Source organism: Xyrauchen texanus, chromosome 8, assembly GCF_025860055.1.
Source record: "Xyrauchen texanus isolate HMW12.3.18 chromosome 8, RBS_HiC_50CHRs, whole genome shotgun sequence".
Taxonomy (NCBI): domain Eukaryota; kingdom Metazoa; phylum Chordata; class Actinopteri; order Cypriniformes; family Catostomidae; genus Xyrauchen; species Xyrauchen texanus.
Window position 1 is genome coordinate 17,422,345 of NC_068283.1, and position 121,896 is coordinate 17,544,240.

At 38.3% G+C, this 121,896-nt stretch overlaps 3 protein-coding genes and 1 pseudogene across 4 annotated transcripts; 2 read left to right on the forward strand and 2 right to left on the reverse strand.

Annotated features, from left to right (window-relative positions):
* Nucleotides 1-9,393: 9,393 nt before the first annotated feature.
* Nucleotides 9,394-11,395, reverse strand: LOC127648405 (rRNA methyltransferase 2, mitochondrial-like; annotated as a pseudogene).
* A 224-nt stretch (nt 11,396-11,619) lies between these two features.
* Nucleotides 11,620-14,457, forward strand: LOC127648381 (oxidized purine nucleoside triphosphate hydrolase). The gene is made up of 4 exons (XM_052133040.1): nt 11,620-11,784; nt 12,962-13,117; nt 13,536-13,681; nt 13,780-14,457. The coding sequence occupies exons 2-4, from the start codon at nt 12,966-12,968 to the stop codon at nt 13,950-13,952; spliced, it is 471 nt and encodes a 156-aa protein (XP_051989000.1). The 5' UTR covers nt 11,620-11,784; nt 12,962-12,965; the 3' UTR covers nt 13,953-14,457.
* A 305-nt stretch (nt 14,458-14,762) lies between these two features.
* On the reverse strand, nt 14,763-35,636 carry LOC127647919 (sorting nexin-8-like). Its single transcript, XM_052132445.1, has 13 exons — nt 35,499-35,636; nt 32,268-32,395; nt 31,936-32,065; nt 30,142-30,332; nt 27,863-27,983; nt 27,415-27,551; nt 23,422-23,502; nt 23,036-23,196; nt 22,258-22,387; nt 22,111-22,179; nt 20,474-20,623; nt 17,212-17,361; nt 14,763-17,075 (listed from the first exon to the last, which is right to left on the reverse strand). Exons 1-13 carry the CDS (start codon nt 35,518-35,520, stop codon nt 16,983-16,985), a joined length of 1,563 nt encoding a protein of 520 aa, XP_051988405.1. The 5' UTR covers nt 35,521-35,636; the 3' UTR covers nt 14,763-16,982.
* A 3,099-nt stretch (nt 35,637-38,735) lies between these two features.
* Nucleotides 38,736-120,778, forward strand: LOC127647818 (protein tweety homolog 3-like). Of its 2 annotated transcripts, none has more exons than XM_052132295.1 (14): nt 38,736-39,645; nt 68,585-68,754; nt 84,577-84,688; nt 85,439-85,659; nt 87,475-87,570; nt 90,605-90,677; nt 91,814-91,889; nt 97,599-97,654; nt 101,020-101,112; nt 101,690-101,782; nt 104,698-104,834; nt 110,045-110,218; nt 112,662-112,737; nt 116,915-120,778. In XM_052132295.1, the coding sequence occupies exons 1-14, from the start codon at nt 39,520-39,522 to the stop codon at nt 116,987-116,989; spliced, it is 1,578 nt and encodes a 525-aa protein (XP_051988255.1). In that variant the 5' UTR covers nt 38,736-39,519; the 3' UTR covers nt 116,990-120,778. The 2 variants fall into 2 exon arrangements, with proteins under 2 accessions (XP_051988255.1, XP_051988254.1); XM_052132294.1 differs by lacking the exon at nt 116,915-120,778 and adding an exon at nt 113,751-113,838.
* The last annotated feature ends 1,118 nt before the right edge of the window (nt 120,779-121,896 follow it).

Consider the following 121,896-nt stretch of genomic DNA (forward strand, 5'->3'; position numbering starts at 1 on the left):
GCTTAATAAGTATTTGTGTGTGTTGTGTAAGTTACGCTCAGCGCAGCTTCTAGGTCTTCAATGTCAATTTTTTTGAAATATGTGAAATGTTTGTCGATGTTATTGGAGTTGTCATAAACAATAGAGCAATAACTTGTAGTAATGCAGTGCTTTACCAATATGTTTATGCGTTGGGCTAACGCAAACAATAACTGATTGGGTGTTTACCACCGAACTTTGGGCTATGATCGCTAACATAAATCAACTCAAATTCCTTCTCTAATTTGGATTTTTTTACTACAAAGCGGTGATGGGCGTTCAATTTCCGACAATCTCTGCACAGAGTATACCAATCACAACTGACTGGGTCATCTGACCAATCACCGCAGATTAGCGTCACGCAAAGGAGGGGTTTGGAAAAATGAGTCGTTGAACGAATCATTTGGGAGTCGGTGAGCAAATCAGGTAAACATAAATGCATATTATATGACAACAAAAGTGTTTTTTGTCATTGCATGCATGTAAAACTGTTGTTGGGGACTCCCAAAACAATATTAGGAACATTTTAAATGCCATAATAGGTGCCCTTTAAGTTTTCACTCTTTTGCTGAATTTAAATATGTACCAAATGTGTAGCTATAGTGTTTTCACTTAATTTTTTTATCATGTTTTTTAATAAGAGTGTATTGAAAATTGCTGTTTGAGCATCCCGACCACCCCGGCACAGCAACATTGGCCCTACCAATGGCATGAGTTTGGGGCAGGACTGTCTGTTTGTCAACCAATGGTAGATGGGGAGTGTTCAGAAACCTGTTTGAAAACACTCATTTTTGCAACTCTGTTGCTATTGCTGCAAATATGAAATATTTTACTATCAAAAACAATCTTTTTGTTTTTCAAAAACAACAGAAACTTCAATATAAGCACTTCTCATGTCATGTAATATTTGCTGCATTTTGCTATCTACAGTAAATTATGTACTCTTTGACTGTTTGGAAAGACAAATTTCACTGCCACCTTTACCTGGAGTCTTGGTTATTTCTTCCTGCTTGGCAGGTTATAAATTAAATAAAGGTAGCCCAGAATTAGCTTTTATACCAGCTGTCTGTCTCCTGCCATTCTGGCCTCTTTTCTAACTTCCCATTTATCTGTTGCCCGCCTAGAGGCTCTGACTGCTGATCCCATTCACCCACCCACACCTGTCCCTGCACAGGTTAATTAAAGGATCAGAGTAATTGGTTCACTGTGAAGGATCCTAATTTTTGAAGTGTCAAACACCTTAAAAGAGAACAATTTCTGAACTTTGCTAAGGAATTAGGAATATGGGTGATTTTTTTTTTTCACCCACAATTTCAAAGAGCAGATCTATCAGCCTGTTGAAATTATAACATGAGTTATAATTATAATTATGACAACAATGATGTATTGATACATGATGAAATGGGAAACGATTATTATGTTGATCCACAATCAACAACTGAAAATATGAGTTTCACATGAGCTCAGATAAAAAAAATTTTTTAATGTTGGCTTAACAAGGGACATGATCCTGCAGTTTAACATTTAGAAGATATAACAAGACAGTGTGAAGATTCAACGAAATTGTATAATATTAATTCCCATTCCTTATGTTTTGTTATTACTGCCCTGTTGTCTGAAATGTGAAATGATCTAATCATTTAACAAAACAAGTTGCTGAGGTTAGTGAGTAGAAACTGTTTTACATTCATTGTCCGATGGCATAGTTCCTCTAACATGTCGTGCCTGGCTAAGCCAGGCCATAGATCAACATCTTTGTCGGTAATCAGAAAACATTCCTATCAACCAATACGTTTTGAGGTATAGGGGCAGGGTTAAGGGCTTGAACAATGGGATAGGGTTAAGATAATGTCTGTTTGACTGAAATGTTGTTCAAAGACCAGCACAAGATGTTAATCGGGACAGACTGAACTTGGCAGTGGGAAATCGGCAAGAGGGGGTCGGATTTTTGGCTAAAATTGTTCTCTGCTTTCCAAATTTCAAGTACAGCTGCACGTATGCACACTTTTGCACAATGCACAGCACAAATGCAATATGTTTAGTCTAAGTCTAAAGTATGTAAGGCATCGTAAGGCACAGTAGGGCCGATTTTCAGAGCATGGTGGAGTTTGCCAGTAATTCTGCACCTCATCGATGAATCTTGAGTGCGATACCTGTGCCTTGTCCTACCAGCGTCGCAACACTGCATGATGCTTCTCCTCTGGTTTGTGACAGATGGTTTTCCTCAGTCTCCATTGAAATTGTGTAGCTTTGTCTCATGTGGAAGAGGTCAGATGTATTGTTGTTACACATGACATTAATTCAAGGTGCCCACGTTCATATGCATGGAGTTGTGATAGAGGTCACAGAGTGCATGTTATTGCATATGTTTTCACATTCTGAAAGAGATTATATCTGGACACACACTTGATTATATTCGACCTGTGCAGTTGCAGGGATAATCGTTAATGCCGACAGCACATTTGCAATCTTGGGGAAGCCAGGAGCTTCAGCAGAAAACCTCTTTGCAATTTCGAGGCTCCTCACGGGCAGAGACCTACATAGCAGCCTAGCAACCAAATGTCTGTGAAGGAATGAATATTCAAGTTCATGCTTCATTTGTCATTCTTTCTAGCAGGAGAAGGCCTTGTAGCTGTGAGTTTGCTAATTCAGTCATTACTGACTGTTCATTGGCCTTATAATGAGGCAAAGATCAGCTAAAACACCTGATGATCAAAGAGTGCAAGTCTTTATTTGCATAGAAAAGGCAAGTCCTTCATTTATGTTCACCCAAAACATCAGTTTAAACATGAAAACTCATCTACAGAGAGAGAGTTAGAGAGGTGTCTCAAAGCAATTAGTGAGGCTGACTGTGGCATATCTTAACAGAAGTGTGTAAAGAAGCATGGTCTTGGCCTGCATGCCACTATCTTTGAAGATCAAACCAAAATTGTTGTGCGTAGTGGCCACCTCATTAAATCAGACTCAGTACATTTGAAAGTGGAAGTCTGATAAACTTATGTGGTTCTATACATGGATGCCTGTTGGGATATTATCTATAGGGAACAAGATAAACAAGAGTTTATTTTTGTCTGTATTATCTGGTGAGTGCTATCCATTAGCATTGCAATTTATCTCAAAAGATATATTCTGCCATCTTTGCTCATGGTCACTAAGTTAAAGAGACAATGTTTTTTGAGTTGTGCATTTTATTAAATGCTCCATTATCAATACTCAAGTGTTTGGTTGTTAGGTGGATTCCTCTGATTTAATATCAAAAATATCCAAAAAAAATCTGTAAAGAACCTTTTAATAACATTTACAGAAAGAATTACCAATTATGTGTCCTAATGCTACCTCAGCCAGCTGAAATGTCATCCAAATCCTGTCAAAATAAGCTTGATTTGTTCCCTTTCCCATTCAAAAAGCCTGTATGAAGGACCCATGAGAGGAAAACATTCTAATCTCTTTCCTCCAGGCCCCCCGGAACAAGCATTGAGTTCATTCAGCAATGGCAGGTACAAGTATCTGTTAATATCTAAGAGTTTTATTGTCAGTCTCTGCAGCTTTATACTCCATAACATTTCTAATCCTGTGCTCCATCAACTGATTTTAAGCATATCTTTGTGTATCAGAGAACATATGAAGTTTTGAACAAGTAAACTTAATTTCCCCTGGGCTTGCTTGCATTCTTCGCCAGAAGCCATAAGATTAAAAAGTTGATTTAATTTTTCTCGTAATTGCATTTTAGGAAGTATACATGAACTTTGCATATAATTTCTTTCACTTAATTGACTCATATTTACATACAAGCCACCAGCTGTCCTAACAAAAATAAATTAACCTGACAGCGAACCATCCCACTGGAATACTCTTGGAACAGATTCATTTAATTTCGAAAAGTGTAATTCTCACCTGTACAAAACAGCAAGACATCTGCAAGGTAATTGCTTGATTAAATACAAATATTTATTAGCGTTCATTGTCGTGGGAGAAGTATCAAATGCGATTCAAACATCAAAGAAGGGAATTAGAGGGAGAAAAGTATTTAACTCAAGTAATTATGCTTGCAGTCATTACAATCATCCCAAAATGAAAGACTGCTGTATCTTCAGCTGACCTTTCTTTGGGTCACTATAGAGCAATTATCCAATGGTAAGACAACTGCCTCTTTCTCTAAATTAATAAATGCATGCAAATTCGTACATAAATAGGTTTACAAATTACATTTCATGGCCTAATCAGACTTCCCAAACCTTATTTTTTAGTTTTTAATCAGATTGCAACCAGGATATTAACGGTGTTAATTCGAATGGCATTTATTCACGCAAAACATATTTAGGGTTACCCGGGGCAGTGTGTTAATTGAATATAATTAGACGCATGAGGAATTGTGCTCAGAAGTACCATTAAGGACCAACTACACATTAGGGTGAAGAAATTGCTTTGTTCCTCTGATTGTACAGGCTATAGAGCAGGTTACAGTCCTGAAACCCATTAGACAGTTAGCCTTTTCGAGCCATGGGCTCCCACTGGAATTTCCTATGGGTTTTTATAATTGCAGTTTAGGATTTAGGAGTAAAATAAGGTTTTTGGTTGGAAAAATATCAGCCAAACCACCTGTTGTTCAAAGAGTGAAAATCTTTGTCTTTTCCAAGGAGGTCAACCTGGAGAAAGGAAGGAAAATTCACATTTGAAATTTCTCATAAATCTAAAATGGCCATTATAAAAACCCATAAGAAAGAGAGAGTGAATTAGCCTTCTAGGTTGCCCTATAAATTAACATCAGTTTCATAATTGTGTTAAATGAAAAAATATATATTAAATCACTGCACACTTAGCAAAGGCTGTTATATGAGAAACATTTATTTGCTGCAAGACAACAGATTATGACAAACTGATTTTCTTATGATAAGTTTGTCATCTAGTGACATTATTGATTAGTGACACAAAGCGATTAAAGGGCACCTATTATGGCATTTAAAATGTTCCTAATATTGTTTTGGGAGTCCCCAACAGCAGTTTTACATGCATGCAATGACAAAAAACACTTTTGTTGTCTTATAATATGCATTTATGTTTACCTGATTTGCTCACCGACTCCCAAATGATTCGTTCAACGACTCATTTTTCCAAACCCCTCCTTTGCGTGACGCTAATCTGCGGTGATTGGTCAGATGACCCAGTCAGTTGTGATTGGTATACTCTGTGCAGAGATTGTCGGAAATGGAACGCCCATCACCGCTTTGTAGTAAAAAAATCTAAATCAGAGAAGGAATTTGAGTTGATTTATGTTAGCGATCATAGCCCAAAGTTTGGTGGTAAACACCCAATCAGTTATTGTTTGCGTTAGCCCAACGCATAAACATATTGGTAAAGCACTGCATTACTACAAGTTATTGCTCTATTGTTTATGACAACTCCAATAACATCGACAAACATTTCACATATTTCAAACAAATTGACATTGGAGACCTAGAAGCTGCGCTGAGCGTAACTTACACAACACACACAAATACTTATTAAGCATGCTAAAAAACACATAAAAGCAACAATTATTAATAATACTTACAGGTTGTGATTCGGAGGAGGAAGCTGATCCAAATAAACTTGGTACTGAACCTTCCTTCAGTATCAACCGGCTCGCGAATCCACACTTGAAAGCATTCATGTTCGTAAAGCAATCATCATTAAAATGACGCGAACACAGCACAAGGTTCGGGCTATACTTGTGTGGTATAGTTGTAAATATAAACTCTAGCCACTGATTCTTCACATGCTCGTCCCTGGGCAGTGAAAAAAAGGTCGCTTTTGATATGCACTTCAGAACACAGCGTCTTGTTGTCGACAGTCGGCATGATATTTTCAAGTTTTCCCTGGTGTCTGCGCGCGCCATGAGTGGGCGTGGACAATTTGATAATTTTTCGTCTTGACGTCACAACGAAAAGGAAAATGACTCGTTGGAAAAACGATTCATTACAATGACTCAGAGTCGACTCCTGCTTTTGAGAGACAATAACTTTTTTTACGGTGAACTTTCATATATAAAACTTTGCAGGATGTTTTTGTTCACTTAAATCTATGTTGCACACTACATGAAAGGTAATTTGCAAAATTCCATAATAGGTGCCCTTTAATGTATTTTAGACTGCTTGTTGTAGTTTATTTAACATATATGTTATATAGCTGCATAACAATGTGCAGGGTTGGGAGAAACTCAGTATTATAGCCAACATACTGTTATTCTTTAAAGTTGGTTTAGGGCTTTTTTTATTATTACTCCTGAACCAAAACCAACATTGTAAACACTAACACCTCCTAGAGCTTTCAAGCTATATCAAAGACAGTTTAGCAGAGACAAATCATTGGTATTTCCCATAATGGATTGTAGATTTCTGTGTTTCCCCATTCAAGTAGATTGGAGCTGTACTTTTATGCTGCTTGTTAACATTGAAACAGCCTAGTCTGCCCAAGGGCATACCAAAGATGGCCATCAAGTGAACTGACTGAAAGTTAGCATCGTAGCCATATATTGTGACATCGTATACGATGGTCAGATGAGATCTGATTCTCAACATCTGTCATTTTCTGTATTTGTGATCAGGCTGTCTTATTATAGGCATATTTGACAAAATCAATCTTCTTGTAAATGTTAGATTATGCTCGTGTTGGAGTGGTATTGGAGCAGCGGAAATGCTGATGTCCTGACTTTCAGAGAGAGAAAAAAATTGCCCCTCGCAATTTTCGCCGATTCGCTTCTATTCCACAACACTCCCGTGAGTCACGTTCACTGATTGGGACGATTGGGACCACATTCGGCTACAATGTACATATATCGTGCAGTCTGACAGAACGTCGCACAGTGTGCCATGACGATATCAATGCGTTCATATCGTACGGGCTGACAAGCAACAATTGTAAAGGACTATTATAAATTAAAAATCATAAAGTGTGCATCAAACCCACAAAGGCCTTTAATCTGCTAGAAGTTGCTTTCTCTCTTTCCCTCTATCTATCTGTATGTCTGTTAATCTAGCTAGCTGGCGGTTTGTCTCACTGTAAAACGTCAAGTTAAATGTCACCATTTATTCAACCATAATTTTGACAAACTTTCCATATCTAGTTCATGAGTTGGAATTTATTAAATGGAAGTTGAATTTGAATGACAGCAAGAGGAACTTAATGAATTGCAGTCTCTTTGTAGTCACACAGAGGAATTTCATTAGTCTAACACAGGTGTTGCAACAAATCACAAATAATTGCATTATTCATTTTGCCTAATTATCCTTGTTCTGGCAGACCATTTTAAATCCAGTGATAGGTGGATTCTAAAGTGTGTATAATGTATGTATATAATGTATACATATTACCCTCTTCATTACAGACTTCATGTTTTCAATAGTGTTCAAATACTGAGGTTGGGACAAAATATATATATATATATATATATATATATATATATATATATATATATATATATATATATATATATTATAATTTTGTTTTATTTTTAATTTTTTCCTGCCATGGTCCATAAAAGGAAAGTAATTGATTAAATACAATAATGACATACAAATCACTGTATGTGGCATTTCAAACATTGATTATCAATATCACCTAATGTTTCATGGGAAATATTATGTGTATGAAGTTTATGGGTAATTCATACTGAAAAATTAAACATACTAGATATAAATAGAATTATATTTAAAACACATATTATTTTCTTCCAATTGCTTTTGTAAGAATTTGTTATTACAAGGAGGAACCCAAAGTACACTAAATATAAAATAATTCGCTAAAAAGCAATGTAGATGCACATTAACCACCTTTTATAAATCATATTTGGATAAAATGACAAAGTGAGAATATCCAGCATATGCATTTCTGACTAAATGCAAATTTGAGTTTTATCTTTGGGTCATGCTAAAACCTTGAATCTGCTTATTCTGCTATTGTATTTATAACCAAGATTTAAAAGCATTCCAGTTTCTAATGCAGTGAATCTGGTTACAGACAGGTTTTTTTTTTTTCAATTAAGTATTGGAAACACACATTTTAATCATTTATTTTATTATATAATGTCATTAAAATTAAACGTATTATTCAAAACTATACTTAAAACACATTCATTTCTTTCAGTATCATTTAACTCGACTTCCTTAAATGCTAATATGAATTTCATTTCTACATCCTGTTTGTCATCTCAAAGAAAGTAAAGGCATTCTTTATTCACTTCTGAATGCCACAAATCTAAAAAGTTTAAAAAGAAGTTCCAGTTGATATCATGAATCAACTATAAACTGAACTCGGTCACAATTTTAGACAGCACATTATTGTAGTGAACTCAAGGGCTTGAACTTGAGCTTGGAGAAGATTTGGCTAGTTCTGTTTCAGGAGGCCCTTTACTTTTAACTTGTGTTAAAAGCCATGAACCTTAAAGTAAGAGCAATTGAAGTAAAAAACATAAGAGTTAACTTTGGGGCCCAAAAAGGTATTATAAATGTAACATGATCACTCACATTTCCAAATCATTCAATGCTGGTGAAGTCACTAGATTCTACTATCACAGCTGTTAGCAAGCATATCGAACCCTTCTCGCAAATCAATTCCTTAATATGCTGTAATGAATTCTCAAGATTACCCCAGACATCAGAGTAGTGATCAAAAACCTGAACATTTAAGACTGACTGAAGTTAGCACAAATTTAACATTGCAGACACACTAGTCACTCAGATTAAAGAGTGAGGTTGCAAGAATTTCCATATTGTATGGTAACATGATGTAGCTCAGTCGAATATGAAAGCACCAGCGCTACTGGTAGAATTAATATAGGTGTGTTTGAGTCTTGGTTGAAGATTCCCTGAGCTCGAGATTAGAGCAATCCACAGTTAAAGCTGACATTCTTTTTGTAGTGCTTTCCAACTAAGCCTCCAACATATGGTTTGAGCTGCTTCAAAATGTTTATAGAAAGAAAGAAAAGCATGGCGCTACCAACGGCAAGGTCACAACTCACGAGTTTGATTCGCAGAGGACTCACAAGTTTATCAAATAAACCTCGAATGCACTGGAAATATAAAAGTGTCTGTCAAGTGCATGAATTAATGTCTTTATTGATAAAACTCATGAGGCAATTTTATCAATATTAAAATAGTCTGATCTAAACTTGAATCATTAACAAGCTTTTTATTAATACATGATCTCTAATCTCAAAGAAACCTTTATATTCCACATAAGCTTATTAGGTTTATACAAAATGAAATTTCTTCAAGTCACACAAGCTGGTTGTCATTGACTGTTGAAACAAAATGTCTGAGATAATTATAATGTGTCTGTCTAATATATGTGAGACTGCACTGCTTTAGGGATAAAGGATTCTTATGAGTCATACTATCTATAAGACACTTATCTGTCCTCTCTGCCTGCTCCTCTGCTTATAATGAGAGAATGATTGCATCTTTCTACATGACTGGAAAAACTGATTTTCAGTATTGCATCACACAAACAATTTAGCTTTCCGGTTAGGGAAACACAAAATTAATGTGTTGTCAAATAAGCAACACTTCAAGAGTTTGCTAAAATGCAAATGACAATACAGGATTTTTAACTCTTAAGCACCCAGCTCTAAATAGTTGTGGAGGGGTAGGAGTGTCCAAAATAGGCCCGCACCGTCTACTAAGACAGTTGTGGTATGTTCACATGATGTGCTGGGATTTATCTATTCTAATTCCTTCCTATTCTGTTTTCAAACAGACAACTCAAGAGCTCCACCCTCTGGCAAGCTGAATTTCTTTTAACACTCTGAGTTCACAAGGCAGCAGCACTGAAGATTTTTGTTAAAATTAAACTAAACCATCAAATAAATGTGTAAATAGTTCCCTGTTCCCCCCGTGCTTTTGGAAGACATATAACTAGGAGGAACCCAAAGCAAAAGCACACTATAAATATAGAATCACTTGACAAAAAAGCTATTTGGATGCACATTAACCATCTTTTTAAATAATATTTGGATAAAATGATAAAGTGAGAATATCCATCATATGCATTTCTGATTTCAGAGCCTCTAAACATAAGTTTGAGTCTGAGAGAATGAAACTTATCTTTGGGTCATGCTCAAAACCTGATTCTACTTATTCTGCTATTGCATTTATCTCAAAGATATAAAAGCATTGCATTTTCTAATGCAGTGAATCTGGTTAAAGACAGGGGTTTGTTTGTTTTTTCAACTGTGTATAGGAAACAAAACCATTTTAATAATGTATTGTTTTATATCTATTTGTTTCCAATTGCATGGATAAGACTTTATCTCATTTTGAACATCCTCATCAGGAAAAACATCTCAGCAGACTCCGTCCTACTTGCTTTTGGTTTTACAGTGCTTACATCTTGAAACAAAGAAGAAAGTTTCTGGTGGAGCTTATGTGCCAAAGCTCCATCCCATAATTTACAAACCAGATTGCCTCCAGGGCACAAAACTTCCTCAGCTAAGTCCAGCACTGAAAGACACATGGTTACCAGCTTTTCATGATCCAGTTCTCTGAGCCTGCTGGCATTGGGGTCCATGTCACTGAGGATGACATCTTCTTGGGATTCAGGTGAGTTGAAAGATCAGTGATGTCATGACTGGACATTAAGTGGGCTCCATCCAAATGGGCTAGGCCTAATAGGTCTACCCATATTACACTGTCTTCAGGAAGATCCACACCTGAAATAAATGATATGATGTTAAATTATTGCTTTAATGACAATAAAACATGGCACACACAGGAGGTTGCAATAGTTATTAAAGAATATTTTTCATTATATGAGGCTAATAATTAATGAGTAGGTGTGTACAAACCTTTGACTGATAATTTGCATTATAAGATTAGATATTATAGACCTATTATTATGTCATCTTTAGGTAAAATTAATATGTTATTAGATTCATAATTCAGAAACCTAATTACTTTCTCCAGTTGAATTGACTCTCCATGCACCAGGAGCAGCACCACAATCTATAACCCTGAAGCCAGGCTTGAGGATTCTGTGTTTATCATCTATCTCGATCAGTTTAAACGCATTTCTACAGCGGCAATTCTGCACATGAGCAGCTTTCACGAAAGGGTCATTGAGGTATTAGCCAGCGTTGATCTGCAGGACTTTTCCCTTCAATTCAGATGCGTCTTTTTTAGTGTGACTGCTGAGACGTGAACATACGACTTTGGTATACATTTCCGCATAATTTTCAACGAATAACCTTAAGTGGGAGATCAAACGTGGAACGTAATCATGCAAGTGCAGGACAGCAAGAAAACTCATGAACTAACTCCTTATGGCAAAGTTGCACGTATTTTGCGCAGTCCTTAGGAAAGCAAATTATTGTTGCAAATTATTTTATTATGAATTATTTATGAATAATTTCGTTTATTTACGGTCATTTTATTATTAAGGGTTGTGTACGTCCTTTCGATTTTAGAACGTTTACTGTTGCGCACGCGCTGTCAGAAGTCAAGTGGGCGGGGTTTATTTATTTTTGCAGATCTGTAAGTCATCTGTTGACAGTAGTTTGTAATGATTTGCATGTTTATGTCAATCACTATGATGAGTAACTTCGCTGTTGTCATGGGGAAACCTTCACGTGATCGTGTGACTGCGAGCAACACGCGGGAACAAAACTGTCTGATTCATTGCACTATAAATTATTGTCAAATATAAATCAGCGGGGTATTTTATTGATATTTATACGTGCAAATAATTCGATTAGGTCTGTTTACATTTTTGTCTGTACCAGTTCCTTTAAACAAAGTAAGTACATCATTTGAATACCAGTGTGTTCATATTATATATTAGCCTGAGGTTAAGTGCCGTTTTAAGAAACGTAACCGTTTTTAGTTTTGGGGTAAAGATAACAATACATAAATCTTACATATGATCCTACATCCATATTAAGTTTAAATGTAAGGCTTGTTGTAAAATTTAACAAAAAAAAGTGACTGGAATTTAGAGTTTAATGGGATAGCTCACCCAAAAATGAAAATTCTCTCATCTTTTACTTACCCTCATGCCATCCCAGATGTGTATGATACTGTCTTTCTTCTGCAGAAGATTTTTAGAAGAATATTTTAGCTCTGTAGGTTCATACAATACAAGTGAATGGTGACCAGATAATTGAATCTCCAAATATCACATACAAACCGCATAAAAGTAATCCATATGACTCCAGTGGTTAAATCAATATCTTCATAAGTGATATGATAGATGTGGGTGAGAAACAGATCAAAATGTAAGTGCATTTTTTATATAAATCTTCACTTCCACTTTTGTTTTTTAGCAGTTTGCATTATTTTACCATCTTCTATTCGGGGCTGTTTAAAGGTGGATATTTATAGTAAAAAAAGGAGTAAAATATGTATATGATTCACACCTATGCCCATCATATTGCTTCTGAAGGCATGTATTTAACCAATTGAGTTGTCTGTATTACTTTTATGCTGCATTTATATGATTTCTAGAGATTCAAAGGTCTGATCACCATTCACCTACAGAGCTGAAATATTAGTTTAAAAATCTTTGTTTTCTGCAGACAGAAAGTGGAATGGCATGAGGGTGAGTACATTTTTAGAGAATTTACAGTTTTTGGGTGAACTATTCCTTTAAGGGAACATTGAGAGAACCATTATGCACAACCTAACAAAAAAAAAAACTCTTGGCTAATCCCCCAAAAAAACACTATTCTGGGAACCAAAACTAACATTCCTATAATGTTTTGTGAAAAACTTTTATTTTGGTGTGCACTTAGAAAGCCACATTCTACTGTTTGAATTTATTATTAAACATCATATTTGTGACCATACATTTTTTTGAAGACAATAAAGAAACCGTAAATGTACACCGTTATGCAGGAATGCTTCGAGCTCAGGTTAGGCTTGATTCTTTCAACTGTATTTCAAAAGATTGTATTACTCCATCATGTACTGTATAGGAGGATGTTTACATCTAAGCTGCTGACCCTGGTGCTCGTAGTGCAGCCTGGACGGGTGTTACTTGGCATGAAGAAAAGAGGGTTTGGAGCTGGTAAATGGAATGGTTTTGGAGGTAAAGTCCAGACAGGAGAGACCATAGAGCAAGCTGCGAGACGGTTAGTTTTATCAAAAATGTTATCACAAATGTGTTATTTTGCAAGAATCCCAAAAATGAGAAAGAAAAACACTGTTAAAAACATCTGCTTTAGATCAATTGCTTGCAGTTGTAAAAGCTTGAAGATAAGCGTTCTTTGTCCCGTCAACAGCAGAGATGAATGGATACAGTTTTAGAATTTTTAATGGCTGTATCATATTGTTCTTTGTATATTGTTGTTCCCCAGTATTTATTTGCACCAATGAAACTACATGTCATCCAGAAGATCAAGTTTAAACAATTTAAACCTGTAATGCTGGGAAAGTTTTATGTTATTTACCTGTCTATTGAACTTCTTGATGGTGTCAGCATTGGCCATGTTCAATCTTTCCTGCTTTTATTGGTTTCCATCTGAAACAAAATTCAATTTTATTTGTCAGGGAACTTTTGGAGGAAAGTGGCCTCACCGTTGACACCCTCTACAAGATTGGAAATATCAAATTTGAGTTTATTGGGGAAACAGAGCTGCTGGATGTTCACATTTTCAGAGCTGACACATATAAAGGAGAACCAACAGAATCAGATGGTAAGGTTGCTTCGCTTTACTTTATGATCCAGTTTGTGAGATGCATACCATAACAAAAGGTCTACTAATGTGCCACTGAATCTATTTTTCTCTTTCAGAGATGAGACCACAGTGGTTTGACACAGATAAAATACCTTTCAGCCAGATGTGGGCAGATGATGTTCTGTGGTTCCCCCTGATTCTTCAGAAAAAGAAATTCTTAGGATATTTTAAATTCCAGGGTCATGATGTGATAGTGGAGCATAAATTGGAGGAGATGGAGGACCTATGATCGGATTTTCAAAATAAGTGGTATACATCACCACTGTTTCAGTGGAAATGATTTGACATGGGCTGGTTGTCACACTGCATGGGATATGAGCTGCATGAATATGCCATGGTATGTGAGATACTGTGAGATATCCACTGCTTTACCTTACAGGCACAAGTTTGTATTTTTTGCGTAAATCGCTATTTTATGAGAATAATGTTCCTTTACATGTTCTCCATTGTTTGGATGTGCCATTCATAATTTTGTTAAAATAATGGTGAAATCCTACTGATCACACATGATATAATCTCTTTGTTTGAGGGAATTATGTCTACATATTTGCATATATTGTCATATGTGATCAACAATATAAATACAATGTAGTGCACAAAATATGTATGTTGTTATTGGATTTTAGTTGCCTGCTTCATTTTTCATTCCTCATTCCTACAACAGTTTTAGCAACAGTATTGCACACTAAGAATATACCTTTTTAAAACAGTTTCCAACTTAAAAGTTTTTTAAATAAAACTAGATATGTAAAATTTGCAAAGACAAACTTTAATGATGCCTTGACATAGTCTGAAAGGTTTTAAGTTTAAACTAGTTTTAAAAGTTTCATGGTTATTTAGATATTAAAAAACGAGAGAGAGTGCAACTTAAAGGAGATTAAAGTCCTAGTGTGGGTTTGTTTACATTTGAATTTTTGACTGTTGGAGTTTCAATTCACGAACATTCCAATTGTCCATTTAAACATTCCATCAAGGAGTTTGTGTTAGAACTTTTGGTCTCGGGTTAAGAGATTTTGAATAATAAATTAAAAAAAAACTAAACAAATATGCTCTGAAGTTCTTCAAAAAAATAAATGAAAGTGCTCTTGAATGAGGAAATAATTATCCAAAAAGGAAAAACAAGGCACACTTCCAGATCAAAAATATAGTAAAAGCCTTTATTGTCAATGGCTATAACAATAGTTAAAAAAAACTTCCTTATTGCTAAATTGGACACACCTGCTCAGAAAAATCACTAACACACATCATTTAGTGTCAGAAATCTAATAGGTGGAGTATAATATATATAGGTACTTCTAGCACAGAGAGAGAAAACGCAGACACACACATATATGTATGTGTGTATGCATGCACATATACACAATACAAATTATATCCACAATTGGAAAAATACGTCAGCTGTTTAAAGGACTGAAGTCAATTTCTTAATTTAAACCTGGACAATCCATTGCCTTCATCTGATAAATTTAAAATGTTTCTCTTTGTAATAATATTTTGAAATGATCTCCACCTCTTGTTTTTTTTTCAACTGTTTCTGAAGCTTCCACTATAAAACTAAAAGTTTGTAGAATATCGACATCATTTTGGAAAATGAACATCAAAATACAATAGTTTCATTAAATAGACTTTGTATTTATACTTTTCAAATTACGCGATTAACAAATATATTTTGTGCATCCGTATATTCATAACGGGAAAAAACTGAATCTATAATATTAATAAAAAGTATTGTACAAATATAAATGACAATAAATACAACTGCTAGTACACAGGCAACCAAAAATTATGGAAATCTAAAATCCAACAAACTTGCATTAGCATGAATTACCAGCAGGTGGCAGATTTGAACCTGAATGTTGTAATGAATGATGTAATGGCAAGTAATCAAACATTACCACCATTCCAGTCATATTCCATCATGGGAATAGTAAAGTATCTTAACTGCTTTGATTAGAGTGAACATAAAATCATAGACAAATAAATCAGCCCTGCTATTATGTTTAATTCAAAGTTACCCGTTAGCAATAACACTTTTCATATTTTACAGAACTGTTAGAAATCTAGTTTGAAAGTGTTTTCACTGTAGTACTGTATATATTACTTAAAAATTGTGATACAATAAAATGTGTAAAAAAAAATAATTATGTTTTCTGCATGCACATTTTACATGATTAAAAAGAAGAAAAAATTACAAAAGATCATTTTAAACTGGCATAAATGGAATCTTATCTCTGCATATTTCATATTTATATCTTCTGAGCACAGGTAATATTTCATGTGTTATGGTGTCAATTCCTTCTCTTTCAGATTAGTTTGCATTTAAAAAAAGCAGCTTCAGATTTGCATACAGTACATAAACATATACAGTAAAACATTGTCAAAAAACACAGTGTTTGTCCATAATGCTTACATGTGGGGGTAACAATGGAACACTGATGGAATCAGATGGTAAATCAAAGACATATTGATATACATAATCAGCCACAACATTAAAATCACCTGCCTAATATTGTAAAGGTCCACCTTGTGCCAACCTGCATCTCAGATTAGCTTTCTGAGATGAATTTCTTCTCTCCACAATTGTACAGAGCAGTTATCTGAGTTACCGAAGACTTTGTCAGTTAGAACCAGTCCGGCCATTCTCTCAAGGCATTTCTGTCCACAGAACAGCTGCTCACTGGATGTTTTTTGTTTTTGGCACCTTTCAGAGTAAATTCTATAGAAATTCTGTGCGAAAATCCCAGGAGATCAGCAGTTACAGAAATACTCAAACCAGCCCATCTGGCACCAACAATCATCAAAATTTTATCTCAGTGATTTGGGCCATGGCGTGATTGTTGGTGCCAGACGGGCTGGTTTGATTATTTCTGTAACTGCTGAACCCCTGCAGATTTCACACACAACAGTCTCTAGAATTTACTCTGAATGGTGCTAAAAACAAAAGTGAGCGGCAGTTCTGTGGACAAAAATGGCTTGTTGATGTGAAAGGTCAACAGAGAATAGCCAGACTGGTTTGAATGACAAAGTCTACAGCCATGGTATTTCCAGGCTACTCCAAGGTACATGCTAATAATACATCTGTCAGTTTGCTTCAAATGATCTTCATATCTGCCACATAAATATTCAGCGAGAAGTAGTTTTCTCATACTTCATAAATGTAGTGCTTTAAAGATTTGTCTGTAGTTCCTTAAGAGGTCCTGCTATTCAAAGCAGGCTAGAGTTCATCTTCATTTAATTCTGCAGGCACTGAAGGGTTGGGCTATTTTGGGCTTAGAGGAGGAGACTGAAGTCCGTTACTATCCCTAAAAATAATTTTAAGCTTGGAATGAAGATCTTGCCACACCTCACCCATCTAGAGAAAAGTGACATCAACAAAGGTTAGGAGGTTTGTTTACGATCACAGAAAAATGGTTTTGTCACACTTAAAAGGATCTAACACCTAAACGCCACCTCAGTATTAACAGAAACTAGATACAAAATAAGCTTACTTCTTTATGTCCCTGCACTTGGGAGTCAACAAATACCCCCAGGATGTGAGAGGTGATGGGCAGGTATGTGAAGATTAACTGGCTCTCCTGGTGAAGGCAGAACAGGGAAAAGTAGTTGCGCAGCTCCATAGCTTGAATGGCATTCTCTTGCTGCGGTGAGACAAAGATCAGAATGTGGTTACAGTGTAGTCAAATTATTCCTCCCTGTTCTCTATCATCATCTTTGTAGTGAGCAACGACTGCTGCGTGTAGAGAGAGAGCTTGTAAAACTATGCTCTTGCTCACAATGAGCCACCCAGCAGTTAGTACCTCAGAGTGGATCATGGCACGCTTATTATGAAGGTCAAACGTTAATGTGTATTTACTGTTTTGGCAATGCTTCAAGATTTCAATCAAGAGTAGTTATTTTCCCCTCATTTATTCCAGCTGGCCACCTTTTACCATAAAGAAACTAGCAGCTGGTTTTGTCGATGTTTGGCCTTTAAAACAATTTCTCACTTTGTCAATTAACACATTTTTTTTTCTATAGTTGGGGTGAATAAAATGAAAAAGGGTGGCTAGGAATAAATAATGGCTTATCCAATATTCTCAGCCATGGTGTTGTAATTACATTATTGTCCATTAGAACAGGTGACTAAATATAGCATCTAAGTGCATTGTTTATACAACTTAGTCATTACAGACTGACACCATATCCTAATGCAGTATGAAGCATCACAATCAAAGCCACACTTATTTGCCACTCATTAATTTTCACATGCAAATGAGCTTTGTGGTAAACTCTTCATAGTTGCCAAAGGTTTGCTGCAGGTTCTCCACTATATACAGTAGTCCGGTGAAGAGCAGCGAACATCTGGCAAACATTTGTGGTGGATGACAAACTCATTTGAATGTGAAAATTATGAGTGGCACATTTGTGGCAAGTTTGTGGCAACTCTCGATTTTTTGTATTCAGAATATATCGAATGTTTAATATACTGTGGACCCAAAAAGTATTTGGACACTTAAGCCAAAAAGAAGTTTGTTGGGTTAACAATGAAATGTACTATTCAAATTTAAGAAGGTATTTGGTCACTTTCTGAAACATTAAATATTGGGAGCTCAATCATCTCCCTAGCTCAATATGTCGTGAATATGAACACAAATTTGGGCACTGGCAAAGGTGTTGATCCACTGAGCATTGGGGACACTTATGACTCAGTTACCTGCAACTTAAATAAAAGGTTGCACTTTTAAACACAGCTGGCATTAATCAGAAATGTTGCTGTATTAATGAAACTATTGTGCATTTTTATTGTAACGTACAGTGTTATTATTAAAGATAATTGGTTTAAATAAAGTAAAATTACAGAGTGTATTATTTATATTTTTCTAACAATGCTAATATTTAAAAGATTGATACCCTTTCATGAACATAAAAAACTCCTTATGAGATCAAGTGCAGGTTACCACTTTTAACAGTATGTTTTAAGTGTCCAAATACTTTTGGGGCCACTGTGCTGTTATGTGGAGCAGGATTTAGGACCAGAGGCGGCGGCAGCCGATTTTGCCAGGGCTTCAGCCCCGAATGTTTTGAGTGTAGCCCCGAATGTATTTTGAAAAGTTATTGCCTTATTTCATTGTGCTTTGGCTTTGCACATACTGCATACAGCCTGTAAAAATAGACATAGGCATAATCTAGCCTATAGAATAAGTTCCTTTGCTGTCGGTAGCCTATGGGCGACTCCGTTTCTTCCTCTCTGTTGAATATGCAGCAGGTAGGGGAGGAGCTGACATCAACTTACTTTACTTAGTGGCGAGTTAACAGCAGTTAGCAGGAAAGACAGCAAACATGAAGCAAATGAGGCTTCTAAAATTTCCGAAAGAAGTCAGTGGGTAAGAATTTGCATTTGTTTTTGTCCTTAAAGTCTAAAGATCATCATCTGGCTGGCTTTCACCCACAGTAGGCTAAACCTCAAGACGTCTGCTACTGACTGATATTACATGTTGTAACCTCTAGCCTCGTGGTTAGCGCATCTGCCTCTCACGCTGGAGACCGCGGTTCGAGTCCAGTTTTGGAGCATAATTTTCTTGTTTATCAGGTGTTATTTTCTCTAAGGATAACCAATAAGCATTAGCATGAAATGTATGTGTGACTTGTTTTGTGATATTAGTTTGTAGTAAATATACACTTTGAGGGTAGCAAAGATGTGCCAGAATCAGGCATGGAAACTGGTAACAATTAATCAGTCACATTACTTTAGAGAAAGTTAAAAGTGAAACATTTCTTATCCCAATGATCCTAATGAAAGGATTTTGACAGATGAACATGGAGAATTATATACAGTTCGATGCCATGGTGTGTCAATGAACTTAGACTTAAGTCATTCATGTATTGCTTTAATTTAGGATCTTATACATCATTTTGACTATTTATGTAAAAAAAAAAAAATTATTTATATAAAAAAATGTTTTGACTTCACTTTACTCACTATAATATAACTCTTTTGTGATGACTTTATTGTAATGTACATGAAAATTCAAGAATCATGATAGATCTTAGGGCAATCCCACTGATCTGCTCTTCCCAATACATTTTCTTCAATGGTATTGGTCTACACTTTGAAATATGTAGCACTTGATGAATTAGTTGTTTGAAGCTGATTTGCAATAAGTTATGTGCTGTATCTGTTCATCACAGATGATTCAGGGAGGAGAGAGGATGTTGAGGATAGAACTAGAGTGGAAGATTTAGGAACTGTAGAAACAGGCCCAGCAAGAGCAGAACTCAAAGAATACCCTCTCACCAGCTTTGGACTACAGAGAAGTGGTTGCTAGTGTGAAAATAAAATTGTCTGTGCTAAGCCCCGGATGTCCTTCAATGCTGGAAACGCCTCTGTTTAGGACCAATGAGATTTCACTGTAGACGGGGCAAAAAAAATTTTCATGCTGACGCTGGTTATGATGAATAATCCTAGCCAGCACATAGAAAATGTAGCTTTTATAACTTGTTGCTTTATTGCAGCATGCCTGGTGCTAGGACAGGACAGAAAGGAAACCGGCTACCTTTCCAATCCCTTATGCAGGTAGAAACTTTAGATCAGATAGCAATTCCACAGGGATGTTGAGGGTATCTTGCTCAAGGGCTTAGGTTTCAAGCCCTTATGCTCAATTTCTCCCACTAAATGAGTGGGATGAATCAAACCCCCTCAAGCGACAGGTTTCCACATTTCCCATTTGGTAATGCTACCTCAAAGACTTTTTGTAGTGTGTGGGGGCTGACCTGCACAATGCGGGACTCCAGATGTTCGACAGAAATCTGTTCTTTAGACTGGGCTGTGGCACTCATCATCTGTCTCTTCATCACGCTGTACTTCTGTAACGCACGCTGGTGCTCGTGCAAGACCCCCTTCTCATGTCGCTCACACAAGTCCTGTATGACACCACAAACAATCTTGTAAAACAAAAACTTGCAGTTTCAGAGCTATTGCTTAGTGGTTAGAGATTATGCACACTGAGATGAAGTGCTCATGCAGGGGATCCAAGATTGGATCTGGCTCGCAACATCAGAGACGAACCACTCTATTAATATTAATGGGACAAACTGGAATGCCAAACGTATGTAGAAAAGGAAGCCCTTTCTTCAGGTAAAAGAGCTAATTGTCTTTTAGATACAGACATCGCTTTTCAATCAACTTGAGAATGTGTATGTGCATTAGCTAGACAAGCCTTAATCTGAGGTAAAGTAGCAGAATTTATGATACCTGTGTTGTCAATCTCGACAAACCATTTTGGAGATTTCGGTCTTTCCCCATTCAATTTGACGAAAGCTGTACTTGCGTGCCACTTGTTTACATAGAAAATAGCTGCGCATCCTGCTCAAGAGCATTCCAAAGATTTACACTGAAAGGGACTTTGACAACATTTCCCAATCCTGTTTCTATTACATCCAATTTAAAGGAATAATTGACAGAAAATTACACAACACTACTTGCAAAAAGTAACATTAAAGTGATTCAAACTCTTTGTGTGCAATTAAGGTCATCATTTGCTGATTTGATGAAAATATTCTCCTCCAAATGTCAAATTCTTGTTTGCAGTATCATGACAAGTCATTACAACAGTACGAGATGGCAAAATCATAAGAAATCGTAGAAGTTGGCTTATACAATAGAGAAAATTAAAAGATCTAATGAACAGTTTAACCCTTAAACCAAACATAACCCCAACCACAAAGTGTAACCCCAAACCCTAAACCGTACCATGATTTTAATATGAAAAGACAAGTGAAGCGTATTACAACATTTGTTATTTGTATTGCTTAAGTTAATATGGAATGAGTAACCAAATTTGTTCACAGAGCTTTCCTATCTTAAAATAAAGTGTTGGATATCAATTTGAAATTCTGTTTGTAGACTGGGAATAAAAGTCGAATTCCTTTCTTATGCTCCAAGTCAGATGATATCATAAGATTTTGCAATCTCGTACAAATTATTACAAGTAGTAATAGTAATAATGTACAAAAAAGTCTATGTTGTACATTCTATCATGGCACACCAGGTTTGACATCAAACATCGAAGATTCTTGCATCTCATTACCAATTACAATGTGCCATTTTTAATGTGCGAAAGCACAAATTAAATTTGAGAGCAGTGACAGAAGGGAAAATAAAATCAGCAAATACAATCTTACATTTTGAGCTCAACACACAAAGCTATTTTATGGCTTCAGAAGACTTTTGCACCACTTTAAAGCTACTTTCACTTTCAATAGCCCAATTTTAATTTTTGGGTGAACTGTTCCTTGTAACTATTGTTGTATGCGTTTTGCCCATTTTCGGTTTTATTTCTTCTTCAAATGGACACTAAGGTAAAGAAAAAACCTTTCACAACTGTGGCTAAATTTCACAGTATACGCACCCGGTAAGACTGCAGGAAGTCCAAGAACAGGTTCAGTTTTTCCACCACATCATCTTCCTCTCTTCTGCCCTGTGTTAAATTAACAATTAAAATATCTCCGTAGCAGCACACAAGCAGTTCACGTGGTATGTGTGGATACCACAATACCTGTTGTGCAGCTTTTTCAGACAGAAGTGAGAACTCGACAGAGAGGCCTTTGACAGACTGTTTGAGAGCACTCCAGGGACTTTTGCAGGAGGTCAGGACAGGTACAGGTGACTCATCTGAACCCAAAGAACTGGAATGGGGAGAGACTGAGGTTGAAATATATGGCTGATCATAAACATCTGACAATCAATCCACTGCAATAGAAAAACTGTAATACTTTACAATAAGGTTCCGTTTGTTAACATTAGTTAACATGAACTAACAATGAACAATAATTTTAAAGCATTTATTAATCTTGGTTGTTGTTCATTTCGACATATATTGATACATTTATAAAATCAAAGGTTGTATTAGTTAACATGAGTTAAACGCTATGAATTAACAATGAACAATTGTATTTTTACTAACTAATGTTAACAAAGATTAATAGATGATGTAAAAAATATATTGTTCATTGTTTATGATACTTAATGCATTAACTAATGTTAACAAATGGAACCTTTTTTTTTAAATGTTATCAGATTTCCTCACAGAATTGATGTTACATGTATGACCTTTTTATTTCTAAGGGATAGTATACAGTCAGTCAATCACCATCATAACAAACAGTGAACTTTAGACTTCACAGTCACAATAGAAATTACCCTGAAGAGGATATTCTATGATGACTGTCATAAATGTGAAGGGATATGGATTTTCAATGGATGATCCTTAAATAATTACATTCACCAAGCAGTAATGAATGATTTTAGACACAGCACTCAGTATGGGCTAGTACCTGAGCTCCTTCCCAAACATCTGCAGATCTGTGCCGTTCTCCTTCAAGCGCTCTGCCATTCTCTCAGCTCTGTCCCGTAACTTCTGAAAACTGCTATGGATATTTCTGATCAGCTCCCTGCTGGAGGAAAATTGAACCTGGATATCAGCAGGGAGGTAATCCTGGGGAAATCACAACAAAAACAAGCAACCACAGTATTACATTACTACAGTACAGTGAAATATAGAATTTAAAAAACTAGGGGAAACTATGAGTGAACAAATCCAGTAATATACAATAAAACATTTCATAATGTGACATTATACAGTATGTGACATTATAACATACTGTATGATGATGGACATAAAACTTCCATGACATAAAAGAAATACAGATTTGATTCAAACCTTGGCCTGTGTTGCATATTTGCAAGTCATAAACTCATCACCCATTTTTTTGCAAGCATCTCGAATCTTAGTTTGGACATCCTGTGGAACATAAAAATGGAAACCATACAGCAGAGAATAAAGTAATAAAATCTTCTCAAGCAGCAAATGACATTTGTAATGAACTGTTTAATGCATTATTTCTTGCAGTATAACAAATTACATATGATCTCAAAAACATTTAAAGAGTAGTTCACCCAAAAATATTTACGCTGTATAATATAATGAGAATTTACTCTCCCTCAAGCCATCCCAGATGTGTATGACTTCCTTTCTTCTGCAGAACACATATTAAGATCTTTAGAAGAATACCTCTGCTCCGTAGGTCCAACAACACAAGTGAAGTGACCAAACCTTTGAAGCTCCAAAAAGCACATACTAAAGGCAGCATAAATGTCATGCATACGACTCTTAATCCAAGTGTCTGTTCCAAAACCTAGTGAGCTGCCTTGCTGTCTCCTGCCTACATAGGCAGCTGTCTTCTGTGGAAGCACCCTAACAGAAATGGAGCCTCATAAATGAGCGATTTGGAACGCTCTACATAGACGGCAGCTCCATGCATCTTTCAAATAGTGCTCCTCAAATGCAACACACGAAACACTTGACTCCCAACTGATTTCAATACAGGTGACGCGAGAGGAACGACAAAACTCTAATGAGCATAAATACACATAGCACACGTGTTTTGGGTAAATTAGACAGTTTTCTATGATATTAAACTATTTTGTAAGATATTTTTCAGCATTGAATTTATTACAAGTATAATTACATTGAAAATGTATCTCACTTCGTCCACCATCTTTGATTTATTTTTCCAATGAGCTCATCAAGGTGCATTCTGGGAATGCCTATCCGGGGAAGGATACATATGATGATACCTTAGAAGTTGGGCAAAATTAGCTATATTAAAAGGCAGCATAATTAAGATACCGACCTTTTGGAGCAATCTTTGCATTGAGAACATGCCTAAAATGCCTGAAAGGTGCCATTTTTTACTACTAAAAAAATGAATTGAAATTCTGAAACATATGTATTTAATCATGACCACTCACATGAGATGAAGACTCATGTAACCTTATAAAAGCTGTTTTATTCTACATGGGGCAGGGGTGCCTTCATAGTGGCTGCCATTTTAGAATCACATGACCAGCTGAATATTACTTGCTTAATCTCAGTAACCATCTTGTAATTGGACTTGTAATTAACTTTCACTCCTGGATTAAATTAATCACGATTGACTGTGAATAGTGAATTTCTACAGTGGCATATGTAATATTGATGGGTCGCATATCAGAAGAGCCAAATCTATTTATAAAAATATTTAAAAAATTAAGATATGACTAATCAAAAGATTTAAATGAATAGAATTAACTAATACAAAGAATGAAAAAAGAAATAATAATATGGGCCTAAATGCTCAAGCGCACTGCTCAAACTAACAGCCTCACCTGTTGTTCCTATCAATCAGAAACGCGGTGTCAACTAGGGATGTCAATGATTAACAGTTAATCGGTTAATTGCCGTTAATCATTTAACCGATTAAAATGTATTAACCGACAATGTGTGTTATATGTACCATTTCTCCGGAGCACACATAGCCTACGTTAACTTTTATACCACACAAGGGCATACTTCACATTTGCAGTTGAGAAAAACTACTGCCGCGCAATAAAGAAGCGGTCAGTAAATGATGAGGCAAGATGAAGAGGGCAAAACGTAGTCCAGCGTGGGAGCATTACACTGTAAAAGAGGACAATGCTCAATGTAAATATTGCAACATCATCTTAAAATACAGCTCCAGCACAAAGTCATTGTTGTACCTCATGAAAAGTCAGCACCCGACAGTTGCAGTGGAAGTCAAAAGTGTAAAACTGTCCTCCTAACAAACTATCACGTCGATGTTAGCTAGAAGAGGCTGTAGTGATGTGCATGCAGAGGCAATAACTCAGAGGCTATGCTTTATGGTGGAAAAGGACATGATGACTATAAGCATGGTGGACGGTGAGGGATTTGAACTACATGGAACCAGGCTATCACATTCTCCGAGGCTGGCCAAGTTGGCCAGGCAATATTTGTGCATCCCAGGGACATCGGTGCCATCAGAGAGGGTGTTTTCTGCAGCTGGACTCACCCCTGAACACGTAGATAAGCACATTTTTCTAAATTTCTAATAACAGTAGGCCTTGGTCTTAAATATGTTGTGTTGAGTTTAAGAGTATTTTACCGTGCTCACAACTCACTCCTGCCCGTGTAGATATGTTCATTTTCTTAAGTACAAACCAGCAGGATTTCAGTTTATTGTGGAGAGGTCTTTTTTATTTTCATTTTATACAGCACTTTATGTTTATTTAAAAAATGGGTTTGGTTTGGTCTGCCTTTGCTAGTCTAGAAATGGCAGAAGTTGTGCCCCATTTGACATAGTTTTTTTGGCGGAGCCATTTGTTCAATTAGGACTGGCATAAATAAGCAGCGTTTCGAGCGAGAGCCTTACTGTTTTATACTTTTTTTGTTTAAATAGTTTGTGCTTCGTATTGTTTCACATAACTAATGTGTTACTATTGTTGTTTAAATAAATAATTAGAAAGGATGTGAGTTTTGTATCTTATTAATTATTAATGATTAACTGATTCTTGACTGTTAACATGTTCAACTATCAGTTAAGGAAAATGCACAAAATCTGCAACCCTAGTGTCAACCAATGAACCAAAGATGCGTGAAGGAGGGTGGAGCCAACTCACTCACAGGCACATGGCTGTGTTTCGTTTGGAAGGATGCGTCCCCTGGAGGTCGCATTTGTCGGCCGCATAAGTCATCGAAGCTGTCTCGTTTAATTTTTTTTATTTATTTTATATTGGTAATCCAAAAAAGGTAAAAAAAAAAAAAAAGTATGTATGTAAGTACACACACATAAAATGCATTGACAATAGATAAAGAAAATAATGAAATGAGATGACATATGCATCCTTCCAAACAAGACACAGCCACACACTTAGCAGCCGAGGAGAGAGAGGAAGGATAACTGTGAAAACAACAGCTGGAAAGTGGAAAATTAGTCAGAGCATTTGGATGCATTTTAATAATGTAGATAATGTTGGAGCACAGTGTAGAATTTGCTGAAAACAAAATCTCATATGAAGCCAGTTCTACACAACCTCCAACTGCGAACTGTGCACCCTAATAATTTAATTACAATTGTTTTGACACCAATAATAGTCAAACTATCGCAAACTGTTTGACTTGAAAAAATACAAAACATATATTCTATATATTCATATATCATATAGATCTAACCAGTTTTGGGTGAGAACAGACCAAAATGTTACTCCTTTTTCCACAGTAAATCTTGAAATCAGCCTTCACCAATGTAATCATGATTTTAAGCTTGATTACACTTCTTAGAGCCATCTAGCCTCTGTGCATGCATCAAGCACTAGGAAGAGTAATCAAGCTTGAAATTATGATTGTGCCCAGAGACTGCAATGGTAAGATATACGGTGAAAAAGGAGTTATATTTTGGGAAGAAGGAAGGCTGGAAGGGCAACACCTCCCCTCCAGGAAGGGAGGGGAGTACATCAAGCCAGAGGTTCCCCGGCCTGAATCGGGTGGTGGAGGAGTGTGACAAGGAGGAGGGCGTGGCCGGGCCATGAGGACACACGCCCGGCGATAAATCATCCTAATCAGCTGGGAGGGGGATAAGGATGAGCCGGAGACGCCAGAAAGAGATAGAGATCGACAAAGTTGTGTGTGTGCATCTTTGTTTGATTTGCATTTTATGTTATGTTTGAGTTCAGATTGTTATAAAATATTTACATTGACTGTTCAGCTGTTTCCCGCCTCCTTGCCCATCTTAAGAACCTCAGTACAATGGGATATCAAGAGGGTGAGTAAATGATGAGATATTATTTATATAAATTAAAATGGTGTTGAGAAGGTAGTAGAATTGAAGATCTATACCGAGCCGTTGAAAGTGAGGAATGTCTTCACCATCTCATCCTCGGAAAAGAAAGGGTGTCTTGCCACAAGATTCAGGAACCTGCCCAGAGCACGTCGCCGCCCTTCAATGAACTCTCGTTCTGACATGGAAGTCAGGACTGCAGCAGAAAAGATTAATCTTCTCACAAAAGAACATAATATACTCCTTCCATTAATAAAACACGGCAGGAACATTTTGGTACTCAGTTACTAGGGAAGTGCAACTTGCTGAGATCAGCGAAAAACAATTTGTTTGTTTTTTTTCTTTTTAACCTTGGCCGCACTGCAATTGTTTGTCTGGTCCGTTTCCAGAAAACATTGAATGTTGCACCACGGTCTATGTGGAACTAACACTATAATCTAAAGGTTTGATTACAAGCCTTTAATTCAAAGCCAGAGAGATTTTACGGTGTATAAAACAATGTCCTACCTCCTTTCAGCACTCTTTTGGGAGGCAGAGCAGGCACAACTCTGTAAGCGTATCTCTGGAGTAGGAGCTCATGGAAGACGTCAAAATCACTGTATCGTCGATAGACTGATACTTTAAAACGCTGGAAAAAGTAACATAGCACATGAACAATTAGTCATGCATTTGAATCTATCAATGGTAACTGTTTTAATGAGACAGCATGCTGAAAGATGACTTTGTTGTTTTATGGAACATGTTTAAGATTATGCTATATGCACGCTGAATGCCTTTTTGATACTGTTTACACCTGGTCATTTTCTTCATCTCAAAAACATCTCCAAGCCACTTGTGTTTGAGGAGAAAATCTAACTAGAAAGCATTACTAGTGGTTGTCTATTTTGTATTTTTCTAATTCAATAACATTTTTCCCCCAAAAATATATTATCAACCTATAGCAATTTGAATAAAAGCATTTGTTCCATTATTGCTTTAATGACAGCATGCACTTTAGCTGGCATGAATTCCACAAGTTTGTACAAAATCTGCAACATGAAATTCCTTTTTTTTTTTTTTTTACAAAGGGGTTAAAGGGATAGTTCACCCAAAAATAACGATCTCTCATCATTTACTCACCCTCCTGGCATCCCAGATGTGTATAGCGTTCTTTCTTTTGCAGAACACAAATTAAGATTTTTAGAAGAATATTTCAGCTCTGTAGGTCCATACAATGCAAGTGAATGGGTGCCACATTTTGAAACTCCAAAATCCACATATAGGGAGCATAAATGTAATCAATATGACTCCAGTGTTTAAATGATTGTCTTCAGAAGTGATATGACAGGTGTGGATGAGAAACAGTTCAATGTCATTTTTTTTTATCAAAGATTCTCCTCCCTGCCCAGTAGAGGGCGATATGCACGAAGAATGTGAATCACCATAAACACAAGAAGAATGAGAAAGTAAAAGTAAAGTGGAGATTGACTGAGCAGGGAGGAGAATTTATAGTAAAAAGAAGACTCGTCTGGAGTACTTTTAATTTGCTCTTATGTGGATTTCAGAGCTTCGTAATTTTGGCACCCATTCACTTGTATAGACCTACAGAACTGAGAAATCCTTCTAAAAATCTTTGTTTGTGAGCAAACAAAGAAAGTCAAACACATCTGGGGTAGCATGAGGGTGAGTAGATGGCATGAGGGTGAGTAAATGATGAGGGAATTTTCATTTTTGGGTGAACTAACCCTTTCACATGGTCACATGGTCAACATAAATTAGCAAATTTGATTAACAGTATTGGGTGTAATCTGATTACGAAGTAATGTGTTACTGTGCTGTAATTACTTTAAGTAAAAGTAGTGTGACACCTAACATTTTCAATTCTTGTAATCAGATTACAATTACTGACTTTCAATTAAGGGCATTACTTGGGTTACACTTAATGTATTTCTTAAATAATATTGTTTATGTATAATACACTTAAAATATGAATTCAAATGTTTGTGTTTCTCTAACAGCTGAAGGGTGTGCAACAACGGACAAGGAGGAAATATACTGTAGACATTATTTTGAATTTGCTGAGCAGGAAAAAAAACATTAACATAAACATTAAAGTAAAGAAATTCAAAAGTGATTACATTTACTTTTTATATTTACATAACAAATTGTAATATGATTACAATTAACGTAATCGCAATTTAACAAATCCCAATATTGATGGGCTTTTCCAATTTTTTCAATCAAATGGCTGTTTTCTTTTAAAGCTATACCTAGCTGAGAGTTTAAAATGCTTGTTTTTCCACAATGATCACATGTTGAATGGCTGAATAAATGTTGCATTTATATACTGTAGTGCTTTTCTGACACTACACTCAAAGCACTTTACACATATTACAGGGGACTCTCCGCAACCATCACCAGTCTGCAGCATCCACATGGATGATGCGACGGCAGCCATAGTGTGCCAGTACGAGAGTGGACTGATACTGCCAATTTATTGATGATGATTATAATTAGGCCATGATGGATAAGGGCCAATGGGGGAAATTTGGCCAGGACACCGAGTTAACACTCCTGGGATTTTTAATGGCCTCTGAGACTCAGGACCTCGGTTTAACATGTAATCTGAATGACAGTGCCTTTTTACAGTATAGATTCTACGTCATTATACTGGGGCATTAGGACCCAGACAGACTGCAGTGTGAGCACCTCCTGCTGGCCTCACTAGACCATAGTACACAGTAACATGAGCACAGAGTCATTCAATATTTTCTGAGATGCATATGGATATTCTGTATGTCTCTCACCTCACTGGTGACTTGATATTCCACATGTTTGAGAAACAAACCCTTTTTCTCAGGGATGAGTTCAACCTTGATAGTGTCCTTACTCAACAGCTCTGCCAGAGTCAAAGACAACATTAGAGGATTCTCTTGAACCAACTGCAACTTCAGACTCTGCAGCTCCTTCGGATCTCCCAGCTGAGGCTTCGGGAGCTCTTTAAAAATGAGAAACACAACAGCGAATGTATTAAGAGAGGTGTAACAGCAAGTTGTGTAACTAACTAAATTTAGCACATTACACGTCACAGATCAGTGCTTAATTACATTAAAGAAAAATGACAATAATTTTTTCCTGGCTCTGTTGCTTGACAGTCTTGTGACAGCACATACTGTAAATAACAACTGTTAACAGCACAATGGAAAGGTCATCAACTGATGTGATGAGGAATGAGTGAAGAACAATGTAATGCTATGTTGAGCACACAATGTTTATCAGGCTGGTCAAGATTTCTGTGGTTTGTGTGAAATGAAAATCTCGAAAGCGGCAAAAAAAATAACATGACTCTGCAAAACATTTTTAAAAGCGGTCTCAGCAGAGTCAAACCAGGGTCTGTCCTTTTGTTTGGTGGAATGCAAAGAAATGTTTCTTGCCAATTCCACAGAGAGATATGCAGTTGCCGTTGCAAATGGCATGTGATGGATGGGAAACTTGTTCATATTTGGAGGAGAAATCAGAAAACATCAATAAAAGTGCACATTTAACTGTCATTCTGGTAACACCTGAATCAACACAAGAGGCCTAGAATAATTAGCACTGAATAAAATCGTTAACCCTTTGTTGGTCTAAAATGAGCCATATGTTATAAAGAAACACTAAAATAACCACATTTCAAAATAAAGGAACAGTTCACCCAAAATTTAAAATTCTGTCATAATTTACTGCAAACCTGTTGTTCCAAACCTGTATGACTTACTTTCTTCAGAGGAACACAAAAGATGTTAGCAGAATGTTAAGGACAGACAACCACAGTCACCCCTTCACTTTCATTACATAGAAAAATAAACCTTTACAAAAACATTCTTCAAAATGTATCCTATTGAGTACCGCAGAAGAACGAAAGAAACTCATAAAGTTTGGAACCAAATGAAGATAAGTAATTGTGAACTAAGCCTTTAACTACACTCAGTATTTTTACTCATTAAAAACATTTTGAAACATATGCATAAAATCATGACCACTCACATGAAATTAAGACTAAAGTTATATCAGTAACCTTATTAAAGCTTTTTAAATGTAAATAGAGAGGGTTCCCCTAATGTGGGCTGCCATGTAAGGATCACATGACCAGCTGAATATACTACTCGCTTATATTCTGTAACTACCCTGTTATTGGAGACTGTCACTCGTGGATTAGATCATAGCTTACTGTGAATAATGCATTTCTACAATGTTATCTGTATCTGAAAACTTTTTTTTTTTAAGTTGTAAACTTTCTGAATATAAATTCAGGTTCCGTCAGAGATGATTGTTGTTAATCATACAGGCAGGCACAGTAAGAACATGTTCAAAGGAGTGTTAAAACTCCCATAATGCATATTAAGCTTTGTTCTAGTACACATCCCTCAAACAAATGGTGCCGCTGAATTGCGCCCTGCATGCAAATCAGTTTGGGACTTCATGTAAGAGGCAATATAGTACCACATGACACAATATACAGAGGACAATTTTTACGGAGAGTAACTGGGTTACTGACTTTAAGATGACATCTCATTAGGCTACACATTTACTGAAGTCAGCTGAGGAATAAATCCACTTACCTTGAATTAAATTCTCCAACAGTTTGGGACTTGGCGGCTTTCCTTGCTGGGCAAGGGCAATGAGAGCCAAGCCTTTATACAGTGATACTTTGCTTAGGAACCCATCACCACTTTTTACATGTTCAGTTACCTAGAATAAGAATGAGATCTATGCCATTCTGTGCAGCAAAAGTCATGGTTGCACAAGAGAAACCAACAAAAATTTAAAAGATTTAATTGATCCTGGAGCTTTATATGAGTTGAGTCACTAAATAGAGCATGTAGTATATACTTTAACTGCAATGTCAGCTGTAATCTTCCAAACCACACAAATATCAGGTTCAGAAGCCCACCTGGTTCTGAACTGTGACGGAGAGAGCAGTTCTGCTGAGAAGTCTCTGGAATACATTGATATGCACTCGTTCATCATTTCTGCTGCAGATGGCTTGATGTACTTCTCTGTAGTACGATGGGACTGATCCTAAAGTTGAAAGACCATCAGAGCTTGAGTTGTCTGTGTTGCTCAAACACACAGATTGACATGACTGATAAGGATTTTGACTGGTACTACCATAACCAGAGCAAATGTAATTAAAGGATTTGCCAAGTAATGTCATTATGAAAGCAATTTTCTGTCAGAAGTCTTTTATTTTAACTTGAAAGATTTTCAGTTTCAATTAGCAGGACTAGACTTCCTTATGACTTGTTTTCAAAGACAAATTGACAGTGTCTAAGAGGCGGTTCACAACGAATGTGTTTTTGTGTCCATCTGTGCTGTTCTTCAATTGTAAACCACTGCATAGCATCTTGCTGTCTTTCAGAGTCTCACACTATAGCGTCACATTTTTTAGACGCAGTGCAAGGTTCTATGTTCTTGACACTGTGCCTAACATTTTTTAACGCAATGATGGGAACATTGGGACAGTATGAATAATGCTAATAAAAACAAAAAGTAGTGATTTGCAAGTTATATTCACCCTTTGCTAAATTGAAAACATTACAACTACACATCATATGATGTTTTACCTTGTGAATTAAATCGTTTTTTATGTACAGTCATTTAAATACAGATGATTGCAACACGCTCCAAAAAGTTGAAACAGGGGCAATGTAAGACTAATAACAATTTGACGATTTAAAATAACAAGGGAATGTGAAACAGGAGATGGCAATCGTGTCGTCAGTATATAAGGAGCCTCCAAAAACAGCCTAGTCCTTCAAGAGCAATGATCATTCGAGACTTGCCAATTTGCCAACAGATGCTTCAGCAATAATCAAGCACTTTGAGAACAATGTTCCCCAAAGACTAATTAGAGGGATTTTATGCATTTCATCCTCTACATTGCACAATATAAGATTCAAGGAATCTAGTCAAATCTCGGTGCGTAAAGGTCCACATGAAAACTACTTCTGAATGCGCGTGATCTCTGATCCCTCAGACTTCATTGTCTTAAAAAAACATCTTTCATCTGTAATGGATATCATGAACAAGGGCTTGGGATTACTTTAGTAAACCATTGGTAGTCAACACCACTCGTCGCTGCATCCACAGATGCAAGTTAAGACTTTAACAGGCAAAGCAGAAGCCATACATCAACACTGTCCAGAAGCGCTGCCGACTTCTCTGGACTCTGTCTCATCTTAGATGGAAAGTAGAACTGTGTCCACATTTCAAATTGTTTTTGAAAAACACAGCCATTGTGTTCTCTGGGCCATTGAGGAAAAGGACCATCAAAACTGTTATCAGCGTTAGGTCCAAAATCCAGTGTCTGTATGGGCCAGAAGTGTGTCAGTGCCCATGGCATGGGTAACTCGTATATCTGTGAGGGCATCATTAATGCAGACAGATATGTACAAATGGCAGCAAATACTGCCATCCAGCACTGTCTTTTCCAGGGACGTCCTGGCATTTTCAGCAGGACAACTTCAAACCATATACTGGCTGAATAAGCAGAGAGTGCGGGTGCTAGACTGGCCTTCCTGCAGTCCTGACCTGTCTCCAATTGAGGATGTGTGGCGCATTATGAAGCACACAATCCGGCAACGAAGACCCCGTACAACTGTGCAGCTGAAGAACCTGCATAATTGATAATTGGGGGAAAATACCACCTTTTAAACTTAAACTTCTCTCTTCTAAGTGTTATTAGAAGAAATTATGTTTCACAGTGGTAAACACTCGACTGTCACAACTTTTTGGAGTGTGTTGCAATCATCTGTCTTGAAATTACTGTACATAAAAAAAAAACTAAAAAACAATGAAATTCACAAGGTAAAACATCATATAATGTGTAGTTGTAGTGCTTTCAATATTGGAAAGGGTGAATATAACTTGCAAATCACTCCTTTTTGTTTTCATTAGCATTTTTCATTCGGTCCCAACTTTTTGGGGAATTGGGATTGTAGTATTATCATAGTAGGCTTCATTGCGGCAAATTTGTCTCGCAAAACACTAAACAGCAACAAAAGCTACCACTGCACTTTCCTTAACATCTGTTTGTCACCATGCATGGCAAAATATTCCTGATGCATTAGATCATTGCATGCTATGTCTAAAGTTTGATTTTGAGGTAATTTTATGTAACATTTAATATTTAAAATGCAGCAAATTTATGCGTAGCTAAAGAGAATCCAAGAAACGATCACATTTATTTTGAGACAAAATATTTATTTGCCATTTTCAGATATGTTCAAGGTGATTAAATAATAATAATAATAATAACAATAATAAACTTTTCAATAAATAAAAATAATACATATATATATATATATATATATATATATATATATATATATATATATATATATAAAAATGTTTAATCTTGATACACTTTGTGACCAGAAAACACACACACACCCACACATTCTCCTTATGGTGTTTCTTGATCCGCGTTGTACCCTACATGTCCAAAAAATTCGTAATACCAAGATATTTTTTGTAAGTCAAACCCTGAACAACATTGTGAGATGGACATGGATATGGTTACGCAATGTATTTCGTGGCATTCCAATTCGTAAGAATCGCATATGGACAAAATGTAACTTTTCTTCAAGCAAAAAGATTTAATTGGTTTAAAGCAGATCCTCTTCGGCAGTCTCTACTGAAACAGTGGCAATAATAGTCAGGGATGTATATCAATGCTTGTATAATCAGTGGGACTAAAAAACAATTCTGCTGTGCCAGCGCAATTCTTGTACAAAAATACAAAGTTAATTTGTAAATAATTAAACTCCATCTAACGTTTCCCATTTCCTTGAGTCGTTAATCGTGACAAATGAAATTGTCCTGCAATGCCTCTCAGCAGGTGAAACCAGTGAAACAACAAATAAAAAGGACAAAGTAAATAAAACGGAACAAGCAAATATATTTGCATAACTCATGCGCGTTTTCATTTTAAAGAGACGAAAGTCGCTTACCCTAATCAAAGACGCGTCATTTCTAAAAAAGTGTCCGCGAAATGTAATCAATCCTAAAAATAATAATAATCGCAGACCACTGCTAGTGCAAAAACAACAACAACAAAACACGTACACCAAAAGCGCATCAAAAACGCCAATAATTAGCTGAAGTAACTTCTTTTGCTTACCTTCATTGATGTCCCCTTCCATAGCTCAGACTGTCATGTGAGTGCGATGGCACCTCCATGTGACTTCCTACAGAAGAAGAAGAAGAAGAAGAAAAAAAAGGAATTTCCTTTTTCAAGTTGTAGTGATGTGGAAACACATGGTACACTATGTGACAGAGAGTGTGGGTGGAGTTTCAGGTTTAACATGCCCCCACACAAACAGTGTTGCGTTTAAATGATCAATTATTATTTTTATTTTATTTTTGTATTTTTTTCTCATAGGAAAATAGTGATTAATGACATTCTACTATGTTGGATTTTTTAAAAAATAAGTTATGTCTATTTGTTAATGGGGGATCTGTGGACACAGTAAAGTATACTATGTTGGATTTTTTTAAAAAATAAGTTATGTCTATTTGTTAATGGGGGATCTGTGGACACAGTAAAGTAGGCTATTTAGATGTTTGGAGTAAAATATATTGTTTTTATTTGGAAGTGACAAGGTAAATTTAGACCCTTGGGGTAAGATGCCCCAGTAGTGGGGAATGATGGACCCTTTTCATAATTTTAATTTTTTGCTATGACAGCAAAATTAGCAAATGTTTCTATTTATTCCCCTTGATAATATGTAGGATTATGAATCATCATCAAATGCATACTAAAATGTTATCTATATATGCTTCAATTTCTCAGTAAATTTTAAGGGGGCATTTTACCCACTCTTACCCTACATCTTTATATGACATTACAGACTGTCTTAGTATGGTGGGAGTGTCTTCCCTCTTTCATAAAACAACATTCAAATGTTCAATATTTTTTTAGGATAGAATTATTAACTGTTTCTACACTTAACTAAACTAATCGAGATCAAAGATAATACTGTGGTTTACTTGTTTCCCCAAAGGTAAAGGAAATTGGTCTGCTTCTATGTTAAGATAATTTTATCTCTGTAATCTCTCAGGATAATTTAAGTGAGTAATTATTCTATTGCCAAGGGTTTTAGCCTGCTTATCTCTGTTCTCTTTCCCATGTCTCAGTTCTTCTTTTAATCGAAATACACTGCTCTTATGAGGACAAAACAACCCATCCTGGACTAAATCCAAAGTTATTTTAGAGAACTGAGAGTAATAGTAATAAAGCTTTAATTTGTGAGTTGTATGAAGTTTTTTATTTATTTATTTATATTCATATTATTTTTTTTATATTATTTACAACCTGTATGAGTGAATACAAGAGAGCAGTTTTTGGCAAATTTGGGGTAAGATCAAAAGGAGAGATTTAGTTCAAAGTGTAATGTTATGACTGGGTTAATTTTTGGGTTGTATGAAAATCTTCCCCATCTAAATAAATAAATACAATTAATAAGAAAATTACATTTGTTCCATTTAAATGTTATTGATCAAATGGACAACACATGTCTCAGTTTTAACATATGGTAAATTACACAAATTATTTTGAAAGGGGAAAATGACTCATTAAATCACAAGTACATTTTTTGTGTAGACAAAAAGACAAATAATGCAAACATGCCATGTGTAATTTAAATTGATGGCCATCATTCATGGGAAGGTGAACACAGCAAAAGCTTGTAAATTAAGTCATGGGGAGGCCCAATCCATAACTCACATAGGAATAAACACACAATGGAGAAAAATGAACGAATTACACATCTGAATGTCTCCCCCAGCTGAGCCTGGATTCTCCCAAGATACCACCCCCCCCCCCACATTAACTAACATCTTTTGGAGTTTTGTGTTCCTTGCCAGAGTTGCCTTTGGCTTGCTCACTGGTGGCCAAAAAGACATGATTTTCACTCGCTTTGTTCATTTAAAACACACAATGAGGACTTTAAGGTTTTATACACATTACAGCATAATTTTCTTTCAAAGCATAACTTTCTGTAAAGCTGCTTTCAAATGATATGTGTTGTGAAAAAGGGCTATAAAAATTACTTGATTTGTTACTTAAAATCTAGCCAGTAACTGTGGTATTTGGTTGTGTTAAATAACAAAGCCCATCTCGAAATAATGACCGTGCATTGCAACTGTGAAGTGGTCAGGGTCGTTTCCAAGTGGTATAAGCGTCTGCTTAGGGCCCCGTGCCACCAGGGGGCCCCATAAAGCAAGGTTGTTTTATTTTATTGTTATTAAAGTCCAGTAAGGCAGCTGCTATGGCTTACTTATACTGTTTTAGGGAGCCCCCTTGTGGCCCGAGAGGGAAGGGAGAGTTGTAGCTAGATATGACTGGCACCTGCATGTGTAAAGTGTTTCTCTGGGTGCTTCTCATTTCTGAAATTGTGCATACTCATTTCCTTTCCTTTCCTTGTTTTCTTGCTCCACGCTCTTAGGAAAAGAGGAAAGGATGGAAGGAAAGGAAACAAGGACAAAGGAAAGTAACAAAACAGATTTGTAAATTGAAATGTCTTGCTCACTCAAGTGTGACGTCAGAGCATGTTTTTGCTCGGCTGCAATTCATCGGCGTGCTTGCCATTATGCGATAGAAACTTAATTTATTAATATATTCATAATAAATCCAAATTATTCAAGATGCAATGTTGAAGTATGTGACAATTATGGCTTACTTAAAATGCAAAGTTGAAACTTGAATTAAAACTATCCAAGTAGGATTTTGCTTAGGGGCCCCATATGCTCAGAAACGACCCTGAAACTAAGTGATTTACAAAGCTGACTCTTTCAGACAGTCCACAGCACTTAATAACATAAAAAATATATATATATATATATCTTGCGTCAACTACATTTGTCAGATCTAAAATCTCAAAATAGAAGAAACTGAAAACTGCCTTATATAGAGATTGTATAGATTATTTTTCATCTAAAACCACTTTGAGATTTAAACAGCAGTTATTTCTTCTTTTTCACTCAATATTAGCCTAGTAAAAGAGTCCTTAACACAGTTTAAATTAATATTACAAAGACTGCTAGTCAATAGTTACCTCGATGATGCTAATCATTAATTCAGTAAACACACCCCAGTGGTAAACAGCATTCAGTTTCTGAAGCCTTTAAATCAGACATACATCGTAATACTATAGCCTATTTGGATTTTATATTATTGTGTGAATTTTATTTTCCATTCAGTCTAATCAGTGGAAACCATCGAACTTCAATGTTATCTGATTTGTTGAGTATTCTGTGTGTAGTATTAGGTTTAACCACTAGAGGTCAGCATTCTCAACAGTTGGCTGATGTCATGATAAGCTTCCAATATCTTAACGTGAGTTTGTTGCGGTGGGCATCGGTCTCGTTGCTCGGTTATTTTTCTCTCACACTGGATTACAGCTCATCTCATCGAGTTTGTCTGCAGGGAGGTGTGGCGTCCACTAACCTAAGCACGGACGTTTCGAATTCATAAATCCCTTCCCCGATCATTTAGGACTAATAAGAACAAAGGAACGGAGGATTTCCACCGTGGGAATGACGGAACCGCAGAGCCAAAGATTGGCAGCAATCTCGGTCAGTGACTGACATCAAACATAGGAAATACATTTGAAAACGGACTGGCATTGAGAGCCGCCTGGACACTGTCTCTCTTATCTCTGAAGGATTCTCAGGATTGTGGCGTCCATTCACGTAGTTTTGATGTATCCAAACAATAGGCAGTTTGGAGAGGAGGGGAAGTAGGGGCTATCTGGTCTGAAATTCACTCTTCTCTTGTGTTTACCAGCCACCCAACAGTGCATAGGAAAGCTAAAGTCCTGTGTTATACTACTAGATATGAGAGCTGTGCAATTCTAATGGCGCAGGCTCCAAACAATTAGATCTTTTTTGACCCATTTTGATTAAAGCCGGCTTTTCTCTAGGGACTACAGTCACTTTAAACACCAACACGTCGCTTTTAAACGGGTCCATGTATATCACGATGGACGAAGAACGCTAAATATTTTTTTATTTACGAATGCAGGGAAAAGCATCGTGTCCGTTTGTAATCCTAATGACACTGTTAAAATCCGGACGCAAGGATTGAACTTCCTGATTTGGTTCCTCTCGGCTGTTCTGGTGTGGTACTATCATAATTGATTATGGCTGCCGTTGTGAACTACTCTCCACCGTGGTGGGTTAACCTGCTGCATAGACTGCCTCATTTTAATCTGCAATTTGAACAAACCAGTAGTGATTTTCGCCCTGAGGACTCCTCATATCAGCAGGTATGTTTCTGCATTACAGTTACACACCTATGGCTGGATACAGCCACACATTTTGATAACGCTGTTCCGTCATATGCATGGTGTGTTACGTTTTGCATATTGAAAATGAAACCTACGTTTAGGACACTTGCGTTTTTTTTTTTTTATTATAATTTTTTTTATTTTTTTATTAATATTGTTAGACTTTTGCCATTATATCAGGACATTTAAGCCAACTTTACTAACCCGATCTCATTACCGTATCGCGTCTTGACGTTATATTTTTTACTATTCCCATTGTTTTTAATGATGTTTCTCATTATCGCAGCACAGTTTTGTAAGCTATTACACTAAAAAGATACCGGTGTACAATAAATTGTTAAATTAAATTCAGAAAAAAGGAAAGGTAGTACCAAGGATTAGGTTACTTTTTACTTAATAGTTTTACATTTACTACAGTTTCTCATTTTGCAACACATTTTACTGTATTACAGTAAAAAAAAACATATGTTGTACAAAAATTGTTCAATTAAAATCAGGAAAAATGAAAGGCAGTGCCAAGGGATAACTTTTTAGTTTTACTTTTACTATTCCCATTGTGTTTAACGAAGTTTCTCATTAACGTAACAGTTGTTTTTACTGTATTACAGTAGTACAGAACATATTCTACATGTAAAATATAGTCATTTCTATGTATTTACTTTGATTTTCGAGTAAAACAAAGACCAGGACATTTTTTGTATTTATTTTTTACAGGTTTTGTGAAAATCACCTGTTCTAATTATCAATGTGGTACATTTTTGGTATAAAGCCTATTTCTATGCATATTCAATTATTTGTAAACCCAAGGATTGGTACTATATGCTACCTTAAATACAGGACCGTTAAATACAATACATTGTTGCATGGTTGTTGTATTGCATTTCAGAACTGTCCTGCACTCAGGGTAGGTAGTTTATCTTTTAAAGACATTACAGACATCTTTTTCTCTTACACAGAAATGGGCATAGAAATGTATCATAACAATGGTCTAATCATTTCATGGGACAATAAAAGAGCTATCAATGTTTAGGATTGTTTCATAATTGCTTTTGCTGAACCTCGCATCTCCTCAGTTTTGAACACGCCCAGACGTGCCTGGTGAAGGTAGGTTTCTGAGCAACCTTTGAACTACTAGACAAGCCAGGAGTGCCATAAGCCTGGTGACAATTCATCTGATTGATTCTCCTTAAATCATATTTAGCCTTCATTGGAGGCCTTACATGTCACTGAATTAATGCAGTGTTGGGTTAAACTAGTAGATAACTTTGCATAGAGTGCTCATGCAATGAGAATTCATCATACCTTTCCATCTACTTCAACCCAAGCAAATGCAACCTGAAAGTTTTGAATGACATTATGTCATCAGAATGAAACTTAAAAAGTCAGATGGTACAATACAGAATGAGGCACATACTAATCATGTTATGTTTAACGCATTAAGGGGATAGTTCAAGGTGTTTTCTCTGTGGTTTACAGTTACAGTAGTGAATAGATTTTCTGTAAATGATTGGTTTCATATGAGGTGTTTTTGTGACATTTCTTGATTAAAGAAGGAGGTGATAAATTATTTCCTTTCGCCTTAAGCATTCAAACAAGTGACAGTACGTTTGGTTGAGAATCACTTCCCATTTCAATTTGAAGTGTAGTGGAGATAGAACAAGGCAAGAATTAGTGCATTCTTTTCTCTGCAGTAGCTGTCAGTTGATTACCAACTTAACGCATAAAGAATCATATTAATTACTTCTTGCATAGCCCTCATTATGATTACCACCTGGAATAGAGGACATTTATACAGTGTTTACTTGGGTGGTATTGCTAGTTTAAATAAAAACTCAGCCAAAGAGATGTTAAAAGCTGCTCAGGAATGCGGCTGAGACTGTTAGCCGAGGTGAATCTTAAGAATTCAGTTATTCTTGCTCTTAAAACTTAAGAAATATGTCTGTATGAAAAATGTTTCACTACAGACCAGCACCTGAATGTCTTAAACCCAGCATGGTAGGACTAGACTAAATTACATGAGACATGTATAAAAAAAATATGTTTTGTTTTTACTGTTATGCTGAGGGGTCTGTCCTCCCTGTCAAATGCCACTAACATCAGTTGTCTAGACATTGAATTTGGCTAACACATTGTCAGATAGATAGCCTATCTGTAGATTTTACTTTATAATTAATTCATGAACATTGCCCTTTGTAGCTCAGAGTTGTCATACATTCTTCACTTTTTCCCATTAAATTATTTAGTTAATATAGAGAAAAATCATTATAATTATGCTTTCAATATTTCAGCCATAAACTGGATTAGCCTCAGCTTGATTTTGTGTATTTATTAATCACTAAATGCATAAGTAATTTGAAAAAAATAAATATATTTTAGAGCTGGAGTAAGTAATTTCTGTGTCACTGCCAGCACAAACACTATTACAAAAACAATGCTTCCAAATATAAATTTTCTCAAACATTCCACATGTCTTCCATTGTTTGAGCAAAACAGATCCAAAACCGTCCATGCCATCTCATGCCATTAGTTGAGGGAGAAGTTGGCCTTTTCCAAAAAAATGGAGCAATTTTGAAAGCACAATAGAGCCAAAGTATTGATTGGATTTCAGGGAAATAAACATATGTCGCTTATAGTTGTTAACACATTAAGCTGGAATAGAAGTATTTTAACATTGGAAAAATTACACACATCAGCTTTAAGCCTCCATTACAGATTGTCAATATGGTATCAAACACTTATGAACTTTCTAGCAACCGGATCAACCATTAACAACATTGACTGACCATTCATACGCCTTTGAAAACGGCAATGAAAGCAAGGACCAAGATGCACAAGAAGCTGTCTGTTCTGGGTAGCATTTGTCTTGCAGGCAGTCCGCACAAAGTGCATGATAACAGACAGCACAACTGAGGATGGGGTAGAGAGAACACCTGCTCTCCATTGAATGGCATCTGTTCACAGGATTGGAATCAACGAGATATCATCTCGTTTGGCCACTAGTTAGGGGTTAAGATCACTCCTGATGTCCCATTTAGGGGTGATTTGCTTGATGCGCTTTTCTGTGAACTTTGTCCTACTTTTAATTTTAGCAAAAATTATTACTTTTAAATGGTTTATTTCCATCCAAAAGAACAAAAGCAGCCTTTTCGTTGTTGTTGTTGTTTTTTTTACATAGTAACATTATTTATTGATACCACTGCCTAAATATTCAGTTGTTGATGACTTCTAGGCTTGTAGTGAGGTCTGAGATGATGGGTTATTAATGTTGCTCAGTAGAGTGTTTCGAGGAAAGGAATGTGAAGCTGCAAAAGCTAATGCATGTGCTTTAGTGACTTTGGGGAAATAAGTTCAAGACACCTTTTACACAAGAGTTTTCTGACACTGTTGGTGTTACAATAATGCATGTTGTGACTTTTCCAAAAAAAAATGATGGCAAGATAATTTTACATATCCATGTTTGTTTTGGTATTATTTTGGTAATGTCTCAATCCGTAACATTAAATGCAAAGTGTAATGTCTGCGGCATTAGCGACACCAAACGAATTTGCAATTTCTTTGTTTCAGCGACCTGACTATGCACAACTTATAGGTTGATCCAAGATAGCGGCGCGGTAGCACGCAGCGGCCACTCCGGATCCAAAATGGTGCTATTTTTGTCACTTAGCCTGACTTTTACGGCACATGGACATCGGAGCAACCGGTGTTCGTGTCTACCATCGCCAGACACTGTTAAAATATAAGATTCATGCAGCAACCAAGCTGCATGATGATCTGCAGGAGTTGCTACGCGAACTCTACCCGGGGGAGGGGACATCGTAAACGGTGTGCGAGGAAGCTAAAGCGTGGCAAGATGGCGGGGGTCCATGCTAGGCTAATAACAAACCCTAGCCGGCCGGCTATCCCGTCTATCCTGCTCTCAAATGTTTGCTCCCTGGACAATAAACTGGACTACATCCGACTCCAGCAGACTACGCCGCGTGAGCTTAGAGACTGCTGCGTCTTTGTTTTCACTGAGACGTGGCTCAGCGACAGAGTTCTGGACGCCGCCATTCAGCTAGACGGGCTCGCCTCGTTTCGTGCCGACAGAAATGCAGCTCTGTGCGGGAAGACTCGCGGTGGTGTGTTTACATCAACACGGAGTGGTACAATAACTCTATGCTAGTCTCTAGTTACAGCTCATCGCTGGTGGAGCTTGTGACTGTTAGATGCAGACCTTTTTAATTACCATGGGAATTCACGGAAGTTTACATTCCCCCCAGCGCTAATGCTAAGGAAGCACTCTGTGAACTGTATGGGGCTATGAGCGAACTGCAGAACACCCTGACGGACTGTTTATTGTCGCCGGAGATTTCAACCATGCGAATCTCAAGACAGTGCTCCCTAAATTCCATCAGTATGTGGACTTTGCAACGAGAGGGGCGAACAGGCTTGATCTTGTTTACACAAACATCCCAGGTGTGTACTGGGCAGAGCCCCGCCCCCACCTAGGCTACTCAGACAACATCTCTGTTATTCTAATTCCAGCATACAGACCGCTTGTCAGATGCACAAAACCGCTCCAGAAGCAGGTGAAAACCTGGCCAGCAGGAGCCATCTCTGCTCTTTAGGACTGTTTTGAGTGTACTGACTGGCACATGTTCAGGGAGGCTGCAACATATGGCGACTCTACCAACTTGGAGGAATACATAGCATCAGTGACCAGCTACATCAGCATGTGCATTGATGGTGGAGGTGCGTGCGCTGCTGAGGACCCAAGACTCCGCCTTCAGAGCAGGCGACAAGGCTGCCCTTAGAACAGCGAGGGCCAAACTGTCCCAGGTGCTCTGTCTTACCACGGCTGATGTGAGGAAAACTCTACGTAGAGTCAACCCACGGAAGGCTGCTGGACCAGACAACATTCCTGGCAGAGTGCTCCGAGGATGTGCAGACCAGCTGGCATATGTTCTTACCGACATCTTCAACCTCTCTCTGAGCAGCGCCGTCGTTCCAACGTGCTTCAAGGCCACCACCATCATCCCCATGCTAAAGAAGTCTTCAGTGTCCTGCCTCAACGACTACCGCTCCGTCACACTCACACCCATCATCATGAAGTGCTTCGAGAGGCTCGTCATGAGGCATATTAAGACCCAGCTGCCCCCCTCACTAGACCCACTGCAGTTTGCGTATCGTCCAAACCGTTCAACATCGCCACCACTCTCCATCTGGCCCTCACCCACCTAGATAAAAAGGACTTCAGCTGAGCATTCAACACAATAATTCCTCAGCACCTGATTGGAAAGCAGAACCTGCTGGGCCTGGACACCTCCCTCTGCAACTGGATCCTGGGCTTCCTGACTGGGTGACCTCAGTCAGTCCGGATTGGGAACAGCATCTCCACCACCACCACCACACTGAGCACTGGGGCCCCCCAGGGATGTGTGCTCATGCCACTACTGTTCACTCTGCTGACTCACGACTGCAGCAATGCACAGCTCACATCATTAAGTTAGCCGATGACACGACCGTGGTGGGTCTCATCAGCAAGAATGACGAGTCAGCATACAGCTAGGAAGTGCAGCGGCTAACGGACTGGTGTAGCGCCAACAACCTGTCTCTGAATGTGGACAAAACAAAAGAGATGGTTGTTGACTTTAGGAGAGCACAGAGTGACCGCTCTCCACTGAACATCGACGGCTCCTCTGTGGAGATCGTCAAGAGCACCAAATTCCTTTGTATTCACCTGGCGGAGAACCTCACCTGGTCCCTCAACACCAACTCTATTACCAAGAAAGCCCAGCAGCGTCTATACTTTCTTTAAAGGCTGAAGAAAGCACATCTCCAACCCCCCATCCTCACTACATTCTATAGAGGGACTATTGAGAGCATCCTGCCTGGTTTGGGACTTGCACCGTTTCGCCCTACAGAGGATAGTGAGGAAAGCTGAGAAGATCATTGGGGTCTCTCTTCCCTCCATCAAAGACATTTACAAAAAACACTGCATCCGCAAAGCAACCAGCATTGTGGATGAACCCTCACACAAACTCTTCACCCTCCTGTCGTCTGGCAAGAGGTACCGAAGCATTTGGGCCCTCACGGCCAGACTGTGTAACAGCTTCTTCCCCAAGCCATCATACTCCTCAATACTCAGAGACTGGACTGACACACACACACACACGTGTCCTGAGTTGCACTTTAATTATTGTCACTTTATATCTGGCTAATACCTCAATAAATGCTATGTGCATAGAACACGCATCTCATAGTATGTTATGTTTACATTTGGCATTTTTAGAAACTGTCATCTTTTTGCACTACTGTGTACTGGTTGGCGCTGTACTGTCCCGTACTTTTTGCACACGTTTGCACGCGCACTTTATATAGGTATGTTATTTAGTCTGTGTAGTCTCATGTGGTTCTGTATTTGTCCTATGTTGTTTTATGTAGCACCATGGTCATTGAGGAACGTTGTCTCGTTTCACTGTGTACTGTACTAACTGTATATGGTTGAACGACAATAAAAACCACTTGACTTGACTTAACAACATTAGCACAATCAATGGCTTGAGTTTGACAAGTTTGTCCAAAAAAATGTTTTCAAAGATATTTAACAATTCTATGAAAACAGTCATTACAACCCTCTACAGTCATGTTGGAGAAATAATCTGCATTGACTAGTCAATTTTTGTTTGTACTCAACAGTCTTTTGACAACATGTAAGCATAATGCAACTGAAAACTGAGAAGGGGGCATTTTCACACATATATCTTCATATTTAACTTTTGAACATTTGAATCACATTTTAGCTTGTGTACGTATGTACAAATTTCACATTCTATCAATTTGTATGATGTCATGAAATTGCATTTTTATAATGATACAAGCTGTTGTCACTGTTTGAAATTTCATACTAGTTTTTTAACAAAATATTCACAATTTAAAAAGTAGAATTACACACTTTTTTTTTTATTCTATTTTAAAATGATAATTTAAGTGCCAAACTACTATGCAAAAAAAAAAAGAAAACTTTTGCCAAACCCTTGCATAGACGCAGCATGGGCCTATTTGTTAAATTATTTAATATTTACTGAAGTTAAAATATTTTACAATGTATGATTGTGCCTTTTTTTAATATTTATGTATTTAAACATTTATTGAACTTACTATATTTTGTAACATGCTTATTTATATGCTCTTGTGTGATTTACATTGAGTTTACATTATGCATAACAAGCAATAAATTGGTACTGTCTCTTTAAGAGAACCGGTAGCTCCGTGAGCAAATGATTATGGTTGAATGAGTGCATGGCACACATTAACGAGAGAGAAGATGCATGGTTGTTTTTCCCTCACCTGTGCTATGTATGATTAGAATTAACGTTTTGTTTTAACTTTTTGATCACCAACTGACTGTAAATATCTGAAAGGATTTTAAAGGTTCTCGTCTGGATCTCGTCTTGGGACACACAATACATGGAACGAAGCATTACATATGCAAATATTTATTGTACAAGTTCTCAAAATCAAATCTATAAGCTCTTGAGTTGTACAACACTTTTACCTTCTTACAGACATCCAACAGACTCTTTACAGGTTTGTAGGCATTCTTTAAAATGGAGAATGTTGTGAAAACAGTCTGTGTAAAAGTTTAACTATAGTCAGTTGATGTTGTTAAATGTAATGTCAGTGTCATTTCATGACTCCACTAAAGTAATGGTGACAGCAAGATCATGACAGATCCGGTCCCATTACAGCAAAATAAGGTCAATTTCCTTAAATGGCAAATAACAGACATGTTTTGCATAGTGCAAAATTTGGTCGCATATGCGAGCGATTTACTTGTAATGTAGAGAGCTGCATCATCTTTGGAATACTTTTTGGTGCTGCCATTGGCTGAAAGCCATCTGCCAGTTTTCAGATTGGTTAGCATAACATAACAGACAGCTCATTAATATTTGGGGCCACCATCAAGTCTGTGAACTCTGTGCAAGTGCACAACATATTCTAGTTTAACCTCACCTTTTCCCATCCCAAACCCTTGTCTTAGACTATTAATGGGTATTGTATTCAGAAAAGCATGTCTCTCATGTTTAACTAAGGTCAGGGCTGTGGGAGTTTGAGCAGTGCTTCTCACAAAGATGTTGCGGATGAAAGCCAAGTGTTGAAAGGAGGTTCAGTCAACAGGATGATGGATGAGACTGGAATTCCGGGTTTGTTTGGGTGAGGACAGCCATGCCAGTGAACAAGGAGGGCAAACAAGGCCAATTTGGGCATTGCTGTTGGGTAAACTGCCAAAAGCTGATTAGCCTATGTAGGTTTGGGAAAATATCTACTCAAGTTATTGGGACAGTAAGGCAAAATATTATTTCCTGAGTTGAGAATAGATTAACCATAAGCAAACATGTTAATCCAGAACAGACATGGTGTTTACTGTAATTGATAATGACTTGAAACACGTTGTGGCATTCTCGTATTCAGTCAAAATAAAAAAGGAAAAGCTGCTTTATCAAATCATGCCAAGTCATGAGTTTATTCTATGGTTGCAATGGCCAAAGTTCCATCTAAGCAGGTTTTGCTGGAGTCTTGAATTAAATTGAAACGAACAGCACCAACATAGGAACATTTGTAAGAGTAATTATCTAGATCTGTAAATAAGGCCTAATTTTGCTTAATGATTTTTCAGTAACTCTATTTGAAGGATGGAATATTACAAAGTAGTTCATCGTTCATCAAATGTTTTGCAGAAATCAGCATCAACCACCCAAATTCCACTCAAAGCCTGCAAGAGTTTGAGTCTGTATTGGATGAACCCAGACCCCAATGAGAATGTCATGACAGCTGGCTCTGACAATCATTCTAATTTACATCCAACCATATTAATTCTAAATGAATTAATTAATTTCTTACTTCATTCATGGTCTTTAAGACCCCATGACATGGTTTGACAAGCATGGTTTTCTAGTTTCCAATATCCTTTTGCTTGCGTCACAGAACGGCAAAATCACACTTGACATTCTATAGATGAAAGAATTGAAGGCACTATATAAATGTACAAGTTCAAGCCACTTCCTTTGCAACCAATTGATGTTTGGAAAATTTTCTTTTGAGCTTTAGGGCTGCTGAAGACTATTTTGCTGTTACCATTTTGAGGCATATTGTACTGATAGTTTAGGGCATGAGGATGTTCTCATTCTAGAGTGCATTTAAATGGACAGAATTATGCATACTCGCTTGCATCAAAGTCATCAATATTTTTGGTCAGTAAGAGATTCCTTTTTTTAATACTAAATGTTAGTTTTGTCAACTTTTGAATCCGCATATGGTTTCAGTGAACATACATCGACTTAAATCTCAAAACTCCAGGTTTGATGTTTTGGTGTCAACACTCTCTTATTAAAAAACAAAATCACTGCAATATTCTCATGCCTCACTGGTTAAAGTTCCTTTCTGCTAGTGGTGGGAATGTGGGGTTGAGCTCTGCGTGAAGTGAAAATTTATAAAACAAAAACCCTACATGCTTTCCCACTCCAGAGTCTGACTATGGGGGAGGTTGGAGAAATTCGTGACTGGCCTCTTCATGTCGGTGGGGGAGTGCTGGAAACATTTCAAATTTTTGTTAATTCTATCCCTGGTGTTTGAATTATTTTAGTCATTCCTGAGCGTCATTCACAGGGACGTCGTTTGGAACACAGGAAGCGAGAGCAAGTAATGCTGCTAATCTGTTTTGTCAATGTGTTTGCATGGTGTGATACAGACTGACGAGGCTTTCCTGTCATCAAGCCAGGCAGGAAACACAAGCTGCCTCTCACTGTGTCACACTGCCAATAAATTCATCATGTGATAGTCTGGTTATGAAGGATTTGTGATGTAGTCATTTGTGTAATGCTGTAAATGCAACCCTTTTATGAAATGTCTCTGTTTTTTATTACACTAATAGCAAATCCTATTTGATCTGCTGATCTATTACTTGTATAGTTTACATTTACTGTTAGGTGTTAATAACTTCCTGTTGGGGGTGGGGTATCAGGGTAAAATGCTTATAACGTCCTCTGTAAAAGTGTTGGGGGGGGCTCCTCAGATTGCTCCTGGTTTCCCAAAAATCTTTGACCTAGATTTAGCCCCAATTGCTGCTGTAACTGCATATGAAAATAACCGTATATTTTCTATGACAATGTGGAATATATGGCTCCCAGAGGAAATTTTAATTAATGGAAAGTGATGCACTGGGAGAAAGGATCGACCTGTATATTTTGGGCTTTGAGAATAACAAATGTTTTTTTTTTGTTTTTTTTTGGAAGTTTAAAGATTAGCTTGAAAATGGAATAACCTGGTTAGCTGTTTCAGGGATCAATTTGAACCTATTTATCAGCCCAATTGTATTATTAACACTGTAATTTATTGAACCAAAGCAACCAGAAATCATTCAATTTGTAATAACAGTTGGTGAATTGAGTGGACAAGAGCAACCGAGGCAAATGCAAATATGCAGAGATCTGAGGCTTCGACTGACAATTGGAGTGCAGACAGTGAAGCTCTAAAGAATAGCTGTAAATGTGATTGCCCTTAACGGTCACTTGTAAACAATGAAAGTTACAAAGAATATCTGAAATCAACAAAATCATCCCAAACCTTTAGCCTGACCTCCTGTTTGATTTGCAATGGGACAGTTTTATATTCTAAAAACTTGACATTTTTTGTCATTGTCATTTCTAATGTAATTTCCTAATTCAAATGACATTCATTCAAAAACGTCTGGGTGCTGACTGCTATTGTATGTTATATAGGAGTTTACTGAGAGTTCTCTTGTGCTGTAGTCCTTTCCAGACTGAATGAAACGGTCTTTCTGTTTGACTGCTGTGACACTGTACTTGAAAGAACCACAGACAGAATCCCACAGGAGAATCAAGCCCTTTCACAGACAGCTCTGGAATGAAGCTTGATCTGACAAATGATTCAGAGCCACTTAACTAAGCCGGATTCTCTTTTACTGATTTTATAAATTGCATCTCAAGTGATGATTGTGTTATAGTGTTTCCTCTCCACAGCCAGAGGAAGTTTGTGGGATACCAAAACATTTAAAATGTACCCTATCACTGGTATAACTTGACACATTCCAATCTCTACATACTCTGAAATTTTACATCAACTGTTTGAAGAGAAATTGCTAAGTAAGTTAAAGTCAATGGGCACCTCGGGTTTGCTCGAGCCCTCCATTATGGACAGCAAGCCCACTATTTTTACCTTATCTTCCATTCAAAGATTACATGAACATGCAAACTCGTGAATTTTATATTGTTTTCCAGCTGAAGTGCTTTGCAATGGGTGAAAACGAAAAGTGCAGTTTGTGTATGATTTTCTCTACAAAATGAATGTCCTCTAATGTGATTTGATATGAGCTCTGTAATTTAGGTTTCATAATTCAGCATAGTTTTCGATAAATCATGTTCAGTTATTAACACATGGTATTTGTTAATGCTGTTAAACCTATAAAAAGCATTGCGGGTAGGTATGTACACAATTTGGCAGAAAAAATTATTCCCTGCACACTGTCGTTGTGGCTTGCAAATCTTTATAAGCTTACAGCATTTCAGTCAAATACCTTCTTCGGGCATTCTTATTGTTTATTTCTCTGAAGATACTTGCAGTTTATATGAAAGGATATCACTGTTACAATAATTTACATCACAATTTTCACCAATGATGCTGGTGATGTGCCTGACTGAACCAGAAGGTTACATCCTCCTGCTGGTGTGAACTGAACATTTTTCTACACTAAAGCTTCATTCTGTTCGAAACGTCAGACTATTCGGTTCACAAAAGAACTTCAGATGGCAGCCAAAAAAAATCTTTCATTACTGTTCCACATATCCCTATTCAGATGTACTAGTAAGTCTGGTGCCATCCTTTTATAGGGCGTTTTCATGGGTGTGGATCACACATTTAACTAACATACACACATTTAACTAACACATCTGGTGGGTATGAAGCGTTACTGAATCTATCTGGAGGAAAGTACATTTTCACGCAAATGACTCTGAATTTACTCATGTTAATGAAAGTTTCATGAATGAGGCCCAATTAATCTGGATTATTCTAAATAAAGGAGCATGTGCATGTAGTACTGTGAGTAATTAACACAGACAAACCATCTACATATTATGGCTTTCAGCACCACCGCACCTGTAGAGTTTTAAATGTGTAGACAAATGTCGCAGAAAACCATCACACAGTAAGTCGGAGCAATACAGCAAAACAATAAAAATTATGTTTTAATATGTACCACTGTAGATGTTGGATGTACTGAAGGCATTCTTGAAGTGCTGCTTGTGCAGGAGCATTTGGTGCCTCATCTCCCACAGATTCAGGCTGTGCTTGTGGTCTATAAGGCTTGTTGTTGATACTTTATTGATCCTTTGCAGGAAATTATATTGTCACGGCAGCTTTAACACTCAATAACAATACATAATACATAACAATAATACCTATATCGAATAATCAGTAACAGATGCATATTCAAAACAGGATATTCAATAGCAGAATTAATAACAGTATATTCAGTAACAGGTGAATATTCATAAATCATTAAACATTCTGATGGCCGCTGGTACAAAGGACTTCCTGGTACGTTCAGACTTGCACTTTGGTGCGATCAATCTATGGCTAAATGTGCTCTTGTTGATCACCCCAAGAGCATGGATTGGATGTAAGGGATTGTCCATGATTGATTTTAGTTTAGAGAGTATTCTTTTCTCAACCACATACTGGATCATATCAAATTCAGTCCCCACAACCGATCCTGCTTTCTTTATCAATTTGTTGACTCGATTTAGATCTCCCATGCGAGCACCCTCTCCCCAGCACACCACAGCAAAGAACAGAGCACTTGCCACCACTGTCTGATAGACGTTACACAGTAAAGGACGGCAGATGTTAAATGACCTAAGCCTTCTTAGAAAATAAAGTCGGCTTTGACCCTTCTTATACACTGTCTCCATGTGGCTCTTCCAGTCCAGCTTATCATCAAGGTAAACACCGAGATATCTGTGGCTGGAGACCATCTCCACTTCACTGCCCTGGATGGCGATTGGGGTTAACGGTGTCTTCTTCCTCCTCCTAAAATCCACAACCATCTCCTTTGTTTTTAAGATGTTAAGTTGGAGATGGTTGTGGTCGCTCCAACCCACAAACTCCTTAATAGTTCTCCTGTACTCCTCCTCCTCACCTCCTTTAATTAGGCCAACCACGACCGTATCTGAAAATTTCTGGAGGAAGCAACTGCCACTATTGTACTGGAAGTCTGCTGTATAGATAGTAAACAGTAACGGGGCCAGCACGGTTCCTTGCGGCACCCCCGTATTACTCAGAATAGTATTAGAAACACTATTCTGCAGACGCACGTACTGTGGTCTACTGGATAAATAGTTCATACACCACTGGACCAATGTTGAATCCAGCTGCATCCTCCTCATCTTCTCACACAACAGTCGGGGCTGGATCGTATTGAAGGCGCTTGAGAAGTCGAAAAAGGTGAATCTCACAGATGCATCAGAGGTGTCCAGATGTGCATGAGTTCTTTGTAGCATGTAAATAAGGGCATCATCCACACCCATGTTGGTCTGGTATGCAAACTGCAACGGATCCACGTAGTTTGACATACAGTCCTTGATGTAAGAAAAGACCTGTCTCTCGAACGTCTTCATGATATGTGAGGTGAGTGCTACAGGTCTGTAATCGTTATGGTTAGATGGATATCTCTTCTTTGGAATTGGAATCAAACAGGATGTTTTCCACAGTTTCGGGACCTTTTGTAGGTGCAGACTTAGATTAAACAGGTATGTAAAAATACCACTCAACTGGGTAGAACATGTCCTCAACAGTCTGGGCCCAATATCATCAGGCCCCACTGCTTTTCCCAGCTTCAGACGGTCCAGTTCACCCTTAACCTGAGATTGATTTAACACCGTTGGTACAGTTAGAGAAAAGTTGGAGTCAAGAGAGGTCTTTTGGGAGATTATGATGTCACTGATGGAAGAAAGGGGAGAGAGGGGAGACGATATCATAGATGGGATGATTGAGGGACGGGAAACAACACCAGGCAGCGGCAGACCAGGTGTGGCGGTCTGATGTGGCATCGGGTTATCAAATCTATTAAAGAATCTGTTCAGATTGTCAGCCAGGTCCTGGTCACCATCAAGTAGCGAACCCCCCTTCTGCTCCATACCTGTGATCTTCCTCATGCCAGCCCAGACCTGCTTCACTCCATCCTGCTGCAATTGTTGTTCTAATTTGCACCTGTATGCTTCTTTCCCCTCCTTAATCTTCACCCTCAGTACTTTTTGGATTTCTTTGACCTTATCCCTATCACCCTCTCTGAAAGCCTTTTTTTTTTCATTTAACAGTACCTTCAAACTGCTGGTTACCCATGGTTTGTTATTTGGGAAACAGCAAATTTCTCTGGAGGGCATGATGTCATCATTACAGAATTTAATATAATGGGTGATGCAATCTGTTAATCCATCAATGTCATCCCCATAGTCCTCACAGAAAACATCCCAGCATGTTGCTTCAAAACAGCACATTAAGGCTTCTTCTCTCTCAGGAGACCAGTATTTTAGTGTTCTGTTAATGACAGGCTGCCTCTTAACAAGTGGCGTGTAGGAGGGAGAAAGATGTACCATATCATGGTCTGATCGGCCAAGAGGTGGCAGTGCAACACATTTGTATGCGTTTTCACGTTAGCATACAAGAGATCCAGGATCTTATCTCCCCGTGTTGTACAATCAACAAACTGCTTAAATGTTGGCAGGGTCTTAGAAAGGGATACATGGTTATAATCACCAGAGAGAAAAATGAACGCGTCTGTATACTTCGCCTGGAGTCGCGCGACAACAGAATGCACTATGTCACAGGCCACCTCCGTATTGGCAGATAAGGTAATAAGTAATAAGGTCTTAAACTCACTGCCAATAGTTCAATGTCCTTGTTACATAACTGTTCCTTAATAGTAGCATGATTGGGATTACACCACTTGTTATTAATGAGCAAAATAAGCCCCCCTCCTTTATGCTTACCACTCGATTCGGCATTCCTATCCGCTCATATCGTCCTGAAGCCGGTGAAGCTAGTCAAGGAATCAGGGATATTGTCCGTCAGCCACGACTCAGTCAGACATATCAGACTGCTCTCCCGATACATTTTCTGGCTCCTGACAAGAGTCTCTAGTTCTTCGAGCTTGTTGGTCAGACAGCAAACATTTCCCATGGTGATAGATGGTAGGGCTGGTTTAAAAGTTTCTTTCCACACTCTTTCTCTAGCCTTCTTATTTCTCTTCACCCCAGCTCTAATTCCACGGTGTCTCCTCCGTAATATTTCCTTCGGGATATCATGTTTAATCCCGAATTTTGAACCTTGTACCAGGTCTAGTAGTTCTCGCCGGTGTATACAAAAGCTGGTGTCTCTCGGCTAATGTTACAGTCCTCTGCCCGCATAAACTTTTCCGATATCAAGTCCATATCAACAATCAATTAATTAATTATCCTCATGAATCCGACGTTAATGATAATAAATAAATAAATATTAAAAATACTTAAAAGCACTTTAAAACAAAACACAATGCTACACAAAGCTGCACGCTACAGGCTGCCAACTCATCGGCGCCAGTCAAGGCAGTGCTCGTAGTGGAAATAAAGAATTTGTGCGCCTCTTGCCTTCCTTGGTTGTGGAAGCTCTCTTTCCAGAATCGAACCATGATTCCCTGTATCCCGTGGTCACCATGGTAGGTGCCTAAAGTACCATCGAAAGTTGATAGTCCAGACATTCAAATGAGTTTTTACTGCTACGCAGGGTGCGCGATCAGCCATAGTTAGACTCAAAGTGGACTACGTCAGACATGCTTGTGTAGCGTCTCGGGTGCGTTATGTCATAAACATAAAATGTTTAGGTCACTGTGTCAAGTTAAATATAGTTTAATACTCAATCTTTAAACACATCTTGAGATCACTTAGTTCGGATTTGCGCTCCAAGTGTTTTGAACGCAAGAACGTAATGCATGTTTGTGGTGTTCTGCCTACTGAAGTGTTTTCTTCACTGTATAAACTGCTTGTTGCTCATACAGCTGAAATTTGTGGTTTCAGCTGTTTCACCAGTTTTTTTGTAGTACCACCAAAAAAACTGGTGGTACTACAAGCTTGCATTTCTCAGGAATCTTCCTTATTATGGTCCAGGGGCATGCAATTAATTAATTGCGTTTTTTATGCGTTATTTTTTGTAAAATTAATCACACTGAATTAACGCGTTAAATTGACAGCCCTAATATATATATATTTCTCAGTAGAAAGATAGCCATCTACACGGAGATATTTCTTCCGATTTTGCAGTGCGCAAGAGTCTTTCACTATAGAAACCACAATGTCCTCTGCCATTTTAAACAGCACGTCCTCTCCAATGTGGAAACTCCTTTAAGAGGTGAGCGCCTTGAGTTGGGTAATGAATCAGTCTGTTGTGTCTCTCAGCTGTGATGAGCCTTAATGCTGAAGCTATTTCCTAGTAGTGTTGTAGTAATACGTGCCATCACAGAGTGTTGATGTATGTAAAGTCTGGCTGACCCGGATTCTCTTCACGTCACCTAACTGGCTCATATTACACACAAAAATTATCTTTTGCCATCAGGTGCTGGCTAACATATGTAATGTAAAAAAAGAAAAACATGTAAAGAGAGACACAGGAACTCTTAACACATATGCACTGCTCTTACACTTTAGAACCCCACAAACACAAGCCGAGTGATACACACAGTGAAGCATCCGAGTGCTGATGATGTGAGACCATCAGTGCTCATGGGACGTCTCATCCAATCAGATTCAAGGACCAGAACTAACTGGTGTGTGTGTGTGTGTGTGTGTGTGTGTGTGTGTGTGTGTGTGTGTGTGTGTGTGTGTGTGTGTGTGTGTGTATATATATATATATATATATATATATATATATATATATATATATATAAGGCTGTCAATCGATTAACAATTTTAATCAAATTAATTACACAGTGTGCCAATTTAGTAATCAAATTAATTACAATAAATCGCATATATAAATATTTCCTGAGAAAGCCCCTCAAATAACAATAATTCAATATATAAACATTAAATAATTATAATTATATTTACATAATTACATAAAAATATCTATATAAAATACTTCTGAAATAGTTTTGATTTGTGCTCCATAAAACTGTGTTATCCTTGTGTTGTGCTGTCTGCAAAAGGGTTGGTTTGTTCTCTGTATAAGTTGCGAGTTGCCTATGCAGCTGATGTTTCACTTACTGCCCCCTGGAGAAAACAGGTGGTACTTCAACCTTGAATTGCTAAGGAATCTTCCTTTTTACAGTCCGGAACATGATTAATTGCATTCATTTTCTTAATGTTATTTTTAATAACTGTGGTCTTGGTTGTTTTATATCCCTGTAAGCAAACAGGGACAGATCATATATTACTGGGAAACCCGCCATGGCAATAATTAGTTTCTCTTCGGAACTAATGTTTGGTGGGAACCAAAGTTTACACTGTTGTGTTCTCTAGACTTCGCTAGAGCGGAGCACTTCTATATTCCAATAGCTGCGTCACAGCTCATTACCATAATGTTGACTGCACTTGAACTTTCATCTGATGCCCACACCGCCCAAGACTCGCCACGCCGCTTCTCGCCGCCGAGAGACGCTGGCTGTCATTGAAAATGAATGACTTCCGGTCAATTTGACGCTCTTGACGCCTCTGGTGTGAACGCACGGTTACTGGCTTACTACATAATATTACATTGCTTTTGTTGCACTGCTTTGTGGAGCACATTGAGATTCCATACATGTAGAATACTTCCTGTCTCTGTAACATGGCTGGATAAAGGATGGTGCATATTTTGCAAATATCAAGACTATGGCCTACAGCCAGGAGCACTTCAGCACAGTGACCTTGTGTTCGAAATGCTGCTGTTGTTCTTGGGTAGTGGTTTTACCCTCGAGGGTTTCTCTATGTTACGCCCTGATTCAACACATGGAAAGAGGGAGATCCATTAAGATAATCTGCAGAAGTTTACAGTCTGTTTAGAAAAAGCTGAGTCTGGGTCTTTTCCTGTTAGCAGCAAAAGGAGAAACGTGGCAGGATTGAAATCTTGGTAATTACATTGACCTGCTTGGCACAAGATCTCAGAGGAAGCCCAAAACATAGGTGCTTTGTTTTGTCAAGTGCCAACTGAGTTGTGTCTCTCTAATTGAATAGGGAGCCTTTAGAAAAGACATAGTATTAAATGCAACATTTCAGTGGATTTTAATCTTTCATTGACTGGCATTCCCATGCTGCCCTTGAAGAAGGCTAATGTAATGTTTTGTTTGTTTGAATCTGGCATTTTCTCAATTTACTGCCATATCTATGGGAACTAATGTTAGAACATTTCTCCCAAGTTCACATTTGCTGTGCTGTCCACATTGAAATGACACTAAATCATCCTTCAAACCTCTCATTACTTCCGCTATCTTTTAATAATGCAGATAATTAAATTGCGTAGTATTCAAGGATTTAAAAAAAATAAATTAAGTTGCAGCATTCTGCAGAGTACACTGAATGATCTAATAGGTTCTGCACAGACTTTGTTAAATCATTTTATATAAACACATTATGAAATGTTGTCAGCTATGCGGTTCTGGCAATAGCTGTTTTTTGTAAATGAGGGTATTTAAACACTGATTAATCATATCAAGAGGGCTGGCCAATCTCCCAGATGGGCTTGACACCAAGTCACAGATTTCCTCATCTTCCATTTTCACTTCACCCACCATCATCATCATTCACACCTCATTTGCTCAGAGTATATGTAACATGGCTCCATTGTTGTTTTGGATGCATTGGTAATTGAAGTGTTCTTGGTATTGGCTTGGATTTTTGATTAATCATGGCAATTCACTCAATTCAGTTAGTTCAACTGATTCAGTTTGTGAATCAGTTGAATTATTGAGAACAATTGTTTTAAAATAATTAATTGACTACTTTCGAAGACTGTTATACTACTATTCTCTTGGCCTATGTGCCGAAAATGTTTCTGTTTTGATTATCTTAGTGACCAGTAAACATTTGTATATTGTTTTATCCCTAAAACAAGGCTGTTGGTTTACTCCCAAGCATCATCTTTTGAGGTGTGGTCACACTAGACATTGCGCATTATTCACTCCCATTCAAACACTTCTGAACGTAGGAGACTGTAAATACAAGCTCATTCAAGGAAATTAGACATTCGCCCCGAACTAAAGTTCACTGTAGGTGAACTCTGACCTGTGAATCCAGATGACGAGAAGACATGTGACCAGTAGAAGACTGAATCGTCACATGCTGACCTTGCCTAATCTTCTCCAAAGAAAATGTAAATTAAGCTTAGTTACGACTTAACATTTTCCAGTGAGATTAGTGTTTGTCTAGTGCTTTAAATGCAATTCACTATCCAGCATCCCAGTCAACATTCTGTTATTTTTGTTCAATGTCATTTTGCAAAGATGTGAACACAGAGAAAGATTCCGAAGAACTCACAAAAGATCCTTTTCTCTTGATGTGCCACTGTGAATAGTGGACATTGTGCTTTTGTTATTGAATTTTTTTCACAGTCCGTACAGCTAAATCGTGTTTCTAATATTAGAACACTGTTTAGCATTTGCCCACAGGGACTGAATTGTTTTGCTTATTGAAATTGATTTCCAATTATTCTCTATCATACAGAAATGTAAATCAGGAATTAAATAATAGACATCCACAAAATTGAATGCCACCACAGGAAAGGAACTGCAGATCATTTGAAATGTAAAACACTTCTATAAGAAATCTCCACTAAATGTCTTGAGTTGTTTCATTGCATTATCCTTTATTGGAGTCACTGCAGTTTTAATTGTGTTAATATTTTAACTAATGGTTTGGTAGTCTCAGAAAGACAGATTTTTGTAATATTGTCATAAAGACCCCTGACCTGCATGTAAAATGGCCAACCATAGTTAGGATCTAAACACAACTCCGTTTCCCAATGGACTGCTAAAAATGTGCACTCTGACACACTGGGCTGCATAATTAATCGAAAAACCAATAATGATTACTGCTGCCACGATTATGTAATTGTGAAACATGACAATTACAGCGTTCAAGTTAAGTCTGCTCCTGTTGCGTCTATGGTTTCTATTTACAATGTGTATTTGTAGCTGTTGAGTATTGTAACCAATCACCGACATGTCCATTGAGCAAAGAAACTGCAATGGTAAATCAGACGTTTACATTAGATCGTAATACGCAAGTTTTAAACAGTCTAATGCCCAGATTCTTGCTTTACATTTCACCTTTGTTTGTGGTGGCACAGGAAAATTAATACACAAGAAACATCACTTGACACTTGAAAAGTAGCTGTAGAACAAAATTGAAAAGCACTTTGGAATTATTTTGGATTCACTACATGTTGCGCTGCTCACTTGCAATGTAGATGGTAAATTCACTGCAAATGAGCAACATGACAAAACTTAAATGCTCCCGTTCTAAATGAGGCATAGACATGGTTTAAATAATTGATTTAAGCTGATTAGATAGCTTTGTTTTTAATAAGATCATTCTCAAGAGTGGAGAACTCTGTGCGGATTGTCAGTGAGCTTGTGCTGAACTGCAGGTCTCAAACAGTGTAAACCTGCAGTGAGTGACAGCAGTCATTGTAATGGGAGAGTTTGTCTCATTGCACGATTTCTGTGTATGATTTATTAAAATGAAATAACAGGTTAATTTGGTCATTAAGATCCTTGCCATTTTTGGGGATTTCCGCCTGGATTTGGCCTACCCAAATTAAAAAGCTTCCCATTCCCACAGACTTTGGCCTAAATACACAGTTTTGGTGTCATTTTACAGGAAGCCCTTTGAAGTTGCATAAAACACTGCTAAAAAAAAAAAAAAAATTAAATATATGTTGTCTGAACAGTAATAACTCTCTTAAAAAAAGAGGCGCTTTTTTATTTTTTTTATATAAATTCATTTTTGAAAGTGTATGTAACTCAAGCCCTGTTTGCCATAGCAGCATGCAGACAGTTTTGGCTGTTTCCACTAGATGTCAGCAAATACCTGAAAAAGGAATTTTGTCTGTATCATGTTTTATTTAATATCTATTTAAATGTATCTGAAGGGAGGAATATTACCTTTTTTTGGTGTACTTTCCGCCTACCCAAATCTAAAGTCTCCCCATACCTATATACAGTGCTATAAATGCAAAATCCCAGTGTAATTTTACAGAAAACCCTTTGTCATTACATAAAACACTGTTGAAAGTAGTAAATATGTGCTCAGGTGTCTGGTGAGACGTGTCGGTGTGTTTTGCGCACGTAACCTACCTAGTGATCACTTCACAGTCAGGATGCAATATCACAGCCCCTGATTGGTCTATTTGATCTTGAGAGACATTGCCGGAAAGCGGAGGGTCTAAGCTTTACGGCAATATATGCTTTATCCGGATCGGATGTTTACATATTTTCCTGGATTGTTGAATATCATATAACATTACTTTGTGGTGTTTCTGCACTCGTGTGACATATCGAGGGATTACTTGGGCACACAACCACAGAAAACACTGAAAAACGGCTCATTTTGCAGAGAATAACCTAAGGTAAAGGATTATGTAGCATTTGTGGCTAACTGTGCTGTCTAGTGCGAGTAGCACGGCAAATATTCAATAATTTCACTTGTATGTTTACAAATGTTGATTGTATACCTCATGATTCATTCGAAGTGTATTAGATATGTGATTATACCTCAATAAAAAGACTTATTGGAACTTCTTACTGGCAATGAGAGCTTTCATTTGATACATGGTTTGTACATGTGCGTCATATTTGAGCGATATGAGACCTATATGTATTCAAAAACGCACATAATTATGACACGACTTTTGATGGTTGGAACTATGTAATTTATTGTAAATAAGTTACTTAGTGTAAAACAATTGCCAAAGTGATGCATATCTCAAGAAAGTAGACATTCTAAGCTTTCAAATGGTACCAGATATGAGCTCATAACTCCTCCGCATACATTTAAAATTTGAAGTACATTATTACTGACGTAATTTTAAATCCCGGATCCAGGATCGTGGATTTTAACTGGATTTTAATAAGTAGGCCAATGTGAATTTGATTTTAAAATTGATTCAATAATTCAGCTTAACTGTCTGTTATAATTTTCTCCTTATTTACAACTTGACAGTCAAAGTTAAAATAAAAAAAACTGTGTTAATCAACCTTAGAATAATACACAGTTTCACGTTATGCCACATTTCAGTCTGACATGTTGTCCAATATTATTATAAACTTTCTTTAAGATACTCAAGATCTTTTCAAAGCAGAAAATATTACATCATTTTAGAGGAAAACAAATATGCAATAAAAATATCACTTCTTACAGAAATATATTTCAAATATATTTATAAACACTTCTTGCAAAAAACAAAAAAAAGACAGAATTAATGCAGAGCGCATGTTTTGGCTTTCATAATATACTTTATTGTGCTTCATTTTAAGTTGGTAAAACAGATTGTTTATATTACCACTAGTGATTATCGTCGGGTCACACAGTTTGCAGATAAAATTTTTCGAATCAGTGTCTGCTTTTGTGAACCTACACCACAGATGTCGCACCTGTTTTAACAACAAGCTGCCCTTCATTTTCTTAACTTTTCTATTGATCATATCAGTAATAATTAATCAAATGATGAAGTACATTTGTGCGGCTAAGTCAAGTGCACCATGGCATGTTAAAGAGATGATTCAGGTGTCTGGATCACGGTGATGCTGTCTAGGTAGAGTGTCTCAGTTCACGATGGACTGCTGCATCCTTCGCTGTAGAGCGCTCAGAATCAGCCCTCAAAATCATTATTGCAAATAATCAGCAAAGAGTTTGTGTGTGCTTTTGCACCATTGCCTGATCTGCATAATTCCTTTAGCGAGTCTGCTGTTAAACCAGCGTGCACAGATTTTACTGGCTGCAATTAATTCCCCCGCTCGAGCCTGGATTCAGTCTTACGTGAAGCGTGCCCACTGATAGATATGCTCGTGTTGCGTACATGGATATTTATATATCGCGATAAATACAATATAGCAAAATATCTCTGGTTTTAGTCTCACATGATGCGTGCCCACTGATAGATATGCACGTTCTGTGCATATGGATATTTACATATAGCGAGATACACTCACCTAAAGGATTATTAGGAACACCTGTTCAATTTCTCATTAATGCAATTATCTAATCAACCAATCACATGGCAGTTGCTTCAATTCATTTAGGGGTGTGGTCCTGGTCAAGACAATCTCCTGAACTCCAAACTGAATGTCAGAATGGGAAAGAAAGGTGATTTAAGCAATTTTGAGCGTGGCATGGTTGTTGGTGCCAGACGGGCCGGTCTGAGTATTTCACAATCTGCTCAGTTACTGGGATTTTCACGCACAACCATTTCTAGGGTTTACAAAGAATGGTGTGAAAAGGAAAAACATCCAGTATGCGGCAGTCCTATGGGCTGAAAATGCCTTGTTGATGCTAGAGGTCAGAGGAGAATGGGCCGACTGATTCAAGCTGATAGAAGAGCAACTTTGCCTGAAATAACCACTCGTTACAACTGAGGTATGCAGCAAAGCATTTGTGAAGCCACAACACGCACAACCTTGAGGCGGATGGGCTACAACAACAGAAGACCCCACCGGGTACCACTCATCTCCACTACAAATAGGAAAAAGAGGCTACAATTTGCAAGAGCTCACCAAAATTGGACAGTTGAAGACTGGAAAAATGTTGCCTGGTCTGAGTCTCGATTTCTGTTGAGACATTCAGATGGTAGAGTCAGAATTTGGCGTAAAAAGAATGAGAACATGGATCCATCATGCCTTGTTACCACTGTGCAGGCTGGTGTTGGTGGTGTAATGGTGTGGGGGATGTTTTCTTGGCACACTTTAGGCCCCTTAGTGCCAATTGGGCATCATTTAAATGCCACAGCCTGCCTGAGCATTGTTTCTGACCATGTCCATCCCTTTATGGCCACCATGTACCCATCCTCTGATGGCTACTTCCAGCAGGATAATGCACCATGTCACAAAGCTCGAATCATTTCAAATTGGTTTCTTGAACATGACAATGAGTTCACTGTACTAAAATGGCCCCCACAGTCACCAGATCTCAACCCAATAGAGCATCTTTGGGATGTGGTGGAACGGGAGCTTCGTGCCCTGGATGTGCATCCCACAAATCTCCATCAACTGCAAGATGCTATCCTATCAGTATGGGCCAACATTTCTAAAGAATGCTTTCAGCATCTTGTTGAATCAATGCCACTTAGAATTAAGGCAGTTCTGAAGGCGAAAGGGGGTCAAACACAGTATTAGTATGGTGTTCCTAATAATCCTTTAGGTGAGTGTGCACTACAGTATATAGCAAAATCTCTATCGACTGACACTTTTTATCATTGCCACGATATATACAGTCATATTGCCCAGCCCTAGTACCAAGTAACTCGATCAATTTAAATCGGCTGTTAATAAGTTTGAATATTAAGTATGTCATATTGTTGACTGTATGTAGATCAAAATGTATTGCATCTCTGATGGTAGTTTTTGATTTTATGTGTGTTAAATGTGTAGGGATGTGTATTTATCAACCTGTTTCATGTCACACAGACGTATTGAATCAAGTAAATACTTGTTTTAACAGTGGTTCAGAAAGAACCTTTATATAATTGGTCTATACCATAGATATCCCTTTAAAAAAACTTTAATTAGGCCCGACATTAACAAACATTTTTACTACATTTACTACTTATTTACATTTATAACATACATTTCATTTACTAAATATCCACCATTGAAATCTGTTACTCCAAAGAACCACCCAATTGCCTAATTTGGGATGTCATGGTAATTTAATCTTTTATTCGACAGTAATAATCACAATTACAATATCATTGGCAATAGTCAACAGTTATGATTTTTGACATAACCTTGCAAACCTACTGATACTTAAGTTGCATATTCAGATTAGAACTTCTATAGAATCTCAAGCAACTTGCCATTTTTGTGTGCAGTATGCAAAGAGTGTTTGGGAAACCCTTTTGAGCATCCACGTGACATACATCTCGTCATCAGCAGATTGCTTAAGCACTGAACATGTGCAGCCCGATTTTTCTAATCCCACATATTTGAACGTACAGAATGCACATGTGGCTGGAATTATTTGCACAAATTAGTGGGTCCACAAGGTGGCAACACTCACATGTGAGCCATTGTTGTCATGAAGAAGTGCTAGAAGAATATATAATCGGCAGTAAACAACAGAAGACGGAGGTGAGAACACGTGTGTGGGCAGGTCAGGAGATACCTCTTTTTTTGGAGTTCTATAACTCCAGTTTGAAGGAATATATAGGCATCTTTATAGGTCTAAACTATGTCCGGTTTATCATAGCAGTCTTGGCGAGAATCAACCAACCGCCTGTGTATGCACGAACAGTCATATGAAGTACACTATAACAGGCTGTACGCAAACGCTGAGCGTTCACATCAAAATCAAAATATACTTTAGGCTAGAATTGTAAAATTTCCATTGTGGTTATTTTTATCTGTCATTATTTTCTTTTGCATTTTTTTCAGCATTGAAGAGTACCTTTACTGTCATGGAGCTCTCTCTCTCTGTCTCTCCCTCCCTCCCTCCCTCCCTCCCCCTCTCATGCACACACATATAGTTCCTGATGAGAGATGTGATTGTGCTAAAATTACCTTAGGAATTATTAAATAACTTGCATTTTAAACTTGAAACTATTTAACATCTAATATAGTTGCCAAAAGGCTATATCCGGAATTGGATGATAAATCACAGTGACGAGCTGACCTACAGATTTCTTCTTTGCATATCCAACAGGTATGTTCATGGTTTTTATAGGAATATTGTTTGTCTATCCACAAGCTAACCGCTCCAGAGTTTGTTTGCAATTGGACTGAAACCACCTTGTCCCGGTGTCTACTGTAATGTTAGTGAAGGAAAAAAGGGCAGAAAAAAACGCTTGGTGACAGAACCACTATGGATTTCAATCAGTGTTTGTGATGATATGCAGTTGAGTGCTATGAAAATATTCAAATCTGCTTGACTACTTGTCAGTTCTTCAGTAAAAGAAGAAATTCATTGGTCACTTGACGAGAACACATGACCCCGCCTTGGCGATAGAACAATTTTTTTAGAACAGTTTTGGTGTGCTTTTCCATTGCTGGAACCATTATGTAGGAATGTATTATGTATTAATGATGTTGGATGGTTCTTCTGGTAATTATTAAGCTTAATAATACATATTTAGAGCATCTTATGAATTTATCTGAAACTTGACAGTAATGAGCTAATTTGAGTGTAGCTTACCTGTCGAAAAGCAACTCAGCAAGTTCTGTGTCTCCATCAAACCTCAAAAACACCCTCAATGTCCTCCTCCTTGTAAATGTGACACCAAAATTCACTCTGGTTTCACTCCATTCTGTCTCTGTGTCTTTTAGCAAGTCTTTGCCAAAAAGTCTCTTTCTAGCTCAACATATAGTGTGAGTTTGGGGCATGGCTACTTGTGTCAGTTGGGAGAATATGAACAATCATGGCAGACATGTACAGAGAAAAAAATACATTTTGGCAAAGCTAAATTTATTTTTTTCTCTGTACATGTCTGCCATGATTGTTCATATTCTCCCAACTGACACAAGTAGCCATGCCCCAAACTCACACTATATGTTGAGCTAGAAAGAGATGTTTGAGGCTGAGCGGGCCCTTCAAAATATAAACATCTATGTTTTTATAGTGACTGAGAGGTTCAGTGTTTATACTTTTGGGGGAGGTAAACCCACAAATGTCTTACTTTTAGTTGTCAATGAACAATAAACTAGGATAGTCAAAAGTATTTTGACATCAAAATGTTACATACTTCCCCTTCAACTCAGTAGGGAATTCCCAGTTTCAAGTGAATAATGACTTTCCACTGAGAGATGCTAATGCACGCTTAATTTCTCTCTGCCTATCTGGCGATTGTTAATGAACTGCACACCTGAAAATCATTTAAAAAATCGGCTAGTGTGATGCCGACTTAAAAGAATTGGGCAACGTGGCTGTTGGTGAAATACAGTTTTTAGTAATCCTACAGCTAATGCCCATATAGCATTACTAAATGTGCTTTTAAGACTTGCGTGGTCTTCCAGTCTGACTTGTTGAGCCAAAACTTCTACTCTGGCTCTTTTGAACTGACACAATGGTTTTCCCAGCTCTCCTACAATCACATGTTGAGCTTGACAGACAACTTGGCACAAGTTGAAAGCCGTATGGAAACTTTGCAATTTGGGAGATTTTTAAATGCTTACATGAAAGTTCTGTGTGGCCATGGAGATTTACTTGTCAATCGCAGGCCATCATGGGCCTCTGTATTTGAGCTTGTCCCCTGGAAATCAGGGACACTAGAACTGGTTCAGTTTTGAGGAATTTGATGCTCTTAAAGTACTTAATCCCTGTGTGGTTGTCACAACAAGATTGTCAGAGTGTGTGTCTTAACCGAGAATAGCTCTGACCTCATTATACACCAAACTTCCCCTGCAGGTGATTTGACATGTGAGCAGCAGTGGGAGATTCAGCTTAGAGCGGCCCACTCACAGTTTACAATTTTAAAAAGAACAGTTATGAGGTGTCTGTTATTAGGTTTGTCTTTATTATAAAAACCAAAGAATCATAAAACCTAAGGTGAAGTAGGTCAGAAAGCTGAAATGATCAGTCACCACTAATAATCTTGTGATATTTTGAGTTGAGAAACAAAATGAATAATTCAAATGTGCTGTCATATGGTTATTGCTCTGTAAATATTGCTTTTCTGTTATTGGGCGTAACATTCTGAACATGGTGAGTAATGGTTCCAGTAGCATTTCCAATTGAGCATGGTTCATTATGTTATGGTTACAAATTTCTACTAAACTGTGCTGGTGGAACACCTGCAGTGACATGGCCATTCACTATTGGTCATTTGCCCAGTCAGTCCGTTCCAATCCTGATTCCACAGTACCACAGTGGAAAAAGTAACTGTAATCATGTCAACAAGTCCAGATCTTACAAGAACCTTTTGGCCTCATGGTGGAACAACAGCTAATGTGTAACATAAGGGTAGTATAATTTTGTGTTCAATTAATTGTTGGAGCCATGGACCCAGTGATTAGCACACATACTGTGACACAGTTGTTTGAATTTGGCTCATAATATTCTATAAAAAATCCTATAAAAAAAAAAAAGATGGCCCCATACAATGATGTGTATTCTGTATGTTTTTGATGTTAATAGTATTTTCCTGTTTTCCAGCTTAATGTGGATGGACATTTATATATAAAACTTTCCCAGAAAACTGTATACAGAACCACAGAGCCAACACTTTATGAACATTGCCATGTTTTTTTTAGCATCCAGACCGGCCCAACGAAACATCCTGGACTCAGTCATTGGCATGTGTTTGGGGCATTGCTGTATTTTTCTTTTGAAAGTACCTAAACCGATTATGCTTAATAATGCAGCAATGTATATGGTTATGTAAATGCTTAAAAAACATATAGTGGAAATAAACGGGTTAAGCACAAAACGATTATCCTAAATACATATTTACCCATTACTCCAATTTTGCTCTGCATGTAAACACATGATTCTTTCCAGTTATGCAATGTGTTGTGCGCATGCCTGTTTACATTTTTACATTAAAAGCAGGGAATAATTGGTTTATTTAAAATCTCATGTAAACACGGTTGTCTTACGTTGTCGGTTTTCTTGAATAAGCAGATTTTTTATATTCATCCCAAGCGTATTGCTTTTGAATGTAAATGCACTCATTGACCTGTGGTCTTTTCTCACGTCCTCTCTTGTAGTCCATCCTGCTACTGGGCGGCATAGCTTTGGCATGCTTGGCTCTGGACCTCCTCTTCCTCCTCTTCTACTCGTGCTGGCTGTGCTGCCGCCGCAAGAAGAGCGAAGAGCAGCCCAATGCAGACTGCTGCTGCACTGCCTGGTGCGTCATCATTGCCACCCTCGTCTGCAGGTGAGTCTAGACTTGTCCTTCTAACTCTTGCAAGTGGGTGTGGTCTCCTGTTTTGACACCTTCACATTTTTGTCTGGTAACGGCTTTATCGGTATCTCAGGCTGAGATTGACACACGCAGTTACTTGTTTGAGATCTGTTCCCCAATGATGTCTAACTGTCCCATAGCTCGCTCTTCTTTGAGATGCTTTTATCAAGTGTATCTCAGCTAGCAAAACCCATTCTGCTTAATGGAGTGTGAAGGAAGTAGTGGTGCATTGTATGAAAGGCTGCGGGGTTTAATTTCTGGAAGGGAACTTTTTTCTGCACTAATCTCTCTGTAGTTCATTTAGAGATGTCCCTAGGTTATGGTGTGTTGTTTTAACATCTCTGCCACTGCTGGCTGCAGGCTGTGGTTTAATTCCCCCTATAATCCCAGGTGAGATTACTTTAACTCATAAGAGGTGTCAAAGGCTAATGAAAGGGTTATCCTAGATAGGCCTGTCGCAATAATCGTCTGATTTGTTATTTGATCTAACCATGGTTATTTTAGCTGTGATTATTGTACACTTCAAATTCCAATCACATTATAATGCCCACATAAAGTACTATTACCGTTTGGGGGAGTGTTTGTAATATGTAAAGTGAGTTTGTATAGTCTATCATTGCTTTCAGTACACAAGCAAAAATATGCCATGGTTGAGAATGAATCGGTTACCTAACGTAACCTCGGTTCTCGCTAGATGAGGGAACAAGTATTGCGTAAGCTAGCTTACGCTACGGGAAAGATTCATCTTTTCTGAGATATTGAAGCCAAAAAATTATCCTTAATTTTGTATCATTTGTCAACGCAGTGCAGCAACTGCAGACCTTGAGCGGGCTAGCGAGCTCATTGGTTGCTCTGCGGCAACTGCTGCAGCCTATAGACGAACTTGGGCGAACTCGCGTCCAATGAGAGGCGTCCGCACACTTACTGCATCAAAGCCCGCCAAAATGGGCGTGGCTAGAGTGCATATAAGCGTAGTTCGTAGGTTGGAACCCTGGTTTTCATTGACTGAAGTGAAAGTCGCTCGTGGCGCGAGCACGGCCGGCTACGCAATACTCGTTCCCTCATCTAGAGAGAATCGAGGTTACGTTAGGTAACCGATTCGTTCTCTTACGAGAGGTTCTCTCGTATTGCGTAAGCTAGCTTACGCTACGGGAACCCATTGTCAACGCCGTGCGCGCCAAGCATCCACTGCATGAGCCCCGGGGGTGGGGGGACCTGGGAGAGCCCTTGTGAGTGGGGAAATAATATTTGGCCGGCAAGAGTGCGGGCCAGTGTGTGTAATACATAAGCACATAGTGGGAAGGGAACGACAGATCGGCGGTGCCGGTCTGTGTGGAATGAGTCCCATCAGCGCAGCTCACCAGGGGAGCTGTAGCGTATTAAACCGCTAGTAGTTTTGCCTGCAGGGCGGGCACTTCCAGATTGTAAAATCTGACAAAGGTGGAGGGGGAAGCCCAGCCCGCAGCCACACATATGTCGTGAATGGAAATCCCGCTGGACCATGCCCACGATGAGGCCATGCCTCTAGTTGAGTGAGCCCTAATGCCCAACGGGCATGGCAGGTCTTTTGACGCGTATGCGGCAGCAATAGCGTCCATTATCCATCTAGACAGTGTCTGTTTCGAGGCGGCGAGACCTTTGGTGCGCCCTCCGAACGAAACGAAAAGCTGCTCAGAGCGTCTGAAAGAGGCGGAGCGCGCAGTATACAATCTCAGTGCTCTGACTGGGCAAAGGAGATTGGCGTCGCGTTCGCTATCGGATGCTGGCAGCTCCGATATGGAAATGACCTGTGCTCTGAAAGGAGTACCGATCACCTTGGGAACATAGCCGTGTCTAGGCTTTAAAATGACCTTGGAGTCACTTGGTCCGAACTCAAGACACGCAGCGCTGACAGACAGCGCGTGAAGGTCTCCCACACGTTTGACTGATGACAGGGCAGTCAGAAAAACGGTTTTGAGTGAAAGGTATTTCAAATCCACGGATTGAAGCGGTTCGAAAGGGGGGGCTTTCATAGTTTCGAGACTATAGAAAGATCCCAGATAGAAACCGATGGGGGGCGCGGGGGGTTCATCCTTCTAGCTCCCTTGAGGAAGCGGATGACCAGCTCATTTTTTCCCAGTGACTGGCCGTGCAGAGGTTCAGCGAATGCCGCGACGGCCGCCACATACACTTTGAGCGTGGATGGGGATCTGCCCTTATCCAGCAGCTCTTGTAAAAACACGAGCAGCGACAACACCCCACATGTCCGTGGGTCCAGGTCTCTGTCGGTGCACCATTTTGAAAACACAGACCATTTTGACGCATAGAGTCTTCTCGTGGAAGGGGCTCTAGCGTGTATGATGGTGTTTATTACCCCTTCTGGCAGAGCGACGGGTAGTCGTTGATCACCCACGCGTGCAGCGCCCAGCGCTCTGGGTGGGGATGCCAGATCGTGCCGCGAGCTTGAGAGAGGAGATCTGCTCTCACTGGGATCGGCCACGGCGCTGTCAGTGACAGCTGCGTAAGCTCCGGGAACCATGTCTGATTCTCCCAACGCGGGGCTATGAGGAGCACCGAGTGACGCGTTTCCCTGATCCTCTGCATTACCTGTGGCAATAGCGAGACGGGAGGGAAGGCGTAAAGCGGGCGGTTGGGCCAGTCCTGGGCCAGCGCGTCCTCGCATTTCGAGAAAAATATTGGGCAGTGAGAGTTCTCTTCTGACGCAAAGAGGTCTATATCTGCTCTGCCGAATATGCGCCATAACTTCTGGACTGTTTGAGTGTACAGGGACCATTCCCCTGGAGGAATATTGTCTCTGGACAGTCTGTCTGGGCCGTCATTCAGGTGGCCTGGCACGTGCGTCGCCCTCAACGAGCGCAGGTGGCACTGGGACCAACTCGGTATGCGTTTCGTCAGATGGAAGAGGTTCCTGGATCTGACACCGCCCTGACGGTTTAGGTAGGATACCACAGATCTGTTGTGCGAACGGACCAGGACGTGGTGACCCTGAATGACCGGGAGAAAGCACACAAGTGCGTACTCGACCGCTATCATTTCCAGACAATTTTTGTGAAGGAGCTTTTCCTGAACTGACCATAGGCCAAAAACCGGAGAGCCCTCGCAGACCGCGCCCCAACCCGTGTTGGACGCGTCTGTCGAGATGACTTTTCTGCGAGATACAGCTCCCATCGTCACTCCCTGCTGATACCATTCGGCCACTGTCCAGGGCTGCAGAGCTGAAATACAGGTCTGAGTCACCTTGATCGGCTGGCGGCCTGTGGGCCAAGCCCGGCGAGACGCGCGGGTGTTTAGCCAATGCTGAAGCGGGCGCATGCGCAGTAAACCCAGCTGAAGTACTGCTGCGGCTGAGGCCATGTAACCTAGCACTCTCTGAAATTTTTTCAGAGGCGTGAGGCTATTCATCTGAAAGGACGCGGCTAGTCGCTGAACACGGCGCGCGCGCTGTGTAGATAAGCGAGCTGTCATTGCCACGGAGTCTAGTTCTATTCCAAGGAAGGAAATTGCCTGACTGGGCTGTAGTGAGCTCTTGGTCCAATTGACTGCAAGACCCAAACTGTTCAGATGGCTGAGGAGAACTGTTCTGTGAGACAGAAGCTCCGTATGTGACTGTGCCATAATCAGCCAGTCGTCCAAATAGTTCAGAATTCGCAAGCCCTGACTTCGCAGGGGTGCGAGCGCCGCATCCATGCACTTCGTGAAAGTATGGGGTGCTAAAGACAGGCCGAACGGAAGTAAGGTGCATTGATAAAACTGGCCGTCGAAGGCAAATCTCAAGAATGGCCTGTGACGGGGATTTATCTGAATCTGAAAGTAGGCATCTTTCAAATCGAGAGAGATAAACCAGTCCCCCTGGCGCGTATGCGTGAGGAGTTTCCTGATTGTAAGCATTTTGAACGGTCTTTTTGCAAGCACCTTGTTCAAACCCTTGAGATCTAATATTGGTCTGAGGCCGCCGTCTTTCTTGGGAACAAGAAAATAACGGCTGTAAAACCCCGACTCACTCAGCGAAGGCAGCACTTTCTCTATGGCCCTTTTGCACAGAAGGTTTGCTATTTCTGAACGAAGCATGCAGGCTGCTTCCGTGTTCACAATAGTTTCGAGCCGCGCTCTGAAGCGGGGAGGGTGGCGATCAAACTGTAGCAAATAGCCCTGTTTTATTGTGCTTAACACCCATTTGGATATCCCTGGGATAGCTTCCCACGCTTTGAAGCGTAACGCTAGAGGGTGAATGGCCAAATCGCCCTGATTGCTGCACACAGCGCGCTGAACAGAATGTGTGAGCGCGCTTACTGTGCTTATGCATGACTGCTCGCAGACAGCAGGGACAGGCTGTTCTGTGAGTGACTTCCCGATTGAGGTGAATGGGGAAAGAGTCACATCTGTTAAGTGATGCGCGAGCATAGTCACGGGCACGGGACTTACATACAGAGAAGTGTTTGCTGGCCGTGTGACAGAGCGGGCAGAGAATGGGCGCGCGCACGTATTCGTGAGCGCGTTAATTGACTCTAACACTCGAGCGGGCTGTGTCTGCTTTATGTGAGTGGGCTCTGATCGGGACACGGGAAGTGTAATGCTTGTGTGTAGAGGTGAACACTGGATTGTGGGCACATTTTCTACACATAAGGCTGGTCGTGTGACAGAGCGGCCAGAGAAGGGGCACGCGCACGGATTCGTGGGCGCGTTTATTGACTCTAACACTTGAGCGGGCTGTGTTCGCTTTATGTGAGTGGGCTCTGATAGGAACACGGGAAGTGTAATGCTTGTGTGTAGGGGTGAACGCTGGATTGTGGGCACATTTTCTACACATAAGGCATGTTTGCTCTTTACAAGATGGCGGTCTGCGGCGGCTGTCTGAGCGCGATCGAGGGCGGCCGCCATGTTGACACTGAGAAGTCAGACTTCTGCGAGGGCGAGCTCTGCATGCCCCAGTCCCAGGCAGAGAGCGCAGATGATGTGGCGGTCTCCGGCGCTGAGAGGGGCGCGGCATGAAGCGCAAATGGTGCGAGGCATCTTAAAAAAGACGCTCGTTACTCTTTTGTGAAGTTCGTTAAGAACTAGCTTGCTGTAAAAAAGGATACGTTGCCGGATGGCGTAGCTCGCAGGATGGCTGAAGGTGGCGGAGACGGCCGGCTTCTTCGAGCGCTGTCCAAGCTTGCTAGATGCCCCTCGAACGGTGACGCGGCTTCCAGTTCAGAGATGCGAAGAGCTTCGCTGAAGAGATGAAAATCAGGGTTCCAGCCTATGAACTACGCTTATATGCACTCTAGCCACGCCCATTTTGGCGGGCTTTGATGCAGTAAGCGCGCGGACGCCTCTCATTGGACGCGAGTTCGGCCAAGTTCGTCTATAGGCTGCAGCAGTTGCCGCAGAGCAACCAATGAGCTCGCTAGCTAGCCCGCTGAAGGTCTGCAGTTGCTGCACTGCGTTGACAAATGATACAAAATTAAGGATAATTTTTTTGGCTCCAATATCTCAGAAAAGATGAATCTTTCCTGTAGCGTAAGCTAGCTTACGCAATACGAGAGAACCTCTCGTAAGAGAACTCAAGTTAACTCATCTGCTCTGTGGTCGCGCTGCTCTATCCATTGATCTGGGTGATGCACTTTCTGGTTGATATTGCTTTACAGAAAACGGCAGCGCATAATCGGAGATCGAAAGATAGAGGAAGATTGGCCAACACTGAAGTCGTACCAGTGCGACTAAGTTTTGTTTTCGGTAGCACTGGTACGACTTCAGTGTTGGCCAATCTTCCTCTATCTTGGCAGGAAAAACGGTCACAAAATGCGACCATTTTGTTGCAGTCTGGAGCCCTGTGGTTAGTTAAATGTGCTGAGCAGAAACATTGACTGTGTCGTTGACCATAAGTGTGTCACTTGACAAAGTGCTGGACTGCAGTTTAAAATGGGTTTGTGCATGAAAAAGACATTACTCAAGACTAAACACTAGAGTGTTTCTGTGGTATATCACTCTTATTTTATTTTTTCTTCTGAATTGTTCATTGTTCTGTTTTCTTTCAAGTGCACTAAAGTTCATTCAAGATTTCTAAAAGTTCCTCTAATTTAAATAAGAGTTGCATGAGCACAAACCATTGGAAGGATTCATAAATGGACTGAATTGGCAATGCTGGCTTTTGTTGTGATGTTCAGAGCGAAGAGGTAGGACAATGCGAAAGAAAAGAATTTGGTGGGAAAGTTGAGGCTGAGCTATTGTCTGGGGCAACATCCTGTCACAAAAAAAAAAAAAACGTTGCCATGGCATCGCCTTTCCCAGCAGTGCCTAACTTGAGGTTCCTGGCATTATAGCCTAACCGTCAACAGGACTCCCATCCTTTTTCACTGTGACCCCCTATTATCATGAACGGCCCACATGTTTTTGTCCATGTTAACATGTGCTCACTCTTTAGGGAGCTTGTTGGTTATAAGAGAGCGCCTGCTGTGTCTTTTGGTGGGACTCTTGTTCTTTTTAGATATTCATAGTAGAGCTGTTCAAAAGAAAGACAGGTGAGAAGTTTAGAGTATCTTTGCATTACACACTGGACAGTAAAGGTTTGCTATTGTGACTTCATGTTTCTTCATTGTCTTTCAAAAATAATTTTTGTTATCAAAGTGCTCAGAAGCCTTGACTCATGCTGAATGTGAGGAACTTCACATTGACAACAGGTCATAAAGGTTTGGAGTACATGTTGTTTATTGCTGTTTGCAATTGTATTGGAGGGCAGGGTGGTACGATGGCGGAATATCAGCACTTTTTATCCATCTGTGTGGACCTGCACAAATTTTCACCTGGGAAGTTCATGTGTAACGTTGCTCAAGGACTTTTTTTAATGAACCTCAACTTATGTTAAAATGTATATGAAAAAATAAGGGAAAGTATATATTTTGGTGCCTTTTTAGCCATAATTTTTTTATCACCTTTAGTGCCTTAATTGGTGTATTTTAAGTGGTCCTGCAGTGTGACATATATACATTTTTTGAACTACAAATATTCCATGTAGTCTCAATTTATATGAGGCCATAAAAGCTGCATGCATAAAAAAACTAGCCAAATGCTGTATAAACATAGTCTGGATTATAGCATGCATAGAATTGAAATGGCCATTATTCAAGATGTTATAAAGATTTCTCACCCTTTGCTTGTTCGTTATTACATATTTGGTTGTAGCTACAAATAGAATACTCTTAGCTGTATGAACATATTTTGCCATTTTAAAAATCCATTCTGCAGAACTACAGACTTTACTCCACAGTTAAGTCAGAAAATGTGAAAAGGGTGTGCAGATTTCACGTGGGCATTCTTATGTCATGAATACGAGTCCATGGTGAGAGTTTGTCTCACACGTCCTCTAATTTTTTCTTTGAGTCTCTCTCACACTTCCAGTCTCTTTCTATATGACTTACTCCCGTCTCTCTCTCTCTGCTGTGAGTTTGCACATTGCAAGCATCTTTCCCTCCGTGAAAGTCTACTAATGCACATCTGGTCCTGTGGAGAAGGAAAGATATGGAGAACACTTTCTACACCATGCTCGAAGACTCCCTACCGATTCTGCTCACAGGGAGGAAGATGAACCCATTTCCAACACAAACAGCATTAGTAATCATCACACCTGCGATGAACATGACTCAGGATTTCTCATAATGTGATTATAATATTCTCAAAATGTACTGCACTCAGGGTCATTCCTTTTCAAGTATTCCATAATTGTAAAGTTGGTTGCTTGACCATTTGTAATTTTCCAGACAAATTTTGAGTGATTACCTCTGTGTATTGGTTTTGCAAAACCACCAGTTTTTTATTTTTATTTTACTTGGTTTAAACAAGACGGCCATCTTTGTGTCATGGCACACAACGCATTTTGGTTATACAACATTTAGCACATTCTTGTTCCTTAGACTTAGAACTTAAGTCCTAATATAATGCTCAAGATTGTCTCAAAGTTCCACTTTAAGGTCAATTTATTATAAATGCAGTAAAATGTCATTTGTAACGTATTCTAAATACTTTGGATTACTACTTCAGCACTGGTAGATTTTTTTCACTTCTGTTGACTCTAGAAACTCTGCCAGTACAGTAAGATAAAATACACATGTTAAAAATACATTCTCTAAAAAACATAAATATACATAAATAGCAGTGTTGTTTCTAAAACAAGATTAATCTAATTTAGCTTGTTTTAAGGATTTTTAATTTTTTTACAGGAAAACAATACAAAAATTATTATCAAGAATATGATTTTTGCCCTAATATCAAAGTTCTTACTAGAAAAAATTAATTATAATCCAACGTGTATTTTCTTGATTAAAAAAATATGATTGTGTCTGGTAACATGTGCAGGTAAAATGGCTAGAAATAGCATTTCATCTTAGTGTAAAGCTGACAATTTACACAAGGATTATTTCTATTTCTTCTGCTCCAAACATACTTCAAACTTCTTTGTCTGCTCGTATGAATGTAACACATCATAAGAAAGTGTTTCACCGCTGTTCAAATGCACTTTAGATCGCATCATTTATATGTATTAATGTTTTCCAGCTGAAAGGACTAAATATTAAATGAAACAAATGACAATTAAATGCAAGTAATCTCTTCAGTAATCAAAATACTTTTTGAATCTAACGGTATTCTAATTACCAATGTATATACAGTTACTTATATTTTGTATTTTAAATACTTATTCCCATTACATGTAATTCGTTACTCCTCAACCCTGCCTGTCAGTATGTCATATTGGCTTAATTCTTGCTGAAATGGAAAATGATACACTTATGTTTGGGAAGAAACCTTGCTTTATTGTGAGAAATGTGTGATTATGGTGAGTTGTTTTACAGTAAGAGTCATCATGAGTTAGTTAAGTAGAAGTGCAAGTTGATACATGATTGATTGCCAGATTTGCCTCTTGTTTGCAGCTTGTTTACACTGATAGAATAGATGTGGACCACTTGAAAAGAACAAAACAAATATATCTTGTTAAAGTCGCCATTCATATAAGTCTATATCATATAAATACGTTTATTGGATATTTTGGCTTATTTAATACTGACTTCAGCTACCAATAAGAGTGAACCAATCTTGGGTCCATTTAACAAGTTTCCTCCATTTTGTATATTTTTTTTGTTTAGTCTTTTTGCTGCAAAACTCTGTAGAGACTGCATACACACTGCAACCATATACTACAACCAAATTCACTCCCAAAAAATTCAGGTAGTGACAACTGCATTTTAATTAAATCCACATAGTGTGTACAGAGCAGAAAAATTAACTGTTAGTGCTATAAAATCACAGAAACATGAAAAACTGTGTCTTGATTCATTCGTAGATTTTGAAACATTTAAATGCGGTTGTCACTCCCAAACGTCTGCTGTGTGAACGTGGCCGGATTTCCCCCCAAAATCAGCATTGAAAATCCGAAAGTCTGCAAATTCCTACTCTTATGAATGAGGAGGAAATGAGCTCATGGCAGTCATCCAGTGGACAGTCTTCCTGTGGATCTAGATGGTCAACATGGACATTTTAGCAAGAAACTCTTGTAATGTTTAGCATCTGCCATCTGAACCTGAGAAGGTTAACTTATGCCAGCGGATTTAGGATTAAATGTAATATGCTTTCAACTTCTGTTCCACTGAAATAGTATTATAAGGTTGTACAATCTTTGTATTTCTTGGACGAAAATTGTGTGGAAATATCCTGTGTACTGCTAATGAAGGAAAGTATATTTGAGAGCTTTATAAGAGGTCTCAGTGAATGCATTTGAAGGAACACACAAGTGCTCAAATAGAAACCAGAATGTACAAGAATGTTTGACAAAATGGAGCATGGTTAAGACATGCAGCCTTCTGTCCTGAATCAATCATTCATGAAGAGGCCGACAAGTGATTTGTAAACAACTGAATCTAAGTTACGTTACTGCAGATTCCTCTACCTCTACCGAAGTCATCATGAATCCCCATTGGCAACCCGTTCTGATTCTGTTAAATGATGTAAATCTCTGTGAAACAGGATATTTATTCATTGCAAAAACATGTACAGTAGGGTAGATTTTGTCAATCAAGAATTTATTTGATCGTGACAAGTGGGCGTTCCATACCAGAATGTCAGACCTGAATGCTAGTTTGCTACAACAATTCTAAATTGCTATTTATAAAAAATGCTTTATTATTATTATTAAAAATGGATCCACACCTCTGTCAAAAAGTATTAGCCTAATGTATTTGCTGTAAAGCAGCCTGAAGGACGCATTGCAATTGCACAGCTGCTAAAGTTGCACACTTGGACTTCAGATGTCTGCAGCTTCAGGCACTGCATAAGTGAAGATTATGGAAATCCAGAGCTAGTCTCTGAAACCTTTACAGTGTTTATGGTAATGAGCTCATGTCTTGACATTGAAGCCACTTCAAAGGCACTGTTGGCATCAGTCTGCATTTCTGCAGTTCATTGGGGAATTTTTTTATTTTGGCCTGAGACAGGAATATATGAGCTACTAACTTTCAAACATTTACATCATCAATTTGATAAATCTGTCCAGCTATCCTACCTCCATTATAAAATATATACATTTACATTTGATTACATCATTGTAAAACAGAAATTATTCTTTTAACTGAACCCTAAAAGATCAGTTGGACAAATTGATCTGTATTAAAATGAGTGATGCACAGATATATACTCACCAAGCAATTTATTAGGAACACCTGTACACCTCATGTGATTATCTAATCAACCAAAATGTGTGGCTGCAGTGCATAAAATCATGCAGATACAGGTCAGAAGCTTCAGTTAATGTTCACATCAACTATCAGAATGGGGAAAAGATATGATCTCCGTGATTTCAACTGTGTTACAATTGTTGGTGCCAGATGGGCTGGTTTGAGTATTTCTGTAACTGCTGATCTCCACACAACAGTCTCTAGGGTTTACTCAGAATGGTGCCAAAAACAAAAAACATCCAGTGAGCGGCAGTTCTGCAGATGGAAACGTTTTGATGAGAGTGGTCAACGGTGAATGTCCAGACTGGTTCGAGCTGACAGATAGGATATGGTATCTCAGATAACACCTCTGTATAAATGTAGTGAGAAGTATTGCATCTCATAATGCACAACATGGCGAACCTTGAGGAGAATGGGCTACAACAGTAAAAGACGGGCACTTTATTAGGACCATAGTGTTCCTAATAATGTGCTCTGTGAGTGTAATCGACCAATATTTGGCGAATATAAAATTATCGCCATTGGCTTATCAAGAGTAGTAATTTTGCGTGAAATCCAAGCTACAAATGTTGTAGTTTAACAGCTGGAACAGATAAGATTGCTTCAAAGTGGCCATCTTCAGAAGGTATTCTGTGTTAGTTTCCTGTTTAGCAGTACAACAGCAGTTTAATCAAAGGTCTTCTCTGCACTTTGAAGAGAGAGGTGCTCACCCCTTGCATGCTTTGTGAAAGGGGAATAGATCAGAGGACCATTAAAGAACCAAATCCATCTCACTATGACCATGTGACTCTCCACTTAACCAAATCCCCACTGACACTGTCCACTGGCACTGCATGCTGTTCTGCTGAGATCGGTCTGAAATACACAGCGAATGTTTATTGTCTGTGCTTTCAGTACACAGTCAATAACATTATCAAGTATAAATATGGATGCATTTGGAAAGATGCTAACTTTATTTTCGATTGCTGAAGTTATACCTATGGTATTAATTGAATACTTTTTTTGTTAACCCAGCTAAAGCACAACCAAAATAAAAGCATGCAAATTACATTTGAAATTTCAACTAATTGAAGTAATGTGTTGAAAGCACTGAATTCACCACATCCAGCACTATGAGCTTATAACAGTCATCGTGGCCTTAGGCTCACAGTGATATGCTTCCGTCCAGCATTTTTTGCTGGTGAAATTAACTTTTTGATGCTCTCACTGCTCACTCCACTCTCAGAATCCACAGTCTCACACATGAGCTTGTTGCTCATCATCAATAGAGAATTCATTGAAAAAGCCTGGCCATCTAAGCTCACACCACAGCAGTGGACACTACGGTCAGGATGCTGTGCTTTAAGGGGATAAGTAGAACCTGGTGAGCATGATTAATGATGAGATGGCTCTGCTAAAGTGCTCAGTGCGATTTGTCAATGGAGTGTTATTCTCTAAGGAGCATTTAACCCCATTCACATTGATCAGCAATCACAGGTCTTTACTACTGCTGTATGTTATGCAACCAAATTCTGCCTCTCAACTACAGGGACTATGACATTGATTTGCATGAGTCATGAGGCATATTTTAGTTATTTATTCATCCACAGTTAGTGTTTGGTTCACATGTGCCTGTAAAGACCTTAATCAATGTGCTGATGTATTAGACAGCAGTGGCTCAGAGAGACAGGCTAACAGATGGAGCTTTGATTCATAAAGATGGCAGTGATAACAGCACACAGCTGGAGAACCATTTATCTTTCTTGTGGTCACACAACACCAAGTGAAAGCACCTTTGAGAGATGGGAGTTGACCGTAAGATTTGAGTAACTATTATCTCTTTACAAATTGATGGATCAGCTTGATCAAATCTGCCCCTTTGTTTTCTTCAAGATTTATAGACTTTTACCAACAAGGCTTGTTTGATCAACCCTTATAAACATACCATGATATTATCCAATTGCTTTTTTTTTTTCAGCTGGAAGATGAAATTTGGCTGGCATTTTAATGGTGTTTCAAAATTAAACTTGCATTGAAAGTGAAACTCAGCACAGAACAGGAAAAGTAACCCTGGAAATTAATATTATAGTGTCTGTGCTACTAATTTTAGTTTTTATAGAAACTTTGCTTCTTATGAACACATTATTTTAAGGTGAAGTCATTGTATAGTTCTGCTATACAATGCCTTCACGTTCATGATCAGTTTGTATAGTGCAAACGGACAATGTGCAAACAATTTGAGAAAAGACATTCTGTGCATATCACTCATTCTGTTCATGTCCTGCTGTGAGAGATTGGTGTATTTACTATATGTGGTAGAATCCTTTCCACCAGATCTGCAGTGTAGCTGAAATGCTGTGAACTCCTTTGAGACCACTATAATGGGTCATGTGACCTCAGCCACAGGGGACGGCGAGGTGACATCTGCTTCCTGATCTGCACGATCTTGCTGCAGCACGCATTGAACACCACAGTGCATGGAACTTGCATAGAATAAATGTACCATGCATTAGATTATCCCAACTAACAGCTTGTTAAAAAAATATTAGACTTGGTTTAGGGCTTATTTGAGACTGTCATTTAAGCTAATTCAACTCAAGTGAAAGCCTTCCTGTAAAGGGCTTCAAGTGTCCCAGTGACAATGGGTCCTTAGACATCGCCACATTATTGTGAAATCATAATATTTAGACGTTGGACTGAGCTGTGGGGTTTCGCAATGCAAACGATCGGGCTGGTCAGTTCATTGAATGCTTCTTGAATGCATGTACTCTAGCTGAGAGCTGCGGGGTCTGTCCTATGGTGAATGTCTCTTTGTTTAGCCGCAGACGCCTGCAATGGAGTTGGGTGACATATTTGAGGGAGAGAGAGAGGGTGGAGAATGGGAATGAGTGGTGGGATTGAAAGCCCCATTGGCATGTTGTGTTGTTGCGCCACCTGGTGGTGAGGCAAGAAGTTGTGAAGGGGTTTGACGCATGCTGGTCTTTGACACATCTGTCCCTATCATCTATATCTCCAGTACAAAACCTGTAGGTGGTTCACTGTGGGGAATGCACTGCGGTGAATGCTCTCAATGGGTTTGTGGGGCAGAATATATTTTGACCTGATTTTAAGGCAGGTCAGTCAAAGCTATTAGCAATATCGATTCATTTTAATCTCTGTCCTCCCATCGCTGTTCTAGTCGCCAAACAGACTGAGAGAGTGGTGTGTTGGGTTTCACTGTGCTATCGATCATCTGACCACTATGGGGTTTTTTTTGTTCCCACACCAGTGTGTGCACACTTGCGGAAATGGAATAGAGCCCCTTTGAGGCCACAAAAAGCATTTTGATTAGTAGCTATACAAATAAGTTAGTGAGGAGTGATTTAGCTCAGTGCCTCTTAACTTTCTTAGCTTTTGCTTCAAGACCCAGATGTTACATTGAACGCAAGAGGCGAACCAACATAGTGCTAAAATTGTTTATCACACAAAGGTAAACAAATTTAAACAAATAAAAAAACATTTAAATATATCCATATTAACATGAACTGCATAGGCCCAACAATATACACAAATATTAAGTGTTTAATTTCTAAATGCCTCTTAATTGTGTAAGTCGCTTTGGATAAAAAGGGTCTACCAAATTCATAAATGTAATAAATGTAATGTTGGTGTCATGCTCTCAATTATTTCATGTAGCCTTGTGTTTTTCTTTTCTTTTTTTCCCATGCTTAGATGTTTATGCATGGGAATCATTAATAATAAAACATTCTCGGTTCAGATTCCTAATGATTCTGGTTCCTTAACAGCTCCATTTAATTATTATTTTAGTACTTTTGAGGAGTAAATATTTGGAAATAAAAAACTTCAATTGTCTAATGTATTATTGCCTTCAGCAGCCTGTTAATGTCAGTTTCTTTTAAAAAGTTATATTTATTTATAAAATATATTTAAAAAAAATATATAAAAAAAAGCAAACACTGATTATAACAAAACTTTTAATGTGTTTCTTTAACTACACAATGATATTATCAACCATCCAGTAATTACTCAAATTTAATTATCACTTGCCTAAACTTCACGTAACAATTCTTGGTTAATTTCAAGTTGGACATGACGAAATAAATTACTTATGTTTCAGTACATTTTTCGACGTATGTTTCTTCTGTAGATTTTTTTAAATGACTCATAACAGTAATTCGTACGGGAATGGAATTGCACAGGTCGCACTGTATGTTTTGTGTTGTAGATTAGAAAATTGACTCGTAAGAGTCATTAGTTCAGGAATTTGACTACAGTGCTTGACTCTATGTTTTCCGCTGTAGGTTTAAAAAAACTTGATTCTTAAGGGACATACATTTGGAAATCTGGCTACTTTGTTCACACTGTGCGTTTCATGCTGTAGACTCAAAAACATAGGCTCAGAGGAGTAATTCATTCCAGAATCGGACTACACTGGTCACACTGTTTGTTGCGTGCTGTAGATTCAAAAGAATCGATTCTTATGAGTCATTAGTTTGGAAATCAGGCAGCATGGGTCACACTGTATGTTTCTCACTGTTCATTCAGTAGGGGGGCATCGCTGCATCTGAATAATAGCAGGAAATATTGTCAGAGTGTCTAAGCTTGGTGTTCCTCCCGTATCAGAGGAGGAATGCACATTCAAGAACCAGTAACGGAACCGAAAGTCATAAATCATTTGGTTGCTGTATTTTTCAAAAAATGGAACTGGTTCTGTATATATTTTCAGTTTGCAACCTTTTTTTGATGCTTTTGACAATGTAGACATTTCACGCACCCAGTCCATATTAGCATCTGCCTAATTTGGTTAGCCAATTAATAGATGAATTTGCTCCAAAATAGAACACACATTCTTTGTCAACAACAACAAATGATTTTTGGTCATTTTCTGCACTTTTCCAAACTGCTTGATTACCAATTATTGCTGCTTTTTATGTTTTATGTTTTTTATGTGTGCTCTGTTCTCATTGTCAGGAGTCTGTGTTTATATCCAAGAATTTTCTTTGTAGTCTCCACTGTGTCCTCAACTCATTACTGTCCCACGGCTATGCTAAAGGCCCCCATCTCTCTGTCCTTTTCCCCTCTTTCTCACGCCTGCTCTCTCTTTGTCTCTTCACAGCGCCGGCATTGCTGTTGGTTTCTACGGGAACGGTGAGACCTGCGATGGGGTTAATCGGCTCACATACGCCCTCCGTCATGCCAACCGCACAGTGGCAGGAGTGCAACGACTGGTGAGGCACTTATTCTTGCATTGGCATCAGCATGACAGCACAGCTCTCTTTATCCCTCCAAAAAACACTTTTAATTATCTAGATCAGTGGTCCTCAACTGGTTTCGCTTCAGGACCTAGATTTTATATTGGACATCAAGTGACAACCCCAAAATGGTACCATAACAGTTTATGGAGCAAAAGAGATTGCGACAGAAATGTCCTTTAATCAAAATGTATTATTATTGTTTACTATATTTTATTAGCAAGTAATTTACCACACAAAACGCATTGTGGTCAGCACAAACCTTGTTTATCCTTGCTGCAACTGAACCAATATTTCATAAAGATATATTTATTATTAATTTGTTATTATCCTTGCATTATTTGTCTGCATAATTTGCCTTGCTTCTATCAAGTGGCATACAGTACATTTGCGTAAAAATCCGTAGAATTGGATTGGGTGCACAGTCGTATTGAAAGTGTTTTCTTCTCCTTTTTTATTTATTTTGCTGTTCTATCCTATAACTATATGATAATATGCTTGGTTGCAATTTATTATTTGATTTAAGCATTGTTTTGCCCTGTTGTCCACAAGACCACAAACCTGTCAGAAGAGACATGCAACCCAGTTTTGGGTCGCAGTCCTTCAGTTGAGAACCACAGGTCTAGATGTTCAGTCTACAGAAAACTTCAAACACTCTCAGGTGTTCTATTCTATGATCTGTTACTCATGAGAAAATAAGCTTATAAAGCATATTTGTGTGTGTAGGTATCAGAGAGTACGTCAGCTCAGAGCGAGACTGTGGATGAGAACCTCCGGCTACTGAAGGACCATTATGCAAAACACACAGACTATCTGTCCATCATACAGAAACTGCAAGATCAGCGGGGAGAGCTGGTCCGTCAGATGACCGACATTCCTTTTTGGAATGATCTCAGCATTTCTCTAGAGGATCTGGCAACCAAGATTGAATTATATGACTGGTACAGGTACGTCATGGAGCGTTGACAGCCATTAAATCAAATTAGGCTTTGATGTCTTTCCCATTAAGTGAAATATAGGTACAAGAAATATGTATCTGACACACTTTATGACGGTCATTTGGGGGTCTAAAACTTTTTTCACAATCACAAATCACAAGAGGAAAAATTAGAGCTCAAAGATTTTCTGTCTGTCATGTCAGGCATGAAAAGTCTTCTCTTAGTGAGAATAGAAATTAGCATTCTGTTCAATCTCTCGTCAGTCATTTACATTTCTTGCTGGCAGAAGTCGCTGTGGGATCTGTTAGCTTCCCCAAGAGCTTTAAAAAAAGCTAAATAACTTCCTTTGTATATGTTCCAAAACAGGATAAAATCAGAGACTGTTTAACCTGAGCCCGCTTGTATTAAAATAAACGAGAGAAATTGGAACACTCAATATGGCGTATATTGAAAAGGATGTCCCACCTTACAGTTAAAAGAGCAAGTCACCTTTTATAACTCAGTCAACTCGAGGACATGCATGCATATTAGCTCAACCAGCCTTAAAAATTTTGTTTTTAGTGTGATCTGAGCTAAAGAAGCACAATATATTATACCCTTGTTGTCAGATTTTACTGCTGATTTGAAATTAGATTGCAATATTGGCCAACCGTTTTTGAGATTTCCATCCAAGAGCTGTACTCATGTATCAGGTAGTCATGCCGCTTGTATACATAGAAAGTAGCTGCCCATGAGCGTTTCTAAGTTTCCAGTCAGGGAGTGGACTGACTTGCCTTGAAAGGGACTTTGATAAAACTGTAAAATTAAGAGTTTTAGTGCATTTTTCAGTACATTGATTTTTAGCATCTCATGCAAAAGTTTCTGCCTCAATGCTAGGCTGTTCTTGGGGGTTACTAGGACGTTGCTATGTGGTTATTTGGGTGTTTGGGGATGGTTCCTTGGTGGTCATATTCATTTAAATGGTATGAATCTTCAACCAATACATCTCAGAGGCTGATAAATCGGTCAATATTTGGTATTTTTAAATTATCTGCATCTGCCAATCAATTTTCCCATTTTGGCTGATTTGAGTTCCCTGAGAAGTAAATGACCAGCCACAGTTTGCCTTGTTGTTATGTGCCATTGTGTCACCAGAATAATAGGCTGGTGTGCAACATCTAAACAGTCTCACAGAAAGAGCAGCGACAGACACATATGAGGTTGTAATGTTAAGGTGCTCGTGTGTTTAATTTTCTCTCTCTTTAGACTGTCTTGTCTAATGATGAAAAGTAAAATATCAATCTAAAAAATCTATCATATATCATCTGCAATATGCGCATATCTTCTTTAAACTGATTTTTGTCACAAACCTCACAAAATTTGTACAAATCACTTTTTCTTCCTCTGAAGTGCATATAATAATAGCCTGGATAAAAACTTTATCCATTTGACTCACAAATGTTGCACGATGGTCAGTCCGTGACATTTTGAGAAGGAAAACCGGGCCAAATAGACTGGAAGCGGTCAGTAGATTGCTGCTCTCGCTGGACCCGCACTAGCATGCATGAGAGCAACTTCAAAGTAAACATGCTTCAGGTGCTCTATAAATTAATGTCATATCCACTTTGCACATTATGTACTGTTAGTTTGACTTTTTGTGGGAGAAAATGCCATTGCAAATGCACAAGTATGGTCCATGGTTGCTGGACTTTTTTATTTTGTATTATAATGTTTTTTTGTACTGAATGTTTATTATCTTTGTGTTCGCAAAGCATTGTTAAATGTTGTTATATTACTGCCTCTTTGGAATTTGCTGCAGTAACATTAATGTGTTGTTGTCTTTAGGTGGTTGGGCTACTTGGGTCTACTGCTGTTTGATGTGCTTATTTGCTTGCTGGTGCTCTTCGGTCTCATCCGGAACTCCAAAGGAAATCTAATTGGGTAAGCTGGATCCTATGGGCGTGTCTTTGGCTCATTTGGTGTACACCAAGGAAATAAGTGCTTCAAAAACTACCAAATGGCTTACAATATTGTATGTACTCCTGTTGCTGACTGAAATTGGCAGGAGAGTGAATGATTGTTGTTAGGGAGCTATCCACTCCATGCCATTTCACAAAGCTGCAATTAATGATATCTCACTGTTTCTCTCAGTTATGCCAGCTAGATTCTGACTTTATGAAGTGTCAATTATCCTCTTCTGTTTTTAGCTCAGCCACAGGGATTCTATTCTCTCTTTTGCTCTGATTTCCCCTCTGGGAAGTTTAATTCAGCTATGCCATATAAAAACCTGTTATTACATTCTCTCTCAAAAGAGTGACAAGCTCTTTGCAGTGCCTGAACAACACAGCTTGTAAACTGTGATACATTAGCTCTGTTTCAAAAACTGAGCTGCTTCAGTTCACTGACTTCTAAAGCAACAACCTAACTGAAATGGACCTTCATAAGTGACCTATTTGGAACATTCTACGTGCTCCTCATGTGAAGCGCACGGGAGACTTGAAAAACACAATCCTATGAGAACCAGAAAAATGTCTAGCATAGACAAATTTAGGGTTATTTTTTTTTATTAAGTGGCCATGACAACTTCCTCTCCTAGGTCTATAAATATGGATTAAAATGTATCACAGTTCAATTCAGCACATCAAATACAATATGAATGAAATAGTCTTTTGCCAATAATCCTTTTTTATCATATGTATTTTATGCACAAAACACTATAGTGACATTTAAAATTTTTTGCTGGGTCTCAGGAACTTATGATCATATCATCATAGCTTGTAAGTAAAATAATGAGATCTTATAATGACAGAGCTGGCTGCATATATGAAAATGCACAGAAATGTTAGTTCACACTTCAAATATATCTTATAAAAAGTATATGTCAGAATTTTCAAAGTTTTTTATTTTTTTATAGTGGGTATGACTGTAATGTAATGGTGATTGAGAGATATACCTCAAAAGCCTGTTGTATCCTATTTGATGCGTGACATTTCAGTGGGCTTTTTCAATAAAATAATATACAACATTTTAACCAAGCACAAGTTGCTTATATTCAGAAAATACTCTATTTAAAATATCAGTAAAAATATACATTTACTGTCACTATTACTTAATTAAATAAGCTGTAATTTATCCCAACATAAGAGTCACTTTTTGTGCAAGTCTTCCGCCATTTTAAATAGATCGATATAAACATTGAAAGCGCTTTTTTCACAAATTATCACTAGATGGTGACATAACTATGTGAAACTTGTATGCCATATGTTGTTTGGCTCATCAGCTTGAACAGAGAGTGAAACAGGAGCCTTCAAATGTTGTGTATCATATTTGATACAGACAGCATTGTAGGGTTAAATGTGGAGCGTGTCTCCTCAGGGGGGGTGGTCTCTATCTCCTTGTGCATGCACACTTCTGCCCTCACTGGCCCAGGAACAGAGCAAGGAGGTTACCGGCACTGGTTAAATGATTCTCTGGGGATTTCCACATGCACCACGGCCAATGGGCTTGGAAACAGGTAGCGATGCTGTCTTAGAATTTTTTGGTTCCCAAAATATTCTGGGAGTGTTAGTTCATGGTTATAAATGGTAAAAACCTAAAAAGAATGTTCACAGAACATTTGTAATTGGTTCCCAAAGAATAAAATGGTTTTCGAGAATGCTCTGCTTTTTTTTTTTTTACTTGCAAGTTAGTTTTTTTAGAGCACGTCTGCTTCAGGTGCATGGGTTAAGACCGTTCACATTCTGTAATTTAGTGGAGAACACACAACTCTTCCACTAGCACTGCCAAAAGACACTGGGACGGATGGAGCCATTGTATCTCTTTGGCAATCTTTAACCTACCGAGGTTGCCGTGCATTGTTTCCCTCAGGCTAGTGCTCACATTAAAGGCTGCTGTCTGTTTAAAATATGTTTAAACATTTAACATTTCACATTCACATTACATAGCAAAAAAGCCAATATGATTTGTCAGGCCAAGTCAGAAGGTAAATGTCAAAATTGTTGATTTGCTCGGTTATAAAACTTGCTACTTGCTGAAAGCATGAAATCTTTAAGTTGTGATCATTTATTACTGACTTTAGGCATTTTCTTGAGACAGTCTATGATATTATAAGACCTACTCTCTCTTTTAGCCTTTATTTAAAGGTGTTGGTGGAATCATCATTTCCCTGAGCACTTATATACAGAAATATGTTGTAGGTATATTTATTTCATGTCTGTGTTTTCGTCTGGAAGATGAATTTTAGATTGTTTGTTCATCTGCAAAACTTTAAAGGGATAGTCCACCCAAAAATAAAACTTGTCATTATTTACTCACTCTCGTGTTGTTACAAACTTGTATGACTTTCTTTCTTCCGAGGAGCACAAAAGGAGATATTAAGCAGAATGTGAGGAACTGACAGCATCAGTCACATTCACTGCTTGTTTTTTTCCATACAATGAAAGTGTATGGTGACTAATACTGTCAGTCCCTAATATTCTGTTCAACATCTCCATTTGTGTTCTGCATAAGAATGACATTCATATGGGTTTGGAATGACATACGAGTGAGTAAATAATGACAGAATTTCCATTTTTGGTCAAACTAACCCATGAAACCCTTTAAAAATGCTGCAGTGTGGCTGTTGGGTGTTAGAACGATATTCAACAGATATCTTTGCAAAGTTTTATTTAGAATGTCCAGTCTTAAAAGTCTTAGGTGTTTGTTCAGAAAAAAAGATGCTTAAAATATAGCATAATGCTTTACAGATGATGCGCTTTAGCTTTTAGCAACATATCTGTGTGTACTGGGTGTAAATCTGTCTGGTTGCCTACATAATATTTCATGGTTTCATGTTATGAAAATTGTAGTGTCCTAAGGGGTTTTTCTCCAACCAAAACACTCAGTGAAGTGTTCCAAACCTTTTAGAAGAAAACATGAGGTCTTAATGATAAGTTCAAATAATCATTATCTTCGTTCTCTTTGTCTCCCTGTGCAGGGTGTGTATTCTGGGTGTGCTTGCACTGGTAATCAGCTGGGGCTCTCTGGGTCTGGAACTGTCTGTCTCATTGGTGAGTGTCTCCATGGCAACGCTATTCCATATTGAGGCAGGACAGTACTGTGATGATGCTTCTGTGTTTACAGACCCACTTCCTCTCTGATCTCTCCTACACATGCTAAACTCTTACCTGTAGGATTATCTGAATCAGCCTGTAACAGCTTACCTTTTGTTTAGCCACCTATTTAGTACAAATAAACAACTACTTTAAAAGGGCCATATTGTGGAATATTTTTTAAATGAAAATATTTTTGAAATAAAATTAAATACTAACTTTAAGTTTCACAATCCAAAGCTCTCTTCCCAGTTTACCCAGGCCATGTACTGAAACTAGGCTGCAAAACCATGAGAAAAATGTTGAACCCATCAGAAATGTACAATATTGATGTCACAATATTAACGTGACCATACATGTTTTTAATCAACACCTTTTCAGTATTCACAACTTGGTGGGGCATTGTTAGTCATTTCACAGGTTAGACTATCCTAAAACATTATTTTGCATATACAACTCCTAAAGATATACAAACAAAAGATGTATCTGCTTTTTTTTTATTTTTGGTCTTGCTCTATTTAAATATGTTCTAGACTGATATCTTTGACTGTTGCAACCTGTCTCACAGGTTTTTCAGCGTCTTGTGCAATAAACACTGCATTTAAAGACACCACATTGAGATAACAGCAGTTCAACAAAAAAATGCATCTCGAAACCCTTTTGTTCTGTTCTGTTCTGTTCCATCTAGCTGTTTTTGAAGGCAAGAACGTGTCCTGTCAGGAAATGTTCACACAAGATGCGTCCTTGTGTTTAAAAACAGCTAGACAGAGTGCAGTGGAATTGGAAGGCGTATTAGCTTATACTACCCCTAGATTCATCAATCTTAAAATGTAGCACTCATGACGTAAGACACTGAAAAACAGTTAGATGCCGTTAAATTCCCAAATATGTCAGTCTGGTGCATGTATGCATATACCAACAATTAAAGTAGTGCAGATGGGACATAAAAGGGGGGGAAAAAACCTACTTGGTGATTGTTTTGTTTTTGTGCAAGAAACCTTGATTTAACATAATATTTGGACTTAAAAAAGGTTGCAGAAGTATAGAGCATGGCCCTTTTAATAATCATAATTTGCTGTTCTCTCTGTTTTTAGGGCTTCAGTGACTTCTGTGCAACACCTGATATGTACATTTCCAAGGTGACGGAGCAGTACACACTTATCAAGAAAGGTGAGTTGTTTTACTCCTTTCACATTTATTACAATCCAGCGATGACATCTTTGAAGTCGCACAGATATTGCATGTTTAGTTTTTTCACCTCCTGCTGGTTTGTGAGTAAGATGCTTTATCTAGCAGGTGTTATTCTGAATCATTTGTGAGTCTGGCTGAATTTAGACTTTATGCTGTCCTACGAATCATGATGGAGGAACATATTTTCTGTGGAATCAGCAGTCATGCACACTTTCATTTCCTGTTGGCTCGCAGATTAACTGTTCCCACTGAGTTTCTCTTCCTCACTGTATCAGCATTACTCAACACAGCAGTTCCTTTACAATGTGACTTCATTATCCATAGGAGGTTTGGATGCTCTTAGTAAATCATAGTGAAGAGACATGTGTGGGTGTTTTTCCTCCGCCTGTGTTTATTTTGCGTGTGTGTCTGAGCATCCCATTTTGGGTGGCCAGAGTGAGGGAGAGGCAAATGATAATGGAAGGGTGATATAAGGTGCAAAACGGTCACAGATTCCAGACAAGTCTAATCTATGGGCACTGATGGTATGGTCCATTGGAAAGTGGTCATCGTATACTCTGTTCCCTGACAAGGAATTCTTTACTCTGGTCTGAACACGTGTAAATTCCATTAACAATGTTAACATCTTTTAAGATTCTTTAGCTGTGGTGCATGGGTTAGCCTATGTGGTACAAGCACATTAAACTGTGTTGCTCATTTGAGTCTGGCCTGCAGTGTGTCCCAATCACATTCTTACCCTCGTCCCCATTATTTACTTTACTCTTCTTCATGCTATTACATGCTATCAGTGTAATATACAGTATATACTCTATATGACTATATATATATATATATATATATATATACTCTCACCTAAAGGATTATTAGGAACACCTGTTCAATTTCTCATTAATGCAATTATCTAATCAACCAATCACATGGCAGTTGCTTCAATGCATTTAGGGGTGTGGTCCTGGTCAAGACAATCTCCTGAACTCCAAACTGAATGTCAGAATGGGAAAGAAAGGTGATTTAAGCAATTTTGAGCGTGGCATGGTTGTTGGTGCCAGATGGGCCGGTCTGAGTATTTCACAATCTGCTCAGTTACTGGGATTTTCATGCACAACCATTTCTAGGGTTTACAAAGAATGGTGTGAAAAGGAAAAACATCCAGTATGTGGCAGTCCTGTGGGCGAAAATGCCTTGTTGATGCTAGAGGTCAGAGGAGAATGGGCCGACTGATTCAAGCTGATAGAAGAGCAACTTTGCCTGAAATTACCACTCGTTACAACCGAGGTATGCAGCAAAGCATTTGTGAAGCCACAACACGCACAATCTTAAGGCGGATGGGCTACAACAGCAGAAGACCCCACCGGGTACCACTCATCTCCACTACAAATAGGAAAAAGAGGCTACAATTTGCAAGAGCTCACCAAAATTGGACGGTTGAAGACTGGAAAAATGTTGCCTGGTCTGATGAGTCTCGATTTCTGTTGAGACATTCAGATGGTAGAGTCAGAATTTGGCGTAAACAGAATGAGAACATGGATCATCATGCCTTGTTACCACTGTGCAGGCTGGTGTTGGTGGTGTAATGGTGTGGGGATGTTTTCTTGGCACACTTTAGGCCCCTTAGTGCCAATTGGGCATCGTTTAAATGCCACGGCCTACCTGAGCATTGTTTCTGACCACGTCTATCCCTTTATGGCCACCATGTACCCATCCTCTGATGGCTACTTCCAGCAGGATAATGCACCATGTCACAAAGCTCGAATCATTTCAAATTGGTTTCTTGAACATGACAAGTTCACTGTACTAAAATGGCCCCCACAGTCACCAGATCTCAACCCAATAGAGCATCTTTGGGATGTGGTGGAACGGAGCTACGTGCCCTGGATGTGCATCCCACAAATCTCCATCAACTGCAAGATGCTATCCTATCAATATGGGCCAACATTTCTAAAGAATGCTTTCAGCACCTTGTTGAATCAATGCCACGTAGAATTAAGGCAGTTCTGAAGGCGAAAGGGGGTCAAACACAGTATTAGTATGGTGTTCCTAATAATCCTTTAGGTGAGTGTGTATATATATATATGTATATTGTGGTGCACGCATGTGTTGGTGCGGCGGAAAAAGTTGTTTAAAATCTCTGGTTTAATTGAGCTTTATTCATACTTTTTTGGCCTTTGGAATATGAAATGTAATGTGATACTCGTTACAAATTACACAGCTAAAATTGTAATCGGTAACATAATATTTTAGATTATTATATATACTGTAGATAGGTAATTTAATCAGATTATTTATGTACTTGGATTACGTTTGGATTATGCATGTTGCATGCTTTGATGATTATTACATTTTAAACATATTAAGCACTAATAAAACATAAAATCTAACAATAATTTGCTGTTTGTCAGCCTCGGGAGAATCTTTGTGATAAAATGCAATCCAGATTACATGTAGTCCATTACTACCCAAAATTAAAGTATATCTATTTACTGATATACCTTGCTGCCAAGGTTTAGTAAGAGACATTAGGATGATGCTGACTTGTAGAGGTTGTACTTTGACCCAATAAATGACCCCTAGCATTTGTGTTATGCAGGAAACAGAAGTGTGTTTTTGTGTTGGTCTGTATGCTTGTGCGCAGTATAAATCTGTCAGTTTTGGCCTCTGGTATGATTAACCAATTTGCTATCCTGATGAGAGTACATCAGAGAAGTGCTGGAGGATAGGTAAAAAAAATAATAAGAGCACAGGAAGAGGAAAACTGCTGAAGAATGAGGATGACAAACCATGTCAGCCATGTAATTTGTGTCCTCTGGGCTCTGGTTTAATATCCCTATCTTTAGTCTTCCTCTTGTGTGCTTTAAATCACTCTTTATATAGCTTACAAAAAAACTGTCACTGTCATGGATTATGGAACCTATTCTGAATTGCTGAAGTTTGTTTGTGCAATGATAACATGTCGAAATTTTATCATGTCTTGCTCTTGGGATGAAATCACACAAGGCAAAATAAAGCAAGTCCTATTAGAAGACTCGACCCATAAATGGCACATGGACTGAAATTGAAGTACCATCATGTAAATGTATTTTTTAAACCATAGCTCACACCTTTTTAACATTTTCATTCTTTAGTCCAGACTGAGCAATAATTCAGCCAGAAGGATGTAGATGGAAACCACAGACAAAGATATCAGTTAAGCTTTGAAAGTGTTGCTCATGGCTATCGCTGTCCTACACTCATGAGTCAGCCTGCTGCATATCCTCAGAATAGAACCAAGACATTAATGTGCTTACAGATAGCCAACATGTCCCAGTGACTATCATGTGGCTTCTATAAGACAAATCTACAGTATTCCATCATGTCTTTTGTGCTGTGCTGTGCTGTTTGTCATGGCATCATCTAGGGTCCAAATTGTACTCTTTTCATAATTTCCCTGAAGTTCACTTTATGTTAGTCAAGGTCTGCTGCACCAAAAATTTTGTAATTTAGTTTGCAAGACCTTTTAATGCCTCCTCTCTTAGGGGCCATTCAGACTGAATGCATTCTTATATCAGAACGCTAGTGTCTTGAGACACATTTGCAAAAGTTGAAGTTCTTTTTGTCCTGACACAGCATCTAAAAACTCTCCTTCACACTGTCTTTTACAAGAGCAACTTGCCTTTTTCAAGCTTACATTTTACAATTATCATTCCAGAAAAGTCACATTCACTAATTATTTTCCTAACAATTCTTTTCTGGCTGGTTCTCTTCTTATCAAGAATCAAGATCTTTTACAGCCTGTTGTCACCCATGGCGTAAGTGTGATTTAAAGATCTGCCTCCTCACAGATTGTGTTTGGAAGCCACCCCATTGTCTTTACACTATTTCATACAGGCATCTGTAGTCACCCAAAATTACTTCCAATTACTTGAGGTCATTCACAGATGACATTTGTGCCTGTGGGGCTCAGACCCTTTAAACATGTTATTAATACAGCAATCTGTTTTACTACACTATAAATTAATACTGCTTGGTTCAGTCTTTTGTATACAGACAGTCATGCATATAATTGAGAGACCGGTTTATTTTTCTCATCAGTGCCATAATTACTCCATTTATAGGGCAATCAGAGAGGCCAATTGTAAGGGAAGAGAGAATTGGCACACTCATAATCCAGTTTTACGGGCACAAGTGCTGCCAGCTTCTCCCTATGACCAGTGCCGTGTGTGTAGTGATTGTGATGAAAGTATCACTCCTCCTCAATCAATGCCCACCACTCTGACGCATGTGTCTGTTTTTGACTCAAGTCTACGCAAACCACCACAAGCTGTGCGTGAACGTGGCCCAAGATTCCATCTGCGTTGGCGTTTGGAGGTTTCTGAGTGGGCTGTGTGAATTAGTACCATTTCCTTTGCAGAAATAGAAAATATTATTTAATTTAGAAATTAAATAAATTAATTATTTAAAAAAAGACTGACTCTGCACTGCAGCCTACATCTTTATAATCAGAAATCGGCCTATTCTGCATTTAAAAATGATGTAATTGTTCAGTGTTTACTGTAAATTATTTCTCCTACCCCAACTTAATGTGCAGAAACAACTGTGAGCAAGCCATTGGTTGATTTCCCTTAAAAGTGTAATATGGTGGCTCTGTACACTATCGAATCATTGCTCTGTTTGTTTAAGCATACCAAACATCCCAACACCAACAAGGGGCAAATAATAGTGTGAGTTTGGGATGGGACTCTCTGTTTGAAGAGAGTCATAGTTTTTGCCATTTTAATTTGTGATTCTAGTGGTGTAAAAATAACACATTTCACCTTTAAGGCAAATATTTGGCAATAGATGACTGCCATCTACACCAAAACAGTTACAGTGATCCCATGGTCATGGAAAACCTGGAAATATCAGGAAGTTTGTGGTTTCTATTGTGCTTTCTAAGCCTGGATTTTAATAAACTTAAATGTCATGGAAGAGTCTTGAAAGTTTCTAGTAGCGATTATAAATGTTTCTAGTTATACTCTGCTCTAAAGTGTTTCATTTGGTAAAACTTGCTTGCCAATCATAGTAATCTCCATTTTGCAAGTGAATCGCTCTTTTGAGTTTGATCTTTAAATATGTCGAATCGCTTTGCAAATCAGTCTGAATGAATTATCAGTGAATCAGTCTGAATTAAAATGATTTTTGAAACTCATATCAGTAATTACAAATGATTGGAAAGGTCATGGAAATTTGTTGGTTAACTAGAGTGGTGACCCTTTTGTTATTGATTCTTCAGACCTCATTGATTATGAGTGATTCTCTTTAAAGAGAAATGAGTCATTAGAGCTTGGTTGGGTGGGTGAGACAGTCTTGTACTGAATCTAGAGAGTCTTGTGGTTGAAAATGATTAATGTCTCAGGTGCTTTGGACTATACTTTAGTTTTGAACTCTGAGGTCAACAAACGATGCAAGAGTTCATCCTGTTCTCTCTGATCAGGGTAGATGTGAGTGGAGAGAAAAGATAAGAAGGCAGAAAAGTTTTTAATCAAGCTGGAGGTTTATTATGACTATTATGACTTATGATTATGTGCATGTAGACCGAATTGGAAATAAGATTGTCTAAAAAAGGCACACCTGATTGGGTCTTCATGTAGATGTAGAATGGGTTTTGAATTTCTCAGTTCAACTCCTATCATGCCATGGCTCTTTATCAACAGTCTTCCATTCTCTTCACAGATATTTTGCAGTATTATCTTGCATGCAGCGTGGGTCAGGTCAACCCCTTCCAACAGGTAATCATTACTTTTCTTGCTTTCTCTCTGTCTTACTTCCCCACAGTCTTAGCCTAAAGATACCAACAATTGGGCTCTGTTCAAAACAAAACTTCCTACCTGCAGTGTACAGCATTTTTTGGGCTCATAGTCACACTTGACGCAAAGGTTGTTCCAAACAGAAGGCAATAATATCATATTGCCTTATTACGTTTTTTTTTTTGTTTGTTTTGTGTTGTTTTTTTTTTTTTTTTTTTCGTCTCGTCTTAACTTGAAATCTAAGGTAGCATAGAATATAATATGTCATTCCAGAATCCATTTCAACAATCTCTTTTTTTTTTTACTCTAAGATGGTGGACAGCCATAGCTGTTTAATTAATAATTAGTTACTTTACCCAATATTTGTGTTTATTATGTGCTATTCAGAGTGTTTGAGTCAAAATCTATATGAGGAGGGCTATTTGTGTGATGCATATGTGTGAGCATTAAAACGTGCTGCCAGTGAAGAATGTTTCAGTTAAGTCACTTGTGAATTTCCAGTTTGGTTAGGATATTGACTTAGAAAGTAGCTTTTTATGTAGACAGTGAGGCTGATCACTAGTGTTTAGAACAGAGTCATGGTCAATCTCCACCTCCTCATACTCCATTAGGGGGGAAGTGCCATCTACTGCTTTGTGTGTCCCTGTACATTAGCATTCTGTCCTTGTTCAGAGCTGCTCGATGGAACAATGTTCCTGTGGCTTCCTGCCCCTCCCTTTAGTTAATGGAGTCAGACTCCTTAAGTCTTTAAGTGAATAATATATGTGCATAATTCAAATAAATCACAGCTCTTAACTGATCATGATTGATGGATTATGTGGGTGACAGCTCCATTGTCTAGATGTCATTTAATTTAAATGAAGGTTAATGCCCATATGGAGATTGAACAGTACACTTTGTTAGCAGATGTGTCTAAATAGGGTTCCTCCAAGTCTCATGTATGCAGATGAAATCGAGCCAGTTTCACATCTGAGATGGCAATTAGTTGAAGTGGATACTGCTTTTAGGCTTAAAAGGTCTACCTAGGAACATTGAAGAACACTTAAATAGTAATATTAAACAATATTAAGCTTTTACTTTTATTAAGCCGATCAGGGTCGGACTGGCCATTAGGAGAACCGAGCAGGCCGGTGGGTCGGCCGCGAAACCTGCAAATGGGCCGTGATAAGTTAAAATGAGCCGCCGCGTTATGCAGAACGGACCACAAAATGGCGCCCCAATATGCAGAAATGTACAGCGAACCGTTTTGGGGGATTTATCTCTTTAATGTAATAATTGGAACTGAACTATGGTGGAAGGGTTTTCATCATAATTCCTGCCAAACCTATTGGGACACAACTGCCACTGGCAGCATTGAGCGTGTAATTGCTGCTGTCCTTTGTATAGAAAATGCACAAAGTTAGTTTCTAGCACTGTTGCACAAGATTAATATCCACAAGGCTGCTATCATCAACTCAAGTTCCTGTAAGCTTTGCAAAAAGGAACATGTTGTACTTTCCCATTGAATTTCTGCAACTTACCAGCCTATCATTGAACTTTTAAATATAGAGCTGTTGGCAGACTACGCTGACACAGAGGCCATTTGGCGTCTTAGATATTCATGTTTTCAAGACCTGAGGTCTTTAAATACTGTGTGACTGTAATGGACTGAACACTTTGCCTTCCTTCACTTTAAAATGTCCTAAAGTGATGCCTGTGCTGGCTTTAGTTGCCAGGTGAAAATGCACTGTTGCATTATGCAAGCAACTCTCTCCTATTGAATTCAAACAGTAAGTGTGGAAGAGAAGAAAGTGTGCCGTGGTCAATGTAAAATGGAGAAATAGTTCTGCACTGTGCAGGAAGTAATTGTACAACACAGTTTGTCACCAGTCTGGCTTTATTAATTTTTTCTTAACTTTTTGTGTTTTTCACTGCTTTGGAATGCCAATAATAGACATCAACTCTCTTAGCGGTTGCTTACGTAAAGTGTACAATAGAATGTGCAGTTGATTCTAATTGAGTTGTTTTTAGTATATTGGTAAGCTAAAGACACATTGCTCTTTAAAGTAAACAAAATAGGGGCCTGGGTAGCTCAGCAAGTAAAGATGCTGACAACCACACCTGGAGTCACAAGTTCAAATCCAGGGTTTGCTGAGTGACTCCAGTCAGGCTTCCTAAGCTAACAATTGGCCCAGTTGCTAGGGTGGGTAGAGTCACATTGTGTTAACCTCCTCGTGGTCTCTATAATGTGGTTCTCGCTCTCAGTGGGGCATGTGGTGGGTTGTGCGACCCCCCCCCCCCCAAAAAAAAAAAACACAACCAAAGAAAATACATAACATGTTATTGGATGAAATAGTCAGATTTTTATTACATAGGAGATAGGACCTTTGTGTTGTTCATTAAAATACAAAATGTTTGTGTTGTGGCCTAGATGACATCAACTCTCTTAACGGTCACTCAAAAAAGTGTACAAGAGAATGAACTAATGTGCAGTTGATTCAATTGTGTTTATTGTTAGCATGTTGCTAAGCTAATGACACAATGCTAAGCATAGGCATTAACTACAATCTCTACCTAGGCAGTAACTCTTAATGGTCACTCACACAAAAGCATACAAGAGAATGAACTAAAGTGCAGTTGATTCCAATTGTATTTGTTGTTAGCATGTTGCTAAGCTAATTACACAATGCTGCATGTGCATTAACTACAATCTGTACCTAGGCCTTAACTCTTAATGGTCAATCACGCAAAAGCAAACAAGAGAATCAACTAAAGTGTAGTTGATTCCAAATGCATGTGTTGTTAGCATGTTGCTAAGCTAATGACACTACACAAAATGACACATTGCATGTTGTCAGTCCTGTGGACTAGCGAATAGTTACACGCAGAATCGTCATGGCCATGTGCATTAAAGTTTGTGTCCCATTGTCATTCTCCCTCTTCTACCCATGATTTCCTTTTCTCTCTCTATTTTCGTTATGGAAAAATGACATTGGGCTCCAAAAAAGAATGGCTTGTTACATGCAATTTGGGTGAAATTATTGACAAATACAATATCAATTTAAAAATCAAGATTTTTTCAGGAGTAATATTAAAGCAATATGAAATAAAAATTGTGTCATTTACTCACCCTCATGTTGTTCCAAACCCATATGACTTTTTTTATTCTTTAGTGGAATACAAAGGTTATGTTAGGCAGAGTTACATTTAATGTGTTCCATGGAAGAAGAAAGTTATACTGGTTTGGAACGATATGAAAGTGAGTACATATTGGTAGAATTTATATTTTGGGTAAACTTATCCATTAAAGTGTATCTAAGAGGAAGTTTACATTCAGCATGTAACTAGTCTCTTATGTCTTTTTCTAGAAGCTGTCTGGAGGTCACAAAGCACTGGTGGAGATGCAGGATGATGTGTCAGAACTACTGCGCTCTGCAGTCCGAGAGTACCCCAAAACAAAGGTGAGCATTTGTATATAGGTATGTAGGCATGTGTGTGTGTGTGTGTGTGTGTAGACTTGTATGCCTACAAAAGCTTACAGGTCCATTTGTAGTGTGTCTGTTCTCCCAATGGGCCTCTGTCATTGTGTAGATTGTGTGTTTGTTCCAGGAAAAGGGAAAAAATCTGTGCATGTGAAAAAAATAAGAGCCACTGTAACACAGGCATTGAGAGAAATGCTGAATCAATAGAAATGTTTCACCCTAAGACCAGCCAAAATCTGTTTACCACTGCAGCTTTACACAACTTACACCTCACAGAATACTGAACCTTTGAAAAAAAAGTATTTTTGAAAAATCCCTTTGTGTGAATGCATGTGTTTGGTGTTTGGTGTTTTTTTGCCGTGCCATTATATCTTAGACACAACAAGACTGTAAAAATATTAAAACAATGGATTTAATAAATGAATGGACATTGATTATGCTGCCTTATATTTAAAATATGACAATACAATTTGTTTCAAGTTTGTGGTCTTGCACAAGACTGGATGGCCTGACCTCGTTCTTATTATTTTTGTGTTTGTATGTGTGTGTGTTATAGGGTAACCTTGAGCAAATTCAGGGGGCTTTAAACAACACAGAAGTTGGACTGCACCAACTCACTGCGCTTGTGGACTGCCGCAGTTTGCACATGGTAAGAAACACTGTGGTAGTTTTTGTCTGCATGACCACATTGGGCATCCTTGAACGAGTGCATCTTTCCACCATTTACAATGGAACCTAAACTTCAGCAGGATTTTGCTAAACATTTGGTCTCCTACAGCCCAAAACACACTTTTACACATACCCCACCAGTTGAAGTTTCTATCAACTTGAAACAAGAGAGCAACCAAACCAGCACTAAGCACTTCAGTTCCATTATTTATTTATTTATTTTTTCCAAATGGAGACCCCATTTATGATGTACTGCTTCAGTCTGGAGCCTGACGTCTTCTCCTGTATGATGGAGATGCCTGATATGTCAGGATTCAACTAGACCAAGACATTAAAATACTCAATCCTTAGGGCTGAGAGAAACAGACCTGCTCAGTGGGTGGTCCAAAAAGTGCATCTCATTCCCATGGGAACAAAAAGTAATGGAGAAAATATGGGCTTTTGAAAAATGTACTATACATTATTAATAGTGTTTTCATACTGGAAAAACAATAACACACTTCACGGTCCAAGCCCATGTTCATCAGATTCGTACATCTGGACTTTACGTTGGAGAGTTTGTGCTGGAGATACAGAACAGCGCCTGTGGTAATTACAAATGGAGCAATTTTGCTGTTACTAATGACGGTAATTTGCAGGAAGGAGATGCTGCCATGTATTTCAGAGTTCAGCATGTGTAGGGCTAGTCGCTGTTTGCTCGACATGTATTATTAAAAAGCCCTGTATCTCTCTCGAGCATATGTTGCTGTCTGCTGCAGAAAAGTTCTCAGAGAGAGTGCTTAAAATAATGTTAGGGCTGAATTCACCAAACAGTTTCACCACTTTTGCATGTAGTATTTCAGCATAAAAACGTTTTTCACATACCACCCAGAATCCACCTTAATGGAATATTACAGGTTCAATACAAGTTAAGCTCAATCAACAGTATTTGTGGCATAATGTTGATTTACTACAAAAATATTTGTACTTGTCCCAAAAAAAGCAATAAATCTGGATTATAGTGAGACACTTACAATGGAAGTGACTGCAGCCAATCCATAAACATTAAAATACTTAAAACAATATGCATGTTAACATACGTTTTGTGTGATAAAATAATTTACTAACCTTTTCTGTGTAAAGTTACTGTATGGATGATTATACAACTCTGTTGCCATGGCAATGTAACACTGTAAACCCTAAAACAACCATAAAAACCGCAATATGAACTTTACAGCTCAAATAATACACATTTATAACAGAAGAATTAATGCTTCACATTTCTACCTTTTTACCCTCTAAAATTTTGCCTAATTCACTTCCATTGAAAGTGCCTCACTGTAAACTTATTTTTATTTATTTTTTAAAAGGGATGAGTCGAAATAATATTATTGTGGTGAGGATGTTTCACAGTGGTCGACTAATCGACTTGTCATCCAACAACCAACTAGTTGATTACTGGGGTCGACTACTAACATTAATATTTTTAGTGGTGGTGGTTTTAATGGGAGATGCAATTTTCAACAACTTTGGGAGCATTTTTGCATGATTATAGCTTGCTTTCCTTAAAAGTGAATAATTATCAGCATGGTAAAACCATGAAGTTTAGTTTCTTTAAGTTTTATTCATTTATGCACCACTGCTATTTCAGCCATCAAAGCGCGCGTCAACAATACATTACAAGACAATCACTGCCAGACGTTACATCTACTGTGAGTAATGTTCCCGTATTTGTGCGATTTTGCGCCCGTTTACATTGAAGCGCATCATTCTGCATACAGGAAGTGCATACGCGGTTTTATGCTACTCTATATTGGAGTGTTTCTTATTTCTTCCTTCTCTTTGATGTTGTTGTTATTTAGCCTTATTTCATCTTTTTGTTGGATATCCGTTAGTTACCATGTTGAAGTGCTGCGCTTAGCATCTGTATATCCATTTGAAACGTGTCTGATCAAGGTCATGTGAACAAAATGGAGCCTAATGATACATTATTATCCTTAACACCGATTTGTCGTGCAAACAACCGACTGATTAGTCGATTACAAAAATTAAACATGCCTCCTTTCTATGTAAGTTATGCAGACATGTGTGCAAATAAACAACTTTGCCAGTTCTTAGTGAACACCTTTTTTTCTGTTGTATTTATAGTGATCTGCCACAACATTAAAACTATCTGCCTAATATTGTGTAGGTCCCCATCGTACCGCCAAAACAGCGCCAAATAGCATTCTGACATGATTGCACAATTGTACTGAGTGGTTATCTGAGTTACCGTAGACCAGCCCATCTGGCACCAACAATCATGCCATGGTCAATTCACTGAGATACAATTTTTTCCCCATTCTGATGGTTGATGTGAAGATTAACTGAAGCTCCTGACTCTTATCTGCATGATTTTATGCATTGCAGTACTGCCACACGATTGGCTGATTAGATAATCGCATTGATGATTGTTGGTGCCAGATGGGCTGGATTGAATATTTCTGTAACTGCTGATCTCAAGACAGTCTACAGTCTCAAGAATTTACTCTGAATGGTGCTAAAAACAAAAAACATCCAGTGAGGGGCAGTTCTGTGGATGGAAATGCCTTGTTTGACAAGAGAGGTCAACAGAGAATGGCCAGACTGTTTCGACCTGGCAAAGTCTTCAGTAACTCAGATAACCACTCTGTACAATTGTGGTGAGAAGATAATCATTCTGACATGTGGATTGGCACTGTTTTGGCAGCACAAGGGGCAGGTGGTTATAATGTTGTTGCTGATCAGTGTATTTTGTATCCAGCAGTGATGGGGCGGTTTATGCATGTGTATGTTCTTTCATGCGGTGTGTTTAATAGCGGGCTGTTTTTATGTCCTTGTTTAAGTCTCGTGCATGATGTGCAGTGATTGTGTGTTTAATACTTTGTCTCTCTGCAGGATTATGTTCAGGCATTGACTGGTGTGTGTTATGATGGTCTGGAAGGACTGATCTACCTGGTGCTGTTCTCCTTCATCACAGCCCTCATGTTCACCTCTGTGGTCTGCATTGTGCCACACACGTGGCACGCCAAAAGGTGAGGCACTCGGTGAACGCAACATTAAGTTGAAACAGTGCATTCCTATGTATAATTCACATTGAGGATGAAATATGTCCAACAACAAAGCATTTTTTTCAGTCTTTAGATTTTTTATTATGATTATTTTTATGTATTATTAGTATTTTATTGCTGCAGAAATTTTCCAAAATTTGGCTCACAGAAGTGCAAAAAGAACTGCACATACAGTACATCACTAGAACCACATAAAACAAATGCTCACTGACCAATGAAGTATGAGCCTACTTAGCACCATTTAAAAAAGCAGTTGTACTATTACTAACAGTACAATTCATAGTGTCATTATACCATATATTTCTAGATAACACTTAATTAAAGGGAGTGAAATTTGTGTTTTCAGTTGGCTTGTATTTTGTATTAAAGTGAATTTGACTGTCTTGTTGTTATCATAAAGCTCATTGTTCCTTTCCCATGCAAGTTAGTTTTCGTAGTTATGACGCATTCATTCAAAGGAACATCCATATTTTTATAGTTAACACACCCAGGAGGATTAAACTAAAAGATAAAACAATAGTGGAAAAGGTTTCACTTTTACAAGGTATGTTTGTGTGTGTATGTGAGCATAGATATGGACGCTAAGGTTGGTCACCTCATCCGTAACAAACGCTTCCATCGCACTCATCGGTCAAACGCTAAACGGAAACAGCTGCCGCTCTCTACCTCTTCCTCCCCCTTGTTCCTTCCTTCCAAGCTCTCTGTGTGGGAATCACATCTTCCACCAAAATTACATAAACTGTAATAACTTTCCAGCCCAAACCCATGTGACCGCTTGGCCGGGCTCGTATCAGGCAAGCAGGATTAGGCTGGAGAGAGAGATAGTGAACAAAGATGTCTTGCTGTGCCACTAGCTTAAGCATATTTTATAATTAACACACTCAAAGGTGACAGTGTTCTATCCATCTGCATCTCATGATACACAGCTATTCACTCTACCTCTTCATTATAGATAATTAGCAGATTCTGAATGTGAGTTTAGGCAAGCTGTGGCAGACAGTGCAGGATGGAAGTAGACACATATTTTGTGACATTTCGATGAATGGACTTTTCAAGCCAAGGAGTTTTTGTTGTTATATTTCAGTTAAAGTTGATAGGAAATTAAAAATGACCTTATTTACTTGAAAACTGCTTCTGGTTTTAATGTGAACGATTTATCGTTGCATGTTATCTCAAAGAAAAAAAGTGTCATCATGAAAACTCTCTTAAAAGTCATGGTAAAACACAGAAATTTCTATCGTGAATATATCCTTTTCTGCCCCACTTTATATTAGGTGTCTTTAACTACTATGTACTTAAGCATTTGATACATTGTACTTATTATGCACATACACTCATCGGCCACTTTATTAGGTTCACCAGTACACCAACTTATTCATGCAATTATCTAATCAGCCAATCGTGTGGCAGCAGTGCAGTGCATAAAATCATGCAGATACGGGTCAGAAGCTTCAGTTAATGTTCACATCAACAATCAGAATGGGGAAAAAGTTTGATCTCAGTGATTTGGACTGTGGCATGATCATTGGTGCCAGACGGGTTGGTTTGAGTATTTCTGTAACTGCTGATCTTCTGGGATTTTCACACACAACAGTCTCTAGAGTTCACTCAGAATGGTGCCAAAAACCAAAAACGTCCAGTGACCGTCAGTTCTGTGGGCGAAAACGGCTTGTTAATGTCAGTGGTCAGAGGAGAATGGCCAGACTGGTCCAAGCTGACAGGAAGGTGACAGTAACCCAAATAACCACACATTACAACAGTTCTATGCCGAAAAGAATGGGCTACAGCAGCAGAAGATTTCCTGATTTCTGCTGAGGTTCACAGAAATTAAGCCCACTGCAACCTCAGTTTTCTGTTCTTGGCCGACAGAAGTGGAACCCAATGTGGTCTTTTGCCATTGTAGCCCATCCACTTCAAGGTTTGACTTGTTGTGCATTCTGAGATGCTATTCTGCTCACTACATTTATACAGAGGTGTTATCTGAGTTACCGTAGCCTTTCTGTCAGCTCAAACCAGTTTTCTGTTGAACAAGCTGTCAACAAATTCATTCTCTCTCATCAACAAGCCATTTTTGAACTGCTGCTCACTGGATGTTTTTTTTTTTTTTTTTTGGCACCATTTGGAGTCAATTCTAGAGACTGTTGTGTGTGAAAATCCCAGATGGTCAGCAGTTGCTCAAACCAGCCCATCTGGCACCAACAATCATACCAAGGTCTTAAACACCGATATCTCATTTTTCCCCATTCTGATGTTTGATGTGATGATTTTATGCACTGCACTGCTGCCACACAATAGGCTGATTAGATAATCGCATAAATAAGTAGATGTACAGGTGTATCTAATAAAGTGTCTGGTGAGTGTATGTGTTGTTGTATTGTACTTACTTTTGAAGTACCTGCTAACATCTGTAGTTACACTGTTAAACTTACCCATAAACATAATCCTAATCCAACCCTTACCCTGCACCCTGAATATTGCTCTTTGTTAGTAGAGTAGAACTCTCTTGCAATTTATAGTGTTCTCCAATTTATGAGCGAATCAGAACGAGTCAGATTTTTAGTTATTTGGTCAAAATGGTTCACAAAAGGGTCTGAATAAGTCATTAGCAAATCAGTCTGAATCAAAATGATTTTTAAATACTGGTTTCCAGACATCACAAATGACTGAAAAGTTATGGAAATTCCTTGGTTGAAAAGAGTGGAAACCTGTCTTTATTAAAATATAATGATTTGTTCTGCCTCTAAAATCAGAATACTTTTCTGCTGACATAACGAACACAATTTCTTTGATTTTACCCATCGAGAATGAATTGGACAGTGAAAAGTGGTCTTTATATTTCTCCATCCACCTCTCATATAGAGACCACTTTTTCAATGTCCAAATAATTCTCGATGAGTAAAATGAAGTCTTGTGCTACATATTTTTTTCTCATAAAATATATTTTTTCTCGGAAGTCCGTCACATTATGGGTTGCAAATGGTGTTTCATATTGCACTGAAAATGTTAAATATAACAATTTTTCTCCTGAACTTTTCACTTTGAGACAAATGCCAATTTTTCACCATACAAACTTAAGGATAATTCAACCAAGAATTAAAATTCTCATCATTTACTCACCCGCTAACAATTCATGCCATCCCAGATCTGAATTTCTTTCTTCTGCTGAACTTAAATGAACATTTTTAGAAGAATATTTCAGCTCTGTAGGTCCATACAATGCAATTGAATGGTGGCCAGAACTTTGAAGCTCCAAAAAAGGATATAAAGGTAGCATAAAAGTAAGACTCAGTGGTTAAATCTTTGTCTTCTGAAGGATGTGATAGGTGTGGGTGAGAAACAGACCAATATTTAAGTCCTTTTTTTACAATAAAACTCAATTTTCACATCCACATTCTTCTTTTGTTTTTGTCAATTTACATTCTTCGTGCATATCGCCATCTGCTGGGCATGGAGGAGAATTTATAGCAAAAAAGTATTTAAATATTGATCTGTTTCTCACCCACACTTATCATATTGCTTCAGAAGACATGGATCTAACCATTCGAGTGGTGTGGATTACTTTTATGCTGCCCTTTATGTGCTTTTTGGAGCTTCAAAGTTCTGCCAGCATTCACTTGCATTGTATGGACCTGAAATATAGAACTGAAATATTCTTTTAAAATGTTTCATTTGTGTTCAGCAGAAGAAAATCATGAGGGTGTATAAGATTATTGAATTTTCATTTTTGTGTGAACTATCACTTTAATCATAGATCCATGATCTTCAGTGGATACATGAAAAGAAACTGATCCCACCCCCAGCTGGATGGATGGTTTTAGTGATTTGTTAAAATGCTACATCAATAGCAAAGTTATTGAGGCAGGACTTTGTTTGGTTCCAAGCTCACCTTAAATGGTTATAATTTTGGCTTCTAAATGGGGTTAAAGTAGAATAAACTGCCCTCTCGTTCCCTGTGGCTGAAACAAATCAGTAAAAAAAATGGCAAAAGCATGCCTGTGGCCTAAAGTGGTCTGCCTGTTTCTCATCTGTAACAAAGCAGAGAGCGCCCTCTGCTGCACATAACCGGCACATTTGTTTTTGTTGCCCATAATAAGAAGTTACAGCATTCATGCTGTGTGCATAAGAACCCTGGAATATTCCCCCCCCCCCCAATTATTATTAACCAAGTTTCAAAAAGTCGATAACTTTTCCTTATCACCCTTGTGGTCCCCTCTGAATTTTGCCATTGCTTTTCAGCTATTTGCAGTATCATTCTGACATTGCTCACTGCCAATTTTGTTCCACTTCACAATTCCACAGCGATCCCGATTCACACATTCAGAGAGGCGTTTCAAAAGCCGTTCACAAAATGTATGACATTTCAGTATCTGAAAAGATTAAATGCCAGGAATATTCCCAACATTTCACAACTGATGTAGGAAAGGATATAGGTTCAGATCTGGCCATGAACTCTCACCATTGAGTAATTGACTTTAACCCAGTTTAATCCAATGGGACTTTAGTGTCCCTGTAATAAGTGTATCCTTCATTGCTTTGGGATAAAAGCATCAGTTAAAGGTGAATATGTGTAATTTTTAAATACTTTCTCTATTCCAGCTTAGTATACAGAGACAACTATTAGAAATGTGTAGGTGTATTTATTTTAAAAGTGTAAACAATATTGCTCTGAGGGGCTTTCATAACATTGATCTGTTTGTTTGAGTGTTATTACCAGCCTGACATGGCAACATTGACTCCATTGACCAATAGTGTAAGTTTTTGGGCCTGGACTGTCTGTTTGTTGAAAGTGATAATTATTTTTGCGGTTCTTATTGGTCATGCCAATGGTGCAGATATTACACACTTCACCTTTGATTAATTTAAGGGGTGTTTATACTGACAGTGATTCGCAGAATTGAAGTTACTGAAGGTCAATTGTTTCCATTAGAGTCGATTTTAGGAGACATAAGTGACAAAGATAAAAGCTCAAATCAATGCAAATATTGTGACGACTACCAATGGGGAGTGCAGACAGTAGAGTTCAGTTGCCTCCTGATACAGTTGGATACAGCAGTGAAGTAGGAATGGCGACCAACAGTCCAGCGACTGGACGAACTCTGATACAATTTAATCACTGTCAGGGTGAATGCACCTTTATTTACGCTGTGTTGTTATTTTGTTTGTGTTTCATGCAGGCCTGAAGAGGACCATGAGGAAGAGTCCCTGGCTCATGGAGGTAGGCAGAATCATGACAACCTGTACCGAGTGCACATGCCCAGTCTCTACAGCTGCGGCAGCAGCTACGGCAGTGAGACCAGCATCCCTGCAGGAGCACACACTGTCAGCAACGCTCCAGTTACTGAGTATATGTGAGTTTTACACACACCACATCATCAACAACCAATATACAAGTCACTATCCACAGATTCTATGCAGGATGATCCATGGTGAATTTTGTAGAGATAGATGGATTAACAGTTTGACATAGCCCAAAACTAAAATAAATATATATTTGCCTCTATATAGATCACAAAATAATGTTGCATAAATAATTATGGCATAAAAAACAATGTGATGATAATAAAATAATATTATTATTATTATTATAAGTAGTATTAGTATTAGTATGATTTATATTTATGCAAAGTTGTTTTGTTATCGTAATGGTGGCAAATGTCTTTTTTTTTAATCATATTTTATTTGTAATAATTGTATTATTGTTGTTGTTATAAAGTTGTTTTATCATCAAAATGGTATGCCATTTATATATTATAATATTTATTTGAATTGTATATTTAATATTAATATTAAACAACTATTTTAAAATGTGCATTTATTATTGTAGTGTAGTATTTGTAGTGCATATTTTGTTTATTGTTGTAGTCAAAAATAAAGCAACAATTAAAAATGGGTACTGCATATTTTTAACATTTAAACAAAAATACTTATATATACTTATGTATCAGGTCTTAATAATAAGATCAGATGATCTCTAGTATTTTGAAACTTAAACCTCCCCAAACAAGCTGATCACCTCCCTGCCTGTATTTCTCTCTCCTACACCACATCTGGTGCTCAGGAGCAGCACTGAATATTGTCAGTGTGTTAGAGGTCTTGTGGATGTTTTCAGCAGCTGGGCTCTGATATAAGCACCATATGTGCAGTGTGTATGATGGAGGATGAGGGCTCCTCTGAGAGGAGTCAAACCCTATTGGAGTAAAACAGCTGCATCTCTCCAGCTGTGGCTCTCTGGGAGACTGTTGGGAGTGCACAAAGGAAACAACCTGCTGGGGATGGAGTGATGGGGGAATAAGGTGTAGCAGGGACTATGGTGGATGTTTGTTTCGAAGGAACTGGTATCTTACAATTTTTTATAATTGGTAACACTTTCCATTAAGCCCATATGTATGCATTGTGAAGGTTTTATAAATGCATTAGTAATGTGTCATTGTACACCTTATAATATGTTATAATTTCTCATAAATCATTGTAACCACAATTCTAATACATTATAATACTTAATTTTAAACTTTAGAGAGTAATGCATGATAATAGTCACCATTGAATTTTATAGAAAGTGTTAACAAATATTTTATTTCCCGCATTATTTTAGACTTCCTAAATAGACCTATATTTAAAAGTAGGTTGCAGTTACAGGATTAGAGTAAACACGTTAGGTTATGTGAACCAGTTTCTACTATATATAGGCCTACTGCAAGTAATGTGTTGTTACATCATAATTATAGCATATTAGCATTAATGTAACTTAGGCACAATGGTAATAATGACCAGTGTTGTGGGAATGGCATTATATATAATGCATGTCAGGTAATGAGATAAAAAGTCATATCAGGTTTCCCTCGGTCATGGAAAACCTGGAAACATCAGGGAATTTTAAAACTGAGAAAAGTCATGGAAATGCCTATAGTGAATATTTAGAATATATATATATATATATATATATATATATATATATATATATATATATATATATATATATATATATATATATATATTTTGCTCTGCTCTAAAATATTTAATCAGTGAAATATTGATCTTGTGTAGAGTAAAACCTACTTGCAAGCTATTGTGATGTTCAATTTGTGAGCAAATTGTTTGGTCAGTTGGGCAAGTTGGTCAAAACGCATCACAAATAAGTATAAAAGATTAATTAGCAAATCTGTCTAAATCAAAATTATTTTTAAAATTACATATCCAGTAGTCATGAACAACTGGAAAAGTAATGGAAAAGGCAGGAATTTCATTGATCACAATGGGTGGGAATTCTGTAATGTATTTCTTCATGATTTTAAACAATAATTCCAGAGTTACTTTTAATAAAGAATGCATTACCTTTCTATTTATTTATTGACAAATTGAAATCCTCTCCCATCCATTACAGTATCATGTTGGAATGTACAGTGCATATGACCATCAACATTGCTTAGAAATTAGATTGTACATCATATATACAGAGATATAGACATTGCATGCACACAATGTCAGGAGGGCAAACACTTAGAATATAAAAACCACCTGCAAGCAAAGTATGGCATGAGAGAAAGGAACAGAAAAGTAACTAACACTTTACTTTCCATAAAAAGTGATGCAATCAGTTACTTTTTAGTAGTGCAATAATGTAACCCGTTACTATTAAAAATAACACTCCACAACACTAATAATGACAAACAAATAACCAAGGGCAATACATTTTAAATATATAAATAATATTAATGCACTGTTTTTGTCAAATGTTTGTATATTTGTTAAGTGTTTATGTCTTTGTGTTTGGGGTGCCTGTGTCATTTGCAGGACTCAGAATCCAAACTTCCAGAACCCTCGCTGTGAGAACACTCCTCTCATTGGCAGAGAATCTCCTCCCCCCTCCGTAAGTATTTATATACTGTTAGTGCATAAGTTTACACACCCCTTTCAGAATTTACACAAAAACAGTATAAGAGATAAAAGATCAGATTGTTTTATTTTTTATTTAGTACTGCCATTCAGAAACTACAGAACAGATATTTACATATATCTCACAAGAATTCTTTTTTTAAAGGGTATGTAGACTTTTGAACAGGATCACTGGTGTCAATTTGGTTATTGTTTTGTCTTGTGGAATATATATGTAAACATCAGTCAAATGACTTCATCAGGACAGTAGTAAATACAACTGCAATTTGTATTATCCCTCTTATTATTACTTTTTTATAAGAAACATCTTGCAGATTCTGCAAGGGGGGTGTGAACTTATGCACTGAACTGTACCTCCTCAACGAATGACAATATACACTCACTCACTTATGCGCACAATCATCACAGACGCACAAATCCGAGTCATTTAAACAGCCTGAATGAAAAATTTAGTTTGCTTGTGTAAATAATTGATCTCTCCCACTGTAGTTTCATCACTGTACACAGCAAGTCATTGTAAAGACCTCTGCGCACTGTTCAAATGATTATATTTGTGGATGGTCATGTAATTTAGACTATTGACAGATTTAAGTTCAAGCTGTGATCAGGAAAGAGAGTATTAAACCACATAGTTTCTAAGTAGGGCTTGTTTCCTTAAACTTCACTGACACACAATCCAGGTGATTTATAGCCATAGGTTGATGTGGAATTTGAAGCTGAGATATTTTTAGGTGGTTTAGAGAGGTTGAGATTGACCGGGCTTGCTGATGTGAGTGGACCCCAGATTGGGATTGTAGAGTTGTGTGGCAACCCTCCTTGCCCCCCAAACTTTCACCTGTCGTAATGTGCGTCCTCTAGACCCCCTTGTGTTGGCATGTGTGGGAGAAAATGTATGTGCCCATGTGTATTTCTTAGCTGAAGTTGGAGCCAGTGGTGTCTGTCTGCTCTACACTTTCTTGTCGTTTTCTTTTCTGCAAACCCACACAGTTGTATTTGACTTCCACGGACAGTAACAGCCATCACAGCTGGCAGTTAAAGCCATCGGAGAGTTCGCGCTTGTTTTGGTAACAGCCTCTGCCATTTCAACAGGTACTCCAATGCCCTAATCCCACTTATTGGCCTGCACCCTCCCTATAAGTCGAAGCACAACATTTCTGTCTCTCCTCCCCAAACCACCCTCACCTTGACCCGGGCAAGCTCCCCTTGATCATGGTGTTTCTGTGTGTAGTTCACTGGTCTTGTTATTTGCGGTCAGCATGCTCTCCCTCCACCAGCACTGAGTCTTCACATATCTGACATAGAACCCATATTCTGAAAACCTTAAACCAAACACAGAGAGGAATAAATACATTAAGACGGGTATCCAGGGAGAGTTCAATACAAGTTAAGCTCAGCCAACAGCATTTATGGCATAATGCTGATTACCACAAACAATTATTTAGACTTGTAATATTTTAAACTCGTCCCTTGTTTATTTTAAGAAGAGCAAAATCGCTGTTACAGCACGGCACTTAAAATGGAAGTGAATCGGGCCAGTCACGAAACGTTTTTAGAAATGAATGACAATAAAATCGTTAACGTGTATAAAGTTTAAGTCTTGTCACTATACTTTTTAAACTGTGTGTATTTTAGTGTTTATGGGCTAGCCCCATTTGCTTCCATTTTAAATGGCTTGCTGTAACTGTTTTGAGCTTAACTTGCATTGAAGCCAGAACATAGCTTTACTAATGATTAGCATCCTAAATCTTGTGAAGGAAAGTAACATCCTGTTGTTAGATTCCAAGAATAGCAATGTAGTGTTTTGAGTATTAGTTTTTAGTTATCCCTGCAAGCGTGAATAGTCCTTTGTATCTTAAAAGGAAAGTGTGAAAAAACAAAACTGCAGCCCCTAGCGCCACCAATCATAATCTGCTGTAAATAGCACAACTGAAATGCTGCCATTGCAAAAATTGTTTATTTGCATTGAATTTGCACTAAATTTGAAGCAAAAATGTATTAAATAAAACATTAAACATTTGCAACAAATGGCTGCCACATGTTTGCAGCTCTTTAACAGTAGTGATGAACCTGCAATGGCCAGCAAACCTTTGGCAACACTGTGCATAGTCGGCAGATGCTTGTAACAATATCACAAGCAGCAGCTGTGGGCATGCTTCAAACACGTTCATATTTGCTTGCAGTCAGAAGAGTATACTTAAAATTTCAATTTTCAAAATTGAAAATTCTCTTATCATTTACTCACCCTTATGGCATTCCAGATGTGTATGACTTTCTTATGCAAAACACAAATGGAGGATTTTAGATTAATTTCTCTGCTCTTTTGGTTCATACAATGCAAGTGAATGGGTGCCAAACTTTTTAAGCTATAAAAATCACATAAGGCAGCATAAAAGTAATCCATAAGACTCCAGTGGTTCAATTCATGTCTTCAGAAGAGATATGATAGGTGTGGGTGAGAAACAGATCAATATTAAAGTCAATTTTTACTATAAATTCCCCTCCATACTTAATCAATCTCCACTTTCTTTCACTTTCTTCTTGTGTTTTTGGTGATTCACATTGTTCATGCATATCGCCCCCTACTGGGCAGGGGAAATAATTTCTAGCAAAAATGTACTTAAATATCAAGGACCTACAGAGCTGAGATATTTTTCTACAAATCTTTGTTTGTGCTCTGCAGAAGAAAGTAAGTCATAACATATCTGGGATGTCATGAGGGTGAGTAAAAGATGAGAGAATTTTCATTTTTGAGTGAACTATGCCTGAAGGGCTGAGTATATTTTGGTTGTCCGCGTTGCTGATCCCTCTGTGCACAGTATACGTGATGCAAATTTTGTCATCAGCACCCGCTCGGACTGACTGCCTGTGGCCCTGATTTTCTTGACCCGCGGACGTGGTCCTTGTACAAAGCAGCTGTAGTGGGCATGCGTCGAGCGCATTTGTATCCACAAGTGGTCAGAAGAGTATATTGCCTTTGAGAGTACACTCTTCCGACCGTGACTGAATACGAATGCTTTTGACGCATACTCACTACAGCTGCTTTGCGATACTCTTTTTAGTACAGTTAATAGCAGGCGCATGCACCAACAACGCACAAAGCCGAGGACCGTGTGCACGGGTCAAGAAAACATTGGTCAAGCCACGTGGCTGTGCTGATGGCACAGTTTGCATCACACAACATTGTTCAACATTTGCTGAGGTAATGTACAGTTCAGGACAGTGTGTGTGGAAAACTATGAGCTATCAGCTTGGGTCAAGGCATCCTACCACATGCGCTAATCGAACATAGGTGATGATGTTTAGCTTACACTGGATTTGAATATTTTCACCTGGCAAACTTGCCACAAATATGCAGCAAGTTTTCCCCTCGTAATTTTTACATGAAATGAGCTTGAGTGAGTGATTTGCTGAAAATGTTTGCCAGAAGTTTGCAGCTCTTCACCGGTAGTGGTGAACCTGCAGAAAACCATTGTTAACAATGGACAGTTTGCCACAAAGCATGTGAAAATGATCAGTGTCCAATTTGCAGCAAGGGGAAGAGTGATTTATATTCATGGGGAAAGCGATACCTGATTGGATCATTCAGTAATATTTCTCAGCAAAGCGCTATCTGATATGTCGGAGAAAGTATAGCCCTACCCCTAATAGTAACTGTAACCAATCAGGTAGAACTTTCCTCAAATATAAATTAGTCTTCTCCTGCCCTCCTACGTTTTGGAAATTCACCTGCGTAGGAGCCGAAATGAAGAACTAAAAAGTGATCTTTAAGAATTTGTGTAGTTGAGTAGTCTCTCAAAAAAAAAAAAAATTGACCAGTCAATCATGATCGACGTAATGAGCACCCCTGTTGTAATGTATGTAGTATACGAAATCAGAGACCCTTTGATAAATTACAAGTGTTATTAGCAGGTGTTAATGGCACTCAGCCTCTGCTGACATTTGTGATTGGATCATTAAAGAAGGATGTTAATATCAGGTGTAAATTAGGCTTTATAGTGCCATGTCATTGTTGCAAGCAGGATCATGCATGCCACACTCTTTTACAGTATCAGTTGTTACTACTTTTGTGCCAAAGCCTTATTTAAACTTATGTGTTAATGATTTTGCCATTTATATATATTTTTTTTATATATATGTCTGTCTCCCCACAGTACACATCCAGCATGAGGGCCAAATACCTGGCCAACACCCGGCCCGACCCCAACACCAGCGCATCAGCAAACTAGTTGGACACTGTATCCTCTCCCCATCAGCCAAGTCCAGTCTACATTTCACACATTATCACACACACATCCTTTTGCCTGTTCCCACAGCCTCAGTCAAGTTTCGCCCCAGGCCCACCCATCCAGCCACTTAAAATAGAGAGCGATGTTGATCTTTGATGTGTGCTCTCCAGCCCAGCTGATAAAGGACGTCCTTGCATCATGTAAATACTGCTGTCACCAGAATGTTCCAGAGGCCTCTTGTTTCCAGATGGCCGGATTCAGCCAGAGTTCAGGCAGCTAGTTCAGCAAGGCCGCAGTAGATGGTTCAGTCATAGCTTTGAGTGGTTGTGTATGAGTATCTGTAATGAGTGTAAACTTCCCATTACCTAGAGACATACTGAGTGATGTGTGTATACATGTGTTGATCTCATGCTGCCCTTGCTCTTTTGTGGTGCTCTTGCCAGAGGTTCAGAATTGAAGAACTCGACGAGGATGTGTGCCCTCAGCTCGACATTCCTGCATGGCCTCTGTCCTCCTGTGACCTCCTCCATATGCAGGAACTACTGCCACACCAGGTCTATCATTAGGACACTATCTAAGTTGAATAGCATTTGAAATTTAGCGGTGCTTTCCACAGAATTCAATAATCATGTTCCTTTGGTTTGTGTTAAAATAGCGGTTTTCAATGTAGCTATTTTAATGAAACTGCCACCACTGGAGTGAGATGGGCCAATGTTATGTGAGTTTAAGGCCAGAAACACACTTTAAACTCTAATGCCCCCTAGAAACACACTTTAAATAAAACGCAGATGTGAATACTCGGCCAACGCATTGCCAACACACAGTTTTTGTACATACTCACAGTGCGCTTTTGCTTTACTCTAGTGGAAAAAAAACTTCAGCACTCTAGGGGGCATTAGAGTTACCTTCCAATGTCTGTGCCGTTGAGGCACTTTCCCCTGCTAATATATGGAAATCAGCGATTGTAACATTCTTTCAAATGTATCCTGTGTTCCGCAGAATGTGTTCAGAACGACATGAAAGTAAGACGACATCCACACTAATCCATTTACATTTGAAACCTGCATGATAAGAAACCCAATGTCATACATTTCCAAAGTATGCAGTTATGGAGAATGTTTTTGAAAGTCTTTTCCATTTCATTTTTGATGAGAGGCGTAAATGTAGAGAAATTGATGCGTTTTCAAACGAAAATGGATTGGAGCGTACGTGGCATTAATAATGATTTAATTTTCATTTTGGTGCTGAGCAAGACACCAAATTTTTGACTAGAAAAAGAAAAGAATAAAACCATACTACATAAACCATGTAAAATTATAGAAGCAGACAGTTTACCTTAATTCCCGCTATAGCACCCCTTGTGGTAACACTGAGAATGCCAAGCTAACTTGAATTGTTAATTGTGGTCTGACACATTCCAGAATGCAATGACACAAGTCGTGCTTGCTACACTAGACGCATTTGTATTCTCATATTTGTGTAGAGAATGTTTCAGGCCTAATCTGTAGCATAAGCTGATTTTAAGGAAAGGAATGGTTTGAATTCTATTATCTAATTTCAGACTTGCGTTTTAGGAATGGGAAGTTATGGTTAATAATTGCTGTGTAGCTATTGAAACGCGCTTTGCCGAATGTTACACACATGGACTACATTAAACAAACCACTACAGTATGCCTCACATTCAATCAAGTTATATCCACTGCCAATCCTGGAAATCTTGGAGATACAGAGCTGGATAAACCAGCCTTTCACAAAGAGTGTTGAGTAACCAACATCTGGACTTTCATAGCAGCTGGTTCTGACAACCTTCAATGATCTGCACAACCTCAAACTGGCATTGGCCTCAACCCATTCCTCCTCTTCTTTTATCTGAATTTCCCAACCCTAATGAACCGTAGGAGGTCACTTTGTCTTATGCTGAGACCTTATCTAAACATTACAATTGTCTTCATACTGTCCAAACATGGTGCCATGGGTACCAGCTCTGACAATATGTCAATGCTTATCTGTTCCATTAATCTTGCATATGACTGCTGAGCTACTCGAGTGGCCATGTTGCCACTGGACAGATGTCCTGAAGAGTTAAATGTAATGTACACAAATGTAAACTGGACATATGGACATTCATTTTGCTGTTCAGTTGACTACTTCGACAGAAGACACAGGAAGTGTGTCATCTTTAGTGGTATCTTATTTTTCCTCAGCAAACAAAAGAGAGACTTCTGTTGAAACCTCAGTAACTCATTCTGAAATTCAGTAGGACTTTCAAAAGCCCACAATTTCCTGGGCTCACTGGTTCTCTGCAGCAATGTTGGGGAAAAATTACCAAATTTGATGTGCCGCCACTGATTATATTTCCATTTATGACAGCACAGGCATATATAAAACCAGGCGAACAACTGGCATCTGATCAAGGTTGCAGCTGGAACAAGGAGTATTTTCTCTTCCCCTTCTCCTCAAAAGACCTCTCAGATGTTATGAACTGAATCCAAATTAGCTTTTCTCCTTTCATATGGAGATGCCAGTGTTCTCAAGCAATGGGCAGCGTGCCAATCACCTTCCATACCTCAGGGGTTGTTTTGACATGCGTCCTTATACTGCCAATGTCTCATTTTAAGGACACTGGTCATGTCCTTACCATTTTAAAAGAGCTACATGATCTAAAATATTCAGTTTACAAGCTGGAATGGATGCATGCATGTTGTGTAAGCGCAGACGGACTAATAACAAATGCCACTAATCACATTTATGGCCCTGTCCTAAGTGCCACTGTAAGCCCTTAGGGTCGTCCTCTGGATCCAAACTTTGGTGACATAATGCAACCTAGACTTTGTGAGTATCCTTCAGAATCATAATAAATGGCAAATGGGGCACTCTCCGATCTCGTTGACTTCACAGATTTGCATAAGTACCATTTGGGACAGGGCTGCAAGACTTTTATGAAAACAAGCAAGAACTTCACTGGAAAGGGAATTAAAGGGATGTATTACAGCTATAAGCAAACAGAGCCTTGGATTGTGTGTGATTTAGCTCATACCTGAAAAATCTGTCGCTTATTGGACAACAACTGATACTGTAAAGCAGTTTTCAAAGGCATGTTCATCCTTTTCAATGTGGAGTCGATTCATGTTGCGTGCTACTGACGCTTGAATTGGTTTCTTGATCGATGCTTTTGTGATCAATAATGAGGTCTGTTTCTTCAACTGTGCCAATAACCAACAACTTTGTACCTTTAAATCTTCTAAATGTCTTGCATCCTTCAAAATGTGGACTTTTTATCATGAGCTCTGTGGCATGAGCAGCCAAATGAGACGCCTGTGAACATGAACCTGACGTCATGGGAGTGGTAATAGTATTTTACTCGTAAATAACCATGTTAGTGATGATGCAATCTCGGTTTTTATGTCAACATTCACTTTTGGGTAATGTCATACTGCTACACTGATGTATATACACTATATAAAACAAATGTTTGCAAGAAAATGACCTGTGTCAAGGACATGGATTTGAAATATCATAGTACATTCATTTTTAATGACGTTTTTATTTGGATTTCATAGTCCCTGTGGCATATAGACATTTGTAGACATTTTTAGCAAGCACAGAAATGTTTTGTTCCCTTTCATGTAAAAACATGATTTTGGTCTTTTATCAAGAGGTTTTGATATGACTTCAGTGTAGGGGTATCCTTTTTTTCTTCTTTTTTTCTGGCAATTACTAAAAAATTGTATATGGACAACCTGTGGTTTTGAGCTTGTACTCCATGTTTTCAGATTAAACTTTAACATAACTGATACATGTGTCATTTTTGCTTAACAATTATCTTATTCTGCAGAAGTGTTAAAGAAACCATTTAAGTTTATATTACTATCCATATAATAGTGTCAGGCATTTTGATTATTCACTTGTATTATGTTATAATTGTATCAGATATGGCATTTAGTCAAAGCAGATATGCATATGAAGTCTCTTTGTGACACTACATTGCATTAGGTAAGTAACTGTGGTTACAACATTGGACATTTTCCTTTCTGTTACAGAACTGCACAATTCTCTCCCAATGCTGTTGCATAATAACCCATTTCCAGAGCATAGACACCAGAGGGCACCATTGTGTCATACAAGAGAGGTTACTGAATAGAAAAACACTCAGACCAGGGGGGGTTCCTAACCGGTTTCCTTAGCTGAACCCATATGACATGAATTATTTGTAATTTAAGCACCCCCTGAGATTTAATGTTCTAAATAATCTACAAATGTATTGATTGATTTATGGACTGATGAGTATTTTAAGTTCCCTGGATAATTTACAGCATTAGCTGAGAGAGAATTTCATCTATGTAAGCAAAATCAACATTCTAGCTGAAATAGCCCTAAATTAATCAATTGAATAAAAATCAGCACTGAATCAATCAAGAGCTTAATGGGAAATTTGTATCAATACCCAGCCAAGATAATGAGTGTGTTATAGATTTATAATTTTAACCGTAATATTTGTATTTAATTTGGTATTAGCATTTCTATTTCAGAAACTCCTACAGTCCCATCACAAAATTCCCAAGATTGACTGGTTTCAATCTGTATGCTAATATACAATGTACTGTATGTATAGCTTACATATAAAGGTACAGAAACTGATCTGATCAGATATGCATTATGTTCTTTTAAACATCATACATTCCTTTTGAAAGATGGTCATTGGAGTTGGGTAATCAAGGCTGCTGTCCACTTGTAACTGTGCATTAGACTGATTTTGATGTGTCTTTGTTGTTTTGATCCTTCTGACAAGCTTGAAATGGGATTGTTTGACATCTAGACAAAGTTTCCTCAGATTTCATTGTTGTTTACATTCCCTGATTGTGGAAATTTTTGTGTTTTATATTTAAAAAATGTTAACAAATGTCTTC

Coding starts and splice junctions, on each gene's coding strand:
- LOC127648381 (XM_052133040.1), top strand. CDS start 12,966: ATGTTTACATCTAAGCTGCTGACCCTGGTGCTCGTAGTGCAGCCTGGA. Junction 13,118..13,535: donor ATAGAGCAAGCTGCGAGACG/GTTAGTTTTATC, acceptor TTTATTTGTCAG/GGAACTTTTGGAGGAAAGTG. Junction 13,682..13,779: donor AGAACCAACAGAATCAGATG/GTAAGGTTGCTT, acceptor TTTCTCTTTCAG/AGATGAGACCACAGTGGTTT.
- LOC127647919 (XM_052132445.1), bottom strand. CDS start 35,520: ATGGAAGGGGACATCAATGAAG. Junction 23,197..23,421: donor AATATGCAACACAGGCCAAG/GTTTGAATCAAA, acceptor TGATTTCCCCAG/GATTACCTCCCTGCTGATAT. Junction 17,362..20,473: donor TGGAGTCCCGCATTGTGCAG/GTCAGCCCCCAC, acceptor GTCTCACCGCAG/CAAGAGAATGCCATTCAAGC.
- LOC127647818 (XM_052132294.1), top strand. CDS start 39,520: ATGGCTGCCGTTGTGAACTACTCTCCACCGTGGTGGGTTAACCTGCTG. Junction 84,689..85,438: donor TGGCAGGAGTGCAACGACTG/GTGAGGCACTTA, acceptor TTGTGTGTGTAG/GTATCAGAGAGTACGTCAGC. Junction 112,738..113,750: donor GAGAATCTCCTCCCCCCTCC/GTAAGTATTTAT, acceptor AAACCCACACAG/TTGTATTTGACTTCCACGGA.